The 144,179-nt window shown below is 35.6% G+C and overlaps 1 protein-coding gene and 1 long non-coding RNA gene across 3 annotated transcripts; both read right to left on the reverse strand.

Moving 5' to 3' along the window:
- Positions 1–13,026: 13,026 nt before the first annotated feature.
- LOC149552082 (uncharacterized) lies at positions 13,027–120,932 on the reverse strand. 2 transcript variants are annotated; one of them, XM_089787554.1, is made up of 18 exons: positions 120,794–120,932; positions 120,387–120,612; positions 105,715–105,821; positions 105,295–105,582; positions 105,115–105,212; positions 73,488–73,644; positions 73,249–73,359; positions 70,476–71,801; positions 70,227–70,379; positions 69,988–70,087; positions 69,777–69,871; positions 69,473–69,646; positions 69,300–69,356; positions 69,128–69,199; positions 41,310–41,408; positions 41,045–41,176; positions 13,769–13,942; positions 13,027–13,497 (listed from the first exon to the last, which is right to left on the reverse strand). In XM_089787554.1, exons 3-18 carry the CDS (start codon positions 105,817–105,819, stop codon positions 13,321–13,323), a joined length of 3,318 nt encoding a protein of 1,105 aa, XP_089643680.1. In that variant the 5' UTR covers positions 105,820–105,821; positions 120,387–120,612; positions 120,794–120,932; the 3' UTR covers positions 13,027–13,320. The 2 variants fall into 2 exon arrangements, with proteins under 2 accessions (XP_089643680.1, XP_089643679.1); XM_089787553.1 differs by having other exon boundaries at positions 120,687–120,931.
- Positions 17,448–20,344, reverse strand: LOC149552083 (uncharacterized). The gene is made up of 2 exons (XR_016353350.1): positions 19,034–20,344; positions 17,448–18,896 (listed from the first exon to the last, which is right to left on the reverse strand). It is a non-coding gene; the product is annotated as an uncharacterized LOC149552083 (long non-coding RNA).
- Positions 120,933–144,179: the final 23,247 nt, after the last annotated feature.

A 144,179-nucleotide genomic window follows, 5' to 3' on the forward strand; every position in this document is an offset into this window, starting at 1 on the left:
GTTTTCTTTTCTTTTGCAAGATTCCTCTTCTCTTCACCCATTTATACTTGGCTCTATTGGCCTTGGGTGCATCCTAGGGGAGTGATGATAATCATGAGATTCTTTCAAATCAAAAATGTTTGTGAAACCATTTTGAAAACATTCACAAATGGTACATATCAAGCAGTAGAGAAAAACCTAAAGTATTTTATTATTGCATTGGCTAGGCATTCCTTTCCCTAGAATCATAGCAATTCATCCTTTCAGCATGCACTCGATGCTTATGAAAAGAATCTAATCATAATATGCAAAAGGAATGAGGAGCAAGTTGAAGCTTCTCAAATGTTGATTGTGCTCAATGCTAACACTGCATTGAATAAGAGAGCTTTCTTGAATCGTAAGGCATTAAGTATAATGCAAATAATTTGAGAAAAATACATGACCTAGATATAGACAAAAAAAAAAAAAGACCAAGTGTTGGTGCGGTAGCAACCACCATGCAAGATATAGCTCCACTCAAACAGCTCAATGTTGCATTATTGTTTTGGTGATATGCTTCTGATGTCAAATGAGAACAAAGAAGAATTTGGTTTAAGAGAATCGTGAGAGAGAGAGAGAGAGGATGCTCTCTCAACCATGGGGGGTGGAAATATAATCTCTCATTGCGATTACAAGGAGCTCAACTTGCAGTTACAAGAATACTTTGAATTCAAACTTTAAAAAATATATAATGTCGCTAAAGGGTGGCAACGCTCATATTGGAACATAAACAAGTATATATTTTTCTACATAATCTTTAAACTATATATATATATAGTCGTCATGCCTTTGATTTTTGTCTACGATGGTAGCTACATATACATTTATCTATATGCATATGTAATTTTGAGAGTACATATAATTTATTTTTATCGTCATATTCTCTCTAGATATGTGCACATATACTTATATAAATATGTGAGTGCAATTCATCGACATTATTAGAGTATCATGGTGGCATCATATATATGTTTGTGTGAGAGCATGTGTTTGTGTGTGTGTGAGAGAAGTCTATAATGTTGAGCACATCCACTGTCTAGGAAACAAAAAAGAGGTAATAGTTATTTCATGATATTAAAGGTTTATTATTTCTCTTGTCATAAAGTTGACCAAGTAGCTCATGACAATCCAAGGTATACTTTGTTGCCTAGTCATTAAATCCTTCATCAAGGTAGTTAGAGCCCATACATGCTAATCTAAAGATGGACTAAATTGGTGCCCCATTCCTTGAGTCCAGTTTAGCAATGCTTCCCCACCTTTGTCTACTACTACAACCAAAAATGCATTTTCCAAAATAATAACGTGTTCCTCCATTTAAATTGAAATATCGACAAAATAAAGTAACTGATAACTCTCACAACAGCTATCCACCACTAATCTTTATATTACAATATAAGTATTCATTTTGTCCAAATAACAGGAATCAAGAAACAACTCATTTCCACATGAATCAATTCAATAAATCATAACTTCCATTTCACAAGATCATGATATCAAGAGTATGCAACTAACCATTACAATGGCTATGACATTATTTTAAAAGATCAAAAATTTGGGATGTAGCATACCCTCCCCTTTGACAAACTAGTAACTTTGCAACACTTTATCCCTTCTCGCTACTCCTGCTCACTACTCCCTCCATTGCCTGGTCCACAAATGGCTATTGGGGCTATGTCTTCTCGGCCTATCTCCGGTGGTCGATCGAGGGTTAGGTTTCCTACCTCAACTATTGGTGGTAGTGTTGCTTCCTTTGTGGATGTGCCTGCTTTCAAAGCTAAGGTCCATGGATTGGGGGTTTTGGCTGTGGATTGTCCAATTTTCTCCTCAATTGTAACTCTTGTCATGGTCTGCAATCCAATCCGATTGGAGTTGGAGGATGATGTTGCAAAAGAAATTTCTCATAAGATTGAGGACTTCTCTGAGAGGGAAGCTATTTTCAAATTTCAAGGCTTCTAACCTTCCCTTCAGGCTCTTCATGCTTAGATTTCTAAGCACTAGGACCCGTTGATTTCTAAATCTATCCAGATTTACCCTATGGCTAGGGGTTTTTTCATAGTAAAATTTGATGTCGCTAAAGATAAGAGGACTATTTTGTGTAGTCGTTTCAACTAGTAGGATTGTTACCCTTTGTTGGCCAAACCCTGGCATGAGGGTTTCAACCCTACATCTGAATATTTTTCTCATATGCCTCTTTGGGTCAAGCTCTCAAATTTTCCCCTTCACCTATGGCTAGATTCAGTTCTTGAAGCTGTGGGAGATGCCAATGGAGGCTTCCAAATGGTGGATTTTAAATCTTCGAATATTCTTCATGCTACTTACGCTCACATTCTCGTGGTGGTTGATATTTTGAAGGGCCTCCCTAAGAAGATCAAACTAGAGGTCCCTAATGTCTCCTAGATTCAACCTCTAGACTATGAAGGAATTCCTTTCCGTTGTAGTATCTACTCTAGAACTAGACATGTTGCAGTGCGCTGCCCTATGGAGTTAAGGAAATCAAAGAAAAGACATTCTTGGTGGGTTAGGGCTTTGGTTCAACATTACTGTCCATAAAGACTCTGCTCCTTTGGTTTCGTCAGCATTTGTGGTTGCTTCAGGTGCTTGTAGCTCTTCCCCATCTGACCAGGATTCTAGTCTGATGTTGAATGTGGATGTCGTGGTTGCCCCTCCCTTTGAGGATCGTGATCCAATGGGCAATTTTTTTGGTATGGTTTTGCATGTTTCTCTAGTTGGGTCTGATGTCGATGCTTTGGTTTGGGAGAAGGAGGCTTCTTTGGTGGAGGAAGGTTGAACAAAGGTTAAAGAAAAAAAATACAAATGATCCCAACAGTCCTCTGATGAGCTTCTTAGATCTAACTATTTTGGGACTAAAGGGTCCTAAATGGTTTTATTGAGTTGTAATTTGGTGGAAAAAGTGTATTGTGTTATCTACGAGGCCACCTTGGTCACATTATTTTGGTTGGTGACCTGTTTCACCTTTGGTTTGTTCTATCTTTTGCTTGGGCTCCATTGAAAATATTTTGATGTGTAAAGGGTTTCAGGCACCCTTCAAAACCTATTTTTCTTAATAAAAAACATACCTTCCCCTTTGTGTTTCATCATCCCCAATTAACTTTATAAAAGGGAAAGGAAAACAAAGTTCTACTTACGTAGCAATGCATAGTTCAACAGATAGTCACAAAAATTTTATGCTCGGGTCCTAGAGAAAAGATGGGGAAACTTTTGGAAGATCTCATCATAATCTTCCCATGTAGCATTTTCCTCAATATATTGGTTCCACTGAACGTTGCACTGGGTTATGTCTCGATTTCATAAGCAAAGCTTACACACCTCGAGTATTTTGAGTGGCTTTATTTCCACCACCCCTGGGTCTCATACCGACAAACGATTCCAGTCAATTACATGTCCATGATGGGTTATATATTTCTTAAGATATGATACATGGAATACATCATGCATCCTGGCAAGCATTGGAGGTAGTGTGATCATGTAGGCCACCTGGTTTATAACGTCTAACACCTCAAAGGGTCAGAAGTATCTTGAGGCTAGTTTGGCATTCTTTTCAAACTTGATGGTACTCTTTTAGTATCTGCATAACTTTCATTTCTATCATTTGCCTCTTTCAACCTGTAACGAATTGAACCACTTGCTCTTCCATCTCTAATAGCATCTCTAGTCCAATGATAATTATGTCCTCAATTCAATTCCAACTTACAAGAGTTATGCATTTACGATCATACAGGCCTTCAAAGGGTGTCATTTTGATAGGAGGTTGATAAGAATTGTTATAAGAAAATTCTACTAAAGGAAGATACATTTCCAAGTGGTGTTGTCGATCCATACAATATACTCTTAAGAGATCTTCCAAGACCTGATTTACTCTTTATGTATGACCATCAATTTCTAGGTGGTAAGCAAAACTGATATTTAGCTTGGTTCCCAAGGCTGAAAATAGAATTTTCCAAAGTCTGGATGTTACCCTAGCATCCTTGTTGGATATAATCTTGTTCAATTTTCCATGAAGTCTGAAGATTTCTCATACAAACTTGTGAGTGATTTGAAGTGCTCCATCTATTAAGTTACCTGGTATGAAGTGAGCCAGTTTGGTTAGCATGTCTACCACGAATAAGATGGTATTGTGTTTGTTTTGGGTCATAGGAAACCTTTGAATGAAGTCCATAGTAATTGTCTACCACTTCCATTTGAGAACCTCATTTGGATGTAGTAGCCCAACAAGGTAACGATGTTCTACCTTGACTCTTTGACACTGGAAACATCCAACTACATAGTCCATTGTTTCTCTTTTCATTCTCTTCCAAAAATACAAGGTTTTCATATCTGCCAACATCTTCGTCACACCAGGATGTCCAAAATAAGGAGGTGTGTGGGATTCTTCTAAGATCATCCTTCAGACTTCTGAAACCTTGGGTATATACATCCTACCTCTATATCTCAACAATTCATCCTCTTCTAGTTAGTAATCTCCATACTAGGGATCTTGAGGGTCTCTATGAAGTGCTTGGTTGACCTCATTATAGAAATTGTCTCTGGTTAGGTCTTGCAATACTTTCTCCCTAAGTTCGATAGTTATGGCTACCATAGCTGATACATGCCTTCACTGACTTAAGGCATTTTCTATTTTGTTTTTCATGCATGTAATGTAGTTGATCTCAAAATCATAATCTGCTAGAAATTCTAGGCATCTCCTTTGTCAGACGTTAAGGTTAGGTTGAGTAAATATGTATTTTAGGTTGTGGTGATCTGATCGGAGCTCAAAGGGTTTCCCTACCAAGTAATGCCTCCACATGTGGAGGCGTGAACAATGGCTGCTAAATCCAACTCATGTGGGCTGTAATTTTGTTCATAATTTTTCAGCTTTCTAGATTCATAGGCAATAGCTCGATCTTCCTGCATCAATATATCCCCTAACCCTTTCCTAAATGCATCTGTTATAACCACAAATTGGCCTTAGGGATGAAGTACTCTAAGTATCAAGGTGGTAGTTAACTTCTCCTTGAAGTATTCAAAAGTTGCCTAACACTTTTCAATCCATGTGAACTTTCCTTTTCTTTGAAGTAAGGTGATGAAATTAGCTATCCTAGAAAAAATCTCTCACAAATTTCCTATAAAATCTTACTAAACCCATGAAGCTCCTAACCTTTTCCATGTTCCTAGGGACGAGCCAATCTCTGGTTGCCTTGATCTATGTGGGGTCTATGAGTATCCCTTGAGCTGATATAATGTACCCCAAGTATTATATCCTTTTTTGATAAAATGAGTTTTTTGATAGTTTTCTGTACAGTTTATGTTCTTGCAACCTTTGCAAAACTATCTCTAAGTGCCTTTGATGTTCCTCCTCATTTTGTGACTATATGAGAATGTCATTGATAAACACCAACACAAATTTATCCAAACAATCTTGAAAAATATTATTCATAAGATTTATGAAAGATATCAGAGCATTGGTTAATCTGAATGGTAGTATAGTAAATTTGTAATGTTTGTATCTAGTTCTAAAAGTAGTCTTGTGAATATCTTTGTCTTTAATGCGAAGTTGATGATATCCAAACCTTAGGTCGATCTTAGAAAATATTGTTGCACCTATCATTTTATCAAATAAGTCATCAATTCAAGGAAGCAGATACCTATTATTAATGGTAACCTTGTTAAGCGTCTTATAGTCTATACACAATCTCATAGTCCCATCCTTCTTCCTGACAAATAGCATCAGACCTCCCCAAGGTGAGACACTAGGGTGGATAAGTTTCTCATCTAATAATTCTTGTAGTTGTACTTGTAGCTCCAACTTGGTACTTGTCATTCGGTAAGGTGCTATGGATATAGGTTTTGCCCCAAGTACCAAGTCTATGGTGAAATCAAATACTCTTGACGGATGTACTCCTGGGAGTACTTCTAGAAACACATCCTGAAACTTCTTGAGATATGGGTACTTCTCCTCAAAGGATTCCCTCAATTTTTCTCTAGTTTCTCCATCTTTGAAGATGTAATCATCACCAGAAGCAATATCTATAGGTTCTCTCAAGTCTTCAATTTTTATCGTGAAAATTTCACACCCCTTCCTTCTACATCTTTTAAGTTCCATGGCCAACGTCTAGCGTATTTTTACTTTATGTATAACTCCCTTGATGGTTATAGGTTTTCCTTGATCATCTAAACATTCTATTGTCTTGTCAAGAAAATTGGAAATAGCCTTATGTTTACTAAGCCAATTTATACCCAAGATAATATCATAGGATGCAAGAGGTGCTAAATACAGATTTAGCTCTATCAAAAAAATTGGAAAGTCAATCTGGGCCTCAAAAAGACACTGCTCTACCTGAGCCCTCGACTGGTTTGTATACTCAACAATCCATAAATTTTCCACAAAACTAATTCTTCTAGGGAATCTACTTAGTAGCTTTGGGGATACAAAACATTATGTTGTTTCTGTATCAATTAATATAGGAATAGGGTTTCTGTAGATCTTACTCGAAGTTTCTATTAGCCCCAGTTGTTATTTTGTTTGTCGATTGTCCAATGCTGCACGAATCCTCTGTTGGTAGATAGTCTGTTGTGGTGGTAATGGGGGTCAAGGTGGCTAATTTGTACTTGACTTATTAGGGCACTTGTTTGTGTAATGATCCCCACCACAAGTGTAACATCCTGATGGCGGTCCCTTCTTCTCATTTCCTTTACTGCCTCCACTTGAATTACCCTTGAATTCCTTACCTCCATTTCCCCTTGGCTTTGGTTTATTGGGCTTGAAGTTTTTAAAATGATTTTTATGGGATCCTGAATTTGACCCTATGATGTTCCAATTGTTTTTTCTTTTGTTATTGTAGATAGTCATTCCTCTTCATTTTGTATTCCTATCGAACTGCTTTCTCAAGGGCTTCCTACATAGTTTAGGGAGCAAGGACATCCATTGCTCCCCCAATCTTATTGTTCAACCCCATAATGAACTTCCTAACCTTCAAGTTCTTGTCTTGTTGATACAAGGGTACATACTTCAGCAACTAAGTGAACTTCTCCCAATACTTGTGTACAGTCATATCCCCTTGTCTAAGGTTCTAAAAATCTAACAGTTTTTTATCATACAAAGTCTAGGGTAACCATCAGTTTTTAAAAATGGATAGAAACGTATCCCAAGTAACCTCAGTTGTTTTAATGTTGAGTTCTATATTGGTGTTTTGCCACCAAGTAAAAGCTTCACCTGAAAGGTGGTATATTCCCCATATTGCCTTTGATATTTAGAAAAACTCCTAATTACAAATTATTGTTCCATCTCAATTAACCAGGATTCTACATCCTCCCCAAATTTAGAGCCAAAGAATCTGGGTGGCTTGATCTTTTTAATATCGGAGGACGAGTCACTAACTATTTCAAATTTCTTATGTTTCTCAGTTTGCGTGGGTGAGACTTGAGCGCTCTTTTCATTGTGGCCAGAATTTTCATATTCAATTCTAGGTGGAGGCAAGGATTGCATCTCCTCTTGACCTCGCCCTATCTAGGCTACTAGGTTGTTCATTTTCTTTTCCATGGTTTCTAGCTTCATTTGTGTGACTCGCAAAACCTAAAGCAACAAGTCTGAGGGAATATGTGGGTTAGCTTCGTTTGTCACTTCATTATCTATTGTATTCTCGTTGCTATGTTCTTGAAAGACAAATAGTATTCTTCAATCAATTTCATGTTCATACTTTTAAATGTGTATGTGTTTGTTCAAAAGAAAGTACACGAAAATAAGATATTACTAATTGCTCATTTTATTGAATTCACCAATTTCCTAGTGACATTTCCAACAAATTTTATTTATAAAAATCTCCTCTTCTGAGTATACTACAATGGAATACTAATTTGAATGTTCTGATATTCTATTCCTGGGTCTTTTGTTCAGTTTCATTTATGTGCTTATCTTGAACTATCTAAGTTTTATTAAAGATCATGAGAGGATCAGTCTGTCTGGTATTCCATGTCTTGATAAGTTTGTCCCTTAGTATTGCCCTCCTAATAGGAGTCCATCTAACCCTTTCCTTCTTCATTCTTTGTATGGCTTGAGCTAGGGTTTCATCATCCTAAGGTATGGAATAATAGGAATAATCATGCTTCGACATATTCTTTATCAAGTAAAAGAATATGGGATGTTGGGTTTTCCTATGGGGAATCTTCTGGATATACATCCTGCAACATTTAAACCTGAATTTTCTGTTTTCCTAACTTGATAAGTGATGAGCCCAAGGTTCAGAGTTGAACCCAACACTCTGATACCATATGTAACATACCATTTTTACTAAGCTGAAATAAAGTACATATTCTAGGATTTTAACTAAATATCATAACGGAATGACATGAAGCAATTGAGAAACAATACATCATAACTATAAATCCAAATTTAAACAATGACTATATCCATTTCATATGAAAGACAACTAAATTAACTTCCTTAGCTGACTTATACAATTTTTGTTTAAAAGATACAAATCAATTCAACCACATCTATGACTATACATTTCAAGTAATATAAAGGTACATAGATGTAAAAGATTTAGGATACATAATGAGTTAATTGAATTAACTAACGATGTGTTGTTCAAGCCTCAACATCTAGCAAAGAGGAGAAGCATTGACATAGGCTTAACCTCCCAACCACGGATCTTAACATATCCTGACACAATCTCTTACAAGAAAGGCCCTCCCTACCCCGGGATAGAGTAGAGCACTATAGTCTTGTCATCCTGAGTATATCAGTGTTATTGTGTCGACTAAGCCACAGACAAGGATGAGGGATTCCTCTGTCAGCAAGCACTCTCGACCTCTAATGATCATTTTGGCAAGCAGACCTCTATACTACCTTGACCAAGGATTTAGGTGGGTATTAAACAACCAAATCACCAGCACTTGACAACTAATTATATCTTGGACAATCATGAGTTGACTAGGACCTATGCAATCTCTATCCTTAATTGATCATATATTTAAGACACTGAATAATAGTTTTTTTTTTTTCGTAGGATTCCTCTCCTCTTCACCCATTTGTACTTGGCTCTACCGGCCTTGGGTGCATCCTAGGAGACTAATGATAATCATGAGATTCTTTCAAATCATAAATGTCTGTGAAACCATTTTGAAAACATTTACAAATGGTACATATCAAGCAACAAAGAAAAACAAAGGATAACTCCAGGTAGATTTTACACAACATAAAGAATTATATGATTGCATCGGTTGGATATTCCTTTCCCTCGAATAATAGCAGTTTATCCTTATGGTGGCATGCACTCGATGCTTATGAAAAGAATCTAGACATAATATGAAAAAGGAATAAGGAGCAAGTTAAAGCTTCTCAAATGCTAATTGTGCTCAATGCTAACACTACATTTGAATAAGGGAATCAAAAGGCATTACATATGATGCAAATAATTTGAGAAAAATACATGACCTAGATACAAAGAGAAACAAGACCAAGTTTTGGTGCAATAACAACCACTATGCAAGATATAGCTTCACCCAAGTAGCTCAATTTTGCATTATTGTTTCAGTGATTTGGTTTTGATGTCAGACAAGAACAAAGAAGAATTTGGTTTAAGAGATTCGTATGCAATGGAGAGAGAGAGAGAGAGAGAGAGAGAGAGAGAGGATGCTCTCTCAATTGCAAGGGATGGAAATATAGTGTCTCGTTGCAGTTGCAAGAAGGAGCTCAATTTGCAATTACAAGAATACTTTGAATTCAAATTTACAAAATATATATAATGGCGCTTACGGGTGGCAACGCTCATGTTGGAACATAAGGAAGTATATATTTTTCTCCATAATCTTTAAACAATATTGTGTGTGTGTGTGTGTGTGTGCGTGCGCGCGCGCGCGCGCGTGCGTGTGTGTGTGTGTGTGTGTGTGAGAGAGAGAGAGAGAGAGAGAGTGTGTGTGTGTGTGTGTGTGTGTCTATATAATGTCATCATGCCTTAAATTTTTAGCCTGCAGTGGTACATACATATTCATATATCCATATGCATATGTAATTTTGAGAGTACATATAATTTAATTTTATCATTATATTCTCTCTAGACACACAACTTATATATACATGTAAGTGCAATTCATAGACATTATTAGAGTATCATGGCGGGTGTGTGTGTGTGTGTGTGTGTGTGTGTGTGTGTGTGTGTGTGAAGTCTATAATGTTGAGGACATCCACAGTCTTAAAAATGAAAAAGAGGTAATAGTTCTTTCATGATATTATTATTGCCTAGTTGTTATAGCCCATACCTACTAGTATGAAGATGGACTAAATTGGTGCCCCATTCCTTAAATCTCATTTAGCAATGCTTTCCCCCCTTTGTCTACTCCTACAACCAAAAATGCATTTTCCAAATAATATTGTGTTCCTCCATTTAAATTGAAATGTCAACAAAACAAAATAACTAATAACTATCACAACAACTATCCTCCATTTATATGACCCCAACCTTGGAAACCCCCATTATAGGACCCCAACCTTGCATCCCTCAACAAAGCTCTTCCTAATGGCTTCCATTTCACTTAGAGTTTTTGGATATAAAAGCGTCATTAAGAAGAGCCTTCTTTGTGATGGTGAGAGTCTTTCAATGCAAAATGTTGTTGGACGTGGATCTAGCCAGACTTCAGTATGTTTTTTAATGAATTCTACCTCATCTAAAGGACTTAACAATTTAAGTTGTGAAATGAAAAGCATTATAATTGTGAAATATAATTTGATAAGTTTTCTTGAATATTGGCCTTCCTTTACAGACTCCTTGCCTCGATCATAATGAAAATCTTGGATCCCTTTAAAATGACTTTCACTCTTAGTTCCTAACATTACTTTGATTGTTGCTTGATAAATTTTGGCCTCAATTGTTTTATAGCTTTGCTAATATTTGATCTAATATTTGTTCTAAGCAAACGATTTGATGATTGCCCTCTGAAAAAGTCTAATAGATGTTGATCTCACTTACTTCATAGAAACCTAATATTTAATATCGAGTTTAAAAAAGCAGGACGGGAATTTGATTAATGCTTTCTTAAGAAATCTGATAAATGTTAATCTTGCTCAACTAATATTTGATCTCCGACGACTATTTTGTGCTTGTCCTCCTATAAAGTTAACTGAACATTTACCTATAAAATTAATAATATAAATACAAAAGGAAAATATTTATTTTCTATAATTCATGAATTAAACTCTATTTTATTTCTTCTCTACAACCATATGTTATTGAATATCATTAAACTTTAAAAGGAATAGTATTCGTCTGATTTGCCCATTTCTTTTGCAAAAGATTTTTACTGTGCTTTTAATAATCTTACAATGTGGCAAATTAATATAATGAAGAATCTTAGGCTGATTAAAATAAGATTATAATTTCGTACAGTAATTTCATATGTATGCTTTTAATTGATAAAAAAAATTATCATTTAGAAACTAACTTAACTTGTTATAACTGATTGATAATATGAACGTAGTGAACTTCTCCCTACCAAAGAAAACACGTTATTGATATGACTAATCACAATGCCAACATCATAGTTGGAAAATTCACGAAAGCCAAAAACTCGTCAAGGTTTGAAAAATAAATTCGAGGAAAACTCAACCAATTTTCAGCAAACACTCGGCAACTTAAAAAATTGCTTAAATTTAATTAGAAATGCAATTTTTTGCAAAATTCAATGAGTGAATACATCCAATGGGTTAATAAATGAGAACACAAAACAAACAAGCTTAGTCTAGATATATTCAAACACAAATCTTGGAGAAGACTCATTGGTCGGAAGCAAAATAGTAAATAATTTATGTAAAAGTAAAAGTAAATACAACATTCCATTTACATCTTCCTCTTTTCAGTTCTAATAAAAACCAAGGGAGAGGTAGAACTAGAAGACCTAATCTTAGAAGTTTGCACTGGCCATGATTGCCTACTTGCTTGGTATGTCTAACTTAGTTTGTGGCTTGTCCTCAATCCTAGATATAGCTCTGCCTCTAGCTTCTCCTAGCACTAACAATGACTACTCATTCAACTCAATGTCATCCAGTGTCAAACCAAATCCATGCCTTCATAGCCAGCCTCTTCAAATCATTGATGTCATCCTTTTCAAAAACTTTGCTCCAAACCCACTACAAATATGCTTCAAACCTGCCTCAGGTCCGCTTTAGATCAATCAAAATCAGTTTGCGAGTGTTTGGAAGACTTTTCCCCACTCAACGAAATACAAGTAAAGAAATGAGAAATAAATTAATTTGGGCCATTTTTTTGTTTTTAACAGCTATTATAAAAGTACAACTGAGTTTTTAACAAAAACTCAACAAGTACTCGACAAGTTTCTGTCAAAAATTCTGCAAGATTTTGGTGCAAGTAAAAGTCATAAAAACTCACCAAGCCAGAAAACTCAGCCATTTTTGCCAACTCGGACAGTACTCTTCCAATGGTCCATCTATGGCCAACATCATATGGAGTTTTCCTTAAATTATGTTCTTCCATGTCATATGCCAGACTTTATATGAAAGAGGATACATATTTATGTGCTACATTGACTCTATACATCTCTCCACAGAATAACATACTCTAAGCAAACTTGCAAAGGTGAATTACTCTCCTACATGTGACACCTTACATAATTCATTTAAGTCAGTTGCAATCGATTCAAAAAGTGACCCCTAAATGAGAATATATACCTGGAAATAGAATTGACGAGATGTGAAGCTACCAGTCATCAAAATTAATCACAAGACTTTATTATGGTAGCAGAAAAAAAGGGTACATATATTTAGCCTGCCAATACATTGAATTGTTAAACTCTGGAAACCATTTTCCAGTTGCTAACACAAGTTACTTTAGAGAGAGAACACAGAAGCAGGTTATCATTCAGAACTCAGTAACTCTATATCTCTATGATATAAACATGATAATAGACAGAAACAATACATCTAGAAAGAATAATAGGCTAGAATACAACTGCAAAGATCTCAGAACACTACCATAGATTGCTTATAGACCAATGCTATTCAGCCAAATGGAATGAGATCATAGCTAATATATTAATCATATTTTCTTACAGGAAATCTCTCCTTCAAAGATGCCAAAATGAACTCTGACATGATCCACCATGCATATGCTTTTGCAGAAGCAAGACCTACATGCCGGAAACTACAACTCTGATCACTAGACATGACATTTTTTAACCTAACATAGGCGTAGACAAATCACTGGGGCATAATCTTCAAATCAACAGGATATGGCATCATACACTAACTTGACACAGAATTTACTATTTTTGTTTTCATTACAATCATATAAGTTAATTTTTATTGTACAAATGTGTTTTAAGTGGCTGAGAACCTTTAGGGCAGTTGGTTTCAGGCTGAATAGCTGACACGTGACCACCCTCGGACATATAAAAATAATTGTAATTGATTCGACCTACCAAGTCTGCCAAATGAGGAAATTTTCCAACATTCAGCTTAAATGAGAGTACCTACACAGCAGAAACAAAGAAAAATAAGCTACAACAATTTAAAGAACAGAATTTCTAACATAGTTGAAGATTACAATACAAACAACTTAGTAGAAAACGTAATTTCTAAAAATAGTAATACAAACATCCACAATATGAATTACTGATGAACTTTTGATATAAATTAGTATGCCCCTATTTAACCAAAACCCATTGCACTGTTGGATTTTAAAGATAGCACTACTGGATTGTAAAGATAATGACAGATATGTACAGCAAGCAAAAGCATTACCCTCAAGAGAAATAAGATACACTCATCAAACTGCTGGCCAACACGATCAACTTCCATTTGGCACCTTGCCTTTATACCAGCAGCAGCACCTCCATTATACAAAGTATTCTGTATGGAATAAAAATCCAGAGCCAATGAAAGAATAGTCCTCACTCGACTTGCAATGAGAGCCCACTGCATAGTGTCAGTAGAAAATTGGAGTCAAATAAAGCTTCTTACCCAAGCTTTGTGAAATACAATGTTATGGTGACACTAAAGATGTAGATATATCAAAGTATCATTTTAAGCACCAATCTCTATAGTCCAGAATGGATCACTAATATATGATGTATGCCTGCATGGTGACAAGGTTCAAAAATAATTAGGTCGGTTTACACTGAAAGGTTCACTGAAGTTAGGAATTCCAAATAGGCAATGATATTAAAAAAACTGTTTCAATTGTCGATGTCCATGGTATGACACTCAGTTTTGAAACCCCACCGTCCAGAATGTAAAGCTGGGTCTAAAATCATAATTGAAATATATTCATAAAGAAATCAAATCTAAGTAATGATTCATGACAATTTGAATTATCCATCAAGGTCTTCAACGTGCAGAGTCAAAACAGAGTTCCATGACATAAATGAGTGTTGGTATCGTAAAGCAATGTGCTAACCTGAAATTGGCAGAGTCATTCCAATAGATTCATGTCATGAGAGGCCAAAGCTTGACAAAAAAAAAATTAAAATTAACGTTTGGTCGCCATGTTTGTATGGCATACCACATCTCAAGACATTCAACATCAGCTTAAGATGACAAGAATGTGATGCATTTTGGCCGAATAATCTCAATCCTACACTTGCTAAGCCAGAAAGAAGTAGCCAAATGTACTCAAAGAAGCATGGCAATACCATAAATATTTATTAGAGTTTTAGCTGATTCTACAATACCAAGATAAATTCAACAAAATAGTGGCAAGATGATTGCAGTGAGATGTGTTGGGTGGATATTTTGCAACTGGCAGTTTTACAAAAATTCAGTTGTAAAATAGGTAGACTAGCTACAGCGTATGAGACAAAGTCACTCCTACCTTAAAGGGAAGGCTCCCACTTCTCACCGTTCCTTGGATCAACTCAAGGTAAGCAGGAAGTTGAGAGATTCTGAAGGGGTGTTACCAATATTCTTTCCTTCTAATTTTTAGGAAAGAATCCACTTGCCCACGAAGTGAGTAGTGAGAAAGATGAAATCTCTAACTCCACTTCTAACTAATAGCTAGAAACAGTGATACCAATACAACACTAACTCAAAGGCTAATTGAAAGCATACCGGTTTGGTTCTAAATCTGTTTGTCTAATTTAAAAGAAAAATCACTACCATTGGACTACAAAGACTCCCTAAAGTAGATGATCTCTATTCTATAATGTAATTTTTTGTTTTAAATATATTCTATAAGAAAAACCTCTACCATTGGGGTGCAAAGACTTCCAAAAGTAGGGAAATTCTAACTATTTTTCGTGAACTTGAAATGGTAACACAAGCTACAGTCAAAGCTTCTAGTCTATGTATTACCACAACTGCTTCCAATCAAAGTTTTTGCTCTGATTGCTTCTTAACTCACTATGCTCTATTATTGAACAAACAATAATAACATGAATCAAAGACAATAGACACAAATTATAGTCAAAGTTTCTAATTCGTGCTATCACAATTGCTTCTAGTCAAAGCTTCGAATCTAATTGCTTATTTTATTCACTTTTCTTTCAAATTGGTACTACAAAATCAAAGTTATGCTTGCACAAGTTTGGCAAAGCTTTCTTCCATACAACAAAAGATGATTTTTACAATGAGGGGGAACTCCTTTATATAGGCAAAGGAGTTGAGAAAAAAGAGGAGGAAAAAGTGAGAGCAGCTCAACCAAATTTGACCCGATCAAACTAGGTGAGAGAAATTATTGGATTTCATGCAATACATCCTCTCCAATCTACAAACATGAAAAACACTTGAAGAAAATGTTGAGGTTGTTGATTCTGAATGAATCAATCTTGTAGATTATGGGCAAAGGCCTTGTACTTGATGATGCAAACCCGGTTGCTCACAAGATCAGGAGTTCCTGTATTTTGTCCCACTGCATTCACCTTGATAATCATGGTGTTGCATCTATTGATAGCCTTTGACTCTCTTTAATGAATTGCCCATTGTCATTTGAAAACTTGACATAACCAAGCTTTTTCTCATTCAAGTTATCATGAGTTCTCCTTTGTCGACTGGCACATTCTAGAGTCTCTGACACTTTAAAAACCTTCTCAATGGTGTCCGGATATAAACTCAGAACTACTTCCATCAACACCTTCAACTCTCTTTTTTTTATTTGAAGCAAAGTGCTTGGCACATTCCCACACAAACTCAGGTTTTCGGACAACCATTGGAAAAATGGAACAAAGCATGCCTTCTTGACAGAATGTTTTTGTTCTTTGAAGAAGTTCAAACATATCTCGAAGAGTGCGTTGCACATGAAGATGAAAATATCTTCCAATGAGATTGGATTCATGAAAATTTTGGAATTTGTGTTACAATGACGAATTCATGAGGGATGAGTGTTCGAAGCATGGATTACATACTTATGAAACACATATGATGGCTGGAAATGAACCGGAAAGCATATGTATTTGGATGGAAAGGGCCAAAATCTGACTCTCAAGGGTGGATTGCATGTGGGAAAAAATGGGCTTTTATGGGTATGACTAAGAATGCAAGTTGGTATGCATATAGATGTGTAAAAATGGGGCGACTTTGGTGTTCAAAAGTGTGACCTTTAACCACAATCAGGTTCTCTGGAGATAATTACATGTAAATGGGTATGGAGGATGGAATTATATGTAATTGCTCTTGGAATGTAATTGCATATAAACGCATATGGAGAATGAGATGCAAAGTGCTTTGACACGTGATAATGAATATAGAATGAAGTGATACACTTGCATCAAAAGATGAAGAGTGTAATGAAGTGAAATAATCTCACGTTCTTGTGAAAGAACCTTAAGCTTTTTGAAAAACAAAGTAGCAATCAAACAACAAACAAAAACCAAGCACAGAACAAAAACATGCCTTTGGTTTTTGACTCAAACATGTCAAAAAAACAAGTTGTTGTCTTATGCAAATTCGATTTTAGAATTTGGGGAAATTCCAAACACTCAAAAATGGAAGTTCTCATCTTATTTAAAGAAAAATTGCACAATACATGGCATATCTTTGGACAAATGTACAACAATGAATGAAAATATGCAATGTAATAGCAAAGGATTGAAAACTTCAACTTACTTGGTGATCAAGGAGCCAGAAGTGGAAGATTAATAAGTTCGAAGAATGATTCTCCAAATTCGAACCTTCAACAACTATATTGACTTCTTCAATACTTGCAAATGATGGACATTAAAGAGCAATCAATGGGACGTTTTTGGATGTGAATGCCAAAAATGCGCTCAATAACTTCCACATATGTAAATGATTTTTTGCAAAAACCAAGTTCTTGAACGTATTTTGCTAAAAACGAGGTATAAACATGCCATAACATGAATCATTTTTGGCATTAACAGGCAAATACATGATCACAAATAGCAATAAGGTTTGAAATCCCAAAACGACTCCATTTTGGACAAAAACATAGGCTTCAAACACCAAGTATGGATTATGGACATTTTTGCTAAAACATGCCCTCAAAACACCATGAAATGAATTTTTTTGCAAGAAATCAAACGCCTAATGCATGGGAATGCAAAAAGCTACAAAAACGGCCCTATTAAGAGAGATTTTACACCATGGAAAGAGCAGATTAGGAGATTTTTAGCAAAAACGTGTTCTTCAAGGGAAAATACATGGACGTTTTCCTCTTGGAGAACAAAAACGTGGTCTCAACTTGCACAAACATGTAAATTTGGCACCTTAGTGCCAAACATCTCCCACCATACATCTAAAACAAGAAAATTTTAAATCAATTCAATAAATTTGACTTTATCAATTTAAAATGGTAATAGAATGAGAAATTAGGATGTAGAATCATAGATTTTTACCAGGCATCAATTATGTCTTATTTTTCTTGCACAACTCCCGTGCAAATAAATCCCCTTCAACTTTCTTAAACAACTCAATCTCACAGACTAAAATTGTTCCAACTCTTGAATCAAATGTCATTCTCTCTACATCATATAAGCCACTCCACACCTCATCATTAGCCTTGAAATGTGGGCTGAATTGGTATGTTGGATTAAGGAATTATGTCACTGCATGTATAGGCATGTGAAGTAGATTGTGTCATCGTCTATCAATGACATCCCATATAGGCCCATACCTATCTCAATTCCTTACAAAAAAAGAGTGAATGGCCTCCTTCACCATATCCATGCTCTCATAAATGTAACCCATTGAGGGCTTCTCTCCATCAACAATTCGTAGGAGAACAAGTGGCTCTATGAACTGCATTCATTATAGAAGTTGAAAGAGAAACAATCAACTTTAGTTTTTCTTTTAAAAAAGAACAATAATTTATAACGTAATTTCATAAACAAAAAAGTTGAAATGAGGACAAAATGGAAAATTACCTTCACAATCTCAGTAATCGATGTCCAAAAAGAAGCCTCATCAAAAATGCGATCAGTTGTATCAGTCCTTGTAGTGGTCTTTGCATATGATGATAAGATCCACTCCTCACTTACAAACATATGTCTCAAACCTCCCTTTGAATTAGGCAAAGATTGCAATGTGAGAAAATTGGTTGCAAATCCAATGACCCCTAGACAAGACAGCTCCTTTTGATCTGTGTATTTCCTCATGAGGTTGAGGATCCATGTATTATTATATATGAATTTGCATACACTCCTTCCTTGCTCTATAATTTTTTTTATCTAAGACAGTTTACCAAGATCCTCTAACATGAGGTCAATGCAGTGAGTAGCACAAGAGGTTCAAAATAAATGAAAGTGTCTCTCCATAAGAAGCTTTCTAGCAGCAACATAATTTGCTATATTATCTGTAACTATCTGCACTACATTCTCATCACCCACATCCTTTATCACTTCATCCATTACCTCACAAAGATATTCAGCATTTTTTGCTTTTTCTAAGGCATCATTTGATTTCAAAAAAACCGTGGCACCTGAAGAAAAAGAAATAAATTAGTATAATGATCAATGATCAATCATAAATTCATAATTTATAAACTTAATCACTTAATCAAGCTTCTAAATTTTTAAGTATAAGTTCTACTTCTAAATTTTTAATGTCTACTATTACCTGATGAGGAGACAAGAAAGTTGAGGAGTGTTCTACTCCTTCTATTAGTCCAACCATCAATCATGATGGTGCAACCCTTCGTCTTCCACACCTCACATTGCTCCTCAATTGCACCTTCTACATCAACCACCCTTTGGGTCAAAATAGGGCCTCTTAGCTTGTCAGCACTAAGGGCTTTAAACCCCAGACCACAAACAATAATAGCATCGATTGCAATTTGCCAATACGGGGACCTAAAACAAATTAAATAAAATTTAAACAAATTAGTATATTATATTATTACTATTAAATTTGAAAACAAATTAAAATAAACAAACTAAGCATATTATTGCCTCTTGAAACTTGAGAGAAGGCATAAATTAAATAAATAAGTACCTCGTTGAATTGAATGAAATGTTCTTGTAGATGAAGAATTCTCCAAGTGCTAATTTTGCATTATCCTGCTTCTCCTTGTTCCAACCCATGCTCTCAAGCGATGGTTGTGCACATGGAGCAGTGCATGGAACAAAGATGGAATCAAGTGTCGATCTTTTCTTATGAATGCGAGGCCCAATGGTCACACTCATAGAAGCAATAGTAGCAGTAGGTGGAGTAGGGGATAATGGAAAACGAAAACTATAAAATCCCTCTTGAGCTAGTTGTGCCATTTCTTTTTGTTGCTTCTTTTTCAATTCATTTTTCTCCATTTTTTCCTCTTGAAGAGCTTGCATGTCTCGCATTACATCCTAGGGTACTCTACATTTTTTAGCATCACGCCTAGGTATATGTGCTAGGTGATACTTTAATCTATCTATGCCTCCCCTGTTATATCTAACACCACAATGCCAACATGTAACAACTCCCTTTTTGTGGCCCAGGATGGTGTTACATCCCAAAATTTTGACCTAATTTTTAACTTGTTCATAACCATTGGATTTAACGGATTATTCTTTCATGATCATGTGAAATAGGTAGTTATTTATATACGTTGTATTAACTGTTAATGAAGATGATCATTAATCATTTAACTGTTATTAGATGATTAGCAGTTGCATGATTCAAAATTATGATTAATAATTTAAAGTCTCTTTAAATGTTTATATGAAATTATTATAGAATTGTTATTATGGCGAAGTGTTTTCTTAGGTGATTGCAAGAGAAGATGACGAAGGAGGAAGCATTGCTAAACAGGATCATCGGAATGGGATGCTCGCCTAGTTCAGTCATCAAGATCGGCAAGTATGCCCTTAAATTTCTTTGGAAAGGACACAACTTCAACACAGAATATATTTGTGGGACCTGCATGAGCTATTAAGAAAATAATCTAAGAAAGCATAAAATAATCTAATTAAAATATTAAAAACATACCTCAAGAGATTTTAAGTGATCTTTCATCATATTATTATAATATATATATGTACATATAAATATAAAAATGAAATGGCACCATTATATTACAATAATAAAATAAAATGATGTCACCCCATTGATCCATTCACATGAATGTATGTATATACATATTATAATAATACAACCGAATTATAAATCTTTCCAACTCTTTCTTCCAACATTTATTTTTCTTTCTTTCCCTCTCTTTTTCAATCGATTTAACACTTGAAAATTTGAATCAGCATATAATCTTTTAAAATGGTGGAAGCCAAGAAGTCACAGCTTGCCCTTTTAAAATGGGAGCCGTGGAAAGAGTCGGATATACATTCCGCACACCCAACTACCCTTCATTATTACTGTGTTTTCCTTATTCACTCTGTCACCTTCAGCACCCGATTTTCACACAATCCCGTGTGCTAAAGTTCCTATTTCTTTCTAGTCTAAACGTCCATTACAAGCTGTAGCTCTGTCGTATGTACTCGGCCATTGAAAAATAAGTATTCTGCATTGATATGTTTGCAACGTCTAAAGTAGAGCAGATTTTCAATTCGGATTTTAGGGTTTCAAACATATTCAGAATATACATTAGGTCGTGTAATGTTATTTCAGTATTATTTAATTGCTTTCCATAACAACTAGTTAGGCTCCTAAGACTTTTTCTTTTCCAAATTTATTTCAAGATACAATATGAGTTTTGCTACATACTCAATGTCATTTGTTATCAGTCCTCCTCCTTAAACTTTCATAGTAAATTAGATACAACCCTTATGTAAGCGTTTATCCAAGTATAATAAAATCTAGAATGAAATATACTATCCAATGATATTTTCCAAATAGTCTCAAGAACATAATCTTTCTAGTCACAGATGTGATAAGCAGCATAAAGCAGATTGCTCAGAAAATTCCAGACACCTAGGACTCACCGGCTGTGTAGCCAAGTAAGGTGAAGAGGTGGAATAAATTTGCAAGATAGCAGAACAGAAGTCAGACATGAATAACTTAAATGAAATAAACTTAATGGCTCATGCTCATCCTTGAAATGAACCTATTGTCAAGTTGAGAGGCAATGATCAGGGCAATCAACCCATCTAAAATCCTTGGCCAAGGTAGTTTAAGGCTTGGTTGCCCTCTAATGATCACTTGATGCCGGTAGCGCCAGTTATGCAAGCATGTCTGTTTCATAACTGTGCTGACATTATAAACACTAGGATGCTCAGGTGGCTAGATTAAGAACATCCCAAGCCCGATCCCGAGGTAGGGAGGCTCTTTCTAATTTAATGGAATGTGTAGGGATAAGTATGGTCTAAAGTTGGGAGGTTAAGCCTATGTCAATGCTTTTCCTCTCACCAAAGCTGAGGCTTGCACAACCAGCTAAAGATCCTTTGAATGATATTTATATGTTCCATTCCTTCTTTTCTTGATAAGCATATACTTTACTTGTATAAAGAAAAGATTAGTTAATCGTTAATCTAGTTATTTCAGTTGATCATGAATACAGTTATGATTAGTTAATTGTTAATCTAGTTATTCCAGTTGATCGTGAATACAGTTATGATTAGTTAATCATTAATCTAGTTAGTTCAGTTGTTCACGAATACAATTATGTTTAGATAATCGTTTATCTAGTTATTTCAATTGATCATGAATACAGTTACATTTAATTAATCATTAATCTAGTTATTCCAGATGATCATGAACATAGTTATTTTCAGTGAATTGATAGGAGCACTTAATGTCATGTGAAAAGGATTCAGTTGTATTTTTATGAATGTTGGAAGTTCTTAGTTTAAACTGTCTTTGTTTTCGATATGAAAATCTGTTTGTTACATATGGTATCAATGTGTTGGGTTCAATACTGAACCTAAGGCACACACTACCTTCCATGAGAACCTGAAAATTTCTTAGAATGATTGTAAGGATGCAAGTATGTAAAACACCCCACAAGAAGGCTCGACATCCCATCTTCCCTTATTTAATTAAAAGCATATCAAAATTTGATTATACTTGCTGCTCCATGCCCCAAGATAACGAAACTTTGAACGAGGCATTGCAACAAATGAAGAAAGAAAGAGTCAAGTGGACTCCTGCTAGTAAAGCAGCATATAGAAACAAACTAATTCAAAACTGGAATGCTCGATAGGGCAACTCTATTCTGCATTTTCACAAATCCTAGATGGTGCTGGATATGTACCGATCTGAGTCAAAACCAAATGCTGAGAAGCAAGATTAGATTTTATGACGTAAACGTCCTCAATAAAAAAATTTATAAATAAGGCTGCCACGAATGCAGCAGCAAAGTATTAAGTTAATTAAATAAATTGATTTAATCTATGTGTTTCGTGCATTTGCAAAACTCTTTTATTGTAGGTATACTTGTGTGTCTATATATATATATATATATTCAATAAATTGACACAAATTTTATAAATTCACAGGTTAAACCAGTCAACCAAAACAAAATGAACAGCAACAAGAACATTGCAGATCATGGTATAGTCTGTAAAAACATTCAATCATTCATTGGCTTGTTACTTCAGATTTTGCAAAAAACACAACTAAAGTTGGATAGTATGGAAAGAAGAATGAATGAGATGGCAGCCCAGATGGGGCATAACCATGAGGAAACACAATCATCACCTCCTCTTAGAATAGAGGCAGAAGTCTCTGGATGTAATAAGAGAACCTCTTCACCCATTCAAATTGAAAAACAAAAGAAACAAGAAATAGTGGTTGATCTGTTAGCAGATATTAAGAAAATCAAACCACCCAAATTTGTCGGTTTTACGTCTGAAGAGGATGCAAAGGCTTGGTTAACTGAAATGGAACAGTATTTTGAAATTAGAAACTTTTCAAAAATCTCAAAAGCGTTTTGGGGAATATACCACTTTACTAGAGAAGCTGTAACCTGGTGGTGAAACACCAAAGTTGAGAAAAACATTAAAACCACTAAGAATACTTGAGAGAAGTTTGTAACCATTTTTAGGAATCCCTGGCTACCCCAAACCTTTTACGATCAAAAACTTAAAGCGAGGAGACATGACTGTACATAAGTACTGGGAGAAATTTACCCAACTATTGGAGTATGTACCACCATAGCAGCAGGATAAAAATCTGAAAGTGAAAAAATTCATTATGGGTCTAAACAACAAAAAAGGAGCAATTGATGTTCTCACTCCTCGAACGATGGAGGAAGCCCTAGAGAAAGCTATTCTACAAGAATACAAAATCAAGAAGGATGACTCCATCTGGGATAATAAAAGGAAAACAAACTGGAATACGAAAGATGCAGATACTGGATCCCAAAACTTAAAACTTAAAGCGAGGAGACATGACTGTACATAAGTACTGGGAGAAATTTACCCAACTATTGGAGTATGTACCACCATAGCAGCAGGATAAAAATCTGAAAGTGAAAAAATTCATTATGGGTCTAAACAACAAAAAAGGAGCAATTGATGTTCTCACTCCTCGAACGATGGAGGAAGCCCTAGAGAAAGCTATTCTACAAGAATACAAAATCAAGAAGGATGACTCCAACTGGGATAATAAAAGGAAAACAAACTGGAATACGAAAGATGCAGATACTGGATCCCAAAAAAAATATTTTAAGGAATTCAAGTACAGCAAGCCAAAATTGAAAGGAAACGGAGTCAAAGATGTTAAAAGTAATTTTAGTACAAATAAGAATTATAAGAGTAATGGAAGGGGCCACCTTCAGGATGTTTCACTTGTGGAGGAGATCATTATGCTAATAAATGCCCCATCAAATTCAACACCAATCAGCTACAACAACCACCTCTTCCACAGCAACAGCAAGTTTATCAGCAAAAGATCCATGAAGCCCTGGACAATAAACAAGTAGAGCAACAAATAGGCCCGATTGAAACTCCGGGTAAGATCTATAGGAACCCTGTCTCTATTTTAATTAATACTGGAGCTTCTGAATGTTTTATATCACCTAAACCATTAAGTGGATTTCCAAAGAGATCTAGTTTTATAGAAAAACCATGAACAATCGAATATGCAAACCAATCAAGGGCTAAGGTAGAGCAGTGTCTATTTGCGGCTCAAGTTGATTTTCTAAACTTCTCCACGGAATTGAACTTGTATGTAGCACCTCTCGGGTCTTACGACATTATCATAGGCATTAATTGGCTCAATGAGCATAAGACCAAGGTGGATTGTCTTGCCAAAACTGTAAATTGTCTAGATGATCAAGGTAGACCCGCAAGCATTATAAGGATTAAACATGAAATTAAATCAAAACAGATATCTGCCATACAACTTAAGAAATATAGAAGAAAAGGTTGTGAGATCTTCGCAGTGAGAGTTGAAGACATGAGAACCTAAAACCACCACATATGGAGATGACTACATTTTTGAAGATGGGGAAATTAGAAAAAAGTTAAAAGAATCTTTCGAAGAAAAATATCCCTATCTAAAGAATTATCAATATTTGTTTCTTGAAGAACTCCCCAGTCTACCACCTTCCCGAACCTTTGATTTTACCATAGATTTAAAACCAGAAGCAGAACCCATTTCTCAGGCACCATATCGAATGACTACCATAGAATTACTAGAGTTGCAAATACAACTGCAGGATATGTTAAACAAGAAACTGATCCAGCCCAGTGTTTCACCATGGGGAGCCCCAATGTTGTTTGTTAGGAAGAAGGACGGAACCATGAGATTATGCATAGATTATAGAATGCTCAATAAGGTTGCCATCAAGAACCGGTATCCACTTCCTAGAATAGATATTCTTTTTGATCAAATGAAAGGCGCAACAATGTTTTCAAAAATTGATTTGAGGTCAGGATATCACCAACATCGTATTAAAGACGAAGATATTCACAAAATTGCATTTAGGACCAAGTATGGGCACTATGAATTTACAGTGTTACCCTTCAGATTAACCAATGCTCCAACAGCCTTTATGAATTTAATGAATAGCATATATCAAGATTGTCTAGATAAGTTTGTGTTGGTCTTTATAGATGATATTCTAATCTATTCAAAAAACGAGGAAGAACATCAAAAACATCTGCAAAAGTTTTGCAAAGGTTAAGAGAACAAATTATATGAAAAATTGTCTAAATGCGCCTTCTATCAAAAGGAAATTCAGTATTTAGGGCACATCATATAAGCTTAGGGCATAGCTGTAGATCCGTCAAAAATTAAAGCAATTAAGGAATGGCCTATACCTAAAAATGTGATAGAAGTTAGAAGTTTTATGGGATTGGCAAGGTTTTATAGAAAATTTGTCAAGAACTTTTCTAAGATAGCTTATCCAATTACATCACTTCAAAGAAAAGGAAAGAAATTTGTTTGGACAGAAAAATGTCAATCGGCATTTGAATACTTGAAGGAAAAGTTAACTACAGCACCTATACTAAAAGTACCTGATCCACAAAAGGAATTCGTAGTTATAACAGATGCATCAGGAGAAGGTTTAAGAGGTGTGCTAATGAAGGATGAATAAGTAATTGCATATGAATCTAGGAAATTGAAAAATTATGAGCAGAACTACGCACCTCATGATCTGGAATTAGCAGCTATTGTACATGCTCTTCAAATGTGGAGACATTATTTGATTGGAAAACCTTTTGAACTATGATCAGATCATCACGGCTTAAAATATATCTTCACTCAACCAAATCTAAATGGTAGACAAAGAAGATAGCTGAAATTTGGAAACAAAGTGGCAGATGCCCTAAGTAGAAGAAGACACATTTCTGCAATGGCCACCATAAACTTAGATTAAAGGACCAAATTTTACATCTAGAATATGATGAATTTTATGCAGAAAACAGCCTAGCTCTTATCAGGGACCCACAGGATTCTAAGTATTTGGAATTTAGTCTAGAGAAGGATGGATTGTTAAGATATCATAACAGGATTTATGTACCCAACAAATTTGAACTTCGAAGAATGATTCTAGAAGAATCTCATTTAGCTCCATATTCAGAACACCTTGGAGTAACTAAAATGTTGTCCGATATCAAACCTTTATATTTTTGGAAAGGAATGAAAAGGGAGATAACAGAATTCATGGCACGATGTTTAGAATGCCAAAGAGTAAAAGCAAAACAGCGATACCCAATGGGTCTTGTGCACCCTAATGAAGTACCAAAATGAAAATGGCAGATAATTTCTATGGATTTTGTACAAGGATTAGCTATGACACGAAATCGACACAATACCATTCTGGTAGTAGTTGATAGACTGACAAGAGTTGCTCATTTTATACCAAGAAATCTAAATGATGGAGCACCGAAAATTGCTCATAAATTCATAAAAGAAATTTTCAAATTGCATAAAATTCCAAAGAAAATTATTTCAAACAGGGATGCTAGGATAACTTCCAAATTTTGGCAAACATTATTTTCAACACTAGGTACTAAACTAAACATCAATTTAGCTTATCATCATGAGACAGATGGTCAAATAGAAAGAGTAAATCAGGTATTAGAAGATCTTTTGAGAGTTTACTGTATGGATCGACAATATCAGTGGGAAACATATCTACCTTTGGTAGAATTTGCATATAACAATTCCTATCAGTCTGTTATTAAAATGGCTCCCTTTGAGGCTCTATATGGCCGCAAATGTAGAACTCCTATGAGTTGGAATAGCTTGAAAGACAGAATTATTGTTGGACCTGAAATACTTAAGGAAATGGAAGAACAGATAATCCAGATTTGTCAAAGATTAAAGGAAGCTAATGACTGACAAAAAAGTTATGCAGACGCAAAGAGAACACCTAAAGAATTCTCAATGGGAGAAAAAGTACTATTAAGGTTAAAACCTCAGAAGAGTACTATCAAGTTTGGTAAGAATGCCAACTAGCCCCAAGGTATGTGGGATCCTTTGAAATATTGGAAGTTGTGAACTCAGTAGCTTACAGAATTGCTTTACCACCAGCCCTTGCCAGGATGCATGATGTCTTCCATGTGGCATACCTTAAGAAGTAAATTACTCATCATGATCATATAATTGATTGGAACCTATTACAGGTATGAGAACCAAGGGTGGTAGAAATAGAACCACTTAGAATACTCGAGGTGTAATGACCCTCCTCAAATCTGCTCTCAAAAATGCTGATGAAAGCTCAAAGAATTTCATCAAACAATTCACATGCAAGGGACGTATGACTGATATAGTATTTCAGCTGGCTTTAAATGACTCTTTTCTAATTTGCATCAATGAGAATCTTGTGCTAGAAGGCACCAAATGGACTACACAATGGCCTAACATGAGTGTGCTACTAATTTTGACAATATTCAGTGCATATATATGATCTAAGCATGAGAAATGAACACCTACAGCCAATTGACATTTTTACAAACAGTTGGTATGTAAACTAACTAGCTAATAAATAATGATATTGGATTGCTTAAATGACACCAGCAACTATTATCTTCTTAATTTGCAATGAAATTTCTAATACAATGCTCATGAAATATGGCCAAGACTTTTGGCATTTACATGGATTACAAAATGATAATGCTGGTATAATGCACACTTACAGCTGAAACTTATAACACCCTAAAAAGCAATACTAACAAAGGAACCTGGTTGTAGATGGCTGTAATAATTTCTTTCAATGCTGCCCCTTCTGCTTTGCTTTTCCGATTTGCTTTTTCGACTGCTTTTTCGGATCCGCTTTTTGAATTGCTTTTGCGGATTGCTTTTTCACCCTGCTTTTTCAGCTCTGTTTTTTCATGTTGCTTTTTTGTATCTGCTTTTTCGGACTGCTACCATGTTGAATCTCAAGACCATATCTTTTAATGGCGTCAAGATTTCCAGCTTGAAGGGATTTCGTCCTTCAAACTATTGAGACATAATCTCCAGAAAATTTCTCAATTTCTTTGATATTTCCAAGCATACTAAAAAGAAGCTCTTCCCTTTCTTTTATAGTGTTCTCACAAGAGCTCAATCCTTCGTTTTCTCCATGTGGGATAAAACATCACTCCCTTTATGTAACTTATGTCTCCAATGTGTTATAAAATAAAGGGGACTCTTTTAATTTAAATATTTCCCACAAACTATAGTCTATGCATTAATAAAGTTAAATATTTAAATTTAACTTTATAAAATAGCTTTATCAATGCATAACAAATCTTATCAATGATAAACAAGTCTTCTTGTCAATTTTAAACAATTACCATCGACATACCGCTGCCACTGGATGTCCGACCATATCCAAGATGACTTACTATAAATAGTAAGTATGCCCAAAGTTGCCTCAAAACCCCACAAAAAGACCTGCAGCTGAAACTATCTAGGCCAAATGGCCTCTAAGTCTCTTTAATGTCCTAGTTAGCCTACGGGACCGTGGGGAAATAGGCTAACAACAACATCATGCTATAAATGCTAAAAAGGGGACATTACACGAGGTGCGTAAGCTACGCTTATGAAATCGGGAGGTGACACAATGCAAGGTCTAGTGGGATCAGTATGCAGCGGATAATGCCATTTCGGAGGATTATCACGAAATTTTCAAAAATACCCTCATCTTTTCTCTAGGGCTGGAATCTGAACATTTCCTTTCTTTTCTTAAATTAAACTAATTAAGTATTGTTTAAGGTTTTTGTTGTGATATTCATCGAGGACGATGAAAAATTTAAGGGGAAGGGTATGTTACATCCCAAAATTTTGACCTAATTTTAAACTTGTTCATAATCGTTGGATTTAACCAATTATTCTTTCATGATCATGTGAAATAGGTAGTTATTCATATACGTTGTATTAACTATTAATGAAGATGATCGTTAACCATTAACTGTCATTAGATGATTAGTAGTTGCTTGATTCGAAATTATTATTAATAATTTAAAGTCTCTTAAAATGTTTATATGAAATTACTATAGAATTGTTATTACGGTGAAAGTGTTTTCTTGGGTGATTGCAGGAGAAGATGAAGAGGGGGGAAGCATCATTAAATGGGATCATCGGAATGGGATGCTCGCCTAGTTCAGTCATCAGGATCGACAGTTATGACCTTAAACTTCTTTGGAAAGGACACAACAACTTGAACACAAAATATATTTGTGGGACCTACATGAGCTATTAAGAAAATAATCTAAGAAAGCATACAATAATCTAATTAAAATATAAAAACATACCTCAAGAGATATTAATTGATCTTTCATCATATTATTATAATATATATATGCGTACATATAAATATAAAAATGAAATGGCACCATTATATTATAATAATTTAGTAAAATGATGTCACCCCATTGATACATTCACATGAACGTATGTATATACATATTATAAAAATAAAACCGAATTATAAATCTTTCCAACTCTTTCTTCCAACCTTTTTTTTTCCTTCCCTCTCTTTTTCAATCAATTTAACACTTGAAAATTTGAATCGGCATATAATCTTTTAAAATAGTGGAAGCCAAGAAGTCAGGGCTTGCTCTTTTAAAATGGGAGTTGTGAGAAGAGTCGGATATACATTCCACACACCCGACTACCCTTCATTATTATTGTGTTTTCCTTATTCACTTTGTCACCTTCAGCACCCAATTTCACACAAACCCGTGTGCTGAAGTTCATTTTTCTTTCCAGTCTAAACGTCCATTACAAGTAGCAGATCTGCAGTATGTACTCGGCCATCGAGAAATAAGTATTCTGCAGTGATACATTTGCAGCGTCTAAAGGAGAGCAGATTTTCAATTCGGATTACAGGGTTTCAAACATATTCAAAATATACGTCAGGTCATGTAATGTCATTTCAGTATTATTTAATTGCTTTCCATAACAACCAGTTAGGCTCCTAAGACTTTTTCTTTTCCAAATTTATTTCAAGATACAATATGAGTTTTGCTACATACTCAATGTCATTTGTTATCAGTCCTCTTCCTTAAACTTTCATAGTAAATTAGATACAACCTTTATGTAAGTGTTTATCAAAATATAATAAAATCTGGAATGAAATATACTATCCAATGATATTTTCCAAATAGTCTCAAGAACATAATCTTTCTGGTCACAAATGTGATAAGCATAATAAGCAACATAGAGCAGATTGCTCAGAAAATTCCGGACACCTGGGACTCACCAACTGTGTAGCCAAGTAAGGTGAAGAGGTGGAATAAATCTGCAAGATAGCAAAAAGAAGTCAAACATGAATAACTTAAATGAAATAAACTTAATAGCTCATGCTCATCCTTGAAATGAAACCTATCGTCAAGTCGAGCGGTGGTGATCGAGTCAATAAACCCATCTGAAATCCTTGGCCAAGGTAGTTTAAGGCATGGTTGCCATCTAATGATCACTTGATGTCAGTAGCCCCAGTTGTGCAACCAACTCTGTTTCATAACTATGCAGACATTCTAAACACCAGGATGTTCAAGTGGCTGGATTAAGAATAGAAATGTGTGGAATAAGTATGGTTCGAAGTTGGGAGGTTAAGCCTATGTTAATGCTTCTCCTCTCACCAAAGCCGAGGCTTGCACAACCAACTAAAGATCCTTCAAATGATACTTGTGTGTTTCATTCCTTCTTTTCTTAATAAGCATTTACTTTAATTGTATGAAGAAAAGATTAGTTAATTGCTAATGTAGTTATTTCAATTGATCATGCATATAGTTATGATTAGTTAATTGCTAATCTAGTTATTTCAGTTGATCATGAATATAGTTATGATTAGTTAATCGTTAATCTAGTTATTTCAATTGTTCATGAATATATTTATGATTAAATAATCATTAATCTAGTTATTTCAATTGATCATGAATACAGTTACGTTTAGTTAATCGTTAATCTAGTTATTCCAAATAATCATGAATATAGTTATTTTCAGTTAATTGATAAAAGCAGTTAATGTCATGTGAAAAGGATTCAGTTGTATATTTATGAATGTTGGAAGTTCTTAGTTTAAACCGTCTTTGTTTTCGATATGAAAATCCATTTGTTACAGATGGCATGTCTCCAAGCCATATCCCTTGCTATTGCAGCTAGGTCTACATCAAGGTTACATGCAGCCCTAGTTCCACTTCCACAAGGCTCAACCTAAGGCATGATGTCAATGTGGGTGCTGCTGTAATATGAATATATTATAAATAGAAAAAAGTTAGCATCAAATCAGATTTCTTAACTTTAGAGCCTTCTTAGTTCTTATTTATCAAGTTTGTCATCGAGATAAATTAGAATAAATCTAAATAGTAGATATTAGAAGTAGTCTACTAAAACAAATGTAAAAAAACTGTAAAGTAAAAAACATGAATGTAAAATAATTTACAAAACAACACAAAAAAATGCAACTTGTTGCTTACCTCTTCAAATTTGCACAAACAATGGAAATGCAAGTAAGTTTGTAGAAGCCTCCTCCAAATGCTTCCTTAAACTCCTCTCAATGCTCAAGTGCAAGCTACAAAGTTGCACAAACCATTAGCAATCGATATGGGAGAGCCAACTAGTTTGCTAATTTCTCTTTCAAAACCCCAATACTCTTCTCTAACGCTTTCCTCTCTATCACAAGCATTAGCAAAAGGGTGGAATGACCTTTTTAGGTCAAACGGATGTTATACAAAACAAAACAAAAAGCTTAACCTTTTATTTTAATTTATTTTGTCTATTTATGGCTTCAGTCACCTGCGAGTCCTGAGCTCAAGACTCAGCAAATCTAGCGAGTCTTTGGATTCGGCGAGTCCACACCTGCGAGTCCTGAGCTCAAGCCATGTCCGAGTCCATAGGCCATTTGCCTCGAAAATGTGGACTCTGGCTTGGACTCACAGAGTCCTGCTCGGACTTGCAGAGTCCCGTAGCTATGGTCCAAACGCACTCTTGGGAAGGCATTACATGTTTCAAAATGCACGGGACTTAGTCTCTTCTACAAATCGCACTCTCAGAGTGCATTTGAACGTTTTAAAATTGTCAAAACACTACAAGTATTGCAAAATCGCACACTCCAAGGCTCTTTGCATGTAAGTAAAAACAATGCATTTTCATGTCTTGAAGCCTTTAGATGCAAATCGCACTCTTGTTGATCCAATGCACATTTTAAAATACATGCATTTACATGCTTTAAGTATTTCAAAATGCCTCTAGTGCAAAACTGCATTCTCTAAAGGCATTTACATGGGTTGGAAAACATGTATTTTCACAACTTAAGAGATCAATTAAGCACATGTCTAATTGTTTTTTGAGAATATATCACTTAATTGGGTCAAAATCATATTTATAGTATATAGTTTAATATATTATGTGCAAATATCATTCAATAAGTAATATTAATTTCGATGTTTTGAATTAAAACATGAAATAAATCAAACTATATAGTTAATAAAGTCAGTTAAGTGAAAAATTCAAAAGCAACTCAACAGGAAAATATAACATAAAGTGCTCTTCAATCACTTAAGTGATAAGTAATTTAAGAAATGATAAATTTAAGTGATAACTAATTTAAAAAGATAACGTAAATTCAATTTATGTTATATTTCTCAAAAAGTGAATATCAACATGAAAATACATGACTTTTCAAATCATGCAATTGCATCTGGAGAGCCCACATTTTGGGCACTTATCTGGTCATATATTTTGACTACCAAGTACGATTAAGCCCTAAGATATACAGAATCGAAGGGAAAATTGAAAACAAGGGTTTGAGCAAAACCAAAAGACCAAAAACCAACAAACACACACTCAAAAATGAGAAAAATGACGTTGAAGGCTTCATAAATCAAGCATAAGCTTATTAAAATGAAAAACGAAAAGGACTTGACAAAAGTCTTCAATAAAAGGATTCTTTATACAAATTGGGGTCGATTGGTTAATCAGTGTTAGCCAATTAAATAATGAACTAATCTCACAAAAATGTGAAACTACATTGGAAAATTTTTGTACTATTACCTACATTTTGTGGTGACAAAATGCAAGACAACAAGATGCAAGAATGATGTTATTAATAATGGACATAGTGAAATGTTCATATTGAGCTCCCTTATATAGACACGGCAATAAGAGACTGTGATAAGTTGTTATCACCCACACAAGATGGAATCACGTGTCCACCAACGGTGGATCATCCTCCATCATACAATGAAGTGTATGCAACATGTGGAGGATGATAATGTGATAAGTGCACTTGTTATGTCCCTGCTACTAGTTTGAGTATTGAATACTGAAACCTGCAACAATTTGTAAGTACATGATAAAATATATATAGAGTTATGAAATCAAATATATGTAAATCCTTTAACATTTTAGTAGATGATGAATTAACCATTAAATTTAGCTAGGTACTAATCCCCATACTAACCCATCTAATCCTTGGAAGAAATTCCTTCCAAATTTTTCCTTACCCTCCGGTGAGAAGAATTCCTGATTAGGCAACCATCGTATGGTGAATGCCTTTCTATGGCCTTTGGGATCTTTATTAATGAGCATACTAATTAACAATTACTTGGTAGGAATCCCACCTCTAACCAAGCCTCTAATCTCTAGCATATGAATATGATTAACCACTACAATATATAAATTGCCTCTAGAGATTCATATTGAATGTCCACTAATCTGTGAGCTCTCTATTAGAAACTCGACATCCATGCTAGATGCCCTCTACCAAGTTTACCTTGGTCTCTATTATATGATTCTTATCTCTATAAGATTATCAATCTATCTATAAGATTATCAATCCTTAGATTGATAAATTTTTCTACCATTTTTATCTCTAAAACAATTTAAAGAATTTCATATATGTATACCTCTGATCTGAATTTGTTTCTCCTTCAGCAATATTCTCCTCTTATTCTATCCTCGCTGTTTTCGAATCATCATTTTCTCTGTTATTATTATTATATACTGTACTGTTATCTTTCAATACTATTTGCTGTAATTTCAGATATTAAATTATTAATTATTTATTTAATCTGCTCCTTCCCCTGCTGACTGATGTTAAATGGCTTTCTTATTCTACGTTGCTATTGGTCTTTCCCTGCCTTTGGAACTGATGGTGTTTACATGGCAATTGCTTGCATTTTGTCATATTAATAATTTCCCTTACTGCATTTTTCTTATTATTGGGTTTTGTCTTGTCCTTTTTCCCTTTTCCTCCCTTGTTATGTGTCATCGTGCTGAGTAGGATTCCCCTTTTCACCGTTTTGCTTGTTATTGGTTTCTTACTGTCTTGTCCGCTTTTGTCTGTCCACTTTGCATTCATCGTTCCTTGCTATGTAATATCTTAGGACTGGTTGTATTGTATTATGTGTTTGTCCCTTTCTCCGTTTTTGTCTATATCTTTATTTTTTATCTAGGTTGTATGGGTATGCGTACCCACACCCCTGGTATTCATACCCAAGTACCGGATACACATACCCCAAATAATGGGTACTCAATGGAGAGCATCATAGCTAAGGACCTTGATTAAGATTTCTGAATTTTTTCGGGTTTTTGTTTACATATCAGCTGCTTGTTCATCAAGCCTTATTTAATACATGATCAGTTTGAAACTTTGATGCAATACTGATTAATAGTAAACATTATCACTATTCAACTCAGAAGTTTATCATTTGTAATATGTCATTGTTATATGATTTGTGATCTTCTTGTTTGTTGGGTGGATATTTTGCAACCGACAGTTTTAGGTAAAATTCAGTCGCAAAATAGGATGACCAGCCACAGCGTGTGAGACAGAGTCTCTCCTACCTTAAAGGGAAGGCTCCCCCTTCTCATAGTTCCTTGGATCAACTCAAGGTAAGCATAAAGTCGAGAGATTTTGTAAAAAGGTATTATTAATATTCTTTCCTCTCAACTTTTAGGCAAGAATCCACTTACCCGTGGAGCGATTAATGGGCAAGGTGAAATCTCTAACAACACTTCTATCTAAAAGCTGAAAACAGTGATACTGATAAACCAACATTAACTCAAAGGCTAGCTGAAAGTGTACCGATTTGGCTATAAGTCAAGTCGTAATTATATATGAATAAGCTTCACTAATAGGGCACAAAGACTTCCAAAAGTAAAGATATCCTAATTATTTTGTGAATCAAAAAAGAAATATAAGCTACAAACAAAGCTTCTAGTCTATATATCTCTACAATTGCTCCTAGTCGAAGCTCCGGCTCCAGTTGCTTATTAACTCATTTTACACTCAATTATCAAAAACACAAGAACAAATGAACCAAAGATAAGATATGCAAATCACAAACAAAGCTTCCAATTCGCACAAGTAACAATTGCACTCAATCAAAGTTCAGTTTCAATTGCTCCTTTGTATTCACTTTTCTATCAAAATACTACTACACAATCAAAGTTCTGCTAGCACAATTTCCCCAGAGCTCTCTTGCACACAATAAAAGATCATTTTACAATAAGAGGGCACTCCTTTAAATAGGCAAAGAAGTTGAGAAAAAGATGGAGGAAAAAGTGGGAGCAACTCAACCAACTTTGACCTGGTCTAACTAAAAGAGAAATTATTGGGTTACATGCAACTCGCATTACATGTAATTACATCTTTTCATGCAATGCATCCTCTTTGATCTACAAACAGAAATAAAAACAAAATAACAATCTTAAAGAAGATTGTTCTTTAGTGCCTTGAATTTGATGACAACTATAGGAAAATCAGAAATCTTCGTTGTCTTTGATATTGCCACTATCCTTACTGCATCTGCATATGCTGATTGCACAACTTTCGAATTTATTGCTAGAGAATCTTGCAAGTGTTTTGCCAAAGATTTATGTAAAGCAAATTTGTTCACTGTGTGAAAGCCAAAATCTTCAGAATCTAAATCAGCATTGACCCTGATTGTATATTCTGAAGTCATTCTTTCAACTGCAATTAGACCACCGTGTTCATCAAGAATCTGACATCTCATTTTCTCTAAATCACATGTGATCCTTGTTTCTATTGCCTGGCAATCTCCAAGGGCTGCCTGCAACTTTGTTATCAGTTTTCTTAGTGTTTCTTTTTTGTAGCCCATAAATCCTTGATATCCGAAAAACATTTCATAGGATGGGAGAATGTCACATGAAACCATAGCATCTAGATCAAACTTAGGAATCTCGTCCCAATCATTAAGAATCCCTTTCAAATCATCAGCTTCTTCAGTCAATGAGGAAATCAAATCTTGTTCCATCTCATCCATGTCTTTGATACACCTAAGGACTTTAACCATATTTGTAATAGCTTGGACTCCTTCATAAATAACTTTTCCTACCCAAGTCTTGGCAACTTCAACTATCCTTTTTTCCCTGGATGTCACAGACACAACAATAGCATTTTGAGAAGATTGTTGCCGAATAACTTCATTTAAGTGAGCAATGTCATGTTTGAACTGATTTTTCTTTTCCCATGATTCATGCTTTCTCTTCAATACATTGGCAAGTGCATCTTGAGCATTCTGTAAGCAACTAAGTCATGACTGCTTTCCGATCTCTACCTTGGTGAACTTGTAATCTAAATGGGTATGTTCTTCAAAGGGTTTGTCCATTAGTGGCTCAGCAACCTATACAAACTTGATTTTTTCTAAATCAACTAAGATCCTTGAAACGATCTTATCTTTCAAAAATTTGGACTTAGTTTTCTTTACAAGAAAGTTATATGGGGGTACGACCACTTTCTTTCTCTTCATTGTGATCCTACTTAACCATGCAGGCAAGCTGAAACTTTCATCTGTGGAAGCAGGTACACTGGAGACCATTGTTATTGATCCTGATTGTATCTCCATTGTAACTAAGCAAGATTTAGTTTGCACAGTTGAAATCATAGGTACATGACAAGAGGATTCTATCATGAACAATTCAAAACCTATTAGAGACATATCAAGTTAAGAAACTTGACCTTCTGTGAGAGTTGGAAAATCTTTGAACACACTTCCCAAATGTTTATATTGCTCATTTGTTAAAATGGGAGGAGTTGTTGAAGATATAGGAAGAGCCAATGTATTGACTTTTGAAGTCGGGATGGAAGGTGTGAAAACAGTGGAAAATGAATCCACATCATCATCTATCTCATTCAGAAAAGGTGTTTCCTGCATCGATGGTTCATGAGTTTGTGCAGATCTTGGGGGAGATATGATCATAACTTCTCCTTCCTCCTCTTCATCTTTTTCATCAAGTTCTTTGTCTGATTCTTCCTCTGATTTTTCCTCTGATTCTTCAACTGGTTCAAGGATTTGAGATGATCTAAGTCCCTTTCCATCCTTCAATTTGAATCTGAGAGATTTCTTCACATCAAAAGAAGAAGCACCATCTTTATCTATGATTTCGAATTGTGACTTCCTTCCAGGAGGACCAAAACTTTCACAATCCACACCCAATTTCGGATTAACCCTTCTAGGCCTTTAATTTTCAACCACTTGTTCGTGTTTGCCAAAATGGATCGAAATCTACCAAGGATAGATGTTCCTTCCTTTTGTTGCCATTGAATGGGAAAAGCAATAACTTGAGCAAAACCAAAGGACTAAAAACCAACAAATACACACTCAAAATCGAAGAAAAATAGCTGAAAGCCTCAAAAATCAAGCATAGGCTCTCAACAAATAGAAAAACGAAAAAGACTTGATGAAAGCCTTCGGTAAAAGAATTTGTTATGTGAAATGAAGTTAATTGATCGATCAATATTAACCAATTGAATAACAAATTCAACTTAGAGAAAAGCGAAACTAGCTTGAAAAAGTTTTGTATTGTTACCTACATACAACATTGTTCAAGTTTAAACTTTGCCTTCCCTATTATGCATCTAAACATTTATCATATATTATTATTAATTTATTACAAACATAGAGCAAATCTGAAATTGAAAACAATACATTACATTTGCAAACTTTGTTACTATTCTTGTTTTGAAAAACCATTGTCGTGACTCATGGTTTCAGATTTTCTATAAATATTAAATTATAATTTAAAAGAAATTGACATACCCAAGTACCCTCATCCCCTACTTGGAAAAATAGCCATACCCGTACCCTAAGTACCCAAGTACCCCCGTCCCCATGCAACCTTGCAGTTTTTATTTATGTTTTCCGTTTATCCTTTCTCTGTAGTCCATACACAGCTTTTATAGCAAATGCGGTTGTCTTTTAGGATAGTGGCCCTTGGTCACGTAACTAGAGGTCGCGACCTTTGTATGGGAGCATTTTTTAGTAATTATTTTAATTATTTATATTATGTTCTAATTACTATTTCCTCTCTATTACCTTTAATTTGGTATTATATTTTAATTAGTATTTCTTTTTACTACATTTTATATTATATATAAAATTCTGAACTTAATTAATTAGATTAATTAGATATGAAAAGTAATTTAATTATTTGAATATGTGAAATATAGTTGCCCAACATGTACAAATTTATTATGTATTTTTAACATGTCATTTTATAATGGAGAATTTGATCATTATGGAGATTTCGAAACTTACAATAGGTTCACGTGGGGATTATGCTTGTCCTCAAGCATTTTAAGGACCTATTCTTTTTTCCAGATGTCATCTTCATCTGGTAGCCCTTTCCATTTGATCAAAGTTCTCTCACCACTCTGTTCCTTGGTTTTTTTTTTCTAATGTCAAGTAATATTTCAAGTTCCAAAATGAGTAGCTCTTCATCATCGAGTGAGGGTTATTCCACATAGGGCACTATTCATTCGCCTAAAACTTTTTGAGTCTCGATACATGGAATACATTGTGAATCCAACTGTTTTTAGGGAGCTCTAATTCATAGGCTACTTCTCTGACCGTTTTGATCACCTTGTATGACCCATAAAATTGAGGTTCAAGTTTCTCTATCTCATTCATCTTAATGAAGTCCATTTGTATGGTTGCAATCACAAGAATACTAGGTCCCCTTCCTCAAATGTACATTGCACTCTATTCCTATCCGCATAGATCTATTGCTCTTCTAGTGCTTTCATAATATCGATATTTCTTTGGGTAAATCCTTGTGTGCTTAGTATCTTGCTTTCTAATCCCCCAAATGTGGTAGCTTCATACCCATATAATGCTTTCAATAGACGCATATTTATGGACATATGATGTGTGGTATTATAGTAATATTCCCCTAGGTGTAGCCACTTGAGCCATGTTGTTTGCTATCCTATGACATAGTTTTTAAGGTATCCTTCCCCCCACTTGTTCACAATCTCAGCTTGCCCATCAGTTTAAGGGTGATAGCTGGTGCTAGGAGTAAGTGAAGTACCTGGAGTAGTGAAGTTCCTATAGTCTTAATAGTTCTTGCCAAAATTTACAAAGGAATTTACTGATTCTATCACTCACAATATTTTGTCGTAACCCATGGAGACGGGAAGGTTTCTCTAAAGAATATTTCTGCTATTTGGGGTGCTCTATATTCAATGGAGATTAGTAAAAAATGGGAAAATTTTGTGAACTTGTCGACCACAAAATGTGCATAAATGAGTCTGCTTATATAGGCAACGCAATAAGAGACGATGACAAGAAGAAGATAAACTATCGCCCACACAAGGTGGAATCACATGTCCCCCAAAGGTAGATCATCCTCTATTATGCAATGAAGTACGTGCACTAAAGGTGGACCTCACACATAAAGTGGAATGTGATAACTATCACTACCTAAAACAGAATTTCTCCTGCACCATGTGCAATTAAAGATACAACTTTAAAGTGTCTTATATGCAGACTATGCCATGCATTATCCTAAGTTTAGTAAAGTGCAATTAAGAATATTTAATTATACCATCAATTTTTAACATGATAACATCAATAAAGTTCACTAACTTGTAGACTTCTCAAACTTTATGGGTGGAACTTTCCCATGGTCAAATTGGCATTCCAATGCCAACCGGATATGTTTTTCATCGTGACTGGTCATAAAGTATGACTATTTAAAGGCAGGAATATTCCTTCTGGCATTCTCAGAACAAAGAAATCAAATTTGCACAATCCATAATAGATGTTGATGTTGTTTCTGGATCAGATCATGTGTGTTTTTTTTGCATCAATGTTTTCAAACAAATAGTAATTTATCATCAGAATGATAGAATAGAAAGTCCATGAGCTTTCTATTTTATCAGCTGAATGATGGATCACACTAAGGCTTTCTACTCTATCATCCTAAAGATGGATCACAGAGTGTGGTCCAAAATGTTGATGCAAGAAAATTCACATGATCTAATCTAGAAACTCAGCATTCTCAGAATACTTCAGCATGTTTGAGGTTGACTGCAGAGCCAGGAGCAGAAGCAAAAGTTGCTATCTTGTAAAGCATCTGACAGTTAAACCAAAGCATTTCTATACTCCATTGCAGACCTAATCATTGCAATAACTGTAATCCACTATATAGATTAATAAAACAAAAGGATGCCCTTACTTCTAATCACAGCCTTCTCAAAAAGATGTCAGTAGACTGCATCTAATGCTGTTGATAGCTTCCTTTATTCTCTTAATTATTAGCCAGTCTTTGTTGAATGTGGAGTGAGATTTCAGTCAATTTTAACTGAAGTTTAAGCGCGTTCTCTTAATGTAATGCCAGACTGCATAAGGTATATGCCAATAAATTGACTCAGATAACTTGAACAACTAGAGATCACCCTAAAATTAGAGAAAAGAGTAAAACAAGTGGGTGAACAGAGCCAGAAAAAAATTAACAATAGAAAAAGGGAATAAAGTAAATATCCTTTCCTAAAAATCTTGAAACAGCCAAATATAATACCAGTTTGTCAGGGGCAATAAAGCACTGCCTTTGGATGGAGACCAAATAAGCTTCATGGCATGCTATAACCTCATCTAGAGAACCAGCAGATGCCATACCTTCACAAAGTTCAATCCATGCACTGTACAAAACCTGTCACGGAGAGTATAATTATTGTCAACATTAAAAGAGATTATGATCACGCAAACCAAAAAGTAAAGAACAAAATTCATAGGTAGAATTCCTCCGAAAAAGAGGAAATTAGGAAAAACCAGAGCATGCTCACCCGATCCATGACATACTGATGAAATGTATTTACAAAATGTAAAAGCTTCTGTTGCAGTAGCAGATGCTGCTTGTTACTGTGTGTATCATTACTTCCGCTCTGCATAAGATAATAAAAATAATATTAATATGTTTCAAAAATTCTCCAAAGTTAACTGCAGAGGCAAAATCTTAACAGTCAACGGTTTGACATTAAAAATCCATTAACTGCTGTTTTCTTCATCTCTCTCCAGATTTACATGACTATGGAAATAAAGCTCTTTTCTCCATCTCTATGAATTTGATGAACAACCCAGCAGCCAATTGAAGAATAAATTAGATCCTTCAATCATATTGTATATATTGATAAATTAAGAAACAAACAAAGAGCAAAAGGCTTAAACACAAAAATTCAGTCAGTCATCTTCAACATCAATTATTACATTAAAATGGCTTCGTAAAGCCTTTCCTCCTCCTCGTATCTCAACCACACCAGCTACAAACTACCAACTAATAACTAACATCTAATAAATAGTGTTAATTTATTATTTATTAAACTATTGTATGTCATGCACTAATACTTTCTGTTGATATTTGGTAGCTTCAGTTGGATAAACCTATATATATATATATATATGAGATATAATTTATATATATGTGTGTGTGTGTTCATCATATATAAGATATATGTTTATTATTATATGAGAGAAATTAATATTAATATATATATATATATATATATATATATGATTAAGTTTTTATTATATAAATTATCTAATTAATGAATAGACATGTCCATGAAGGGATGTGTCTCTTCATCGCTTATTTTGGATTTAAATAAGAGGTCACTGCCATTTGGAAAACACACACCAAGAATATGGCAGTGCTTAGTATATTTGCAGCGATCCCCGAAAATCAACATAGTATCAAAGCCAAGTTGAACAAGAGATGTATAGCAAATTCTTTGAAACAAAGGTACGTGGAGGAGGCATAGAAACAAACAATCACATTCTCTCTCATTCGATTGGAAGAAAATAGAAGAAGACAGGAAAACATTTAGTGCCAATTTACAAATAGCAGTGTGTCTGTTGAAGAAAATTGTTATATTAAACATATACATATCTTTGGCATGAAATTAGTTTGTTGTTTCTGATAGACTTTAATCGCAAATATCAACATATGTGAAAAAAACCATATGTGAGGAGGTCATTACTCAGAGGGATCCTGACATTAGAGATAGCTTGGAGATTTTAAATTGCAAATGTCGACATATGTGAGTCAGGAAAGATTAGTCTGCCATTTAAGAGGAATGGGTCACTAAGATGATGAATCATGATGCAAATCTTCAATTTCCTCAGATTGGATACTGATCTGGTATATTTGTGTGAGCTCAGTGATTTGAAGATTGTAACCTACATGGGATTAGAAGACACGCAATATTGATCGGCTCTTGTTGTGGAGTGAGATCTATTCAGATGGGGAGAAAATATAGTGTGTAGATCGTGTTCGAGGTCTCACTGAGTTTAGAAAGTGTGATAGTAATGATCTCACTACAAGACAATTAGAATGTTGATCAACTGTCTCCAATGCAAGCTTGGATGATTGTAGAGAATCAAGATTGGACTTGACTCAATGTAGATGTGCTCGATGGATCACATGCTTGTGGATTGATGGATCATTCCCAAATCAGATAAACCTCGTAGTACAAAAAAAAACCAATGTCAATTCCAATGTTGAAATGGGGTGCTAACAAGGCTACACTGGCAAATATGTAAGGAGTCAAAGTGACTTGTTGATGGAGATGGGTCGAGGTGGGTACAATGTGCAAGTTGCACTACTCGAGAGTGTGATTCATTCTCATGCTCGAACAGAACAAAACTGGTGGGCAAGCAAGAAGGGAGTCATTGTTAATGGTGTCCACCGTGTCAAATCAACTCAAAAGAAGGTAAGTAGTATAGCATAAAGGTGGGCCATATTGGAGGGACCATACCTAACACGTAGAAACACCGAGAGAGATTTCGAAAACAAATAGGAAGTAATGCTAACTGAATGGCATTGAACATGATTATCTCCTTTTAAATCAAGGGTGAGTTGCAATCTAATTGGTCAGGGAGAAAAATGGAAGAAAAGCCAATTTGACTTGGCAAGGTGTATCACATCGATTTGACTTGACAAATCACATCGGTAAGTATAGTTATCATTAGTTGTGTTACATATTAAACTAAAGTTTATAATTAGTAGCTAGTTTATAAATGAGAATTTATAAGGAAAGTATATTAATTTAAGAATGATATTTAATAACTTAATATTATGTTTTGTTACATATAAATATGTTTTGGATTAAAGGCAAAAACAAGTTTTGAAGGGACCCAAAATCCTTTACAACAAAAGCCTCTTACAAGAAGATGCACATGAGAAAGACAATCATGAAGCAATTACTAGCAAAAAACAAAAAGACAACTAACAACAAGAAACTATGCAGCATCATCAACAAAAGCAACGAGAGTAAAACAGTCCAACAAAGACACAGAAAACAAAAAAGACCAAAACAGAAAAACCAGGAAACTAGACCAAGTCCAAGAGAAGACGCTTGGTTTGATTTTCTAGATCTTCCAGCTTCTACAAAGTTTACAGGATGGAGTCCGCTTTAGGCTCTTCCACTTTGGTGTCCTCCGTCTTCTTTCTCATATTGGCCCTTGTTCTCTTGCTAGGACCCGTGATTTCTTCAATGTCTTCCTCATCCTTGTCCAAATTAATGACCATTTGTTTTTGCAGCATTTCATAAATATTTTTATCGTTCATCCTAGACGCCTTTAGTTGCTTGTGATTATGGAGCAAAATGGTAACCAGCAAAGCTTCATTCTTCTCTGTCCTTTCAATCAAATTCTTAATATTGTTCTCCATTTCCTTAACTAGACTACTCAAATCAGTATTCTTCTCATTACCAATTTCCTTTCTAGCATCCTTCATTTCCATCTTAATCGACTAAATTTCATTGACAACCCAGTTGTCAAACTTAAGGGAATTAGAATACCTAGCCTGAGCAATGTCAAGAATCTTCAAGTTAACCATTTCTTTATCCTTATTTCTAGTCTAGGACTGGTCCAGCAGCATAGTAACCTGGGCTTCTTAGTGTCCTATTCAATATCAATATTACAATCCACCCTATAATCACTAATGTCATTTAGGGCTTTCACTGCAATGGCTTCCAAATTGGTGTGCTGACTACAATTCTCATTCAACTAAGACCTGGGAGACAACCCCTTAGCTTCCTCAGTATAGTCCTCCTCGATCTCATCACTGGCATAATTATCATCCTCCAGAATCTCCTTGTCTTCCACACCATACCCTCTATCAAAATCAACATTACACTCTGCATTATTATAATCTTTTTTTTCTAGTTTTTCTTCTGCCTTATCCTTGTGGAATGTGAGATCTTCATTACCTTCCCACATTCATCTTTCGTGTTAATCTTTTCCTCTTCCTCATTATCAGCCTGATCATCATCATCAAGAGTGCTAACCTCCTCCCCTTCAAAACTACCATTTTTCTCAATTTCCTGGTCCTTAGTCTCCAAGGAGGTAGAATTATCCTCTGAACTATCAATAGAAGTGGACAAAGCAGTCTCTTCTGATTTAGACACTTTGATTTTTTTCTGCTTCATAAATATGTTAAACAATACAATTAATTAGCATTATTCTGAGTTCTTTATATTGTTATTGAAACATAAATGAAATGAAATGAAATTTAAATATATTTACAAATATTGAACTTCTAGGAGAATATGTCACCTAACGAAAAGTCATATATATAGAAATTAAGTATTTTGTTATCTTAATTTAATTATTCAAAATAAAGAGAGATGTTATAATCATTTATGTTGTTAGTAATAGACATGAGTTAAATTACTAACATTCAAATTAACATTCTTATATGTATTTCTATACGCACTATAAGAGCTATGTGCCTTGATCTTTTCCTCTGAGAATGTTCTTGGAGGCAAAGGAGGATTGATATTGGATTGAAAGGGAGTCTAACGCTTCTTCAAAGGTAAAGGAGATAGAAGACTGATGTTCAAAAGGAGTCTGATACATTTGTTTAAAGGAGTGGATAGGGATATGTTTCATTTGATCTTTGAAGATCTTGACCAAATTCAGAGGGAGTTTCAACACTGTTAAATCTGTAACTTCAATTACCATACTGATCTGATTGCACAGATCATACAAATTTATTCTTGTATGGAAGGCCTATATATAATTGTTCCTTGTTTAGGCATGATCGACGTCTCCCTTGGATTATGGCATTTAAGATTGAACTTAACTAATCTTAGTTAGTTTGAATAAACAAATAAAAGCTATTACTCCTTGACGCTGATAATGAGAAAACAATGTAGGGCCGACCTAAATAGGGTCATGTCCCTTCAACGGACATGCCCTTTGGTTGCCTTATTTATATAGGGTATGGTTGTAGATAAAGGACACACAAATAACATACAGTCTGCTCTTTTAGTAATTTTGCCCTATACGAATTATTGCAGAGATAAAACAATTTTAGAATAGCATTTAATACTTTTGGTAATCCTTCATAGATGTCTGAATTATAGAAGATCATCTTCAGCAAAAAGAAAAGCATACAAGGTATTATCTCAGTCTGATTTACAACAGAATTTGCAGAAACTTTACATGGTATCAGAGCTCAAGTAGTCGAACCTAGGCTCTGCAAATTGACAATCAGACTTTTATCTCTAGCGACATCCTTCTATCTTCAAGGCAAGCACAATCAAACCCGAGGACAAGTTTGATGGGAAAGAACACTTCATTGCTTGGAAATTCAAAATTACAATGATTCTTGAAGACAATGATGTGAAACAATTTGTTGATTCAGCATCCAAGCAACCTACTGTTGAACCTAATAAAACTATCTGGAGTAAAGGAATCAGGAAAGTCATGCAGATCATATTAGATGGAGTGAAAAATGAATAGTACCTATGCTAATGAAACATCAAACAGCATTTCATTGATGAATGCATTATTAAATGCATATGAGGTTAACAATGTGACTAGAACCCTTGCACTAAAAAAGGCAACTAAATCATATATAGATAAAGAAGGGAGAATCTATGAACTCTTACTTCCTAAGGGTGGCTAGTCTAAGAGACGAACTTGCAAGTATAGGGATCATAATTAAAGACAAGGAATTAACAATTATGGCTATAGATGGGTTACCAAATTCATGGGAAACATTCTCACAAGAAGTAAGTGCTAGAGACAATCTTCTAGACTTTAATAGACTTAAAAGAGATTACCTACAAGAAGAATCTAGGAAACTTAAGAAAGGAGAAAGACTAAAAATTGACGATGAGGAACTTCATTTTCTCAATACAAATTCATATAAAAGTAAGAAGAAGCACTTCAAGAAGAAGAAAGGTAATCAAAGAAATGACAAACCTAAGAAAGATCTATCCAAAATAAAATGCTTCAAATGTGAAAAATTTGGACACTATAGATCTAATTGCCCTGAGAATACAAAGCAGAAAGTAAACTATACAAACATTACTAGGAAAGAAGATAACTATGATCTTGAGAATCGTGTATTGTATTTTGCACTGTCAAATGAAGTATCAAGCAAAGCATGGGTAATTGATAGCGGATCATCTCGATACAAAGAAGCACTAGACTCAATATCTGAAGAAGTTGATAGCGAAGTTACCATGGGTGATAATTCTGCTCATTCAGTCAAAGGAATCGGGAATAGCACCTTGAAACTGAAGTCGAGTAGTTCTCTACATCTCAAAGGAGTACTCTATGTACCAGGAATAAAAAGGAATCTAATCTCAATTACAGCACTTGAAGATGATGGACGTAATGTTGCATTCATGGAGAAAGCAAAAGACCCAAAAGATTTTCTAGTTATGCAGCAAACATGAGTGATTTATCTAAATCAGAACCAACCAATGTTTTAGATGCTAGTAAACATACAGCTTGAAAGAAACATCTAAAGCATATAGGATTTACATACCTGGTCAAAAAAACATTGAACTTAGTAGGGATGTAATATTTGAAAAAGATTTGGCATTCAAAAGAGCCCTAAGTTTTGGAGAACCCTCTCCCTTACCTAGTTCTGAAGAAAATACTAAATCTAAGTTTCAAAGGGAGAACACTGAAGAAATTGAAGATGAAATTCAAAATCTTAATCTTGAGAAAACTCAAAATCCAAAGAAAAGAGCACTTTGGGCCATTAAGACAGTAGAGGAAGCACAAGACTTCGCTGCAGCATCAGGAACCTTCAGAGAAAGCAAAAGACCCAAAAGATTTTCTAGTTATGTAGCAAACATGAGTGATTTATCTAAATCAGAACCAACCAATGTTTCAAATGCTATTAAACATACAACTTGGAAGGATGCTATGACGGAAGAATACTAATCCATTATTAAGAATGATGTTTGGGAAATTGTTGCAAGACCTGAAGGAAAATTTGTTGTTTCTACTAAGTGGATATTTAAAATCAAGCATGCTACTAACGGTGGCATTGAAAAATATAAAGCCAGATTTGTAGCAAGGGGATTCTCTCAAAAAGAGGGAATTGATTATGAAGAAACCTTTTCTCCTGTTGCCAGATACACATCTGTAAAAGCATTCCTAGCTATTGCAACATCAAAGGGATGGAAAGTACATCAGATGAATGTAAAAATAGCTTTTCTGAATGGAAAGATTACAGAAGAGGTATATTTGGAGCAACCTGAAGGATTTGAAACTCATAACCCTAAAGTTTTTGTTTGCAGACTCAAGAAAGCTTTCTATGGGATTAAACAAGCTCCAAGGGCATAATACGAAAGAATTGATAATTATCTCACCAGCTTAGGATTCTCCAAGAATGAAGCTGATCCAAATCTATATTATAAAAGGGATAAAGATGATATGGTAATTTTGATACTGTATGTTGATGATTTACTAATAACAAGTGATGACCATCTTATAGATCAATGCAAGAAAGATCTAATCAAAGAATTTGAGATGAAAGATTTAGGACTTCTTCATTACTTCCTAAGACTGGAAGTATGGCAAAATTTTAACAACATCATACTTAATCAAGGAAAGTATACATTAGACGTCTTGAAGAGATTTGGAATGTGGAACTGCAGGCCTATGTCTTCTCCAATTGAGACTAATCTACATAAACTTAAGGAAGCAACAGCAAAATCACCTTCCATAGATTCTACTCTTTACAAACAGATGATTGTGTCTCTTATGTACTTGGTAAATACAAGACCTCATATTTGCTATGTTGTTAATGCCTTAAGTCAGTTTATGTGTGAGCCAAAGGAGATTCATCTAGTTGCAGTCAAACATATCATGAGATACTTACAAGGCATTCTTAATCTTGGGCTCAAGTATGAGAAAGTTGACTTGGACTTACATGGATACATAGACTCAGATTGTGTTGGAAGTGTTACTAATAGGAAAAAGCACTTCAGGATGTTGTTTCAGTTTAGGCTCAACGATAATATCTTGGATATGTAGAAAGCAAGCATCAATAACACACAGTTCCACAGAAGCTGAATACATTGCCGCACCAATGGCCTCTCGGGAAGTAGTTTGGCTTAGAAAGTTACTTGTGGGGATTATCTGCTCAATCCATGAATCCTACTATTATTCATTGTGATAATCAAAGTTCCATCAAGCTTTCTGTGACTCCAATTTTCCATGGCAAGTCCAAGCATATTGAAATTCCTTATCATTATGTAAGAGATATGGTAGATAGGAATACTTTAAAATTAGAATACATTTGCACTGCAAATCAGACAGCAAATATTCTTATCAAACCTCTCTCTCGAGTGAAGATAGATCACTTCAGGAAAACACTTGGTATGGTTGAATTGTAATACATTTATATTTTTTAAATTATTATTAAAAAAAAACTTATTGTTAGGCTATTGACTGTTATAGGCTCCACCATTTGTATTCATTATTTAAGAGGTGACGATCTCTGAGATAGTGAACACTTGTATAAAAGACATTATGAGAGATGACGATCTCTTAGATAATGTGTTGAACAGTAGAGAACTACTGTCAAGATCTGGATGAGTTCAAGATCACATTGTGATATAAACACACTTCATTAAAGGCAACTAGTTGAGGAGCTCAGATGATTGATTTTCAAGAGGAGTTTTGAAAGTCCTTGTGTGTGACTATATGACTTTAATGGGCCTACCCCCTGTGTACATCATGAGGAAGTGACGACTTCTAAATGATCATCACTTGTATTTGCAGAAGTTATTGAAAGATGACGATCTTACAATAACTTAATTTTCTATTATGATAGATATCTTACAATATCTATGCAAATCCTAATAGATTATACTTTGCATGGTATATGTTTATATTGTAAGCATTATGAAAATGTGTGTGCACATACCTTAGAAATATTTTTTGAGTACATGGTGAATGTTATGCAAATTGATGTTCTGAAAGGCCATTACTCATAGTTCTTGGTGAATATCTTGCATCTCAACATTCTAGAAGGCCATTACTCAGAGTATTTCATTAATATCATTGATATTCTGGGAAATCAATACTCATGATATCATATGTGATATTTAACATTTTTGAGTAATTGGTGAATAGGTTGATGTTCTGGGAGATCAATAATCATGATATTAGATGTGATATCAAACCTTACTTGAGTACTTGGTGAATATCATGTGTTGATATTTTAGGAGACCAATACTCATGATATCATATGTTATATCAAAATATTACTTAGAGTATTTGGTGAATACCATGTGTTGATATTCTAGAAAACCAATACTCTTGATATCAAATGTGATATCAAAATGGTGGATATCTTCTAATCAAAGATTTCCTTTACATTTGTCATTCCTAATATTACCAATGGTGTAATCTCTAGATTCTATATTGTGTTTATCCTCCCTGGCTAAGAGGGAGTGTTGATGTTTGGTAGCTTCATTTGGATAAACTTATATAAAATTATATATATGATATAATTTATATATGTGTGTGTGTGTTCATCATATATGAGATATATGTTTATTATCATATGAGAGAAATTAATATAATATATATATATATATGATTAAGTTTTTATTATATTTATTATCTAATTAATGGACATGTCTTTTCATCGCTTATTCTCAATTTAAATAAGAGGTCAATGCTATTTGGAAAATGCATACCAAGAATATGGCAGTGCTTAGTAAATTTGCAGCGATACCGAAAAATCAACACTTCCTAGCACCCCCCACCCTCTCACCTACCTTCCCATATTTAGTGCTAACAATAAAATAATGCTTGATGAGAACATAATTCCTCCTTTGCACAGACTAACCATCAAAGAGCAGCATAATAAATTCAAACCAATGTTGAAACAGATTAAACTTCAAAACTGAAGAATAAAAAACTTTTTGTCAACCACCTTAAAAAGCCTACAATTTTTCCACAACACTTTAGGTTTTTGCAACATTGAATGTATAATTTTGTTTTTTTTTTTTGGTACGAAAATAAACAAACTGAGTGAAAATAACGAGAAAAGAACAAGATGGAGATACGTATTTTCACGTGGTCTACACTGAGCCTCTGTTGATCAAATGCAAGAATCGTGAACGAACAATGGTTGTTACACATGGTCCTCACTGATTGAACATGGTATGAACCACTTTAGAGAAGGAAAGATAGATGAATGAAAGGAAAACAAAGAGGTCTAACAACCCACTCTGATACATATTGAATTTGAGAGAAAAAGTGTGAAGCTCAAACAAACAAATCTAATCAATCAGCTTCAACATCAGATTATTACATTGCAATGGCTTTATAAAGCATTTCTTCCTTCTAGCTACCCCACCACCAACTACCAACATGTAACTAATTACTAATTAAAACTAGCATATAATAAACTATTATTAGCATGTTAATTTATTATTTATTACAATGCTCTAAGTCATGACTCATAAATGGCATAATTTTTAATAAGTTAAAATCATTTCCTTCAAAGTGATAAATGCACTACATCTATTTGTGGTGGAAAGACTATGGTGTAAATTGCAAAAACACCAAATCATCAAAACCTAGCAATCTAAATTTTGTGTTGGCTCCATACCACTTCTAGGAGTTGTGCAATTTTAAGTATTTTTTAAGCCATTCATAAAAATAGATGCATCAAATTAATCCAAAAGTGCCTTAATCATTCTTATGCATTTTACAACCTTAATCTTTGTACCATAAAGGTGAAGAGGAAGAAGCATTGTGAAATTGACTTGGATGACATTGACCATATTTGCATGATGAAGATGAAGATGAAGATGAAGGTATTTTAATGACGTCCAAGAGACCAGCCAGCCTATGGGACCCTTTTCATGTTCTTTTCAACGTCAGCCCGCCTGTTATGAATCTACTTTAAGAAGCTCGATGTTTTATGTAGTCTTGTTTCCTCAAAAATCTGGTGTAATTGGCCCTCCTTCAAATTGTCCTCAAACTGCACCTGAATATCTTGGTATGCCCCACAGTCAGTCAAAGATGAAGTGGCATTCCGTTTCTACACATCCTTTACTGTAGTAGATGCATTTTCTTTCTTCCCAATCCTCCTTGGGCACTATTCACCTCCCTGTCTCATACCATAAATCATGAGATCTCGTTCGTAACTGCGCCACTGACAGCCTATTTTTACATTTCATATCTATATGAAGGTAATCTTTAATCTCATGGCACCACATGGAGTTGAACTCTTTCACATAGTGGGCCTTTTTCTTCCCTATTTGTTTTGTCAACATGCCTACTTCAAATTTTTCTGGGACAAACCGTCTTATCTCTTCATTGGTGTTGGGGCACTCTAGGATGTTAATGTCCCACTTAATTAGTCATTTTTCATTTTGCTTCATCCATGTTTTCTTTCTTCAAGCTAGCCCCTCTTCAACAACCAATTTGGGCCATCATTGCTTGTCCATATTTTCCACCTTTTTTAAAGAGCTTAACAGGCATATAACCGCATTGGCTTCCATCGGGAACATCCCTGCTTCAGCCAAGAGGATCTCGAATGCTATAGTTGATTTGACTTTAAGGTTAGCAGTGATGAGGTTCTTTTGTATTCGTTCTATTTGCTTCCATTTGTAGTTGGATAGGCTGCCCCCGCAAACCTCGCACCCGTATAACACAAGGGTGACCAGCAGTCCAAAAAGAATCTACTTGGTTTTCCAATCTCAAAGCTCTACCTATCGACACCTATTTTGCAGCAAAAAAGAAGCCCTCCAAACCCCTTGTATCCGCTTAGCTCTACAAGTTTCCCAATTGAGCTTGTTTTTAAAGTCTATGCCCAAGTAATTATACTCTTCCACTATCTCAAGAGTATTTCCTTCGAATTGGAAGTCAACTTGTCGTTTCTTTCTTAGAGAGAACACCATCTTTAGTCTTGTTGGTGTTCACTTGCATCCCAACTTCGTGGCTGAAGCTCTCCAAAGTTTTCAAGTGTTCACTTAGACCTTCGGTTGTTTGTCCAATTAGAATAAGATCATCCACATAGAGAAGCAACTTCACCACATATTTGACGAGTTGGACTCCTCCCCCTGAAGTTTTAATTAACCATTCCTCCAACTTATCAATATATAAGCCAAATAGGGTAGGCGAGAGAGGGCAGCCCTGCTTAACCCCAATATCACTGCCAAAACATTCTAACATGCCATCTTTCGTTCTGATTCTAGCTCTAACATTCTCATAAAGTCTATGAATAGTCGCTCTAAGCTCATTTGGAATTTTAAGTTCCTCCAACTGTTTCTAAAGTTTTGTCTCTGGGAGAGTGTCAAAAGCTTTTTTAAAGTCCACAAAACAACAAAAAGCCTCTTTGCCTTCGATATCCCAAACCTTCTCAATAAGGTGTGTAAGAGTGATGCAATGCTCAATCAAAGAATATTTTGGTCTAAACCCAACCTAACCTTTTTCTCTCTTTTCTTCTTTCTTAGCCCAGCAACTGATTATGCGCTCTATCATGCCCCCAAATAATTTGCAAGGGAGGGGATTAACCATAATCGTGCAGTAGTTAGAAGGATTGTTGATATCTCCACTCTTGTGTAGAGGTATCACCACGTTGGTGGTCCAACTTGACGGAAAGCCATTTTGATTAACTTTGTTGAAAATATCTAGAATGTGTGGAGAAAGAAGTTCCATGCCCCACTTTAAAATTTCAGCTTGCAGCCCATCAATATCCTTTGCTTTATTAATTGCTAGATTCTTTATTCCTTGCTTGATGTCCTCTACTGAGAAAAGTTCAATATAGGTGCTAATTCTGGGAGGTTTATTTCTATCTTGGATTCTCTCATAAAGGAGTTTTGCATACTCAAACCACTGGCAGTCCGTAATATTGTTTCTAATTTGCTGCTTCTTTTGTTGTAGTTCTTTTCAAAACTTCCTAGGGTTGTTGTCATGTCCCCTCTCTAGTCTAACTAGCAAAGTCATGAGAGTTGGCCTATTATTGGAATCTCGTAGGCTAGTAATGGTGGATAGAGACTCATACTGGATACTCAATGACCAGAGTTGGTTTTGCAGTCAGTCTGAGAGCCAGTCAGAACAGTTTCTTAATTTTAGGGATTTTCCTCAAATTTAGGAGGTTGTGGCAGTGATCAAATTTGAGGCTCCTCAGGACTAGAATACGGTTTCAATTTCAAGGTGACAGGGTATATTCCCTCCTAAGAGCATCCCTAGTTTTTAGGGATGGGACTGCCAATTGGCCCACATTCCCCAGCATCAGTCACAAGGAGGTGACAAGATCCATTCACTATTTATTTGGTTGGTTTGGCTTTCCAATTGAATAAAAGGAAATATATTTAATATTTCATAAGTTTGTGTTTAAATAAATTAAAATAAAGCTATTTATATAGCTAATTTGAGTAATAAGGGGATTTTGTCTTCATCTGGTCAGGCAGGCCGATGTGTTATAACTCGTTGGAAACGTCTTGAATTATTATAACTTATTTTCATCATCCAGAGACCTTCGAGCACCTAGAATTATGTTATTTGAGGAAAGGGGTGTTTTTCCTATACATAAAGGCCTTTTAATTGAGAAGATGCCATTTTATAACAAAGGGAAAGGCATATTCTCACTTTAGGGTTTGATTCGCTTTGAGAGGGAGATAAAAGCAGATGTTAACTCATTCTTTCATTATCTTTTACATTTTCATTCTTGGTTTTTGCAATTTTGCTTTGAGGAGCAATTCTAGAGGACTGGGACGCAAACCCTAGAGCCTGGCTATTGGGATGCAAACCCCAATAGATGGTTTCAGCAGCATTCTACAGTATTGTTTCAGCAGTTGATAAAGATTGTTAAGTTCAGCGTTTGGGGGTGCTTGTGCATTGTACATTGAGGGTCTTGTTTGGCATGTTAGGATCTTCTTGCTGCCTTGGCGTGACTATAGCTGCTGTACAGCTGCCTTTTAGCTAGCACGTAATGATTTATTGGTTGGTTTACATCAGCCATCTCTACCCTTTTCATGTGTAGCTGGTCCATTCTTGCAGTTAGTGTCTTCATTCCTTGTTTGTAAATACCTTTGTTGGCATACTGATTACATATCTTGCCTGGTACGATTTGTAACTATTCTGGTTGATTGAATATTATATTATTTGCTACTATTGTTAATTATTGTTTTACTTATATCTGGAAAATACAAAAAAGAAAAGAAACAATCTTTCTGCAACTTCTGTCTAATTCTCTAAGACCACAAGGAAAGCACAAGAAAATCTATTATTTTAATTAAAGTTTACAAAAGTTCAGTGAAAGGATCCTTTTGGGATCTTTCAGTGGTATCAGAGCCTGAATCCTACCAGCCTGTAGGGTTTCAGTGAAATTATCACAAGTTGTTACAAATAAGGGTTTGATAATTCATTTCAGCATTTGGCATCTATTTTTATCTATCTTCTATGCATCCCGACGGAGAAATACATAGGTTCTACAAGCGCAGGAGAAACTAGTGATGAGTAGAGGCCACCAGAGATGCAAACACCAGCTATGGGTGAGGCACAGGGTGCTACTGGTGACAGCATGCCTACAGAGGCAGAGGAGAGAGAGTTCATTTGAACTTTGATTGTTTCGCAACCCAGGATAATCTAGACACTAGACAAATTACAGAATACCCTGGAGCGGATGGAATTGGATAGGCGTAGAGGTAGACAGGAAAGAAAGGGAAGGAGCAGGTCAGTTTTTGTTGCGGGAAGCCAGCTCAGTCATCGATCCCATGTCTCAACAGAGAACTCCCTTCATTCCCATAGGCAGGAACATCCATGTATTCCTACTTTGGATAGACCATTATTGCCTTAGTTTGGGCAAGTTGAGCAGCCTACACAAGTGGAGCCACCTGAGGTTGGATTCCAGGATTCAATCATGGCAGCTACAGCTAAGTTCAGAACCCTACAACCAGAGGTTAGGAATGTTTTTCCTTTTCCACAGTATTGTGCACAGCGTAAGGATAACACCGTGTTCAGAGAAGACAGGGGCTACAGACCATAGCAGAACATCGACACAAACTTATCAATGCAAATCTTACAGTTAGAAAACTGGAGACCCAAAGTAGCATGTTCAAAAATTCAATCTAGGAAATATCAGAGTCTCTTTGGTTGTCTCAAAAAATGCAAAACTCAAAAAGCTCCTCAAATGTTGAGCAGTCCACAGCCCAAAACAATATTTTGAAACTCAAAAACAAAGAATCAGAATTAGAGTGCTTGAAAGATTCCCTGAAATGTGGAACTGAGAAACACATTAAAAGTTGGACCTCCATCTGTAATAACAACAGCAGTACACCTCTTTCTAGGGTTGAAAAGTTGTTCAATCAAAACTGTAAGAAGAAAGGACTAGACATGCACAAGAACTTAGCCTCAAGATCTGCAGGCTACCTCCTATATGCACACATCCATTTATTGCAGGTTACTCCTTTCTTGGTGAACAACTGGATATCAGCAATGTTACTTTGGACAAAGCTTGGCTAGAGTATGACTCCACATTGTTTTTTCGCTCTCTCTACTACAGATAGGCTCTGGCTTCTGAAGGCTAGAAGGAAATTGTTTTCCTTGTCTTCGATGGTCTTCCTTGATGAGGACCTTACTAAATCCCAAGTGGTGGAACTTAAACCCACTAGAGAGCTTGTGGCCACACCTAGGCGGCAAGGGAAGTGGGTTGTTATACGGAACTTGAAGGCGACTATTAGGGACTCCTTCACCCTAGGTTGGGAGCCACTACAGTAGTTGCAGCGAAATGATGATCACAAGCGTGGTTGGGCACAAAGAAACATGGGGATGATTCCTTGCATGTCAATTGTTGGAATGGCAATAGGTCACATTAGTCCATGTCAGGCTTACTTAGGACGCTATTGGTTCATCTAACCTTTTGATGGTTACAGTGACTCATGACAGCCTCATCCAGTCCTCTCTCTGGAGTGGCAAGTATCCCTAGTTTTTGACTTAAGAGACAAGGTTCGAAGTTCCGATGGTGTTAGGGGATCTTTTGGGGGGGGGGGGGGGGGGTGCTTACTTTATTAGAAATCGACTTCTGAGTGTGATATCAATTGCTCTTTGATAGTGTTGCCAAATTCTTAAGGTCCGGGTTGGGTAGACAACATGGCATCATAGGGACATCTGCAGTGTGTTACTTTTCTTTGAAATCCTCTTTCTATGCTATCCATGATAGGGTGGAGAGAGATCCCTATACAGAACTTTATGACAATATTGCTCAGCTTTCTATGGTGGGGGTCATTATCATTATTGGAGACTTCAATACATGGACCAAGGACTTGCAGACCTCCCTCCACAACCAAGTGGATGACTCTTTGTGGAGTTTTGAAACGGATCCATCCTTGGGCCACTGTAGATCCTCTTATGACTTGTTGGGGCCCCTCATGAGGTATAGCCGTAATCTTCTACAACTATGTTTCATTTGGTGATCCTAAATGGTCTTCATAGTTTTCCCAGCTCTAATGCAATCACTTTTTGGCCTCATTGTGGTGGTGCGAGCATTGTGGATCGTCGATCATGCCGCCCTCAGTCTCGTTATCAATGCTTACCCATATACACCCCCACCTCTCCTCCCCCCTTGCAACAACTCCCTTCACCCTGCGCCCTTGCCTTTGCTTTGATAGCCAAGTTGTTGAGTTGGGTTTGGGGACGGATTCGGGTTCGAGGTTCGGGGAAAAAAATATCCCATTTGGGTCCATGGGTGGGTTCGTGATTATATATAAATATGTAAATATATACAAGAGAAACATGCATAGTTGTGAAACTAAGTCATTTCGCAGTATGAATATATGTTGCTTGATCATTAATCAATGCCAAATGTCAACAATAAATATTAAATACTAGCTCATTAATCTATCTTCATGATTTTAAAGAAAATCATGCATTGAATTACTAAATTGCAAAATGAAATTGCAAAACGTAGACTAGTTCATCAAATAATAAAGTTTTTGAAACATAATGAAAAATGACAAGTGTTTAGTAGTTTATCAATGATCATAGTATGAAATACCCTTCAAGAGTCAAATGGATCACACAAAAATGAGGGATCAATGGCTTCATCATTGGCTCAAACTATATTTAGAAACTCGTCTTTGGAACCCAAACCGGTTCCACTAGTCCCAAATGCTGCTATATCATCATCCTCCTCAATATGAGAGATTAGAAGAGTGAAATGTTTTTATTAGGTTCCTTTTCGAGTTAAATTTATTTTAAAATTCTCTTTAAAGTTGTTTTATTTCACATTTTGAACCCTACCGCCCCGGGTTCGCTCCAACAAGGAGTCGGGTGAACCCACAATCCAAAATAAGGACCCTGCCCGAACTCGAATCCGGGCTGCAAGGGACGAATCCGGTATTCCAGTTCGATAGTGGTGACATGGAACTCTTTACCAATCACCTCAGGCATTTCCTTCCCTCGGATTCCTTCTCCACCCTCCAGTGTACCTCCTCCATGTTTGACTGCCTTTCCACCTCCATTTGCTACATGGCCCTCCTCTCGTTCCCCTAGATACCACTATGTTGACCCCATTCCCCAAGCACAAGAACCCCTGCCACATATAAATAAGAGATAATACTCAAAGATAATAAACAATTCTGCAAAATAATATAAGATTATCTCAATATAATATAGATAAATATCTAATTTAAATCTATGCTTTGCACATACAAAAATATCCTCCATTTTTCTATATATAGTATGATCTTTATTAATGTCGAAAAATAGATAAACTAACTAATTTCATTTATATTCATATCAAATTGTTTAGAAAATATATTTTGCTTTATATACATATATTCAATCACCATATATTTTCAGTTATACTATCTCATATAATATAAATATGAAATAATTATTAATTTACTTTAAATGATATATACTTACCTTGACTTCACACGGTTCACATTGTCAAAGCCTTTGGTTTTATCACTTCTAGTACAAAAGGACCCTTGCTGACACGTCAGTGAGGATTTCTTTCAAATCTGTGAACAATAATATTTCCTTTAATGTTCCTTTTACACTTTTATTTTTGCAATATAATTTAATGCGATATTTTAACTTCTTCTTGATGCCTGCTTGCAAACATGACTCATTGTCTCTTCACTCTGCTTGACTTTATGTGTTGGACCCGCTTCTTATTCACCAATTGGCACTTTGTTACCCACATGTATTTTTAGACCCCCTCTTAATATAGAAGGATTTTTGCATAGTCCTGCACTAATGCCTTGACGGCATACCTAATGCACCATTCATCTCTCCCTAATGACTGAAAATTTAAGTGTCCTCCTCAAACTTCTTTAATCCTTATAATGTTGATCAAGTTCGCATCACGTCAAATATGAAAAGATGTGGTCTTCTAGCTTGTTTTAGTTGCAACACTTCCTAGAAGAGCAATAGCTAAAGGTAGAATAATGGATACATAGTTTTGTTTCATATCCTTGGATATGCTCTCCTCTAAACTGCTGAAAGTCTCAGATTCACCGTCTGCCCAAAATGCAGTAACAAATAACTCTGAATTTGCAACAAGAAATTCTATGCTTTGGTCTTGTCTTTATCAATATGGATTGCTATAATCTCTTGTATGTTAACCACTTCATATTCTTAAAGTATATATCTGAAAACTGATTTCATGAAATGTTGTGATTTTCATCAGTCATCCCATGGCTTGCTCCTCTTGATGGATTCTCCTTTATTGAATGATATGCATTCCCTCTACCAATTGCATTTGATCGATAATCTCCAGTAGAGACTTTTATCACTCGCAATTCCTACCAATGTTTTCTTCCTTAATACTAATTTCACTTGTGTCTATGGGACGTCAACAATCTCCATAAGAATACTAATAGCGTTTACTTTCTCCTGACTAAGATTCAAGATCAGAGATCGAATCTCACCCCACTAGAACAAAATACACTCTCATGCAAGATGCCAAACTTGAGAAAGGAATTTTCCATCAGAATTTCCCTTCACTATGTCTTCTTTTACGGTGACTCTATCTTCGTTCTATAAAGATGGAGTGTACATCACTGATACATTAAACATGGAGTCGCTATCCCACAAAATAATATGAATAACTCCTTATTGTTGATTAATATTGTTAATGACTCCTTTTATCAAGACATTCCCTGAATAATATGAAGCTCATAGCCCTAACTTGATTTCAGAAAGGAAATGCAGATGCCATAGGGATTCTAATATAGAGCTATTGCAGACCTGATCCACATGAAGGATGATTCTCATGGAGTATCATAGATATATCCATTTCTTTGGTAGTTGCACGAATTCATTGGATATTAATTCATTTACCATTAGCAGTAAAAGCATTCACATGCAATGTGATCTAATTTGGTGCTCATTATTGTTGTCACAAATATTCTAAACTGACATGTCCATACTCAGATTTTACAACGATAAAGGAAGCAAAGCCAAAGTCTGCTATGCGAAGATGAATTCTTTGGCATGTAATGCACATATTATCCAAACCGCCATGGACAACTCGATAATAATGCATGATATTCAAAATAGAGTAATAATTTTTGGGTTCTTCGCATGATTGATGTGTATGAAGTGTTGAATATCCATTGACGTCAATGCTAACACACTTGGATGGTCAGGCTTAATCGATAATGAAAGATAGAGATTTGGTAAGCAAAGATAGTGTCCAGCCTTGGAGAAGGCTTGGCAAGTATCACATTAAATACTTGCAAGAGAAGCAAGCTCACTTGTAACACATTTTTGGCTTCTACTACCCATCCTTCTTGGAGTCATGCCTCATTTGGTGACAGGTTGGAAGTTGAACCCAGTTGCTTGATGTCAAAATGTATTGGTGCATCCTTAGAGAACTTGAAATCATTAACCACATCTGAATCTTTAGCCCACATCAGCTTATGTACTGAGTTATCAAAACTAGAAGATTCTGTGGTGTAAGCACAATCAAGGAATGTTGCTTCAATACTGCGATTCGGATCTGTTATAAGGAATAGAAAAAATTGCACTTTTCACCTTCTCCTCACTAGAGTTGTTTTCTTTCGACTAAAGCCTCCACACAACCAAGTCTGATACTTCAACATCTTCAGTCGTGCCCATATCATCACACTGTTTCTTCTTTATAATCCTTTGGCAACAGAGACCCGCTGAGAATTGGTGAGTACCACTCACAATGTCTTTGCATCTCGATCTTGACATAATATTGACAGAGACCTGACAATAAGATGAGTTTCAGAACTCTGTCAGACCCCAGATGATCTGCATCTTCCAACACCCATTGCCTTTAATTAGTTGCATTGACCACAGGCTGTCCACTTGAAGTGCTTCCAGTTCATGACATTCACTTAATTCAAGAGTTCAAAGACTTTTCATGTTATTTGAGGCAGGTGAGAGTTCTCAAAATGGAACAGTTCGTCAGATTCAAACTTATCAAATTGTCTGGTATGCTTCCAATCTGTCAAAAGATGTTGTCAAACTGATTTTCTCATCAACTCATTAAGCCACTGCAAATTCAATAGTCTTCTACTCCGCCTTTATTACTAACAGGCTTGAGAGATAAAATTTCTGAGGATCTGTTGCAAAGGTATTAACACTGCCATTGTATTTTGTATCATTTTTCCAAAGGCAGCTCTCCTCATATTAATAAGCATAAGCCATGAATAGACATGTCCCTTCTATTTGTTAATCTAATAATTAATATTATAACATATTTATTATATTATTGTATAAATATAATAAATATAACCACAGTTATATATATTATTATTATATTAATTTATCTCATATAATAAACACACATATATAATTATACCTCGTGATATATATATATATATATATATATATATATATATATATATCCAAATGTGGAGTATAGTTTCTAGGCTCAACCTCTAATTTTGCATTCCTACTGCATGATCCTTGTGATAATGTGAGGTCATCTGATTTATTCTTATGGAGTCATCTGATTTATTCTTATGGAGCCAGGTTCTTAATTCATTTTTGATACATGAGGAGTCAATTGCCTCTTTTTCCTTTCTTTGCACTCGTGGTGTTTGATGATCATCTCACTTTGACCTCATCTAGGGTTTCGTGATTTACAAATACACTTTCTTTTATTGTGAGAAGCAGATGGATGAGACTCCTAGTGCAATTGTTGCATTGCAATCATTAAACTCTTGCTCCTTAAGGTTTTTTTCTCTTGCTTCCCCTTCTCAGGCTCAAGCGATGACATCATTGCTCCTTAATTAGGTACTTTATCCAAAGATAATGTAGTCCTCCCTCCACCCAACGCTCGATTTCAATCCAATCCAAAAACAGAAATATAACAATTACATGCAAATATAACCAATAACACAAAGGAACAAAGAACATGGAAATAGAACAGAAGACACAAAGGTTTAACGTGGTTCACCCAATCCTGGGCTACGTCCACCAAAGAGAGAGTCCACTATTATTATCCAATAATTCAACCCGATTACAATCTGCAGTCACTTGCAACTCAATACCACTGCAAGAAGCTACTAAATCATCATCAGAAAATCCCTAACCCTAAGCCAGTTTATACAAGACTTAATCAGTTAAAAAATTAAGCTAGCTTATACAAGACTTATGTTGGTTACAAAATTAGGGTCAAAATTAGGATCAGCATATGTCATCCAATAGAAAATTAACTCCTAGGACCCACCAAGGGGCCTTGACCCCAACATGGGGGCACTGCCCCCAAACCCCCGTAGAGAAATCTGGGGGGAAACTACACTAATTGAAGTGTGCAAATATTAACCACTTAGTCTAATTAGGCTTCACATAACAACACTAAAGACGTATCTTGTTGAAGACTAATATTTTACCAATCATGCCCAAGTTGCTCATGCAGATCTACTATTGTTGGCTCACTACTTTCTTGCCTTTCAACTTTAAATGGGAATGTTGGTCTTGAACTTGGTGTAGCCACTTGCTGAGTTGAAGTTTGAGTGATAAGGGATTGTCTCCCATTGATACTTCCTCCATTGCTTATAATCCCTCAATTTTTTCCATCTTTATTAATTCTGAAATATGTCCCCCACACTCACTGGCAGGTTCATTAGCTCTAATACCGCTTGCAATGTCCCTTTTTGTGTATAAAGAGAATATCTAGATTGCTACTCTATTTGCCTTTCCTTACTATGTCAACCGACAATATATGAAGCAATGGAAGATAATGTAAACACTTACGTGTTTCACTAATAATATATGCAATAAAGTGATCTAATAATGACTAAACTGATATAAAGTTCACAGTATGTAATATTATAATGGCAATAAATTTTTACAATATTAAAATGTGCTCTATTACTGGTAGTAACAGATCTATTATGTTGTTTCTGATTTACATTATAAAATATGTAAACTACAGTGGATGATGGGATCTCTGAATATGTCAGTATATCATATGCAGTGTTACAAAATTATCACTTGAAGCGATCTGGGTAACGTTGTCTCTGGTGTGTGTGTGTGTGTGTGTGTATTCTTGCAACAATGCTAATTGTTGTGCCTGATCATTCAATAAATATATGCAATGATAATGGATGTCTCTGATTAGTTCCTTTTTGTGCTTGAACCAGGTATGCCTTAGAGGCAGACTGCTCTAAACAGAGCAGATCTTTGATAAAAAATAAATAAGTATTCGATGACCTTGGAATGAAAGATGGAACTGTCATTTTATGTTACGCTGAAGATGATATGATATGTTGAAAGAGACATGCCTCAGGTCTCTTAATACTTACCTTCCTTCATTATTAATTGCTCCACTTTTCATAAGTCAATCAACTTGTATTCTGATCGCATCTCTTCATCCTTTCAACACTTTGTTGTCATTAGTTGTCATTAACAGTGGCATTTACTAATTATCAATTAGTTGATGCAGTGTTCTTTATTAATCACGTAACTCTCAATTGATATCCTTAATGGCATAATCGCTGCCATTGAAGATTCAAGAGTTGTCATCTCACCATATGATGTGGATCATTGTTTCCAATGTGCCAATATGCAAAGGGTGGAGAGTAGTTCCTTGGCTTGACAACTATTAGCTTCTCTGTAATCAACTTCCTCTTGTATTTTCCATCTGTGTTATTCCTTCCCATTTCATATACTTCTGGCATTGTTCAAACTTTAAACCTTCATGCTCTAACTATGAATCCATACATCACATATGAATAGCTGCTATCACTCAATTTTAAGTATTAATCCTTGTTTGTACAGTCTTGGCTAACATTATTTTCTTGGATCATAATTTTGCTTATTAACAACATACAACATGAATTCCACTTCCTGCCTTGACCGTACTGAGACAAAGTAATTGTCTATAGTTTATTGTTCTCTCTTGATTGTCATATCTTCTCAAGTCATCTTCTTCTTTATGTATTAATATTTTAATTTTGTGTCTTCAAAGACTTCACAAAATTGAGTCACTTAATTGGTTTGATGTGCAAAGGTTGGGGACATCACCTCTTGGAAAATGCTTGCCCACAAGCATTTTTGTGTTCTTGAGATGAGTCCTGGACCCCAAGTAGATATATCAAATGATTCCACATATATCCATTGCTGCATGTTGATGTTGAACTTTATTATATTCACCCATTATGTAGACTTTTGGATTCCAAAGTTTAGAGCTCCAATTGAGAATTGAATTTCAATTTATCCTCATGTGTGTACCCTTATCTTGCTGCTATTCCATCTTGATTTTGACATGGTGATTCTCATGTCCACACAGTAAAAGTCTCTTTGGAAATTTTGCAATGTATTTAATGCATAAACTTATGCACAAAATTTTCATTGATTATAAAAGAACATTGTTCGACAATAGAACCAAACTCTTATTTTCTCCATTGTTCCAACTCCTTATAATCGTGAATGACTTTGAAAGTTGGTAAATGTTACTATCCCTTGTGATGGACATAGAAACCATTGATTTCCATGGATTTACTGAGATGCCATGAAGCCAAATTGATCTTCCAATGTTGTAATCTTATATGTGTGGGAAGCGTAACTCCCTTCACTATAAAACTCAACCATTCTATTATTGATCTTTTTCCTAAAGTAGAAAACGTTTTTTGAATTTCATCCTATTGTAGATTGAATGAAGAAAATTTAGTGATGATATCATGAGGGCTTTTCATGTTCCAAACATATCTAAATACTACCCCTGTTGAAGTTGTACCTACATCCCAAAAAAAAAAATTCATCTTCACCATTGTGTGACTTCAAGATAACCTCTAGATTCACTTCATATGCAGGTAGTGATTAGTCTGAATGCAAAGCCAATGGGTACGAATTCTGAAAAAGTCAAGAGAGATACAGAGGGTGAGACCAGCTATGAGAAAGGTACGTGAGGCACATAATAAACCCATCGTGTAACTCAAGAAAATGCTCCACATAGAATGCCATCTTTAAAATGATGTCCCCCAGTGGGGCAGGTCTAGATCGTTTGAATATACTGTTTATAGGTGTCTATCTTGATATGCCTATTCATCTCTTTCTAAGAGGGCAAGAGATGAGATAGGGCATTCAAGGAGTAGTAGAAAGGGGGAAGGCAGTCAATGTGAATCCCAAACCCCAGCAAAGTCAACATCTAAGCAACCAACAATGAGCCCGATCAATAAGGTTTTGATCAAGCAATGGCCTTCGAAGAGTAAAATGCAAGATAAGAGTATCTATCGCACCCCTCCGAGGAATCCACAAAGCCTCATAGGCGAGGAAGGAACCAGACTAGATCAAAAATAGTGCCAAGTCTAAAAGGATAAACCCTAAACTCTGCAAGGACAATGATGTGTGGGGTATACTAACTACATTTGATGATGAATCGAAGTAGGATAGTTTGGACCCGCTCCAAAAGGATCAATCTGGCTCCAGCAAGGATGGCCCCCAAATAGTAGATTCGTAGAGAACATCGATCTAATCAGAGTGTCCAAAAGGGTCATCTTGGACCTAGTGTCTTGAAAGTGGTTCTTGAAGCACTATCCTGAAAGTGGTCCCTTGTTGATACGAGGTTGAACTACCTGGTGCAAGCTAAAGTGATGGCCCAAAAACCTGGCCCCCAAATAAGTATAAGAGGAAATGATCTCGATCTTGTCACCCTAAAATAGAAAGCAAAGGTGAAAGATCTTAAGATAATTGAACACCATCACCTTGGTCTTGCTCAGATTCACTATCAACTATTGTAGCCTGCAAAAAGAATCGAGGCTATAAAGAAGTCTTTGTAGGCGTTTGCAAGAAGAGGCCATGAAGACCACATCATCCACAAAGATAAGGATAGAGATCAACAAGTAGCAGTCATCACCTAGGAGAGAGTGTGTCTAAAGGAACTCCTCCAACTCATCAATATAGAGTCCAAATAAAGTGGGACATAGAGGGTAGCCCTATTTCACCCCAATAGTGTTATGGATAAAGTCAAACATCCCTTGGGAGGTCCTAAAGCGACCAACAATGCCCTCGTAGAGTGTCATGATGGCACTCAAGAGAGTCATTGGGATGTCAATGTCTTGTAATCTCTGGAAACGGGTCCTCTTGGGAATGGAATCAAATGCCTTGCGGAAATCCACAAAGCAACAGTAGACCTTCGAGGAACAATGGCATGCCTCCTCAATAATAGCTCTAAGAGTCAAGATGTAGTCCATAGTCCGAAAATCAAGGCGGAAACCTATTTGGCCTCTAGAAAGAAATTTCAAATATTCATATGATAGCATTTTTAAAGCATTCATATGTTATTAAACATTTATAAGCATAAGTAATTGAATGGGAATTATTTTCCTTATATAAATATCATGTATATGCGCATAGCCATAAGTTAATAAAAACATGCCTAGCTCGTGTATATATTCAAGAAAGGATATATTATTTAGATGCATTCAAGATTGCATGTTTTGTAATCAAACTCATTAGGAAAGTGGAACAGTTTAGCAAAAACTTAACAAATTATGTTTGGCCTTAGATGGGATTATTCTAAATTGTCTATGTGAATGCATTATAGTGATTTCCAACAAGGTATATGTATTTTGTGGATTTTGTGATCAAGATTAATCATTGGTCTATTACTTGGTTATACTTACAGTTTGATTGGGGTTTAGAGGTAACAGCTCTAGTGGAGTTGAGGGGCACTACCCGTCACTAGGTCTAGGGGCACCACCCCTAGCACATTCCTAGTTGTGATATAGGAAGGGGTTGAAAGGCAGAGCCCCCATCACTAAGCCCAATTTAACACCTTGAAAACCACACAGATCTTCATGACAAACACCATTTTCATATTTGTTTTAAGTCCAAGATGGGCATGTTATAAACCAAACAAGAATTGAAAGGTTAATTGTTTTCTCATTAAATCACTAAAATGTCCTAGATATGTTAGGAGAAGGCTAGCCATCCTCGAGACACACGGTGGACATTTGAACATCTCTTTCTCATCTAGGGATGCCTATTTGTCCTCTAACATACCCTGCAAATATTTTGACATCTTGGGGACATTTCCTAAATTTTGACAAAATAGGGAAACTAAGTAGAGTGTTTTAGCTATCCCCAACACTCAAAATGTCATAAATGGAACAAGGATAAAAGGGAAGGAGACATTTGCCCCAAGAGCACTAGTTAAAACTTAGAACACACTAGTAATCTACAAAAAAATGCTAACCCTAAACCAAAATAATAGGGTTTAGAGTTAGTCATAAGGCCTAGTAAAAATATAAAATTAAAAAACTACACCCTTGTGCTTAGATTAAGAACAATTTGGGGTTAGAATTTAGAATTTTAAGTAGCGCTAGTTTTAAACATTAGGGTTTAAATTTTAAAATTGAGAATTTAAAGAGTAAAACTTTGTTGCTTAAGTAATAGAGTTTAACATTAGAAACCTAATGGCTAGATTTTAATGCTAAATCCCTAATGATTGGGCCTTAGTGTTTAATGCTAAAGTTCTAACCATTAGAGTTTAAAATTAAAAAGTTTAAAACCCTCACCAGAAGGAATCAAAATTAATTTAAAAACTGATAATAGCCCTAAGGGCCTTACCCGCATGAAGATGAAGTATTTTACTGAATCACTATAATGACTACCTTATTTTATCCATTGTGAGTGAATTCTAATCACAAGTGATGCTACCTTGACAAAGTATGAATCTGCTCTCAAAAATTTGAAATCTGGACTGTAAAAAAGAGGGAACTGAAAATGGGAATTTTACACGCAAAATGGGACATGCCAAAAAAGGTTATACATTAAATTGAGATTTTCAAGAAAACTGTGATTTGCTCATTCCTTGGCAGTCATACCCAAGCCCACAAAAAACAGCAGTTTGATTCAGATTATATATATGACCAGTCTAAGTTGCAGTAACTATTAATAAATCAGAAGTTTTTAAAAGCTTGCTTTTATGGTATAGAAACTAATTTAGAATCCTTTCTCGCAAATAAAATTGCATGAGAACCAGCAAATGATCCTTCCTCTGAAACTTCTAGTTCTCTTAAATGCATGGAGTGTATATCACTATATTATATTCACATCAAGTTTCATTTGAGAATGACTGAATTCAATCTCCTTATCATGATTCCCTATACCACAAGCAAACAGACTTGTTGACTTTCCCCCCTTGCTCTCAATGATTTCATCTCTTTAAACTTGCTCAAGAAAAATCACTGCCCTGGAACATGAAATTATTGTTTCACCCATACTTATGAAAACTAAATTCTATTCACAAGTTACAACACCAAATTCATAAATGCTGCAAGTGTTACAGCAGAAAAAGTAATGATAAAATTTGGCATACATAAGCGATGAAGTAATAACCCAAAAGTGAATTAGCAAAAGAAAGCAAATAACAATAGAAGCAATGATTGAAAGAATAGAAATTGTCCAGTATATATACAATGCAAGGGTTGTCACCAAGGCCAGCACTGTCCTGAAATTCCCTAGTAACACCTTGTCATTACTACAGTTATCTTGACACTTCTAAATCAGATCTTCAAGTAAGAACTTTTCTTTATACTTCAATCAGTATAAATATAGGGTTACCTACCTACATTGATCAAGCAGCTAGTAATTGATTACCCAGTGAACTTCACATATAGTTGAATCAATGCTTGAATACAATACAAATACCAGGAACATTTTTTGTTTTGTTGTATAGAAATGTCCTCTGTATTGCAAATTTAGTAAATATCTGTAGAATTGTAACTCTCAAATTCTTGCAATGTAGCTTGACTGAAAAATACAAGAAAAAATAGAAACAACCATATTGAACGAATGAAAGTACATAAGCAAAATGCCAATAAATTAAAAAAATTACAGAAGAGAATCCCCATTCAACAATCATATAAAATTAAAGAAGAGGAGAGGGGCAAACCTTCCACATCCATGTACGAGTTTTGTCAAGAACAAACTTTGCACGCTTCACCTTCAAAAGAAATGCCATCACCTGGACCCAGTATCTTAAGAATTAGCTGATATCAAGAGAAAATGGCTGTAAAGAAATTCTTCTTTTACATTCATATTGTTATTCCCGTCAACATCACTACCTGGTTGTATTTATTAATGGCATTTTCATCGGCAATGAGTTCAAGAGGCCATGTCACCTGTTACATAAGATCACAGATTAGCAGAAATAGCTAACTCCTTAACTAACCAAGTTGCCATGCAAACTCACTATGGATCACAAAACGAAAGCAATTGCAAGCCTGTTTTCACTGACCTTATATGTCAGTTGTAATGAATCAAGAGTATCAATGTCAAATCCAGTGGTCCGTCCCTTGTATTGCAGGGTAGCAGTGCCAAATCCTTGTTCCATTAACATTGGAATGATATTCACCACCAAAGAATCCAAAGAAGGTAGAAGCATACCATCAGCAGAGCTTCGAATTGAATCCTGAATACAGATAACAATTAATAAACAATATAATAATAATCACAAGAAATGTATGCTGTTGAGGGAATTTCCATGGCCATTATGCAAGGTTCCCTTTTCTAACATTTGAAAATCCAACATGCTGCTTCACCTGTAGCATGGTATTTAGTTCATAGAGATCATCCCAAGGCTCCCCTCTATCGAGCTTGTTGAAAAGCACCGTACAGAACTGCTGCAGTAGATCACCTGAGAGTTGATGTATGAAAATATTAGATTGTATATTTTACAATATCTTTCTGCAGTGGAGATCAAAAAAATGCATTATGGTTGAGTTCATTCATATCAAAAATAAGATAGCTTACCAGATCCAAACAGATAAATAGCTCGTAAAACAGCAAATTCATCCATCAGTCTCCATTCATCCATCAATTTTGACAAAATTTTCTGACCCACATAATCCACCTAGGATATATGCCATGTGAACATCCAAAACCTTTAAGATTCAGCCCAAACACAAAGTAAATAATGTTTATTTATTTAAAGGCAAAGGCAAATCAACTTTTTTCATTTAACTTTCATAACGGAAAATTCTTCAGGCAACCTGCTTTTTAAGAAAAGTAATCAAGCACTCCTGCACCAGCACCATAGGTTGAGGTGTAGCCTTTAGTTTTACGTGTTGAAGCCAATCCAGAACTCTTGATGCTAGCCTACTATTTTTCTGAAATGGCAATAACTCCGATATGTGGAATTTTTCCTGTTTGTAAAACAAAAGAGTCCAAATGGTTGAATATCTAAAAAAAGAAAGAAAATACTACAAAGTAAATAAAAGTAGCTCAAAAGTGAATCATACCTGCAGTCTGGGAAGAAGTGTTGGATATGGATATAACATCTGTAAGGCTTTTGAATCTTCTTTCATGTGGTGTATTACTGGTTTGCCAAAACCAAACCCATGTGCGTAATTTGTACCAGTGAAAGAAATCAAACTGGGGTCGCGAATGCTTTCTCCGCGACCATTAAAATTCATCTGTCTCAAACTAATATCATCCATATCATAACTATCATATGTGCCATCCTCACCTAATTCTAAGTCTTTATCTTTCTTTCTATTGTCTTCATTATAAATGGCCTCTCGTAGAGAATCGTCATTTAATGAAGGTAGTAAAAAACATTTTGACAAATTCAGCTCAATATTCCAGAATTCATTCAGCTGGTTAAGTTCCCTCACAGACACTGAAAAGTCTGCCTTGTTGGGTCTCACTAATATATTTGATTCTGACCGGTTGATATCTATTGACTGCAAAGGATCATCCAGCATATGTTTATTGGGAAACTCTGAAACCTCATTCACACCTTTGACAAAGGGTAATAGACTTAAGCCTTGTTTACAGCATTTCAAAACATCACCATTCACCCCTATATTTAACTTTTGAAATTTCTCAGCAGTGATATCAAGGGGGGAGTAACACCAATTTTCATTCTGCTTGCTTGATTGCCATAGTTCATCTTCACTTCTAGCTAGTGAATCTTTTTGTGATGTCAAAAATCCCAAAATCTGTCCTGAAAATGTTAATGGTTCCGATCCAATAGAGTAATCTCCTGATATACTAAAATTATATCCCAAAAGCCTCAGTAAATTCATGGAGAAGTTTTCAAACAGTGACAACTTTCTATCACCTTTGTCTGAAACACTCTGCTCGGCATCAGACATCTTGTCACAGATCAAAGCATGTCGTTGAGGACCTATATCTGCTGCAACCTTTCTGTGGAGAAGTTGAGGAAATATTGGTGACCCAGTTAAAGAGAAAGATTTTTCATGGTTGCCAAGAGAATTCTTCTCATATACTTCAACATGATCTCTCTGTACATGACGCAGAAGTTGTAGTGATTTCCCAGCTGATACAATTGCCTTGGCTATAGGTTGTATAAAAATTGGACAAATAGGAACTTGTTCATTATTACTCTGATTTCCATTCTTGAGTTCAGGTGACTGTTTGTCTCTAGATGAACCTAAAGATAAGTATTTATCTGATCCTCTCTTTTCATCCTTCACTGATGCACAAGTTGTTGAATGAAGACTAGGATCATTAATTGCAGTCCCCTTTTGGCGTACGAAATAGCCTTTTTCCCAAAATGCTGAATCCGCAACAGCAATTGCACGATTGGCATAAAAGAACAACTGCAATGAGTCGTTAGCATCAAAATACACTTTTTAAGATTGAATATAATGGTCATCAGAAAAACTAGTTGTGTAATTTTCTGCCCTAGCAGTTGCAAAAACAATATTAACCATTTGATCACAAAAGTATGTGACCCAAATTACCATATACAACAATCTGAGGCTCTGTACTAATTGGATGCACAATCATAATCAAAACAGATATAGATAAACTACATTGCACCCACCATCCAAGCATAGATCCCAAGTGGGGTCTAAGAAAAAAATAAAAAGAGCCACTAACTTCCTACCGTAACAGTGACAAAAGCATTATTATATATCTATGCTCTATGGAGTTTCAGGGATGTGGATGGTGAGGGATGTTGGGATGCTTATCCACTATGGGGGTACTTTTGGGCCAGTTTTCAGGGCAATTCTTATAAACTATTAAGTTCTAAAATAGAGAAATCTCAAATATTCATATCATAACATTGATAAAGCATTCAGCATAGACAATATAGAACCTTTATGAGCATGGAAAATTGAATAGGAATCAAGGGAAATACTTATTTTGCCTTACAAAAATGACATTTCTTGCTGAATTCGACTTGTATTAATGGACGTTAAATATAGCATGCCAGCTTTGTCTATAACAGTACCTGTATACTAAACAAGTTGTCCACTGTATCAAAACGAAATAATGCTCGATTGTGGCTTTGACTGTGAAGATGTAGAATTTCGCAATAGGGGATATATATTTTGCACATTTGGTGATCATGATTCATCATTGGTCCGGTACTTGTTTAAACTTATAGTTTGATAAGAAATTGGGGGCAATGCCCCCAGCAGGTCAAGGGGCAGCAACCCTTGGAGTGTCCGAGGGCAGCACCCATGGCACACTCTCTATCACAGTATAGGGTGGGCCTGACAGGTGGAGCCTCTGCCACCAGGCCCAAATTAACACCTTCAAAACCACAAAAACATTCATGAACACCATTTTTATAGTGTTCTGTACATCCTAGTGGGCTTGTAATAAACCAAACAAGCATTGAAAGATTACAAGCTTTTCTTTTTCAGTTGCATAAAATTGTGCATGGGCATGTGAGGGGACGGCAAGCCATGCATGGATGGGGAATTGAATGTCCCCTAATCATCTTGGGGACAGCTAGCCCTCTCCTACGTTCCTTGTTTGTTTCCTGGTTGTCTCCGAAATGTTTCCAATTTTTCGATGAAATGGAGGATGGGAGGGAATGTTTTCTATATATTACAAGAATGAATAAGCAAATTGTCTCATGCATCTATCTCAGGCTATGTAGTTTCTTGAATGCCAGTTATAATATAATTGGATATAGATTCACTTCATTGTATCTATTGCCTATACAAGCACAAATCCAAATATAATTCTAAGCAAACAGAAACAAAGTAGATCCTTTAAATTATACTTTTAGAAAAAAATTAAATACAGTACCTCACCAAAAGGATCACTCAGAGTGCCTTCATGCAGCCAAGAATCCAAGGACTCAGTCAATGGGCGCAAACTGCATATGAACAATAGTAATAATGTGTGATAAGGTTCCTCCTGAGATAAACAAATTAACTCAATCATTAGGATTATCAGATTTCATGGAGTGGATTGAGACAGAATAAAATAGATAAGCAACAAATAAAAAAGTGAAAACGTAACCATACAAGTAATATCTCACTAACCTCCCCATCTTCAACCAAACAAAATTCATTCAGCTTTTCATAGAGATGATCAAGAATGTGTGTTGCCAGTTCCCCAGCTGCCATTTCATTTTTCAATTGACAAGAAGGAATCACACCATTAACAACTTGCAACAGAAATTCTGCCCCTGCACAAACCCTGCCCGATCCAAAAGTTGGCAACCAATGTAATACGATGAGTAAACTACTTAACACACAATGAGATTGTACTACCACAATTGCCTAGCAGATTCATCATGTCACATCCAATTACAGATGAACCTAATTATTATGGAATAAACACAAAATCATACACTAAGGCAATCTGATGTTCAATGGATGTGGCTAAGATAACACATGAGAATGCAAGATGTCATATGTTCCACCATATCCCCTTTTAGAGGGGCCAGGAATGCACAAGAAGGCGAAAACTGGTGGAGTGGGAGAACCCTCAACATCTTAGGCAATAGGAAATAGCCAGGCGATTGTACAGAAAAGATAAAACATATTATGAAGCAACACCTACAAATTTCATTTATTTAGAATAAAACATACATATAACAACAGCCATATTTGAAATGAGCAGTGATTTGTGCACATAGGCTGTCTCTGGATGATGCAGGCAAATTGATAATGATTCCAGAGGCAGTGATTGATTTCAGGGAGCATACGCTTTGAAAGATGTTTATCAAAGAGTACTTGATGAAGTGGAAAAACTTACCAGTGGAGGATGCAACATGGGAAAGATCATATTTCACAACGTCCAAACAATCTTGACATACTGCATAATATGAGACTTCTGATTTGAATTTGAGGGTCCAAATTCAAACCATAAGAATGGCAATAAAAAGTGACATTTCTGGACAGCAAAATCAGGTATTCAAGTAAAGAAATGGTTCAATTATACTATTAATAACATGTTCAAGAATAAAAAGAAGCTAGAAATGAGTTCTTTAGTTAAAACTTAAAAAAAGGCTCGATTTAGTGCCATACAGCCTCCTTGGATATGATGATTCATTCAACACTATGATTTCCTATGGATGAAACTAAATGACAAAAAATTATTAAAATAATATCTTCTATGTTATTTTTATTATTTTTTTATAGGCACTTCTAGATACTGTAAATATGTATAATAGATTCTTTCTATTATTTCTATGTTTCTTTTTAGAAACATCTCAAATGTAAACAACTCGCTCTTTGTTAGTAATCATTCAATTATTTTACCAACTACGTCTTGTAACAGGGTATGAGAGCCAAATTATCGTCTTGAAAAATTATTAATTCTTCACTGTAATTAATTGTTCTTATAAATTTGAAATTACTGAGAATTTTTTGCAGAAATTCATTGTTTGAAATCCAGCTAGGGTTTTCCTGTCACAGTTCACACCATTTCTGCAAATATTTCTTGGACAAAAGGAGTTGGTTAATGCTCGTTTTTGGTAGCTACATCAATGAGATTTATTTCCTGTGCTTCATGTCAAAGGTTTTTGTTGTTCTGTGGCTTGTCTTTTGCAATATTATTCATGCCATTTTTATGCTTCTCTTACCTGCCCGCGGCACAAGAAACTCATCTTCTTGACATCATTTTATGTTTTCTCTGGCTCCTACAACCCTCTATTTGGTCATTTTTCTCTTCAGATGAATTTTAGCATGCATAGACTTTACCTGCTGTTTTTATCCAGACAAACAGGTCTCTATCTGCATTTTTTGACCTCTTTTTCGGTCAGCGGTTTCTGCATCACCCCCGTCTTTTGATCGTGTCTAAGCGTTGGTTTTGGTGAACACAGGTCTCTATCTGAATTTTTTGACCTCTTTTTCTGTCAGTGGTTTCTGCATCTCCCCAACCTTTTGCTTGTGTCTGAGCATTGGTTTTGGTGAACAAACTCCCTCCTGCTCTTCCTCTTAGTTCCTGCAAAAGGTTTCAGCACATGTGACCAGTATTTCCTCAAATTTTCAGCCATTTTCTGAAGATTTTTGCACTCGTTGAGCACTTTTTTCCATACTTTCAATTCTTTGACCGGATTCAAAATCTAATTTCAAATTCTTGGTGGGTTTTTCAAGACCCAACTCAGTTGCTTTCGGACTTTTTGGGTACCTCCTTTTTTGTGCCTCAAATTTTGTGGCAGTCTGAATTTTATTTCATTTACTAATTCTTGGTGGGTTTTTTGCGATCTCCATTGGGTTGTCTTCGAAAATTTCTAGGTGTCTCGAATTTTGTGCCCCAAATTTTGTGCCAACAGATTCATGTTGAAATCTGTGCATATACCTGCCTCTGTAAACAGTACATTCAAACTTGTGCATTCAACCATCTATTGTTGTTTTTTGTACCTTGAATATTGTGCAATGGCATATTTGACCAATATTCTATTGGAAGGCAGTCAAAAATTCATGGCAAGAACAACAGTACCTGGAAGCAGTGTATGATGACACTTCTTTAGTACAAGTGTCTTGACAAAGCCAAACATCCTAAGGAAGCAAGCACACAGAAGGATAAATATGATTAGCAGAATCAAGAAGCTGTCCTGCTCATCAAACTTCCCATCAGTGATGATCAGCTACTACAGGTTCCCTCCAGTCAAATAGCTGCAGAAATTCAGAGTCATCTGAAAGGTTTGCATGAAACCTCAGACAAAAGTTTGTGCATTCTTCTTGAAGAACACGCTCTTCTCAATCATGATGGATGATCAGGTATCTTTGCAGGAACATCTCAATAAAATCAAGGATATTCATGATCACTTGGAAGCCATTGGACACAAAATGGAAGAAAACGACATGGTAATCACTCTGAGAGTCTCCCATCTTCCTCTAAGCACTTTCTTGAAACTCTCAACATTGCTTCCACCCATTCCGATATTTTGTTTTTTGATATTTCTATAATGCTTCTTCAAATAGATCGCTAGAAACAACAATTTGGCAGTAGTATAAGCTCATCTTCTAATAGTCAAGCCTTCTCAGCTAAATCCATAGGCCACTATCCGTTCTCTCAATCTTCTCAGCAGATTCCTTCTGATCGGTCCTCCGAAGGACCAAAGTAGAAAAATGTTCAATGCAATTACTGCCATAAGTTGGGTCGTATGAAGTTGGAGTGTCAGAAATGCTCAACTGCTCAAGCCAAGTAATCTAGTTCACAGCCTCAAGTGCATGTTGAGGAGCACACTAAGCCACGTGAATCTACCTTTTATGCCTTCGTGGCTAAAAGCCTTGTAGATCATGTCAAATTCTCTACCTGGTATATTGATTCAGGTGGCTCCACCACTTCACACATCGTCAAAATTGGTTCACAGACTTCCAGCCATTCTCAAACCCAATTATTTTTGGAGAAGGGTACATCGTTGCTGGGAAAGGGAATATCCAGATTCAGTCTAGAGGAAGGAAAGTGATTTTCCATGATGTGTAATATGCTCCAGGCATGGAACTCAATCTTCTCTACGTTAGTCGAATTCTGAGACATTCTTCTCAATTTGACATGACCTTCAATTCACATCAGTCCAGTATCACTGATCAGGAAACTTGGTCCACAATTGTCGTTAGTGTTGAAGATCATGGTTTTCAAACTTGACTCTGGGGATGCTCAAGAGCTTGCTATGACAGCCCATCACTACTCTAATAGCACTCTCTGGCATTGACTGTATGGGCACTTGAATGTGCACTATCTTTCTCAGCTTGTTTGGGAAGATCTTGTCATTGGACTGTCAGTAATTTAGTCCCAGAATCTTGGAGTTTGCAAAGCATGTCAGGTTGGGAAGCAACATAGAGCTCCTTTTTCATATGGCGACTTTTGGAAAGCTTTTAAGTTATTATAACTGGTCTTGTTGATGTTTTTGGACATATGGCTACTCCCTTAGTTACTGGGTCCAAGTATTTTTTAGCTTTGTTTGATGATTTTAGTGGTAAAATGTGCATGTATTTCCTTCATCAAAAATCAAAGGTGTTTGTAACTTTGTTGTATTTCAAAATTTCAAATTATTTGTAGAAAAAGAGTCTAATCAACATATTATTACTCTTACAATTGACAATGGGGGTATGTTTTATTCCTCCTCCCTTTTTTGTGATCAACATGGCATAAGGTCCCAATTAACATCACCCTACACCCCTCAACTAAACGGTGTTGTTGAATGTCAAAAGCACACGATCACTGAAATGGCTCGGTCTATGCTTGAAGACAAGCATGTTCTAAAGATGTTTTGGGCCGAAGCTGTCCACACTATCGTCTACCTCCTCAACTAATCTCCTATAGCAGTTGTCAAGAAGATAAACTCCAGAAAAGGCCTGGTCAAACCATAACCCCAGAATCAATCATTTCAAAGTTTTTTGCTCAACTGCATTTGTCTAGTTCCTGATGCTAAATGCACCAAGTTAGATGCCAAGAGCCAGAAACTCATGCTAATTGGCAACAATGATAATCACAAAACCTACTGCCTAGTCAACATCAAGACTAATCGTCTCATCTTCAATCATGATGTGGTGTTTAATGAAGAGCGAGGGCCATTTCATCTCTCTCCTCCAGTTATGAATTCAATGGATCAGCCTCTCCAAGCACAAGACTTGCATATCAGATTAGAAGGCTCTAGTTGTTCCTGATCTTTGCCTCTCCTCCAGTTCCTTCTCTGACAGGCTCACCTGGACATACAACCATACCACCTGATTTTGCTCAAGATTTATCTGACCTTCAATTTGATGATGATGATCTCCTTGCACCTCCTACTTCAAATGTTAGCACTTCTACTCTCCGGCCTACGTGTTGAGTTAAGATGATTGGCATATTACAATAATAGATAAGACGTCTATTATTAGTTAATGGTTATCTTGTAAATATCTTTAGTTTTAGTTTGCTTTCGTTTTTTGCTTTCTCTGGAATAGAATGTTTCTATTCTTTACGATCGTTTCCTAAGGAAACATCGTCTCTTCCTTTTGTATAAATTGACCTTTCGGTCTCTGTTATTAATAAGCAAGTATTTACCAATTACCTCGTAATATGGTATCAGAGCTAAATACTTAAATTTTTTCGGAAAAATTTATAATTTCTTCTTGAAATTATTTGTTTAAATTTTTCCAAAATTATTTCAGTTAAATTCTCCAAAACCCACCTAGGGTTTTCTACTTGGAGAAATTCCCGAATTACGAGTCTGCAAATTGCATGAAAATCGTGGTCGTTTTGTACCATTCTTCGCTGGTATCTAAAAATTGCGATTTCTTTTGCCTAACATCTTCTGCAAATCGCGTTTTTTTATTGGTATTTTTTACCACGGATTGTCTGGTCCTTCAGACTCACGGCTCTGTGTTTGGTGAAAATCGTGGCTGCTCTCTTCAGCAAGCTCACGTGGTATCAGTCGCGGCTCTGCGTTTTTTTTACAAACCTTTGCAAATCCGCCATCATTTGGAGGTCACACTCTGTCTTGCAACGTCTCAGTCTCTAATCATTTGCTGGGAAGCAGATTCGACCATTTTTCATTAAGAAATCTGAAGTTTTTTCAAGCTTTTTTCAGCTAGGGCCGTTTTTTTCGAAACCCTAATTTTTGGGGTCGGAAAAAAATTTTGTTTGCAAATTCTTGGTGGGTTTTTCGAGAGCTCAACTGGGTTGTCCGTTTTTTCTGGGTGCCTCGATTTGTGTGCCTCGATTTTCAAGCCAGCGGATTCAAAAAATGACAGCAGATTCCTTCTGGATTTTTCAAGCTCTCTTCTGGGTCATTCTCTGATTCTTCTGGGTCTTCCGTATTTTTGCCTCGAAGAACGTGCCTTCACAGTTTTTCATTGAAAAACGTGCCATGGCATCTCTGACAAATATTCTGCTCGAGCATAATTCCAAATTCAATGGTCGCAATTATGGAACCTGGAAGCAGCGCATCATCGCAATCTTCAAATATCGAAACACCGATCAACTTGTTCTGGGTGTTACGCAGCGTCCGACTTCTCCGGGTCCTGATCAAGATACATGGGATCTGAATAATCGAGAGGCAATAATGCTTCTCAAACTATCCATAGCTGATGACCAGCTTTCTCAGATTCCATCCAGCAAGACAGCTGCCGAAATCTGGACACATCTAAAAGGTCTTCATGAGACTTCCGACAAGAGCAGAGCCTTCTTTCTGAAAAACACTTTGTTTTCTATTGTCATGGATGAGCGCACCTCGCTCCAGGCACACCTGAATCGGATTCAGGAAATCCGTGATCAGTTACTTGCCATCGGTCGCAAGATGGAGGAAGAGGATATTGTGGTAATCACTCTTCGGAGTTTACCAAATTCCTATGAGCATTTTATCGAGACTCTCAACATCACATCTACTGGTGTTGATCTAAAGTTCACTGATCTCTACACCCTACTACTTCAGCAAGATCGGTGGAAACAACAGTTCGGTAGCAGCTCCAGTTCCACCTCCACTGAGCAAGCCTTTGCTGCGAAATCCTTTCAGAAGGATAAGGGCAAGTTTCAGCAACCATCTCAGCAGAAGTCTTCTGCTCCAGCATCCGATGGTACCAAAAAGAACATTCAATGCAACTATTGCCACAAGTATGGTCACATGAAGGTTGCATGTCGGAAACGCTTAGCTGCCCAGTCTAAGCAATCAGGTTCGCAACCCAAAGCGAACAGTGCAGAGCACACTGAGCAGGCAGAATCTACCTTTTACGCCTTCATGGCTAAAAGACCCGCAGATCATGTGCAGTCATCTGCCTGGTACATTGATTCAGGTGCCTCTCGACATTTCACTCACCGCAGAGACTGGTTTATTGACTACCAGCCTTATTCAGATTCTGTTATCTTTGGTGGTGGAGAAGAGTACACAGTTGTTGGTAAAGGCAACATTCAAATTCAGTCTGTTGGGAGGAAGCTCATATTCCTTGATGTGTACTACGTTCCAGGGATGGAACTAAATCTACTCTCGGTCAGTCAGTTGTTGCGACATTCTCCACACTTGGCAGTCACCTTCAGTTCACATCAGTGCACCGTCACTGATCGGGCGACTAAGTCTACTATTGCAGTTGGTCTTGAGGATCATGGTCTTTTCAGACTAACTTACTAATTCTGGTGATTCTCAGGACTTAGCTATGGCTGCTCGACGATCTTCCATCAGCACACTTTGGCATCAGCGATATGGGCACTTAAATGTGCATTATCTCTCACAACTTGCTCAGGATGAGCTTGTTCTTGGTTTGCCATAGATTCAAACCCAACACCTTGGAGTTTGTGACGCATGTCAGGCTGGGAAGCAACATCGCACACCTTTCCCCAGTGGCGATTCTTGGCAAGCTTCTCAAGTACTTCAGCTTGTTCATGCTGATATCTACGGCCCTATGGCCACTCCTTGTGTTCTTGGGTACAAGTATTTTCTGTTGTTTGTAGATGATTTCAGTAGAAAAATGTGGGTGTATTTCCTTAAAAAGAAATTCGATGCATTTATTGTATTTCAGAAGTTTAAACCCTTAGTTGAAAAAGAGTCTGGGAAATCTATTATTACTCTTAGATCAGACAATGGGGGGGAATTTTGTTCTAATGTTTTCTCCAACTTCTTGGATACACATGGCATCCAACACCAGTTCACCACACCCCACACGCCACAACAGAACAGTGTAGTTGAACGTCGAAACAGGACAATCACCAAGATGGCTCGTTCCATGCTCGAACACAGACATGTTCCGAAGCGTTTTTGGGCAGAAGCAGTTAACACTGCAGTTTATCTGTTGAACCGGTCACCCACAGTGGCGGTCAAAGGTAAAACTCCGGAAGAGGCCTGGTCAGGTCGCAAGCCCAGAATCAGTCACCTGAAGGTTTTTGGCTCGTTGCTTTTGTTTGGATCCCTGATGCTTCACGCACCAAGTTGGATGCCAAGAGTCAAAAACTGATGCTTGTTGGATATAGCAGTCTTCACAAAGCCTACCGCCTTATTGATGGTGAGACATCTCGTCTCATATACAGCCGCGATGTAGTCTTTGATGAGCAGCGAGGACCATTCATGCCTGTTTCTCCTGTTCCTGATCCAACAGACCAGCCTATGCAGGTTCATAATTTGGGAGTTCGGCTTCCATTAGGTCCACCTGATGAGAGGGCTCTAGTAGCTCCTACAGCTCCAGTCCTGCCAGTGATACCTGTACAGCCACCTCCGGCTTCTCCTGTAGGATCACCTCGTTTTGAAGATGCTTCACCTGAGTTTGATCCAGATTCTTCTGATCAGGATCCTGCTGATCAAGCATCTCCTAGTACTACTGTTGGTCATTCTCCTCTCCGGCCTAAGTGGTGGGCTAAGACACTTGCTGATCTTCATGATGATGAGCTCATTGATGGGAGAACTACTCGGAAAAAGAGCAAAACTATAGATTCTGTTAACTTTGCTCTTATGGCCAACATTCACAGTGTGTTTGAACCTCAAACATATTCCGAGGCTAAAGGAATTCCAGAGTGGGAACAGGCCATGCAATCTGAACACCAGAGCCTGCTAAAGAACAACACTTGGGTCCTTTCTGATCTTCCCCCAGGGAAGAAACCCATTAGCTGCAAATGGGTCTACAAAATCAAATACAAATCAGATGGTACTTTGGATAAGTACAAAGCTCGTTTAGTGGCAAAGGGTTTTTCTCAACGTCAGGGCATTGATTATGAGGAGACCTTTGCTCCTACTGCAAAGATGAGCACCATCAGATTAGTCCTAGCCATGGCAGCACCGTTTGCCTGGAAGGTCCATCAGATGGACGTAAAGAGTGCTTTCCTGAATGGTGATCTCCATGAAAAGGTCTACATGACGCAGCCTCCTGGTTTCAAGGTTGCTGGTAAAGACCATCAGGTTCTCAGATTGGTAAAAGCTCTCTATGGTTTGAAGCAGGCCCCTCGGGCATGGTACATCAAGATTGATAAGTACCTCAGTGATCAAGGCTTCAAGAGGAGTTCTTCAGACTCAAATCTGTACATCAAGACTACTGACAGTGACATCATCCTTCTGGTTATCTATGTGGATGATCTGATCATCACTGGCAGTTCGGCATCTTTGATTCAGGGAATCAAACAACACTTATGCCAGTCTTTTGATATGACTGACCTTGGGCTCATGCATTATTGCTTAGGTGTTGAAGTTTGGCAACAGTCTTCTGGTATATTCATCTCTCAGTCCAAATATGCCAGGGCCTTGTTAGACAAATTCCAAATGCAGGATTGCAAACCTGCATCTACACCTATGGAGAAAGGTCTCAAGTTATCAGCCAAGTCTGATTCTCCTTCCGTTGATGATACTACGTATAGGCAACTAGTAGGCAGCCTCATCTACCTATCTGCTACTAGGCCTAATATCAGCTTCGCAGTCAGCTATATTTCACGCTTTATGACAGCTCCTAAGGCTGATCATTGGATGGCAACAAAGCGTGTGCTTTGTTATGTGAAGGGCACTTCTGATTATGGACTTCTGTATTCTCAGAGTTCTAATCCTAAACTCAGTGGGTTCACAGATTCAAATTGGGCAGGCTCTGTTGATGATAAAAAGTCAACATCTGGATATGTGTTCAGTTTGGGATCCGGTGCAGTCACATGGACCAGCAAGAAGCAGCAGGCAGTTTCTCTCTCTTCTACAGAGGCTGAATACAGAGGGACTGTTAAGGCAGGATGTGAAGCTGTCTGGCTTCGTCGGATGCTTGGGGATATGCAGATGTCACCAGCAAGACCGACTACTCTGTTTGTTGATAACGAAGGTGTTATCAAGTTAGCACGGAATCCAATCTTCCATGAACGAACCAAGCATGTGGATGTTCATTTTCATTACATACGACAGCTGGTTGAAGACGGGACTATAGATCTGCAGTACGTTCCTACCACAGATCAAACTGCAAACATTCTCACCAAGCCTCTTGGTCCTGATAAATTTGTCAAATTCAGAGGACAGCTTGGTGTGTTAGATAGATTAACCATTAAGGGAGGGTATTACAATAATAGATAAGACGTCTATTATTAGTTAATGGTTATCTTGTAAATATCTTTAGCTTTAGTTTGCTTTCGTTTTTTGCTTTCTCTGGAATAGAATGTTTCTATTCTTTACGATCGTTTCCTAAGGAAACATCGTCTCTTCCTTTTGTATAAATTGACCTTTCGGTCTCTGTTATTAATAAGCAAGTATTTACCAATTACCTCGTAATATGGCAGTCTTCGTGATGATGAGATCATTGAGGGTAGAACTGCTTGAAAAAAGAGCAAACCTTCTGACTCGGTAAATTTTTCTCTCATGGCCAATGTTCACAATGTGTATGAACCTCAAACATATACAGAGGTGAAAGGAATACCCAAGGGGGAAGAAGCTATGTAGACTGAGCATCATAGTCTATTAAAAAATAACATCTAGGTTTTTTGAGATCTTCCTTTAAGAAAGAAACCCATCGGTTGCAAACGGATCTACAAAGTCAAATTCAAAGCTGATGGTACTTTAGATAAGTACAAGGCTCGTCCTTTTGCCAAGACTTCTCTAAGTGAGAAGGAATTGGCTATGAAGAGACCTTTGCTCCCAATGCAAAGATGAGCACCATCAAATTAGTCCTTGCCATGGCAGCTCAATGTTACAAGAAGATCCATTAAATGGGCGTCAATAGTGTGTTCCTAAATGGTGAGTTACAAGAAGTGTACATGGCACAACCTCTTGGATTCAAGGTTTGATCCAGAGAGTTGAGAGACATTGAGCTGAAAAATTTAAATTTTTTTAAATGTCTATTCTTTTTCTGACTTTTTCTAGGTTATAGTAAATTACATTTTCGAAGGTCTTTTGGTCAAACTTTGATGATTCGACTTTCATCAGACCTTCAAATTGGGCTGTCAAAGGCAGACAATTTTAGGGACTAGAGTAGATTTTTTATTTTTCTTTCCAACAATGCAAATAGTTCTAAATTTCGAGCACCGAGTCAAAAGTAATGACCCCACCTAAGTTGGGGTAAATAAATTCCTAGTTTTTGAAAAAGAAAATTATAAGTTTTGTTATTTTACTACAGCCAATTATTCAATTTGAATTCTTGTGGTTGTGGTGACTTGTTCTATGATTGTATATTCTTACAATTTCGAAGAAGATGGCTTTTGGATTGCATTCAATTCTTTCGAGCTTGCAAGTTTTTTCAAATTGAACATACATATCACAGGTTTATTGTTGTTTCAACCCGTTTCTTAATTCAAAACAGTGGTATCCAAGCAAGAACGCTCTTGAGTGCCAATTCACACAAGATCTTCCTATTGAAGATTAAAATTGGACACACGAGATTTGTCTAAATACCCTCCTTTGAGACGCACACAACCAAAGATGTCAAATGATTTATCAAACGTTGTTAAGAAAATGGTGGAAGATGCTTTAACTAGGCAACGAGAAGAGATGATGAGTCAATTTTCACACATTTTACAGAACCAACAACCCTCTAGGTCAGTAGCACCATTTCATAGAAATACCCCTTTCAAAGTACAGGTTATCACTTGTCAAAATTGGATCAATATTTCTCTGTAGATCATCTATGGTGTATAAAAGATAACATTTCCTCTCTTGAAAGCTATGAAAGTCATGTGAGACTAGCATGGAAAACGAAGATGGTGAAAAAAGATAGGGAGTCGCATGTTGGAGAAGGATTATGAATACACTGATAACAAGTCCACATGGGGAGAACTTGTGGAATACATAAAAGAAGCATATTGCCTGAAGATATATAGGAACAAAACTATATAGAATGGCAGTTGCTTCGACAAAAGAGGGACCAATCTATGCAAGATTACACCAATACATCCCATGCACTTTCAGAAAAACTTGGTATAGAAGATTCAAAGAAACACCGAATTCTGAAATATCAGTGTGACTTCATAGATATATTCAAACCTTGATGGAGTTCTTGAATATTAAAAGATTAGAAATTGCTTTCAAATACGCTACAAAAATTGAAGAGAAATTCAAACAGAAAGGGAAGAGAGGCTGCTTTGCAAATAATAAGCCAAGGGGTGAAGGTAGCAATAAATTTGAGGAAAACATGTTGCCAAGGACCCTCCCTCAAATTCACCTAAGAATACATGGTGAGCTGCTAAAAAGACACAAACAGATATAGGCATGTAAGGCGAGATATATAAGAGCCCAACCCATAACACAAAGGATTGTTGGAGCATTAAAAATTTGACGACAGAAATACGAGGAGAAGAAGCTGAGCCTGAATAATCACCAATAGAAACTTGTGTGAAAAAGAAGAGTGATTCAATCATAGAAGTATATTTGCATGTCGCAGTTGCAACTACAAAAGTATTGCCTCATGAAGATGAAGAACGATTGTTCCATTCACAAATGCGGTTTGATGGAAGGCCTCTACATTTCATTGTTGACAATGGTAGCCAAATGAACTTAATTTCTAGGGAGATAGTCAAAAGATAAAATTTGAAAATGACAAGACACCCAAAACCATACTACATGGGATGGGCCAATGAGGGGCAAGATATTCAAATAAATTAGCAGCGTCATTTGCAATACTCAGTCAAACCATTCAAGGAGGAAGTACTTTGTGATGTAGCACCTTTAGATATATGTGATGTCTTGTTGGGGCAGCCATACGTGTATCAAAGGCATAGGATGTATGAATCACAACCACGCAATGTCACAATCAAGCTTAGTCAAAAGAAATATCGCATCCCAGATGTACGCCCAACTCAAATTGCTTCTTTGATTAGTGCTAAACACTGTAAACATTTGATTGCTCAAACTGGAACTTCTGTTTTCCTCATGATTCATCCTCAAGAAAAAAGTTTGTTGTTTTTAATACACGTGCTAAGGTGGCCACAATAATAGACCCAAAAACTAAAATGGATAAAATTCTAAAAGAGTATCATAGTGTGTTTGAATCAGAGTCCCCAAACTCGTCATTAGTCAAGTGAGTTGGCGAGCTTGATCAAGCCAGCCAAGTTATGTCAACTCGATAACTCGGATAAACAAGTTTTGGGACATGGCATTTATTTCCTTTCTTATACTTTAAGTTATATTTGTATAAATATTGTCAGGATGTTCGGGATAGGTTTCAACTTCATTGGAGTTGAGATGCAAAACCTAGATTTTGGAGTTTTCCAAGAGACTCGGCCAAATTCCAAGATTCAACACACCTTCAGCACTATAACCCCCCATAACCTATCGTGGCTTTCTAAGGTAAAACTGAAGCTGGAACGAGGATTGTATAAAGGTTTTAAATTTTTAACTCATTTCATCCAAAATCCCTTTGGTTTCAATTCCATATTCTTAACAAACTTAGCTACAATATACATTTTAGGAAATGATGGATTTATCATTTATGTTCCTTATTTATGTATGTGATGACAAATTAGCTTCTATTTAATGATGCTATAGTGTCTTTAAATTTTATTCAATAAAGGGTGCATGAAACAAGTTTTAAATCGTTAAAAATCTCTATATTTCAAGGGTTTTTTCATTTATCAAGTTAGTCTTGCCAAGTCCAAGTTTGGGAACTATGGTTTAAATCACCGTTGGGGTTGGGGGTCCCAACAAATTGTTAAGTCAAACACTCTATTGATTTAATTCTAGGGACACCACTACCACAAGCCAATGTATAGGAGGTCAGTTTTGGAAAACGGTGAAATCAAGAGGCAAATTCAAGAATTCAAGAATTGATTGAAAAAGGACACCTTTGGCCTAGTGCTTCAGCATGTGGAAATCCAATAGTTCTTGCTATGAAGAAAGATGGGACATGGAGACTTTGTAGTGATTACAAGGCATTGAACAAAATTACTATGAAAAACAAATATCTAAGTCCTTGAATCAATGATCTTTTGGATCAACTTAGGGGGGCTAAGTTATTTACAAAAATTGACTTAAAATCTAGGTATCACCAAGCACAATTGGTCCAACAGATGCATGGAAGACCACATTCAAGTCCAAAGAAAGTTTGCTTAAATGGTTGGTTATGCCCTTTGGTGTTACAAATGCTCCCTCCACATTATGAAGTTGATGAATGATGTGGTTAGACGATTCATTGATTCTTTTATGGTTGAATTGATGATCTTTTGGATCAACTTAGGGGGGCTAAGTTCTTTACAAAAATTGACTTGAAATCTAGGTATCACCAAGCACCAATTGATCCAACAGATGTATGGAAGACCACATTCAAGTCCAAGGAAAGTTTGCTTGAATGGTTGGTTATGCCTTTTGGTGTTACAAATGCTTCTGCCACATTATGAGGTTGATGAATAATGTTCTTAGACTATTCATTGATTCTTTTGTGGTTGCTTATTAGGATGACATACTCATTTTTAGCAAAACTTGGTCTGAGCATTTGCAGGATGTTGAACAAGTGCTTTCACCTCTCTGTGCCAACATAGAAAAGTGTTATTTTGGTATGCAAAGTATCCAATACTTAGGGTATGTCGTGGATAGTAATGGTGTTCATGTGGACCCTGCAAAGATAAAAATAATCAGAGATTGGCCACCTCCTAAAAATTTCGCAAGGCTTCACAGTTTCTTGGGTCTAGCCAACTTCTATCATAAATTTGTATTTGGTTTCTTACATTTATCATGGCTCTTAATTAGTCACTAAGGGATGGAGCACAAGCAAAATTTAAATGGACACAGGAAAAGCAGCAAGCATTTGAGGAAATGAAACTAAGATTATGTTCAGCACTAGTATTGGTCCTTCCATACCTACAAAAATCATTTGAAATAGAAACAGATACATCAGATTATGTTCTTGGTGTTGTACTCATGCAACATGGACATTCGACTGCATATCATAGTGAAACATTTTCTAATACGATACATAGGTACCCCACCTATGAAAAGGAGTTGTATGCCATTGTTCAGGCCTGCAAACAATGGAAGCATCATATCTTGGGAAAGGAAACTGTTCTACATACAAACCATAAACCTCTTCAATTCTTGCAAACACAAGGGAAGTTGCAGAATGATAAACATCAAAGGAGGTCAACTTATCTACAACTATTTCACCTCAACATTCGTCATAACAAGGGAAATAGTTATAAAGTGACAGATTGTTTGAGCATGCCTCCAATTGTAGATTTGACAATGGTGTTGGATTCATGTGGTCATCAAACAACAACTTAGGCTCATCTATATGGTAATGATCCTAATTTTTCTAACATTTACAAAAAAGTTCTAGGAGGGAAGTATGTTCTTAATTTTCACTTGTATCAAAATTCTTAATGTTCTTAATGTTAAATTCTTGATGATTTGATTATCAATGGCAGTTCCAAATTATTAATTTGGGGAATCAAACAAAATCTTTGTCAATCTTTTGATATGACCAACCTTGGATTTCTTCATTACTGCCAAGTTGTCAAGGTTTGGCAACAATCAAAATGGCATCTTCATCTCTCAATCTAATTAGACACAGGCTTTGCTAGACAAATTCAAAATGCAAGATCGTCAAAGGGACTCATTTCAACTGCTAATTGCATCAAAACTTAGGAAAGCTTGTCGTTTTTCTTTGCAAATCACATGGCTTAAACACGCGTCTAAAGCAGCTCGTGACATGCATATTTTGTTTTTTGTTTGGAGCAGCAAACGCCTGAAATAAACCCTTCTTTTTCACCCAAATCTCCCATTGTTGGAGCTTGAAGCAAGTGTCTAAAATGAAACAACTCGTGATTGGTCGTTCTCTGCAATTTTTTACCCAAATCTGCCATTGTTGAAGCTTGCTTTGCAAGCAAGTAGGGTTTTGCTCAAAACCCTAAATTTTGATCTCAGAAAATTTTTCTGATTTCAAATTCTTCGTGGATTTTTGGAGAGCTCAACTAGATTGTCGTCTTTTTTTTGGGTACCTTGATTTTTGTGCCTCATTTTTTGAGCCAACGGATCTGGAAACAAACATATTCTTTTTGGGTCTTTCGAGCTCTTTTCTGTGTACCCCTTCAAATTTTCTGGGTCTTCCATTTTTTGCCTCGAAGAATGTGTCCATAGATTTTCACACTTTTTCATTGAAAAACGTGCTATGGCATCTTTGACTAATATTTTGCTCAAGAGCAATTCAAAATTCAACGGTCAGAATTATGGCACTTGGAAGCAACAAATAATAGCTATTTTTGAATATCAGAATACTAATCAAATTGTTTTGGGTATTACACAGTGTCTGATTGCCCCTGGTACTGGTCAGGATACATGGGATTTGAATAATCAAGAGGCGAGGATGCTTTTCAAATTATTCAAAGCTAGTGATCAACTCTCTCAGATTCCATCCGACAAGACAGCTATCGAAATATGGGCACATCTCAAAAATCTTCGTGAGACTTTTGACAAAAGCAGAGTTTTCTTCTTGAAGAACACTCTTTTCTATTATCATGTATTAGCAAACATCACTCGAGGCTCACCTAAATAGGAATCAGGAAATCTGTGATTAGTTGCTTGTCATTGATCACAAGATGGAGGAAGAGGTCATTGTGGTTATCACTCTTCAGAGTTTACCCCAGTCCTACGAGCATTTTATCGAGACTCTCAACACCACTTCTTCTAGCGTTGATCCAAAGTTCACCAATCTCTGCACACTTCCACTTCAGCAAGATCAACGGAAACAACAGTTCAGTAGCAATTCCAGCTCCACCTCCACATGGAAAACCTTTGCTGCTAAATCATTTTAGAAGGATAAAGGCAAGTCTCAGCAGTCTTCTCAATAGAAGTCCTCTGCTCCAGCTTTAGAAGGCTCTCGGAAGAAAAACATTGAATGCAACTATTGCCACAAGTTTGGTCACATGAAGGTTAAATGTTAGAAACGCTTAGTTGCACAATCTAAGCAATCAGGTTTGCAGCCCAACCCAACGCAAACAGTGCAGAGCACACTGAGCAAACAGAATTTGACTTTTACACCTTCATGGCTAAAAGACTTGTAGATCATGTGAAGTTGTTTGCCTCGTACATTGATTTAGGTGCCTCTCCTCATTTCACCCACTACAAAGACCGGTTCACTGACTACCAGCCTTATTCACATTCTGTTATTTTTTTGTGGTGGAGAAGAGTACACAGTTGTCGGGAAAGGCAACATTCAAATTCAGTCTGTTAGGAGGAATCTCATTTTCCTCAATGTGTACTACATTCCAAGGATGGAACTAAATCTACTCTCATTCAGTCAGTTACTGTGACATTTTTCACAATTCAATGTCGCCTTCAGTTCATATCAGTGTACCAACACTGCTAGGGTGACCTAGTCGATTGTTGCAGTGGGTCTTAAGGATCATGGTCTTTTCCGCCTTACTGATTCTAGTGATTCTTGGGACTTAGCTATGGTTGTTGGGCGGCCTTCTTTTAGCACACTTTGGCATCAGTGTTATGGGCATTTAAACGTGCATTATCTCTTTTAGCTTGCTTGGGAAGAGCTCGTCCTCGGTTTGCCAAAGATTCAAACTCAACAACTTCAAGTTTGTGATGCATGCCAGGCTAGGAAGCAAAATCGCACACCTTTCAACAGTGGTGATTCATGGTGAGCTTCTCAAGTACTTAAGCTTTTTCATGTTGATATCTGCAGCCCTATGGTCACTCCTTACATTCTTGGGTCCAAGAATTTGTTGTTGTTTGTTGATGATTTTAGTACAAAAATGTGCGTGTATTTTCTTGAAAAGAAATCAGATGCATTTCTTGTACTTCAGAAGTTTGAAACTTTAATTGAAATAGAGTCTAGAAAATCTATTATTACTCTTACATCAGACAATGGGGGGAATTTTGCTCTAATGAATTCTCTAGCTTCTTGGATACTCATGGCATTAAACACCAATTAACACATGCCACACACCACAACAGAGCAGTGTAGTTGAACATTGGAACAGAACTGTAATGTCCCCATCTTTTAGCAACTAAGTGGAGTTCTTAGCCTTCACGTTCTTCAAAGGCTAAAAGGAGAAATAAGAGGAAATTGATTAAATTAATTTCTTATAAAGTCATTAAATAAATTTAAATTAAAAGGTGACTTTATATTTAATTAAGTTATTTAATTATTGTATTGCAAGGAGAAGCTTCTAGACAGTGCATTAATTATTGGAAAGGGTGAAGCCTCTAGTAATTTAATTTTCTAGAAGCATAATTAATTATTGTATTGCAAGGGAGGAATTTCTATAGTGCATTAATTATTGGAAGGGGGAAGCTTTTAGTAAATGTAACTAATTAATATTGTATTTCCTTCTAGAAGGGTGAAGGGAAAGTATAAATAGAGGTGGGAGCTTCATTGTTTAGCATCGGATGATGGTGAATTGCATTTGATAGGAACTTGGATGTACAATTCTGTTCTTGGCATTAGAGGACGTCCATCCTCTCTTGTAACATTCTAGACATCATTCCCTTCGGGTTTGACCTTTGGAATTCAGTGCTATCAACTCATTAACAGGCAGCTTGGACGCATTTCCAACTACAGGCAAATGGGGTGTAATTAGTGAGTTGAACAGTTTGTTATGTATTTGATGATGCTAGAGTAATTAGTGAGTTGATATGTATTTAATTTTATTAGTTTGAAAACTAATATTATTTCAGCAGTAGTTCAATTTTTAGTTTGCATCAATTCCTTTTTGTTCATGTTATGTGGTTTAAATCTATGCAAAGACATTACAATCTCTTTCAACAATTGGTTTAGTTCTTGGGCATTTGTAGGGTGCCCATTACAGTGGTATCAGAGCTTTCTTGCAAAGTGTTTGACAAGAAGTTATAACCAGTTGGGCCCATTAGAGTGGTATCAGAGCCAATTCTTGGGCATTTCCAAGGTGTCCATTACAGTGGTATCAAAGCTATAAGTCCTACCATCTAGTGGAGGTCTTAAGCATTTATGTTTGAGCATGCGACAGGGGCATTATAATTTCCGCAATACCAGAGCAAGACAAAGTAGGAGTTCAAACTTGCAGAGCGAATAGGCTAGTTCATCCGTGCAGAGGGACATACAATCTAGTCATACTGACACAGAAAAGATATTCTTTGAATGAGACAATAGTATGGGTGATCGAGATGACAGGAATACAGGATTAGATGGAGGCAGGAATATGGGTCTAGATCAGGAAAATGTAATGTTTAGGTTACTGGGTACATTAGAGGAGGGGCAGCGTATGCAACATGGATATGATATTACAGCTCATGGCTAGACAGATAGGCATCCATATTAATCCAGGTGATGCCAACAATGGAAACAATAACAATGGGGGAAACGACAATAATAGGGGCAATGATAATGGAGGTCGAGGCAACAACAATGGTCTTGAGAATAACATTAATAATAGACATGGCAACAATGGAAATGAGGCTGATAACTTTAGACATGTTGCACACCTAGCTCGAACAACAAGCTCGAGACCTCTTCTACCCACCTTCCCACCCAGAGATCCAATTCAACCAGTTAATGAACCGGAAATTACGGAGTTACAAGATCAATTCGGAAGGGATTGGGAGGCTAGTGGACCGGAGTTTCAGGCAGATATTACCCTCAAAGATTATATGGACTTGAGGATGAGACACATGCCCAGATCAGGAGGAAGAAGTCAAAACCTTGAGCTAAGGAAGAAAGTTGGGAAACTTTCTTTACCTTATTATGATGCTTCAAGGAAGATGACCGCACGAGCTTGGGTGCAGAAGATAGATACATACTTGCAGCTGAATCCTATGCCTAAGGAGGAGGCTATAAAGTATATGGCTATTCACTTGGATGGACCAGCGCATGAGTGGTGGCACCATGGCATGGTAACCTTGGGACATAATCAAATTACATCTTACGAGGAGTACACTGAGAAGCTCATAGAGAGATTTCATACCAGGGATCCTAAATTACAATTTAAGGAATTGGTACAACACAAGCAGTGGGGATTAGTTGAGAAATATATCAGTGAATTTCAGAGGTTAGCTGTGTTGGTCACTGATATTTCAGAGAGAAGGTTAGTAGTGTTGTTTATGGATGAACTCTCAGATCCCTTGCAAGGTTGGGTCAAGGGGCATGACCCAGCTACGTTACAGGAGGCCACTAAAAAGGTTCGTGACTTAGCACCTTCTTCTAGGATCAGATTTCAGCACAGGGATTCTTATATGAAAAAGGACAAAAAATCTTTTCACAAAGAAGCTCAGCCAAAAAGTGATAAGTTGGATAATGACATCTTGAATGATTTGAAAAAGAGTCTATGTTTTCATTGCAAAAAGCCTTGGGATTTATCTCATAAGTGTCCTCTCAAGGCTAAGGCAAATCAAATGGAGTATTTCTCAGCAGAGGAGTCACAGTCAGAGAGGGAGGATCAGCACTCTTATTCAAATGAGGAAAGCACTACAAAGGAGAGCAGCATTCCTGAGGATGAGAAGTCATTGGCACGATTAACAGGGGCTTAGAAGGCAATCACATTTAAGGTCAAGGGTACTATCCAAAGGCAAAAAGTGATCTCACTCATTGACACTGGGGCCACACATAATTTTATAGACGCACAATTGGTAGCCAAGAGAGGTTTACAGACTGAGGAGCATGTCAGGTTTAGAGTCATGGTAGCTAATGGTCACAAATTATTATGCACTCGGAAGATATCTAATCTTCACATCAGATTTGGAGATGGCTATGAGTTGGAGGATGAGTTCTATGTAGTAGATATGGGAGACTATGATGTCATCCTCGGCATGACATGGATGGCCTCGCTAGTCGAGTTCACACTCAACGTAGCAAAATTGGAGATGAGGTTTCAGCATAAAGGGAGAACTGTTGTACTTAGAGGACTTCTAGAAGGGAGTTGCAAAGTAGTCTCCCTGAGGAGAATGTAGAGACTTTTTCAGCATAATGATATAGAGTGGGCAGCAGAATGTTTGACTATACCAGCTTCACGGGAGCCACAGGTGAAGAGTCATCCACCAGATATCCAGGAGATACTTGATAGGCACACTAAGGTACTTGGTGAGATTCCGCATGGGGTTCCTCCTAACAGGGGGATAGAGCATGTTATTGAGCTCGAGGAGGGAGCCAAACCAGTTATGATTACTCCCTATCGCCATCCTAAGAAACACAAGGATGAGATAGAGAAGGCAATTAAGGAGTTGTTGGAGATAGGTCATATCAGGCCTAGTAAGAGCCCCTTTGCTTCAGTAGTAGTGTTGGTAAAGAAGAAAGATGGAACAATGCACATGTGCATTGATTACAGAGAAGCTTCGATCATTTCAAGAAGGTGATGTCATCATGTCCAGTACTAGATCTACTAGATTTCACGAAGCCATTTGAGCTTTATTGTGATGTGTCAAGAGATGGGATTGGGGCAGTCTTGATGCGAAAGAAGCATCCCATTGTTTTTTAGAGCAGGAAGCTCAGTGGAGTGGAAAGGAGCTATTCCATCTATGATCAGAAGATGTTGGCTATTATGTATGCATTGGCTAAGTTCCGGCCCTACCTAGTTGGGGGAAAGTTTGTTATCAAAACTGATCACAACAGCATCAAATAGTTGATGAGCTAACATGATTTGAATGATAGACAACTGAAGTGGATTACGAAGTTACAAGCCTATGACTTTAACATTGAGTTTGTCAAAGGTAAGAAGAATGTGGTAGCAGATGCTTTATCCAAGAAACCTCATATTTGTGCTCTAGTTCAGATTACATGAGATTGGAGAAATAAGATTATAGCAGAGTGTGCGGGGGACACTTGGGCTTCTGGAGTGATTACAGGCACCATACAGGATGATCGTTACGTGGTGATGGACAGATTGATTAAGTTCCAAGGAAGGATATATTTGATTCCTCCATCACAATTTAGGGAGGTAATATTGAAGGCATTTGACGATGCACGTACAGCTGGACATTCATGGGTCTTTAAAACCTATAGGGAGATCCGTGAGCGGTTCACATGGAAAGGGCTCAAGGATGATGTTCAGAAGCATGTCAGGGAGTGTGCAGTTTGTCAACAGAATAAGGGAGAACACACATATCCTATAGGGTTGTTACAACCTTTGCCGATTTCGGATACAAAATGGGAAAGTATTTCTATGGACTTCATCACCAAGTTACCACGAGTACAAGGGAAAGATTGCATCTATGTGATAGTTGACCGGCTGACGAAGCTTGCTCACTTCTTTGTTATTCCATCCACTTACATAGCAGCACAGGTGGCTAATCTTTTCTTCAGAGAGATATTCAGGTTATATGGGCTACCTAGTTTTATTGTCAGTGATTGAGAGAGTAAATTTATGCGTACTTTTTGGCAGGAATTGTTTAGGTTGTGTGGTACAGATCTTACACCTAGCACTAGTTATCATCCACAAACAGATGGGCAGACAGAGATTGTGAATAAACGGGTGGAAGGATATCTGAGGAACTATGTGACTGAACAACAAAGGGCTTGGTTCAAAAGGCCACATATGGGAGAGTACTATTATAACACCACTTATCATATGTCCATCAAGATGACTCCATTCATGGCACTGTATGGTTATGAAGCACCTAGTTTCATGGATCTGGTATTGGGGGATAGTAGAGTGCCCAAAGCAAAACACTTCTTGCAGGATAGTCAGGATATTTTGAGGGTGCTCAAGGAGAATATACAGCAAGCCCAAAATCAGTAGAAATTGTATGCTGACCAGCACCAGATAGAGTGCAACTTCGAGGTTGGGGATATGGTTTACCTGAGGCTACAACCATACAGACAGTCATCACTCAAGAAGAGCAGAGCAAAGAAGCTGAAGCCTAGGTTTTATGGCCCCTCTAGAGAGATTCGCAAGGTGGGCAAGGTTGCTTACGAGATTGAGCTTCTAGAGGGTAGTCCGGTGCATAATGTGTTTCATGTTTCGAGGCTGAAGAAAACCATTGATCAGAGAGTTGTGCCTTCTACAAAATTGCCACCATTAGATGAGGAGGGAAAGCTCGTATTGATTCTTGAGGCAATTCTGGATACTAGGGAAAGGACTCTGCAAAACAGGTTGATTAAAGAATAATTAGTCAAATGGAGATACCTGCCAAAGGAAGATGCTACTTGGGAGAGTGAGCAGGTACTACAGCAAATAGGACTGAGATTGCTTGAGGACAAGCAATTTCAAGGAGGGCGGACTATAATGTCCCCATCTTTTAGCAACTAAGTGGAGTTCTTAGCCTTCACGTTCTCCAAAAGCTAATAGGAGAAATAAGGGAAAATTGATTAAATTAATTTCTTATAAAGTCATCACATAAATTAAAATTAAAAAGTGACTTTATATTTAATTAATTATTGTATTGCAAGGAGAAGCTTCTAGACGGTGCATTAATTATTGGAAAGGGGGAAGCCTCTAGTAATTTAATTTTCTAGGAGCACAATTAATTATTGTATTGCAAGGGAGGAGTTTCTAGAGAGTGCATTAATTATTGGAAAGGGGAAGCTTCTAGTAAATGTAATTAATTAATATTTTATTTCCTTCTAGAAGGGTGAAGGGAAAGTATAAATAGAGGTGGAAGCTTCGTTGTTTAGCATCGAATGATAGTGAATTGCATTTGATAGGAACTTGGATGTACAATTTTGTTCTTGGCATTAGAGGATGTCCATCCTCTCTTGTAACATTCTAGACGTCATTCCCTTGGGGTTTGGCCTTTGGAATTCATTGCTATCAACTCATTAACAGGCAACTTGGATGCATTTCCAGCTACAGGCAGATGGGGTGTAATTAGTCAATTGAACAGTTTGTTAAGTATTTGATGATGCTGGAGTAATTAGTGAGTTGCTATGTATTTAATTTTTAATTTTATTGGTTTGAGAACTAATATTATTTCAGCAGTAGTTCAATTTTCAGTTTGCATGAATTCCTTTTTGTTCATGTTATGTGGTTTAAATCTATGCAAAGGCATTACAATCTCTTTCAGCAATTAGTTTAGTTCTTGGGCATTTCTAGGGTGCCCATTACAAGAACAATCACCGAGATGGCTCAATCCATGCTGGAACACAGACATGTTCTGAAGAAGTTCTGGGTAAAAGCAATTAATACTGCAATTTATCTTCTAAACTGATCACCCACAATGGCGGTCAAAGTTAAGACTACGAAAGAGGTTTGGTCAAATCGCAAGCCCAGAATTAATCACCTAAAGGTTTTTGGCTCCCTTGCTTTTGTTTCGATCCCTGTTGTGTCATGCACCAAGTTGGATGCCAAGAGTCAAAAACTCATGCTTGTTGGATACAATAGTCTTAACAAAGCCTATCGCTTGATCGACATTGAGACATCTCATCTCTTGTACAGTCGTGATGTGTCTTTGATGAGCAACGAGGACCATTCATGCTTGTTTCTCCAGTTCCTCATCCAACAGACTGGCCTATGAAGGCTCATGATTTGGGAGTTAGACTTCCATTAGGTCCATCCACTGGGAGGGCTTCAATAGCTCTTACAACTCCAGTTATACCAATGATCCCTACACAAACACCTCTAGCTTCTCCTACAGAATCACCCAGATTTGTAGATGCTTCACCTGAGTTTGATCCAGATTCCCCTGATGAGGAACATGATCATAGAGCATCTGCTAATACTCGTGTTGGTCATTGTCCTCTCTGGCCTAAGTGGTGGACTAAGACAATTATTGATCTTCATGATGATGAGCTCATTGATGGGAGAACTGCTTGGAAAAAGAACAAACCTACAAAGTCTATAAACTTTGCTCTCATGGCCAACATTCACAGTATGTTTGAACGTCAAACATATTCCTAGGCTAAAGGAATTACAGGATGGGAAGAAGCCATGACATTTGAACATCAAACCATGTTGAAGAATAACATTTGAGTCCTTTCTGATCTTCCACCAAGGAAGAAACCCATTGGCTGCAAATGGGTTTACAAAATCAAATACAAATTTGATGGCACTTTGTATAAGTACAAAGTTCGTTTAGTTGCAAAGAGCTTTTTTTTTCAGCATCAAGGCATTAACTATAAGGAGACCTTTGCTCCTAATGCAAAGATGAGCACAATCATATTAGTTCTAGCCTTGGCAGAACAATTTGGCTGGAAGGTCCATCAAATGGACGTCAAGAGTGCTTTCCTAAATGATGATTGCTGCAGCCTCCTAGTTTCAAGGTTGTTGGTAAAGACCATCAGGTTCTCAGATTGGTGAAAGCTCTCTATGGCTTGAAGCAATTCCTAAGGCATGGTACATGAAAATTGATAAGTACCTCAGTGATCAAGGCTTCAAGAGGATTTCTTCAGACTCAAATTTGTATATCAAGACTACTGACAGTGACATCATCCTTCTAGTTATTTGTGGATGATTTGATCATCACTAGCAATTCAGCATCTTTGATTTAGGGAATCAAACAAAAGTTATGTCAGTCTTTTGATGTGACTGACCTTGGGCTCATGCATTATTGCCTAGGTGTTGAGGTTTGGCAACAATCTTCTAGTATATTCATCTCTCAGTCCAAATACGCAAAGGCTCAATTAGACAAATTCCGTATGCAGGATTGCAAACCTGCATCTACACCTGTGGAGAAAGGTCTTAAGTTATCAGCCAAGTTTGACTCTCCTCCCATTGATGATACTACATACAGGCAACCAGTTGGCAGCCTCATCTACCTCTCTACTACTAGGCCTGATATCAGCTTCATAGTCAGCTACATCTCACGTTTTATGACAGCTCCTAAGGCTGATCATTAGATGGCAGCCAAGCCTGTGCTTTGTTATGTGAAGGGCACAACAGATTTTGGACTTCTTTAGTCTCGAAATTCTAATCCTAGACTTAGTGGGTTCACAAATTCAAATTGGGCAGGCTCTGTTGGTGATAAAAAGTCAACTTCTAGATATGTGTTCAGTTTGGGATCCAGTGTCGTCACATGGACCAGTAAGAAGCAACAGGCAGATTCTCTCCTCTACAAAGGCTGAATACAAAGGAACAGTCAAGGTAGGTTGTGAAGTTGTTTGACTTCGTCAAATGCTTGAGGACATGCAAATGTCACTAGTATGACCGACCACTTTGTTTGTTGATAACAAAAGCATCAAATTAGCACAGAATCCAGTCTTCCACGAACGAACCAAGCATGTGGATGTTCATTTCACTATGTACGACAACTGGTTGAAGATGAGACAATAGACTTCCAGTATGTTCCTACCACGGATTAGACTGCAGACATTCTCACCAAGCCTCTTGGTCCTAATAAGTTTGTTAATTTCAAAGGACAGCTTAGTGTTGTGGATAGATTTACCATTAAGGGAGGGTATTATGATAATAGATAAGCTTCTATTGTTAGTTAATGGTTATCTATTTGTAATCTATTATAAATATTAGAATGTTTCTAATATTAGTTAGTGTGTAGTTATTTGTTAGCTTTCTTTTAGTTATTTACATTTGTTTCCTAAGGAAACATGGTTTCATTCTTTTGCATGTATAGACCTCTCGATCTCTATTAATAACGAGTAAATATTTACCAATTACTTTGTAATAGATACAACGGCTCGAAAAGTGTTGTTGGCAAGACTTTGGTGGCCCACACTATATGCAAATGCTCAAGAATGGATCCTAAGTTGTAATACATGTCAAAGGGCAGGCAAACCCTAAAAAGAGATTTCATGTCATTGTTTCCCTCTCAGCCACGAGAATTATTCGAATGATGGGGGGTTGGACTTTGTAGGGCCCTTTCCTACCAAAAGTACCCAAAGATGTAAGTACATAGTGGTGGCAAGTGAATACCTCACAAAATGGGCAGAGGCACAAGCACTTCCCGACAACACAACAATCAATATAGCCATATTTATTTGCGTAGATAGTGACAAGGTTTGGCATACCACTACAATTGACAAGTGACAGAGGGGTACACTTTGTAAACCAAAAAATTAGAACAATGACAAGGGAGTACAAAATCTTTCATTCTTTTTCGAGTTCCAACTATCCTAGGGCAAATGGTCAAGCAAAATCTACAAATTAAATATTGGACACAATTTTGTAGAAGACTTGTGGAGTTGAAAAAGGAGATTGAGAGGAAAGACTTCTAGCAGTTATGTGGGCATACAGGACTACCTACAAGGTTACCACTAGGCAAAAGCCCTTTCATTTAATGTACAGACAAGAGGCAGTTATGCTAATGAAATATGCAATACCCAACTTAAGAATAGCAATCTAACATAGGCTAGGAGATGAGGAGAGTTTAAGGGAAAGACTCAACACACTAATAAAATTGGATGAAAGGACACTAGCTCAATTGGCGACTGAAGTGGCACAAAGGAGGCGAAAATTCTGGCACGATAAATACTTAAAAAGGATGAATTTAAAACCAGGCCAATTGGTACTCAAGTATATTGGCAAGAATGGAATAAAATCAAGGATAAAACCCAATGGTTGGGGCCATACATGATACTGGATGTCAAAGAAAATGAAGCCATAAAATTATCAACCCTAGATAATAATCCTTTGAAAGACCTAGTTAATGGGTCTAAGTTTAAACCATACAAAGAAAGAAATGAGCCTTTTCCTACTTCATAGATACAAAATAAGAAAATAACGCAAAGGAAGTAAAAGTGAAAGTTATTGAAAAAGGAGTAGAGGATGAGCAATTAAAGAGAAATATAGGTAAATTGGGCTTTCAGCATGGGTCCTTCTATAAATCAATATATCTTGAAGAAAGAAAAACGAGCAAGGTATGTGGGGCATGTGAAGAAATAACATAACAATCATGAGCAAACCCTACACGAGTGTGGGCCATAATAGGTAGAGGATGGTGAAAGGGAATTGAAGTACGCGTACGACAAGCAAATAGTAGCGTACAAATGTATATAGGACCAAGGAGGGACATATCATGAGTTGAGACTTGCAAAAAGGAAGAAAATGAAGTCATACAACCAAAGGGGAGGGTCATACGTGGCAAATCCAAGTCGTATGAACATCCATACAGAGTCGTACATGGAGATGTTGAGCGATACGAGTAGACGAAAGTTGTATGCAAGGGTTGGAAGACATATGTATAGAAGGAGACCATACGCGAGCAAGAGGAGCCAATATGCAAGGAGAAGACTATACACAGGTGTCGGAAATCATGCAAGGAGGCCGTATGCAGAAGGGTGGAGTCGTACGAGCAGGGGAAGGAGGTTGTACATAGTTTCTTGGGGCAGCACAAGTATCATAGCACCGTATAACACTCTTAAAGAAATACCATTCCACGAACCAATCAAACACAGCCACCTAGAGGACAAAAATAGTTGGAAAATTAAAATTAGTCGGATACCTATACATCAAAAAATGGTAAAGATAAGCGTTGTGAACCCCAGTAGAGGGAAAATCATCAATTCTAAGAAGAAAAAATTCAATCTTGTTGGTGAAGAAGGTCAAGAATATGGCAAGCGAAAAGGATAGAGGGAAGACGATGGAAAAGACTACTACTACTGTCCTTATCACTTTTGAAAGTGTAGTAGGAAGTGAATGTCATACCTTGTGGGAAAATGTAGAAGACAATCACCCACTGAAAGAGGTGCTAGGCAGAGCTGAGGTAGACAAAATCATTTTTATGCCCATTTTTTATTTAAAGGAATTTGATTCTATATTAAGGACTATGGTGGATGGCTATGACAAGAAAGCTCATAAATCTGTAATTCGGTATTTTCGTCAAACTCCGACAATCTCTTACTCTACTAAAATAATAAATAAGGTTTTTGGAATTCCCAACCGAGGTCAAGAACTAACAAAAACCCTAATGACAATGGGAAAAAAAAAAAGTGGTCAAGGTTAATGTGCAGGAAGGATCTCACGAAGTAGGAATGGGAGGGCATTCTGAGCAAAGAGAATAGTCGAGGCCTAAAGAAAATTTTCCTAGCTAATGAAGAATGGCGTTGCATTGTAGACTTGTTTAAGAGCAAACTGGCAGTCAAAAGTCGCACATCAAATATTGCTCTATGGATGTTACTTGTAGCTGATGGATTAAACAGAGGACAGGTGTACAATTGGGTGCAGTTTCTCAGAGAGATTCCAAGAATTCATGGAGTTAAAGCATAAGGCATTCTACATGCCACACCATGCGGTAGCCTTATTCTTGGAAGCAATTCGTACTGAGGTGGCTGCTAAACATTGAGGGGTACTAGTTCTGACAAACAAAGTGGAACCTTACAGACCAGCCATGACATATTGGGTTCACATGGACACTTTTAGCGCAAGGTCAAGTGGGCGAGAACCATAGAAAAAGAAACCAAGATAGGAAACCGTACAAGTTGCATCCATTGAGAGCTAAATCAGGAGGAGATTGGAGAGGACAGTCCATAGGAGGATGAGACTACTACAGACGCATCTTCAAATTCCCAAGAGGAAGAAATCCGCCCAAGCCACTTGCAGGGCACACTTGGAGATGTCACTTTTCTACCAACAGCAGAAGGACCATTGCCAAGCGAGGTAACTAAGTACGCAAAGATTCACCAAGCTAAGGTTAGGAGTTCTAAAGTTAAGAGTACAAAAAGTACAGGCAAGGAGCAGGAAGAGGGACGTACCACTAGTAGTATGGAGGAAGGGGTTTGTACTATGCCTAATACAAAAGAAGGTGTCTATACTATGCCTAGTACGAAGGAAGGTGCACGTGTCTGTACCATGGAGGGCACTCATATAGAGGAGGAGAACCAAAGTACAGAGGGAGAAGGTAGTAAACAGTAGAAGGTTCCTCAATGGGGGGCAACAAGAGTTTCGTTACCAGGAGTGGCAAACTTGATTCCTACAAATCAGCCAACTCATACTAAGGTGATAGATCTCAGATGTTAGAAAAAATGTGGGCACAAGGTAAGACTGCACACACCGCAAGGTATAGAAGTACCACACTCTATTGCCTTGGTGGTACAGCCCAAAGGAAAAATGGTTGCACAACATGAGAAGCATAGGGAAGAACCCAAAATTCAAAATAAAGACACACCAGGGGAGAATATACCGATTGAGGACGCAACACTAGAAGAGGCAAATAGACTGCTTGAAGAAGTTGGGATGGAGCCCCCACCCTCATCAGCCCCCTTGGAGGCAAAAGGGGAAAACATACCAGAAATGCAAAATGAGAAAGATGAACCTTCTAAGACAATCTCATTGGAAGACAAAGCAGAAAGATTTCTCAAAGAGTTACAAGATATGGAACATACCACCAAGGAAATTATAAAGCAAGTTAAAATTGGAATCTGGGGGCCATAGTTAGAGCAGCTGAATCCTTGGTAGCCTTCATGAAAAAGAGCTGCCATTCAGATTGGATGTTACTTCAGTAGGGTCGGTATAAGCAGCAGGAAATAGCTGCAGAGTGGACAACCCGGTACAACATACCTCTAGCCAAGGAATAGCCGCCTCTCATACATGCACTTACACAAATGGAAGTAGCATTTAGAAGGACATACTTAGAACTTCAGCAGGGAAAGGAATTGGCATGACGAATGGAAAGGGAATAGAAAAAGCCACTCTAGAAGAAAAGTGGAAGGTAGAGAACGTTGCTCTTGAAGAAAAGTGGAAGGTAGAGAAACATGCCCTAGAAGAAAAATGGAAGATAGAGAAAGCTGCCCTAGTAGAGAAATTCACAACAACAGACACGAAAAAGATGGATGCATAGCTGCAGAGCTGCCCTAAATCCTCTTGTTATATGAATATTGCTTAAGTTATTGTATGTGGACTTGAAAAGCTATATTGGTGGGTATTATGTCTTACAATTGTCTCCACAATGTCAAGACCCTAGAACTTAAAAGATAAATCAAACATGAGTTCTAGTTAATGCGATATAGGATAGACACATTAACAATTGAAGTTTGAAACAAATTTTTAGAATGTGGATAAATGGTTTTGGACATGGAGAACATCTTTGAGAATAATATGCATAAAGTTTTCCATATCATTTACTAAATCCATCTTATCAAACACCTTGACTTTTTTTCCTCTATCCCAATTAAAATTGGTCACGTATATCACCACAATATGCTTTAAGGCTCAACCCTTTTGGGCTGCTTCTTACTTTTTTATGGAATAAACATTATAAATATCAGAGCACATTCAAGCTTTTAATTCTTTCAGTCGGCAAATGCCAATACTGATGCCATCTTAAAATGTTCTCAGCCAATGCTAATTTATCATTTCTCTAGAATTTGAACCAAGTATGATTCTTCTAGAAATTAAATTGCAAATTACAGAACAGCTAATGTACATCTAAATACATGTGGATACATTCACAGAACAAGTTCCCTATTTGTGCAGTGAGATAAACACAGGCACAAGTATTGAACAGCTCCTGGTTCAAATGCGACTAATCCATATGATTTGCTTTAGTACTATGATTTTGAACATATTTTAGAATCAGCATTGCAAAGGAACAAATGTGCAATAGACAAGCTGCACAAACTTCCAAAACCAATATCCCAGAAGATGGTGCATTTGCCAACATTTCAGAGAACTAACAAATTTTATAATATCAATCAATATCGATGGTCTTTTTACTTCCAAACTATACTTCATATTTCTCAATTCAAATTACCCTTTGACAATAGCATGAACTGGTATCACATAAAGATTTGTCTGCAAGTAAAATTGTCTACCAAAACAGTCCACGGAGACTTAAACATCAAAGACATAGCATTGATGATAATTGACACCCAGTTCATAACAAAAAATGGGAAAAAACTAAAGGGGATTCAATAGTGAGTTGATTTTTTTCAGATATCTCCAATGTAGCCTCTTATCATACTAAATTACAAGCACAAATTCTTGGAAGAATACAGGAGCAAATGGATATTCATATGAGGGAAATACTAAGCTACATTATATGCTAGCATTTCAGCAAGAAAATACCGTGATAAACTATCCACCAGGCTCAAGAGTGTTACTATTGTTTCAGCTGCAGTACCTGAACACTCCATCTCTTTTTCTAGAGCAAAATCTCGCAAGCACTGTTTCCAAGAGCATATTCAGATCAAATATCATCATAAAATCCTAATGGAGGATACACAGAAAGGATACTAGTTGTCATACCTTAAGCCTTGCTGATACAGCATTTGCAAAAGCCTGCAGTGTAGGGGAAGGTTCTCTTTGTGAATTTGGAAGGCCATTGCATGAACATGTTTCAACCTGCTTCACAAAATCTTCTATACGTCGTAAGCATGTTGCTGCATTCATGAACCTGTGGAGGACACAACTGAGACTTGACTGAGATAAATGAGATACATGCATCCCCTTGTTTACACAAAATTTCTGTCCTGTGTCATCCCAGTAAAACCAAGTAGTAGAAAAACCTTGTAGCATTTGTAAAACATCCTTGACCTGCAGTTAAATTTTGACACATTAATGAAGAGGCCAGGTTTTCTCGCAATGGTGCAGAATGCTAATTTCATATGAAACAAGTCACTTCAAACTATGCAGACAAGGTAGAATTTTCAAACAGTTAAACCTCACCACCACAGATTCATCAGTCCTTAACGAAGGTTTTAGAGATGCAAAAGGCAGGCCCCTGGAACGAACTTTGTTGAGACTTTCTGCTAGACTAGATTCTCTGTCCATACCTGGTATAGAGGGTCAAACATATTGGTGACGTGTATTAGAATGATATGCTAAGAGAATGTAACAAGCATTAGGATAATTTGACTAAGTTTGCGAATAATCTTAGTATAAATTATAGAATAAATAGAAACATTAATGGCAAATGTTCTCAGAAGCCTTCTTCCATAATCTAATGGGATAGAAATATTTGCCCCAACTCAAGTTGCTTGAAATCTGCCTTGAATTAAGTCAACCCAGACCACGTCTAGTAAAGCTTTTAGTGCTTGTTTTCATATGTAAAAAGTGTTTGTTCTTTTGTGCATGACAATCTACATGTTCAAAAATTGATCCAGGTCTGAAGATTGTGAATAGCTAAGATTTTTATGGAAGTGTCAAAGATCAAACTTCAAATAACAAGAAAGGTTGAGCAGCACCAGTGAGGTGTACAGAGAATTGAACAACAGGATCTAATTTACAAATTCAGTATGTCAAGAGGCCTGTACAAATAAACATGGATCATATTAAACAAACAGTACAAAATGTAAAAGAACAGAATCTCTGATAGAGATAAGAACTGATATGACAGTCTAGACTTATGTTGTCTCAGAGTTACTTATCAGATTAATGTCTGTGGTAACAAGTCTTATTGTGTATGCCTTGCAAATCTCTGTAACAAAACAGAAGTATGAAGAATGGATGACTTCTGATCGATTGATGTCTTTGACTGCAAGTAGATGAGATCGCTGCAAGACTGAGTATTGCCGCAGTGATTGATGTCGGTCTTCAACAGCAATCTCCTTATTAAATATATGAGACATCATGTCCCTACGTGGACATGATCTTTGACAATTATACAAACCCAATTCTCATTTGGTGGACCATTATTCATAATCATTCAATAACCATATTCAGATCGATTCAACTCATGATAAGAGCCCGATTACTTAAGGAATATTATATATATATATATAAAAACATACATGTATATATAAATAACTCTTATAAGATATAAGTTATATAACTCTTATAAGATGTAAGTCAACTCTTATCAAGAATATAAGACATAGAACAAATGTATATGTAGAATTAGAAGTACAAATACTTAATATAATGTGTACTTCACTTCTACTGAAGCTACATTTTAACACTCCCTCTTAGCAAGGGAGAAGTGATAAAAATCCTTCATCATGTCAATATTAATGATACCTATAAACAACAATTATTTGACTTTAACACTCTGAAATAGTGACTTGTCAAATAACTATAATCACAATGTTATGAACACTATCATAACATGTATTATGATCTCTAGTAGTCCAAAACAAAATCTAGAGTAATCATGGTACTTTCGTTATCAATGACTTCCAGCATATCCGGAATATAAACTGTCATAATAATAGGCCTATCATTTGTAAGATCGTCACCTTACAAAGATTACCTTCTGAATATATATGTCCATGAAAGATCGTCACCTTTCATTACATATCTGATGCAACTATACAAAATTAGAAGCATAAACACACATAAAATTGAAACTTAAGTTCAATATTCAAAATTACAATTTGATCATACCAAGTTTTCCTCTAAAGTATTCCAATTTGACTTTGGCAAGAGGTTTGGTAAGAAAATCCGCAATTTGCTCATTTGTACTTGTGTAATCTAGTTTGATAACATCTCAATCTACCATATCCCTAATGTAATGATAAGGTATTTCAATATGCTTAGATCGATTGTGGAAAACTGGATTAGTTGAAAGCTTGATACAACTCCGATTATCACAATGAATGATAGTTGGCTCCAAGTGCTTCTTAAACAACCCAACTAGCAATTTCCAGAACCATACTGCTTCTCTGGCTCCCATGGAGGAGGCCATATATTTTGCTTCAATGGAGCTTAATGCAATTGATGATTGTTTTCTGCTAAACCAAGAAATCATTGTAGGTCCAAGACTAAAGCAACATCCTGTAGTACTCTTACGTTCTATTAAGCTACCTACCCAATCAAAATCTGAATATCCATGAAGACTGATTTCGACTTGATCATATCTGAGTCCCATATCAACTGTACCTCTTAGATATCGTAAGATATACTTGGTTTCCATTAGATGTATCTTCTTTGGTTCACACATGAATTGACTTAATGTATTAGTAGCCTAACATATATCAAGACGAGTGTTCACCAAGAACATTAGTGATCCAATGATCTGCCTATAGTAAGTAGGATTAGTAGGTTCTTTGATCCTGTCATCCTTTAGTTTATGTAAGTTGACTTCCATAGTAGTAGTAACTGGTTTACAATCCATCATTCCAAATTTAGTCAAAATATCAATAGTATATTTTCCTTGATTTAAGAAAATGTAGTTCCCCTTTTGACAGACTTCTAGACCTAGAAAGTAGTGGAGAAGGCCTAGGTCTTTCATATCAAATTTTGTTGGTAGCTCCTATTTGTATTTGGTTATAAGATGTTCTTCACCTGTTATTAACAAATCATCAACATATAATACAAGAATAATCATATCATCACCATTTATTTTGAAGTATATGTTCGGATCAACTTCATTCTTAGAATATCATAATTTTGTTAGATAGCTATCTATTCTTTCATACCATGCCCTAGGTACTTGTTTAAGGTCATATAGTGCTTTCTTTAATTTACACACATGGGAATTTTTGTCGTGAGTGATGAACCCTTCTGGTTGCTCAATATAAACTTATTCTTCAATTTCACATTTAAGAATGTTGTTTTGGCATCCATTTGATGAATCTTCCATCCTTTGGATGCTACAATTGCTAAGATGGTCCTAACAGATGTGCACCTAGCGACTGGAGCAGAAGTTTCTTAATAATCGATTCCTTCCTTCGGTGAGAACCCACGTGCCACAAATTTGGCTTTGTATTTTTCAATGTTGTTGTCAAGTGCATGCTTGATTTTGTATAGCCATTTAGAAGAGACAACCAATTTATCTTAGGTCTAGGTACAACATCCCACACAACATTTTTTAGTATTGATTGATATTCTTCAATCATTGCATCTTTCCAAGGTTTGCTTGATAAGGCTTCTTCAACGTTTGAAGGTTCTATTTCAATAAGTTCAAAAAGTAGTGCCACATAACATGAATGATTTCTTGTTCCCTTGCTTTCTCTAATTACTTCATCAGGTTCAATATGATTATCTTCTATCATTTTCCTAGCCCAAAGTGGCCTCTTTTTGTTGTTGGAATTTTTAGTATTCTCTAATTTTGGGATAGTAGGTGTAAAATGTTCAATATCATTCTCCCTCTCATTCTCTAATGAATGATCTTCATTTAGTTCAGTAGTAGGTTTTGCATATGATTCATCAATGTTCTTAGAAAGATTAAAGGTAATATAATAATACCCCATTCCCCATTTAATATAGGGTAGGGTAGGTTGGGTTAGCAATAATCTCCCTAGTATTTTAAAGGCAGGGCCATGGCCCCTCCCCTACCCTAAAATTATATGGGCGGAGGGGGATTGATTGTTGTCAGGCCTGGCGCCGGGAGGTATAGGGGCCCTACCCAACCATAGGCCCATCTTCAAATTTTACATCTCTACTGATCTCAATTGTTCTTTGACCCAGAACATAGACCCTGTAACCTTTGGTTGTTTCACTGTATCCAATGAGTATGCCCTTCTTTCTAGATGGTTCTAATTTTGTTCTCTTTTTTCTAGGAATATGAATATAAATAGGAAACCTAAATATTCTTAGGTGACTTAGGTCTGGTTTGATACCCAAAAATACTTCTTTAGGGTTGGTGTTTTCTAATATTGTGTAAGGACCTCTATTTTGAATATAAATTGCAGTATTAGAAGCTTTAGCCCAAAAAGAGGTATGAAGATTTTGGCCATGCATCATTGCTCTGATTGATTCAATAATTGACCTATTTTTTTGTTCAGCAACTCCATTCTGTTTGAGGATTATATGGTACAAAAAACTCCCTCTTAATCCCAACAGTAATGCAAAAATCTTTAAAAATTTCAGAGATGTATTCACCTCGATTATCTGATCTTAGTGTTTTGATTTTCTGTCCAGACTGGTTTTCAACTAGTGTTTTGAATTCTTTGAATTTAGATAATACTTCAATTGATTCCTTTTGTTTGAGGAAGTAAATCCAAGTTCTTCTAGAATAGTCATCTATGAAAATCACATAATAAAGGCATCCATTTAGGGAAGGTATAGTCATAGGATCACATGGATCAATGTGAATAATTTCAAGTACAAAATTTGATTTGTGTATACTTTTAGGAAAGGATTTCTTAGTGATTTTTGCCTATGGCACATCCTTTGCAAATGCCTAAATGATCAGATTTGAGACTAAGTAATCCTTTTACAATTTTTCCTATTGATGATAATGCACAGAAATAAAGGTGACCTAGTCTCCTATGCCAAATTTCAGTTGAATTTGATGTTTCATGATTTAGGGTTAAATTTCGCTTGCTACAAAGTTTATATAAGCTTCCATCTCTAAATCCAGTCGATATAGCTTTCTTGATGTTGGAATTCTTTGGCCAAGATAGAATTATATCCTCTTGGAAGGTGATTTTGTATCCTTGATCAGCAAGATCAGAGATAAGAGACCAAATTTCTTTTTATACCGGGTACAAATAAAATATTTTTAAATTAAAGAGTAATACTTGAATTTAGTTGAATTGAACATGATCCAATACCTTTAACCAGATGTGTAGAGTTGTCTCCAATGGTTACTTCTTCAAAGGAGTATTCTTCGAAGCTTTCAAATTTGTCTGTAAAACCTTTAATATGATGTGATGCTCCACTATCTATAATCCAAGTGATTTTTGTTAGAGTTTAATTCACTTGAGAGTGCTAGATAAAATGCAAAGTTTTCTTCTTTTTCCTCTTTCTCTTCTTTGATTTTTGCTAGAGCTGCTTGAATTTTCTTTTGTTCAAGATAGAAGATGTGTAATGACCCTTTCCAATAGGCCACTAAACAAAACCCTAAATTTAATACACTGCTGAAGTATATTGCTGAAATAAGGAATTAATAGTGCCAATGTATTCATTCAATGAAAACCAAATGTTTTTACAAATGATATGGCAATTTTCAGCACTGAAACATTATGACATGGCACATTACAGACAACCCTAACTGGCTGTATACAATTGAGAACTTATTACAACTACAAACTGAAATGAAGAACCTGGATTGATCAAATACTGGAGACTGACTGCTGAAGATGATATGGTGAAAGTGCAACTCCACTTGAAACTCCAAACCAGCAATTAAGCACAAGTGAAACGACTGAAATATCCTTCCCACGGTTGCAATAATTCAGGTGATCTTTCACACCCTCAAAATTGCGTACCAATTGAGAGTTTTCGTTCTCAATGGCCAATTGTGACTACTTGCAGAAACCCTAGGCTCCACAACGCACATAAGCAAAAATCAATAATAAATCTCGATGATAGGCAATGAGCCCTCAATGCCTATTTATTCTTTTTTTTTCTCGATAGGTCAGCCTCCTTTTTAATTTTTTTCTTCGCTTCTTCCAGCAACCTCTAGAAGATTGTTTTATTTAATGACTTTATAAAATATATCACTTTATTAAGTTAATAATTAACTCCTCCAAAAATAGGGACATTACAAGATGTCAGTGTGACCAAATTTGTCACATTTGAAACATTGCAATTTAGACAATCTCGTTTCTTGTATGATTTGTTGAATTTCTTCCTATTTCGTTTGAATTTGCCTTTCTTTTCTTTATTGTTTGTATTAGCACGAAGAGCTTGAATGTCTCCCTCTTGATTTATGTTGATTCATCTCGAACCTAGTCTTGATTCTTTTTGAGTGCATTCATTTTTGAGTAATTCAAATTTAGGAAGATCAGGTTGAGAGCTTAGAACATAAATAAAAGTTTCTCAAGATAGTGGAAGTCCTTTTGATGCTATGATGCTAAGTTCTTTGTCATCAACTTGACTTCCAATTGTTGCAAGTTGGTCTTTTAATTCAAAGATTCTTACGAAATAGGACGTAATTGACTCTCCATTGTTCATTTTTATATATAGAAGATCTTGCTTTAATGTTAGTAGTCTACTAGTGTTGTTAATTTCGAAAGTATTCTTAATAGTAGAAAACATCTCAAAAGCAGTTTTAAGACTGGATATAGAAGGAAGAATATGATCCTTTACAGAGTCTAATAATTTTCATGGCTTTGTTGTGCCTCTTCCATGTCATTTTATCTAGATCATTTTTTGGTGTTGATCTATTTGATTCTATGTACTCTTCTAACTCCATCTCTCTTAGTACAATCATGACTCGAATTTTCCATGATGAAAAATTTGATGCTCCTTCAAATATATCCTCTAATCTTACATGATTAACCATTTTGAATTTGAGGATAAAAATCTAATATTGATAATTCTGAGATTTTAATTTCAACTCGAAGGATGAGTTTCTCTATCAGGATGGCTCTGATACCATGTAAAAGAACAGGATCTCTGATAGAGATAAGCATTGATATGACAGTCTAGAATTATTTTGTCTCAGAATTACTTATCAGATTAATGTCTGCAGTAACAAGTCTGATTGTGCATGCCTTGCAAATCTCTGTAACAAAACAGAAGTATGAAGAATGGACGACTTCTGATCGATTGATGTCTTTGACTGCAAGTAGATGAGATCGCTGCAAGACTGAGTATTGCCGTGGTGATTGATGTCGGTCTTCAACAGTGATCTCCTTATTAAATATATGAAACATCATGTCCCTACATGGATATGATCTTTGACAATTATACAAACCCGATTATCATTCGGTGGACCATTATTCATAATCATTCAATAACCATATTCAGATCGATTCAACTTATGATAAGAGTGCGATTAGTTAAGGAATATTATTTATATATATATATATATATATATATATGTATGTATGTATACAAATGTATATGTAGAATCATATGTACATATACTTAATATTTTGTGTACTTCACTTCTACTGAAGCTACACTTTAACACAAAATACATATCTATGAATGATGAAAAGCATCTCCCTTAGTTTCTCGAGTCCACCTTCTGAACTGTAATTAAGGGAATTGCTAATTTTGGGTTTCATTCATGTTTCTGCTGTTTCGATTTTGTAACAGCAGCCTTGGCTTTGTTCTTCTTTGAGCCTTGTGTAGTGGTCAGGCAGGTAGGTGTTGGCCCTGGTCACTGAGCAATTTTTAGGGGAAGTTTTTCTTTTTTTTCGTTTTAATGCCTCATAGGGAATAGGGGGAGGCAGAATGGAATTGCAAACATGAACAGAGCCCCATGCTTTTAACTCTTTTATACAATCTATTCTGGATAGAAAATATCACTTTATCAGCCAGCAGTCATCTCTGATATGTGTCATCGAATTTGTCGTGTGATGATCATTGCACCACTCCTATTGAATATAGGTTCTCTAGACCATATAACTCAACCTATTTTTTTTTTTTTTCTTCTGAAATTATGTAAATATGGCATATTTGGTTGTGATATGCAAATTAAGTGATACCATATGATTTCCTGTGTGATAAATATTATACAAAATAAAGTTGTTAGTCCCTGCCTTTAGGCAGGAGACTATAGTTTTCAGTTGTGATTTTGGTATTAGTTTGTCCTTGGAAATGGTGTAAAATCTATTAAACTTATGTTCCTAAACACTATTTTTAATATAGTGAATTTTCTTACTACTAATTCTTAATTTTTGATTGATTATTTGGATTTCCTTGGTAGTCTTTTCTAGTTCTTTTGTATGGAATATATATCAATTTTATTGCATTATGTTCGAGATGCTCTAATGTGTAAACTTGGGGATTTTTGGGAAGGACATGTATCTGCATGTGCATGTGTCTAACAACAGCTCAGAAGACAGATAGCATGGTCTTAGGCTGCCCTGCAAGTTACCATGTTTTTTAATGAAGCTCGTGATATTCATATTATTTTTATCATAAACAAATTGCAGAGGCCACTGCATGCTAAGGTGGTTTGGTTGATCACATTTTTAGAAAAAAAATTGACTGAGCTCTTCATTGACTTAAGTTATCAGGATCATCTTTAAAAACATATTTAGGTCTTCATTGACTTATGTTATTAGGATCATCTTCAAAATTGTCTCATAAATTTCAGGTGGGAGATGATAGTTGTGGTCTCTACATCGCAGATTTTCAAACATTAAAGTTGCAAGTCAAAACAAAAGCTAAAGGCCCAGAAGATGCAGCAGAAGCCCTCCTTACTAAAATATGCTATATGATGACTCTAGAGAAATAGAGAGGTTTGGAAGGTTTGGAGATAGGGGATCCTTGGCACCTAAGGATCCCCTACTAGGCTTCTTGTTTGAAATATTTCTCTTAATGTAAAGTTTGCATATTTTTCCTCGTATCTGTTTTGTAAAAAAAATTATGCTCTGATGTTACATTCTTCTGCGCTTTAAACGACAACATATCATAAATATCCTATTTCAATTATGCTCTGATGTACATGGACACACCACGTATGAAATTACCTAGTTTCAGTATACATAGTTAGTTAGGGCTTGTTCTATGGGGATAACCCCATGCCAGCATTTCTAGATTGTAACCTTGTTTAAAACCTCTTAAAACCACTATTTTCTGATAATTATTGTTTAACATGATTTGAGCACTGTTACTTTTTCTTTTACTAATCATCGATACATTCAGAAAATTAAAAGCTTTCACCAAATCATTAAGCATAAGCTTTTTTAGGGAATTGAGATTTAGGCCTTTTAGTGGTTGCATAAGCTATCCTCAATAAGAACTTCAGACATCTGAGAGCCCACCATTGTCTGAGTTCTCTGTCAAACACTCTGAACAGATTCATAGATTAATTACAAAAACAAAAGGAAAATCAAACTGAAATACTCAAATTAGAGATGATAAAATTCGCGTGCACCTTTGATTAACAAGGGGCGCAAGCACCACAGTTCCTGCCTTTAATGTAGTGAGTTTTGGGGTAAGAGTTAAGTCAAGTTGTACATTTAATTGTGAACTTGAAATAGAATGTTGGATGCTATTGAGGGCTTCAAATTCGTGAAGACCAATTGTATCGAATTTATGTTTATAAGTTTTAACTTTTTCCATTCTTCTTAAAGGCTTTTATGTCTATTTAATTTTTTTTATCTATTGTGGTTGGCACACTTGTACCTAAACAAATAGGTAGAACCAACAACAAAGTCACTTTTCGCAATGCATGTTAACCAAAGATGTCGTGAATATTTCTTTTGTTTCATTAGCTTTTGTGCTTATTTTTACACCCTTTAACTTTGAGAAACTGGTGTTATTTGTATAACGAAGGTTCTAATAGAGATGTTATAGCTTCAATTGAAATATGAATGTGTGAAATGTGCGAAATGGGAGCTCTACAACATGGTATGAGATTCATCAAATTAAAATTTAAGCACAGGTCTAACACATGCTAAATAAGTTGTAAATAAGTGTTGTATTATCTCACAAAAAAAAACTACATTTTCGAAGCCAATGTATCAATAAGATCATTGTTTATGAATAATGGCATACCCCCTTACCCCCTTCTATTAACCCTTATATTAATATAGAATAAAATGTTTTTAAAAAAATTATAATAAGAAATCTTTTACTTTCTTTTATATTGTATACATAAATTAAATTAAATTAAAATACTTTTATATTGAATAAATATGTAATTATTTCAAATTAAAAATTACTTTTGAGAATATATAAAAACAAAAAAAAATTAATATAAGTAAAATGAAATACTTTGAAAAATAAGAAAATATTTTTCATTTTAATATTGTTAAATTATTTTATTTATTTTAATAATGATTACAAAATATAATTCAAGTTGTAAACATAAACAAAATACTATAGTAATAATCAGACTTCAACTATGAAAGAGCTCTTTTATTTTAGTTGAAATAATTTAATTTTTTTAAGTCAAAGCTTGTAAACTATTAAAATATATAAATTATGAGAATGTTAAGGATTTAAATTAAGTTGACTGAAATGTCATTTAATACAAAGGATGGAGAAATATGGCATCCTGTTTAATAGTAATTGGTTTAATGAGTCCTCTTATAGTTCCTGTGCAATTTTTTCTTTAATTATAACATACATTCGTCAAAAATATATGTCGTGTATACTCGGATTCTCTTGACTTTTTTTTTGCATGTTCTTGTCAAATTGGACATGTGACACCATTGCAAATGTTACCTCAGTATTTTCTTTCCTTTTGTATTTACAAGTCTCTATTGGAATTTATTATTTTGCTCGCCTGTAAGTACAAATGATAGAAAAGTTGTTCTGTACTTCCTCCTTGACATGAGATAATCACTGCTATAAGAAATTTCAGACATTAAAAATATGACAAAAATGCATGCTACAAATTATAGCGTTCAACTTCAAGACAAATGTGCCCACTCTATGTTGTGCACACCATTTGTGGGAATGGTAGCACTATGCAATTTAAATTGAATGATAAATTACCCCGACTAGATAGATAGATAAATACCTACTTCCATGCTCTTTCACAGAAAATGTCATGGTTCATAAATTGTAAAATGAGGACTTCCCACAATGTATGCACAGTGTTAGCACCTGATATGGACACGATTTTAAAACTTCAAGTGTAGAGTTTGAAAGTTCAAAGTGGTTCAAAGCAGTTCAAATGGGTTCAAAATGCAAAAGGGTTAATTCATAGAGATTCAGGTCCAGGCTCAAATTGCCAGATTCAATGGTTCAATTGACCCTTCCTGCAGGTTCAATAGAAACAAAGTTCAGACTCTCGGTTCAAAATTGCAGATTCATTAATTCAGAAAGGTTCAGAATTCTGTCTCAATTCACATTTCAGGCTCAGACTTCGTCGGTTCAATGGTTCTACAGTCTCATCAGAATATTTCACTACCACCAACTTTAGGGTTTCCACACCATCCTCAGAGGGAAAGGGTATAGGGCAGTTGCTTGTATTGCAGACTGTTGCTAAAGAGGAGAATATGGATTCCGAAAAAAGATTGGGTAAAAACCCAAAAGATTTAGATAAAGACTATATGCAAAATACGGAAAACAGAATAGAACATGTTGATCCAGGGTTGAACTCAGGCAGTTTAAATTTTATGAGCCAATTTTCCACAAGGTAACAGTGGTGCCGAGCCAAGAGGTCATTGAGTAGGTTGCAAAATCCGAGTGCCATGTATATGGTGGTTAATCACTGCTTGGTAACACACAGCAGGAAGGAGTAATTGGCTTCATCGTGGAACAGATATGAATATACATAACACCACATAATATCATAATGGATATACATTCAACACGTGGTACACATTACATTCAATTGAAGAAGGTATGATGGTAAGGCACTGGTATCTAAGTTTGGATCCACATGGCCTCGAGTGAGTAAGGAGCTCCCTTTAGTTATATTCATATCTCTATGTATTGGATAGAATATAAGTAATACACACTATCCCTATGAAAATATGTGAATACAATTATGCTAAGCCTGCAGTTGTGTTGAATCTACATTCAAACCAAGCTACCCAAAGGCTATACCAATTGGTTACATATAATTTTCAAAGAGCTCAAACATATTTGGGTTGCACGCGTCCAATATAGGAGAATCTTTAATCCCCATGCAAGTATATTAGGCACCATCGGCCTTAGTATAAAGGTTTTCTTATAAAGATGTCTTATCTTTATATATCGGCATATACAATTTGCTTAGTTGAAAAGCAATCTTCCTAAAAAATGGAAAGAAGATGTCAAGTGATAAGGAATGAAAATAATCTTATGCCCCAGAGGAAGATAAAAAGAAGAGTCTCTTTTTTTGCAAAGAATCAGTTATCAAAACTGAATCGGAACCGATGGGGGAAAGAATAAATAAGCCAACAACAGAGTAATCTGGGTTCCAGTTTTCTGGGTTTTGCTAGGAGACTTTGAGCGATAGTAAGGTGGGAAAACTGCGAATACAGTAAAGGCAGAGCATGAGCAAATTTTCTTTCTTTTCAAGACTGTGTGCATGAGACAGAGATAGGATTTTGATTAGATGATGTAATATGTTGAAAAGAGTTTCTGTTTTTCTTAAAATAGTGATTTGGTTGTAATGTGTAAAAGGGTCTTTGTAGTCTTTTACATTCAGAGAAGGGAGATTGGAGGTAATTATATCAAGAATTGTGATTATGGTGTATTTTCCTTCCCCTGATCATGATCTTGGCATCAGTTTTAGTTTTCTCTGAAATACGTGCTAATGTCACTGTTTTCTTGCACCATCTTTTCAAAACATTTTTTAAAGCTCTGAATTTTTAATCCTCTCAAGAGGATGGAGGATATATTTTCGTTTACAGTATGTAATGCAGTGTACAGCAAATTAACTTTGTGTAATCTGCTATATTCTGTTTCTTTTCTTTTCAATTATTAAGCCTACATGTCTACTCTATGTTTACGGGTAGATGTTTGATGTCCTTTTATGCTTTCTGGTAAAAGCATCCACATTTGATTCATTGAATATCTTATACGGGGAGCTATACCCGATGAAAATTCAGAGGAAGGTTATCAATCCATGATAACCTATCCAACTGTTGGTGTTAGTTTGTCCTCTCACTTGGGCATTCAAGGTCAGATTTGCATGCATTTCTTCAAAGGACAATTTGTTCACTAACACACAGCTAAACAAATGTGCAAAGGCATGGGATTGTTGAAACTTGAAGCCACCTGTCTACCATACGTCATCCATCCCAAAACATAATATTCTTTCATGACCAGCAGCTTGACCTTGCTTTAAAATTCTTTGAAAATGATTTTTTTTCTTATAAGAATATAGAGGTAGATTTTTTGGAGAGCTTAATGAGGATGACAAGAAATTTCTCCGTCCTATGGCGAAAGATCCTTACTCTGCGGAGATGAGATGATTGTGGTTAACCTTTTGCAGTAGAATGTACAGCATTCCCAGAATGGAAATAATTGTTCTTGGGCTAGGTAAAATTCAGAGTAAGGGGAAGAAGAAGCGAACCATGAGGATGATCAAGAGAAAGATAAGAGGAATGAGAAGATCTCATAAACAAAATTAGTGTCATTGAAAGGAACAAACATGAGTAGAAGGATTGCAAAATATGTGACGCCGAGTAGGATAGCATTTAGAGCTCCTTGAATCTATACCAACACAGAGTTCTCAAAATAGAGAAAGCCTTCTATGAACCTGTCAATATTACTGATGGAATCATGGAGAAATCTCGGATTGGTAAAGTTGTGGATCAAGAAATAATGCCAAGGATCAGCAGACCAACTTCCAAAGAAGATAAGTTTTTTAGGCTGCACTGACAAACTTTGATTTAAAATACATACATTGCTTCAAAAAAATCGTGCATTTGGTGATATTTATAAGATTTAATTTGAAGTTTGAAGTTTGTATGCAGGAATTGTCGGATGGCTATTGTTTTCCTCTCTGGGAGTCTGGATTGGAGGGTGTAATAAAGAATTTGATTTGGCTACTAATCACATATGTTGGATTTTACAATCTGAGTTATTTTTTGTTTTATAGTTCTATTTTCATATTTTTATGTCTTAGAGCTCAGATTTGGCCCAAGTGCTAGTAAGGAAGCTAATTATCTAGAGAAAAAGTATAGTAACTTCTCAAATTTACACTGCTGCTCTAAAGTACATAAACCATAATCACTCGGAAATAGTCTAGTTTTTTTGCATTATACACATTGACCTATGCCTAAGTGTTTATTATATATACCTGTTAAGCTACAAAGTCACAATCTGTGCAAGAATGTTCACATCAAAAGAAAATAAAATTTTCATAAACAACGATGTCGAAGAAAATAGCTAATCTAAAAAACAACCACTAAAAAATGTTATAAACCGAAATAAATGCTGAAACATTTTCAGGAAATATTGGAAAAGAAATGAAGTATCCATAAGCTCAAAATTTTATATTATGGGGCTTCAAACTTCATTTAAAATCTTGCCTGCAGCATACCAATAGGTCCACAGGACCTTTCTATGCATAGTTGCAGCCGCTCAACTTCTCATAAAATTGAGGAAAACAAACTGGTAAATATACATGTAAAGTCTCATTTGATTTGAAATTGAATATGTAGAAAATTTATACAAAAACCCTTTTATCATTCAAACTGACAAAAAATGTTTCCTTTGCAGGTGCAGCCACATGTAGCATGTCAATTCTGTACAAAGCATTTTGTCAAACATTTTATGGGTTTACTCTGTAGATTAAGTATTACTGTATTAACAGTATTTTGTTTCATTGACGTTCAACCTATTCTCAGCAGCTCGATTTACAAATAGGCCAACTATGCAATGACTGCACCGTCCATGCATAAAACCACCTGTCTCACTTAGTTACAGAGCATAGGATTCATATAAGCCTGTGCTTTCTAGACAACCAATCCACCCATCAGTCATATTCAACCATCCTATCTTTCCCAATTTGCTAACACGCTCATTCTAACATTCTACTAACATATATGAAAAAAGAAAATTTGGGCCAACTGCTCATTTGAATAAATTTGATTTGATTTTGAACAGAATTCCTTATACAAAATATTACACTTCAATTTCAATGGAAAGAAAACTTAACTGACCTTGTGTGTGAATCTACCTGTCGAACAATTCACTTGCTGGTGAAGCAGACCTTCATCTGCTACCTTGTTGCCTGTGTTATGACTGCTATTGCAAACGCTCAGTTCAGTGTGCAAAGAAGATTGTTGCTTGAGAGAATGCCCACAGCTGCATGATTGGAAGCCACGAGAGCGACGACTTACCCAGGTAAAGGTCAGAGACAATTTTACAAAGCCTGTCACCAACATACTGAAGAATTGTAGTTAGACATTGCCCTCTAAATACCCATTGTAAAAGTTGTGTGTATATAGCCAGCTATATACCTTATTTGGATGGATACCCATTGTGTATATCAAGAAATCTACAGGTCCAAAGCTTATTTATAGTGAGCATGACGGTTGCAATAATGTGAATCATGAGAGGGACTCACAGGTAAAACGCACGCGGAGGTCACGAGTGTTTAAGCCGAACCCAAGCATGCAGGAAAACGAATAAACAAGAAGAATTAAAACTAAAGAATAAACCCCGCCTTGTTACATAATTCTCAGCTTCCAACAATGCATGGATCCGAATTCCCAATAGTAGAATGAGTGTTGCCAAAAAGAGACGCGATGCCGCAAGTTCCTGCCAAAAGAGGAAGGGGAGTATAAATTAAATGGAAATAAAGATCACCTAGGAAAAAGAGGTATCCAGAATTATAAAAATATTAATATTTCTGTCATTTAAGAAATATTTAAATAAAAAGAAAGTACTTAAATTAAATCAATGAATTGTTCAATTTTATCATTAAAATCTATTTAACAATTGAAAGTGGAAAAGTATTGTCAAAATAAATGTTTTTATGAAAAAGTAGCTAAAAACCAAAGGGTTAGCTCTTTACAATAGTGGTGGAACAACTAGCACAAAATCAGTTGGCAACCAACACACAACCAAACAGTCCCCTAAAGGTTCATATCAAAAACATCATAACCAGTATACCAGAATATAGAGTTACTAGTATTTCTACTTTTAAAACCAGGAGAGTTTAAGTTAACAAACTAAATGTAGGTGTTCATTGCATTGCTACAACCCATAAACAAGTTCAGCAAAAAAAAGAAAACCATCAACAGTAGATGAGGAGAGACCAAAAGAGTACCAAAAAAAAAAAAAAACCAGAAAGTCATTAACTAGCCTCTTTTTTCTTTCCCTTCCCAGCCATGAGAACCTTGGCCCAATCATCAACGAGGAAGTTGTAAAGGAGCTTTGTGTCCCCCTTTGCAAGGTTATCCTCCTCTGAGTTATTAGCCAACAATTGAAGAGTGGTAGTTGCCGTGTGCGTCACTTTGAGAGTGAACTTGGAGAAAAGGTTGAATCCCTCTTCCATCACCATGCACCTATCCATCAGCTTCTTGTGTTCCTTGCGGGTGACAGGTTCATTCTCCTTGGTTTTCGGCTTTAGGGTCCTGCTACAATTCTCTAGGGGGTTTCGCTTAACCTACACATCAAAAATGTTAGCATGGCCCTTCAGGCTCTCCTGGCCCTCTTTACCAACCGGAGAGGCATTAGTGATATTGGGGTGCTCTTGGTTGACAACGGAAGGTAGGGTGATGGTGGCAGAGACGTGTGGATCAAAATAAATGTTATAAATGTCAAAATAAATGTTGTAAAACTTTTAAAATTAATTCCATTATGAATAGATGAATTTATTTAGTATTTTTGAAATAAAATTGTAATGAAACATATTCCTATAATTGTTTATAACTTTGAAATTGAATGTAAATATTTGAAGTTTGATTTATTTTATTAATCTTTAGATTTGTAGCATAGTAGAGTTACTAGCCTTGAGCCATTAAGATAAAAAAAAATTCAAATATTTGTTTGAATGCATACTCATAGATCTTTATCTTAATGGCTCAAGGCTACTAACTCTATTATTCTATAAATCTAATGATTAAAAAATAAATGAAACTTCAAATGTGTACATCTTTTCTTATTTTTCATGATTTCATAAATCACATTTTACAATTAATGATTATACTATTTTTTTTAAGCAATGACATTCAATTTCAAAGTTATAAACAATTATAGAAATATGTTTTATGATAATTTTATTTAATAGTTAAAATAAATTAGTCTATTAATGATCAAAAAATTGATTTCTATAATGAAATTAATTTAAAAAGTATGATGGTTTTTATTACATTTATTTTAACAATATTTTACCATTTTTAATTGTTAAATAGATTCAATGATAAAAATTGAATAATTTAATGATTTATTTTGTATGCTTTCTTTTTATTTAAAATATATATCTTAAATGATATAAATATTAATATTTTTATAATTTTTTGTAATAGCATATCACTCTATCTCTTTTACTTTTACTTTCTTATATTGCTTCATTTTATTTTTATATATTCTCAGAAGTAACTTTTAATTTGAAATAATTACATATTTATTCAATATTAAATTATTTATAATTGTATTATATTTCTGTATATAATACAATATAAAGTAAAATATTTCTTATTAAAAAAATATTTTTGCATTTAATTCTATATTAATATAAGAGTTAACAGTCGGAGTATGTTATTATTCATAAACAATGATCCAATTGATGCATTAGCTTCAAAAAGAAAAGAAAATAAATGAAATTTTAAGATAATAGAACACTTATTTACAATTTTTATACAGCTCTCATTTCATACATTTCAAACATTCATATTTCAATTGAAGCAATCACATCTCCATTAGAATCTTTGTTACAAAAATAACACCATTTTCTCAAAGTTTAAGGGTGTAAAAATAAGTAGAATGGCTAATGAAACAAAAGAAATATCATGACATCTTTGGTTAACATGCAATGTGAAAAGTGACTATGTTGTCAGTTCTACCTTTTGGTTCAAGTATACTCCTGTCAACTACAATAGATAAAGTGAATGGGAAGAAGTATTGCATAATAATTTGCTTATTGTTTTAAAATATTTATTTGAATAGTTTAGCTTAGTAAAATAATGATTTAATATATTGATAATATGTTTTAATAATATTTACATATTTAATTTATTTCAATTTTAATTATATTAATCATTATTATATTAGACATAATATGTAATTCATTTAAATATTTATAACCATAAACTATCTTAATATTCAATCTTAATAAATTATAAAATTAGTTTTAGTTTTTTCATCTAGTTATTTATGTATTTCAAAAGTTTAATATGCATTATTAATCTTTTAGATTATTGTTGTTATTATTATTTTGATTTATATATTTGATCTTTAAATTTTCTATTTTAATTTTTAATTCACATTTTAATTTATATTTCTTCATCTCTTTTTATTCATTTTTGTCTCTATATCTCTCTCTACCTCTCTCCATCTCTTTATCTATTCACTTTCTCTATCTTTCACTATCTTCTTCTACAAATAATCTCAAATCTCTGCACTCATTCCTAGCCCTTTGCCTCCTCATTCCCTTTTCAAGATAAATGCAAATCATGTTGATTTTCTTTGGAATCCTTTTAATATTTTGACTAAATTTATTTCTTTAATTTGGTTGATAGCATTGAATACCTATCTTTAAAAATTAGTTGAGGATAGTGGACAAGAAAACTATGAGCATGCAATTGCTAACAATGTACATTATTTATCTTATTCTCTAGACAAGAAATATGTTCTAGTTTTCTATACGAGATACTCTTATCAACTCCCATAAAACACATGCATATTCCACTATCTTGAAGCATCAAAGGAATAAAGAGCTTCAATTATAATGGTGTTTTCTTTTTCACATATTTCCCCTGCAGATTAAATTTTCAACTTGTCATATAATAATTTGAAATATATTCCTAGTTGTGTGAGAGAGATAAAGCAAAAAGTATAATCATCATTCAGCATTGTCATGATAGTTAGTGCATTGATGATGGCATTCCATGGTCCATATAACCTTATTGCAACTTTTTATCCATGTCTTGGCCTAGTGAAGATGGTAAAGATATCTAAAGATTCACAAAGTTTGTTTGGAATATCTTGATTACTTCTATGCAAAAAGCTTGAGGCTACTTTCCTTCTCAAGGAGAATTTCCTTAAGCTATGCCTTGGTCTCAATCTTGAACACATTATAAAATGCTTGTCCCAAGGTGTTTTAGGTTAAGATCTCCATTATAACAAAGATAGAAGGTGAATTCAATGAGGTATTTGAGCACTTGTGTTGCTCAAGAAACTCTTCTATAAGCTTGCAAAGTAGCCATGATACTTGGCATATTTTTTAATTGATTGCTTCTTTTGTTGATACAATTATTGGTTTATTTAGCCTCATAATGTTTAAGGGGGTAAAATTCCTCTTGCAAAGCATTGACAAAAGCTTCCCAAAGCATAATTGTGTGGCTATCCCTATTGCACTGTGTGTTGAGTGTTTGGCACCAATTGGACATCGAAGCAGATATTTTAAGTAGTAGTATTGGTGAAGGAAATCTTCTTAGTGTTCATGGAGCTATTGATAGAGAAGTATATTTCAAGCTATTGGTTCTATAAAGGTAGTGTGAAGGCATCAATTTTGACATCAATTATAAGAATTATCTAAATTGACTTGAAATTTGAGGAGATTGTTATACTGAGAAAGCTATATGTAAAAACCCCTACTAGTTCTAACCTTAAGACTATACCCCATAAACTTCACAATTGTAGCTTTGAAATTTTGTTAAACAATTGGTCAACTATCTTAGAAATGAATTATTCATAAATTACTCATAGACATAGAGACATTTTAACAAACACTTTGTATGATTCTCTCTGATTATAAGAAAAACATAGTTCCTCTGGTTGAGTCATGTTGCTACTATGACTAAATAGAGAGAAATGATAAATACATCAAATTATGCTAAAGAATGCAACCAATTCTCTAATAACTTGTTTTAGATTTGCATAAGAATTAGGTTTGACATATACATATTCATTTAACTTTGTAAGCAAAATTGGTAGCTGAGAAATCAAACATTATTCTAAATATTTCTGTAGTACAAATATTCAGATGCTAATTCCCAATTATAGTTAGCAAACCTTCATCATACCCGTCAATGCCACTCCTTGAATGAACTATGCATGTTGCAATAGCATACCTGGAACATGAAGCTTCTTCTATTGTCTTAGTCTTTCAAGGCTTTCAACAAGAAAAGAAGCTTTTGCAGTTGGTGTACAGGAGCAATACCTCATACATGCATCATAATGTCTTTATGCTTCGCCACAATTAAACCAATATCTCTAATGAAAACTACAAACATTTTTAAATAAGCTTCAAGTATACATGTTCCATTTATGAGTTCAAATGTTACGTTCAATGTGTATCAAGATTCTTCTCCTAACTATGTGTTTTGACCTCAACAGAAAAATTTGTGTTGAATCCACCTATCTAAAATGGTTATTTTATGTCCAATATCTCAAACACCTTTAGGGGTTTCATCCTAGGAATTTATCTTTACTGTCATAGCTGCAACAATGGAGAAATAGCTTAAATTCAATAATAGACTCCAACAAGCCAAACTACATTATAGATGCACTAAACAACACAATAGTCCAAGAAAATAAGAATCTCTTATCTGCATTCGAAATATCAAAGTTTAATAAAATGACAAAGTTCAATCTATTTGAAGAATTTATAAAGAAAACCTTGGGACATGGTGAAGGCGATCAAGCTCTCCAACTGCCTCCCTCGCATGCACCACATCATAAACGACACAATCTAACCAAATTATAAGCAACGAAAATGATAATATAGTAAGACTTACAAATAAATTGTGGCTATCCATTGCAACTCAAAAATGTGCAGATTTGTGCTTAAATTTAAAGTGGACCTATTAACCTTATTGTCTCTTTGAACTTTGCTAAATTCTACAAAGAATTCCTTCAACAAAAAAATGTCCATAGAAGCTACATGTCCCATGCTTTCTTCCCCACAATCAAATCCTTTATTTTCAAAGCCCTATTTTTCCCTTTATGAAGGATGTGTTTAGTGTGGCTTCCCTCTTTTCTATGTATGAGTTTTAAGAGAAAATTCTTGAATTCTTGGAACCTACAATGCTAAATGTTCTCTCAAAAAAGGAAAAGCATTCAATGCAATATTTATCTATATTGGGGAATTTATTTTTGTAATTATCTGATCTACAATTAGTTTTTCTCCTTGCTTTTTCACTCATAACCAATAAGATATCAAATAAATAACGTTTTTTTAGTTCTGAAAATACATGAAAAATTATAAGCATTCATTTAATTGGGGGATTTGGGTTTTTATTTATAGATGAGAAAAAGATGCATGATGCAGCTATATGCGTCCAACAAAGCAAAGCGCGTCAAAATTGGGAGGAAATTCTGCTAAAAAAGAAGAGATTTTTTTTAGTTGTGAAAGTCAAACAGTATCATTTTATAATGAACCTGGTGTGCTCGACAATCAGCTCTGTGGAAGATTTCTTGTGGGTGCCCTTGTAAGTAGGTTGTTTGCAATCCCAAACTCCTTTGGGTTGGCGAAACTAATATTTTTTACCTAGTCCTTTTTCCTATCTAGTCTATCTAGAACAAGAAAATCAAGCTTCTCCTACATTTTGGAGACCTTTGTCATTTATTTATTCTTCTATTTTTTATTGTCAAAAAATAATTTTCTTATTGTTATTTTTGGTCACAACAAATGAAATTCTAAATAAATAGTTTTTTATGTGTTTTAATTAATATATATGAAATTGAAATTTTAACAACAGTAAGGAGCTCAAATAATTCTTAAATTCTATTGGACAATCAAAAGTTCTTATTAGTTTTTATTGTATGGAAGGATTCCATAAGTTACTTGCCAAAGGCATGAACTAATAATTGAAGTTTTCTCATTGTTGCAACAACAATTACCAATTTGATTCAAAGAAGCTAAACTTCATAAAGCTCCCTTGGACAGATCCATGAGGATATATTTGGAAAAATGGCTTAAACTCATATTATGTCAATCTATTTCAGGTGGTGAGAGAGAACCTCTTCTCGCATTTATTTTCCAAGAATTTTAAATTGTAATGCAAGGAATTGCATTTTGTATTAACCTTTAGTTTAACAAACTACTAATCCTCTATTTGGTGTTCTAAGACATTTTGTTTACTAAATATAACTATATCTCATTTCGATAATAAATTAATAGAGGATTGTAAATTTAAATATATATTATATTACACAATTGATTTCATAATACATATCTATATATGTTTATATTTTATATATAAATTTTGATGAGGTTGTGAATATTTAATGGTGTAATTTGTAATCTCTTTCATGTGTTAATACATATTGATAAAATATAACTACTAATCTCATTTCTTTAGGAAATTAGTAATAGAATTTAATTTCAAAAAATCTTATGTACCATGTATTATAGATTTAATATTTGGTTTAGGGCGAAAATGAGCTATTTAGAATTTTAATTTGTATGCTTTATTTTTTACAGGATTCCAGGGTTGATATAGATGGGTGTTATTTCAAGGGCTTACATTGTCACACTGTTTGAAATGAGTGAAGTCCTAACACATTTTAAGTTGATCTCTTTTTAAGATAAAGTGATTAGGTATTACTTCTTACATTATGAGTGGAGTATCATTTCCATTTATGTAGTTGAAATATAGAGAATGAGTACTTCGTCTTATCCTCGTATTCCCTCTTTGTCAAGCACCTTCTTAGACTTGATGTTTTTACAATAAGGTCTCTTCTTAAATTCTTTTAGTTGCATCTATTTTAGGGGTATTGCATTTTAGAAGTGTTCATTATTTTGATGTTTACTCATCAAATACACACTTTTGTAGGTAATGATTAATTTGCTCTATTTTTTTGGGGATATATGGAATTGTTAAGGAATGTTTCCTTCAACATTACATTAATCAGGTGTCTTCCTTACCCACTATCATTGAATCTAAATTTTTAAAAAATCATGCATTTTATTCTTTTTTTCACATCCTTATGGACTATTGGCTTCTATTGACATTGTTGAGGCTATTGTGGACTTGATTGGAATTGTGTTGCAGTGTACAAGATTCCAAGTCTAACAGTGTGCGTTGTGAAAGAGAGAGTGCTAAGAAAAAAAATCACCATTGAAATATCAAAATATATGACAAGATAATTATATAATTTTTTCTTTTTGTGCAATAGATTTTCTAAATAGTCAAGAATGTTTGTTTGTAGTTACTTTATGAGAGGTGAGCAATAATGTTTTGCTCTTTATGGACCTAATTAGTCAACATGTCTTTCAAACCTATTTGAGTGAAAATATAGAACGATTAAAACGAAAGTTGTTTCTATTTGCATGAAGTTATCTTAAAGTTGGATTTGGTTTAAAGGCTTCCTACAAGTGGGCATGGAATTCTTTTGCTTGTTAATTAATGATTTTTTCCCTCTTGAATTCAATTTGGTCTTTTTCAATTGTTACTTGTTCATAAAATACTCTATTTGAAATTCACCCATTGTTTCTTATCACCACAAGAATGTTAGGCATTTCATTTGATGTGGTCATTTTTGGTGATTTAATATCAATTGAGCTTTTCATCCAAATTAATTTCTATTTTTTTGTAGACCTTTGAAGATATTATAAACATGAGCAAACTTTGTTAGAGTAATAAGATATTGCCTTATTAATTAAGTCATTTTGATTTAATTATTAAGTCACTTATTATCTCTAGTTTGCTTAAGCTAAACTTTAGGCATATAATAATTAATTCTTTTATTAATTCTTATCATGCAACCTAGGTTTTACCCTATTAGGGTTTTGATCTCCTTTTATAAGGATTGATCTCTTTGTAATTTATTAAGTCACTTTTGATAATAGCTATCTTTCTTTTTGCTCATCAAGAATATCGTATCTATGGATCTGGCAATTTTAGCCTCCATAGCCTTTTTCTTCTCTCTTTATGTGATAGGTGTTTGCATGTAGGTGATTCTTGGAAGATGTGGGGTTGATCAACTTCAACTTGGTATTAGAGCTTCAAATCTTCATGCCCATGTTCTCTTTATGAGAGATTTGGCTTGGCTTACAGATCTATATTTTTTCTTTCAAAGGGTTTCAATTTTCAGAATTATTTTGTATTGGATTTGGGGGATCATTTTTTTCTAGTGCTTTTTCAGCCCGAACAAACCTCACCTTTGGATTCGTAGCACCCAAAAATCCCTATTTCCATATGTAATTTGTCTAATTTGGACACAGTTGACAAGTAAGGCAAAAAAAATTACTACCAAATTTGGGCACGCTTCCTGAAGTGACAATTTATTTTTTTATTAAAAAATTAATCACAAAAACAAAGGGCTTTATTGAAAAAAAAAAATTATGATTTTTTAAAAAAAGCGTATGTTTTTTTAAAAAAGTTTTACTTTAAAGACTTTTGCCTTATTTAAAACCTTTTTAAATCTTCCCAAAAAGGATGCCTACAATTGACACAGCAGGGATGTCAAAAAAGTACTAACATTGTAGGCCTGTTGCAAGTGCTGACATCATCAATTTTTGGGCTAAAATTTTATGACCTTCAAACCATCTCTTCTATGATTTGTTTTGTCTTAAAAAGTTGTCTATGGTTTTTTGGCCATATCTCTGTCATACAAAAGTATATTTTGACAAATCTTATAAATTTCTTTCTGAGTCCATCATGATGTTGTAGGTTATTTGGAATGTTGATGTCATTTGGTTTCCTTTTTATGCAGTCAAAGCCAGAAGTTCTGTTGTGCACTCTAGGAGACATATCTTAAGCATTCAATCTCCAATTTGGAAAGTTTTACATCGTTGGAAAGGTCTTTCTGACCTCTTTCCAATGATGCTAGTTATTTTTCCAAATTCTTCTTTAGGCACATATTATTCAATCTTTTGCATTTTTGCATTTTGGTGGATATCTTGGTTGTTTCAGGTCTAGGGATCAATTTTGTTGCTTCAAATAATTCGTCATGGGTTGCACTATCTATTGTACCAACCTTATGTCTCTTCTGGTCTATTTAGACATCTTTTTTATGCATTTTTTGTAAACGTGCTGAGATAAAGTGCCACTCTATTGCATTTTGGGATCTTTCACATCTTTGTGTTTTGTTTTACTCACACTACACTATAAAATGCCTTGGGGGGTTTCATGTTGGCCATATTCACCATCTTCCTTTGTCAAGCGAGTGTTCCTTCCACGACATTTTCCTCATGATGTGTCAATGACACATGCCATTATAGGTTTTTATACTTCTTTTGCACTCTCGATGCTGTTGGTTCTTCTTTCTGCAAGAGATATTGCATTTAGTTTCAGTGTTCATGTCTTACCTCTCAGCATTATATGGGGGCTATGTTGGTTCTATTTCTTTCTTGGTTTGATGGAGTGAGCTATGTATTTAGTATTTGATCCTATGTACTAGGTGATTGCAGTGGATGGATACCTATGCATTTTAGTGAGATAGATCATTTACCATATAGACATTCTTTGATTCTTGTTTTTGGAGGCCATGAAGATATCTTCCATCTTCGATTAATCAGCTCTTTAGACTTAGTCTTCTCTACAAGGTCATATTCTATGCAGTGGAGGATCTTTAGATCAACAATTTGGCAGTGTTTGTAGCTTCATGCTTTAGTGGTGTTCTTCATGATTGTCCTTTTGTTCTTATCTCCTAGAACATTCTTCCATCTCTTTTTGGAGTAGGGTTTTTCCCATGTGGTTTTCTCTATATCTCCTCTTCATAGAGATTTGGTTGTGCTTGGGTACCTCATCAGGCCTTGTTGTTGGGACCTGATTTGCTTTCAATAATAATTTCTAGGTTTTTAAAGCTACTCCCTAAGTTTATCTTAAGGAGGGGTGTTAGAGTAATAAGATATTGCCTTATTAATTAAATCATTTTGATTTAATTATTAAGTCACTTATTATCTCTAGTTTACTTAAGCTAAACTTTAGACATATAATAATTAATTCTTTTATTAATTATTATCATGTAACCTAGGTTTTACCTTATTAGGGTTTTGATATCCTTTTATAAGGATTGATCTCTTTTTAATTTATTGATTCACTTTTGATAATAACAATCTTTCTTTTTGCTCATCAAGAATGTCTCATCAATGGATATGGCAATTTTAGCCTCCATAGCCTTTTACTTCTCTCTCTTTTTGTGATAGGTGTTTGCATGCAGGTGATTCTTGGGAGCTGTGAGGTTGATCTTTCATCAACTTCAACAAACTCTTTGACCCCAAGTTATTAGGAATCCTAGAAGATTATGTTTTTGTTATCTTTTTTAGGGAAATTGATCATACTAAGGCTTAGAAGTACTCTTATTTCAATATTTAATTCTAGTTGAAGTCAAATTATTCCTCCAAAATTCCATTGTTTATAGTACCATTTTTTCTCTTATTTTGAAGGATAGGTGTTGTGTATTCTAGTTTGTATTAAGTTTGAGTAGATACCTAAATAGGGAAATAACTTCTTCAACTAGCAAGAAAAATGGGCATGCCTTCTAGGCAATTGCACATTGATGTAAACTATTGTTATATTTAAGCACATTGTATGAAAATATTGTTAGATTTTAGCAGGCATTTATATGTGATTCTAGAAGTTTTGGGGGAGTAGAAGGGGGATGTTGACATGATTATATCTTGATTACTATTTCTTGTAGGAGATATGACTTGACTGACATGTTGAAGAAGTTGCAATGCAGGACACTCATATTTTTTAGAGAGAACTCTACTTTTCATGTAGAATCTCTTCACAAGAATGCAAAAACAGATAAAAGCTACAAAGCTTTGCTTGTTTTGTTGAGTCTAGCATCTTAGCTTAGTTCATCATTTTTGTAATTATCACTTCTATTAATACTATATTTAACTTTGTAATTATCACTTGTATTGATACTATATGGACATCTATTTTATTAATTTGTATCCTCTTTAAAAAAACATGTTTTAATATCTTAAATGGTTCTTACTTTTCTTTCCTTGCTCAAGGAAAGGACTCAAGCTCCATAGAGCCTTTTTTTTTTGAAGAAAATAGAACAAGGATTTCTTTACTTGGAGAGAGAGACAAATGGTGCAAGTTGCAAATGAGATATTCCCCTTATATATACAAAATGTTTGGTTATTGACAAAGTGAATCCCATGCTCGTTGGCTAAGTAAAGTTATCAGTGAGCTTTTAATGTGTAGGAGTGGAAAAATTAACTAAAGTGGTTGTTTTAGTTCACAACAACCGCAAATAATTTTACATCCCATATGGAAAAGAAAAATTAAATTGAGCAAATTTTACCCATTAGAGGGAGAATGATAAGTTCATGTAATAGGTATGCAAGTACTCTAGGCAACCAACAACTTTAAAAAGTGGTTAAAATAGTGAAAATTAATCTAATCTAATTTTATAAAAATGTTTATTTGATTTGTGATAAAGTTATAATTTTTCTAATAAAATAATTTTTATAAAGTAGGTTTAATTGGTTTTAAAAAATTACCCATATGAGGGATTTTTTCAACTAAAAAAAATGGAAATAGAGTGAATTGGATATGTTAGAGTATATGTGAATAGTCTTTTTGATATGCTAAAGTATATGTGAAGAGTATTTTTAATTTATCAAAAAAATAGGTATTTTTCAATGCCTCTAAAGGTTCTAGACATTTAGCCATAATTCTTAAGCTGAGCAACCTCAGATTCTATTATTTAATTACACTTTATTACATAGAATTGACTCAAAATAGTTAAAAATTTACATTTTCAGTTTTTGAAAGACCATAACTTACAAACCATTGACTCGATTGGCTATTATAACCACTTTTTAGAAATGGTTGTTTCTATTATGCCTATATAAGGAAGGCTTGTGCAGTCTTGAGTGGTGGTTTACAGACTTATCTTGCAAATTGTACATGTGAATGAACCACTTATTTTGCAAGTGTCCATCAACCAAGTTTTTACCTTGTTTAAGTGCAATTTAGGGCTTCATCCTTGAGCCTAAAGTTTTTATACCAAAAATATGGTATAACTACACTAATACATATGATATAGAAATAAAAGTCATCTAGTCAGTCAATATATCTAATACGAACCTCCACCTATGAAATTAGAATATTTTGAGCTCGCATGACCAACTTACTAAAAATATAAACCTTCCACAATCAGTAACTCTGCACTGAACTAGCCCTTATTGAAAAGACAAAAAAAGTAGAAATATGTTTTAGGTGATGGAAGATTGCCTTTACACCTAGGATGCTCCTACATGAGACACCCGAGGTAATTTAAGAAGTGACCCTTTCACATCTTAGGTATTCAAAGTCAAACCATGATTGTTAACCTTTGCCATTATTGACCATAATGAATCTTCTACTTGACACCCCCTCTACTTGACAAAATGTTCTTCATATACCATGTTCCTTGTGCTTCTGTCAATATGATTATCTATGGCATCATCATATCTTTTTATAGCATACATAGTTACCAGAATACTCCACTGTACTTTGATAATATCATCTTCATTACCTCCTTCATGATATTGTATCAAATCTAAAATGTTAAATACTAGTGAATCATTCAATTTAGCAGGCAACTCTACTTCATAGGCATTGTATTTTCAATATCTCTCATGGTTCAAACTACTTCATTTTCAACTTGTTATATGTACCTATTAGAAATCTTTCCTTCCTCATATGAATCATGACTTCATCTCCAACTTGAAACTTATTACGCCTCCTTTTCTCATATTCCTTAGCCTTGTATTGTGTATTAATCTTTGTGAAATGTTTCCTCACCTCCTCGTAAATGTTCTTCAAGTGTTATGCAAAATCCTCAACTTCAGCACTACTTATCTCTCATTTATCCAACTTTCTAAATTTAGAAGCATTTTTGGGACTACTCCCATATATAATCTAGAATGGTGATTTACTAGTCCTCTTGTTGACAGAATTATTACATGCAAATTCTAGTTGTGTTAAAATCAAATCCCATCCTTTTGGCTTATCTCCAATCAAACATCTCAGCAAGTTCCCAAACTCCTCTTCACAACCTTTGTCTATTCATTAGTTTGTGGGTGATGTAATGAGTTAAACTTCAATTTTTTTAAAAATTTCTTCCATAATGTATGCCATAAATACCCAACAATATTGGTATCCTAAAATGAAACTATACTCTTTGGTAGACGATGTAGTCTTACCACTTCTCTAAAAAATAACTCAGCCACATGAACAACATCACTAGTCTTCTTGTAGGAAATGAAATGTGTCATCTTTGAAAACATGTAAGTTGTTGTAGAAATCAAATCATTCCCTCATTGTGCTCTTGGTAAGCCAAGAACAAAATCCATGTTGACATCCTCCTATGAATATTTTGGTATTGGTAATGGTTGATACAACCCTGTATTTTTCTTTACACTTTTTTCCATCTGACATACTATGGATCTCTATACAAAATTCTTGAAATCTTGTTGCAATTGTGGCCAGTAAAACATTTCATGAACCAAAGTAATAGTCTTATCTCTCCCAAAATGCCCAGTCAATACTCCATTATGCTTCTCATTGATGAGATTTTCCCTCATGGTGTTTCTTAGAATGCACAACTGACTTCCTTTGAATAGCATATCATCTTGGATTATGAAATCCAAACATTTTGTCTTGTCAAGCATAATAGGTTTTGTACAAGCTTCCCAAACTTCACCAAAATCAGAATCCTCTAGATATAAACTCATGAGTTCCTTGAATCCAACCATCTCAATATGCATGTCTATTAGCAAAGGTTATGTCATGCTAAGAGCATCTACAACCCTTTTAGACTTCTAACTCCTGTATTTCAAAACAAATGCGTAACTCTATAAAAATCCAACCCACTTCAGATGCCTTTGATTCAACTTTCCCCAAAATATTCAAATATTGAAAAGCTTGATGATCAATATATAAACAAACTCCTTAGGAAGAAGATAGTGTCTTCACTTCTTCAATGCCTGAACAATAGCATAAAATTATTGATCATAAAATTAAAAAACTTTTGGAATCATTCATCTTCTCATTGAAATAGGTAACATGTCTACCTTCTTGGCTCAAAATAGTTCCTATTGCAGTACCACTTGCATCATAGTCTACTTTGTTAGGAATTTGGCTTGTTTAAGTTGATAAGCATTATCAGTAATGTCAACATTATGACATACCAAGTTTGCTAATATTAAGAGATAAGTTCAACATAAGATAACTTAGAGATTTGTCTAAGTATTAGATAGGAAAACAATGCATGGGTAGACTACTTGGTTTGACGAGCTTCACAAGAATCAGATATAGACTTGCAATCTGAGAGGAAGATATATTGAACATCATAGAAGATGTATATTAGGCCGCATAACTTTATATTTAGTTTTCCATATGTTTTGGAAAGATATGTTGAAGGTGTAATCACCTAAAAATGGTCATCTAAACTATTAGTCCCCTTCTCAGCATTTTGGCTGAATTAATTTAATCATTTACCTAGACCAAATTGCTAATAATCAATTTATTTGATTATAACCTATAGTTTCACTATGCTATCCTAAGTTCATTATTTGATTAAAAGAACATGTCCCCTTTTAATTAAATAAAAGACCCCATTCTTCTAACCCACTTAAAGTGCACACATAAAGTCCTTTTTCTATTTTACAATTAAAAGAAAAGGCTTGTGAGACTTTTTGTCTTATATGACAAGTCAACTTATATTATATTGGTTGACTTGTGTGTGCACATGGATCACTCCTATTTTCGAATTCAACCGTTGATCATCCACCATCTTCATCTTGATCTCCACCGTCCGTACATCTTTAAAAGGGAGAGAGCTTTCCCCCTCAAAGGATCCATATTTTGAATATTGTTATGCTACATGTTTTCTAATAGGTTTCTTTGGAGCTTTGTGGAGAACTTCTATTTCTTGTCTCATTCTCTCATTCCATCACATTAGCATAAGATCATATGGCATTCTTAGCATAGTTGCATTTTAGTTTAACTTTGATTTCTTGCAATAATCTCACATAGTTTAAATATTTGGTTTTGTAACAATCTCATACATGCTTAGTATAGTTGCATTTTGCATTATCATCTTAGCTTAGTTTCCATACTTGCATTGCATTCTTGAGGGATTCCTTGAAGATATTTGCACTCTTGCTCTTGTCTCAAAGAACCTCCCGTTGCATGGTTTACTAGCAAGAAGTACATTTCTAAGGCTTGGCTGAGAGCCTTCATGCTGAAATACTAACTCCTTGCACTCCGTGGATAGGGAGCTCTAAGCCGGCATCTAAGCATTCCAACTCATGGAATTGTTTGGATAGAATAGTTTAGAGCGTGACACATTTCTAGTGTACATTTTTGGCGCCCACCGTGGGGCTTGAATCAAGTTTTTAGCTCCATTTGCTTTCATTTTTTATCTCTAGTTTTTTACAGCAGCATATTGGATCTAATCAAGTGCTTTTGTAGAATTATCACTTTGGTTTTAAGGCCAACCCATAAGTAGATTGGTTTGAAGGCCAAAAATCTAGTTGGTTTAAAGATTTGATCATATCTTTTAAACCGCTTGGAGTTTGGTTCTGAATTTTTTTTTAGGTTGGGCATATGTGTTCAAAATGTTCCAGTCTGATTTTCAGAGCATTTTGACATGATTTGCGAAAGTTATGATATTTTCTTATTTTTTCATAAAAAGTCATTTCTGGTCGTACATCAGCATTTTTTTCAAAAAAACTTACATTTCCAGAAAGAGTTTTCAATTCTAATGGGGGTTCTTTCTTTGTGTTTTGAATTTTGAGGTCGTATTAAGGATCAAAAACTCGATTTGAAAAATTTGGCCTATTTTGACAAAATCAATCTCTAGAGCGCAAATGAAGAGATTTTTTTAAATTTCTTGCATTTTTGGAAAGCTCTCTAATTTTTAACAAGGGTCTCTTCTTTTCATTTTTATTTTTGGATACGAAATCATAGCAAACAAGTCCAATCTTGTTGACTAGGTCAAAACCAAAGAGTAAAAATGAGAGCATTTGTTATTAACTTGCACTTTCTTTGCATGTACTTGGTTGGAAGATAAATTGAATTTTTGAGGCAACTCACCACTTTTTATTGCAGATTTTTAGGTTATTTCACACTAACTTTTGGTGCTAACAAGTTGTGATTACAGGTTGCCATCCTTATGATTTTTTTTTTTGAAACATTGCATAAAAAGAACGCATGTCAAAGCTTCAAATGCACAAGGGCTACTAACGATTGTTTGCAGGGCTGCCCAATGCATAAAAACCCAATTTTGCTTGTTCTTTACTTTTACATGTGTGAAACATACTAGTTGTTTATTTTTAGGCACATTAAAACTTATAATTGGGATCTTTTGGTGATAGGAGAGTATGCTCTTTACCCTTGTGGTGAATCAGAAATCTTGACATACCATTTGGTTTCAAGAGTAAGAGGCAACTAAATCTTCTTGGCGTGTTTTGGAAAAAAATGATTGGAATAGGAGAGTATGCTCTTCACCCTTGTGGTGAATCAGAAATCTTGACTTCCAAAATTTGATCCACTTTGTGTAGTTTAGAATCCTTTAGAGGGCCTGCTCTCGGACAACCTGAGAGGAACGACCCAAGTGGGGACAAGCCGATTACCTGGCTCTTCCAACCCACTATAAACTCAAGACTACCAAGGATACAAAACTTTGGTAGACATGGTGTTCATCTTCGCCTAGTGTGATCGCTTATGGGATTTTGACCATAGGGAGATTACTAGGCAAGAATGCTTAAGGTACTCTTGTGATCGCGAGATCGGTTACTCATCGCAAGGTGAGGTGTCCCGTAATTGGGAGCAAGAGGAACACTATGAACGGAAGCCCTATCTAAACACCCTAAGTTAGTAACTACCTTTTTTAGCCGCTCAACTTCTTGGTGCAAGGATTGATCCTAGTGGACTACCCGGATCACCCCAAGATTTACACTCACCATAGGTGTTCCCTTGGTTGTGCTTATGGAACTTCCATGACAAAGCCAATATCTCTTGTGGGAAACCACTTGGTGTGAGGCAAAGGAGCATCAAGCGTGGGCTAGGATGTTGAGTAATGAACCATGTCCTTTAGGTAGATATTACTTGATGTGTTCTCGACTGTGGTATACCTGTGAAAATCTTTTGAACATACACATGACGATAATTCAAAGAAATTCTTTTGAGACGTCACATATGCTTGTATCATGCAAGGTTGCTTTGTCCCTTGCTTGATTGTTTGAAGAATACTCCATGTGTCACTATCTTGCTTGGAAAGAAATTGCTTTTAAACATCAAACTTGCTATGCTATCAACTATTGTCAAACTTTGTCAACCAAGTCAAAACATCAAATGCAAACATTTTCTTGTGTTGCTTGCTAAGGGGAGTCTCATCATTTGATTTTGATTTTCTATGTCTCTAGTTCTTGAACATGCTTAAAGTGACTCTTTGGTCTTAGTGCGCATGGTCTTCCTATCTTCATGGTCTATGTCTGCTTGCTAGTTATCCTTTGCTAAAATAGTTGCCTTGATTTCTTGACTACACTCTTGGGTTGGAGAGTTGTTCACTTGTCACCCTGCTTGCTCTATCTATTTGGCTATTTGGGCATCTTGCCTAGCTATTGACTTGAGTCATTCATGTCGTAAGTTTCTTGGACATATTTTTTGACAAGTTGCTTTAATCTCTCTCTACTATCTTGGCAAGTGAACACTCTACCTCCTATAGTTTCAACATCAAGTTATCTTCTAGGCTCTTTTATGCTTGGCTTTGCATCTAAAACTATGGGATCTAAACCTTGTGCTACCAAAATTCAACCAAATCTAGATGATCATGATATCCTCCATGTCACTAAAGAGTTTCAAGATCTATATGTGCAATACAAAGAACTAGAAGAGACAAATGATCTTTCTTACCTTCATCTCTCTAAGCGCATGATGGAAATGAAGTCTAAACTTGAGAAAAGGTTAGAGGAGAAGATTGCATCATTACATGAATCTTCCTTAAGTTCTTTACATGCATGTAAGTCACCTTCTTTGAGGTCATCCTCTTCTTCTAGGTCTACATGCTCTACTTCAAGACATCAAATGTCTTCATCTTCTAGATCTAAAGACCTCTTTAGAGGACAAGCAAGTGATACCTACTTTGAGCCTATTCCAAAATTTTATGATGGACCTATCTTTGACCAAGATAATGATGAAGACATGAATGTATTCTATTCACTTGAGAAACAACAAGAAGATCCTAGACATACTTCTAATAGAACTTTTGCTCCCTTGGAAGATTCTTATGATGACACTTTGCAAAAACTTCTTAGCAATAAGATCATCATGTTACCAAAGTCTAGCTCATATGGAAACCCATTCTTGGATATCTATTGTGCTTATCATCAACATAATGAGCATAGTACTTCAGATTGCATTGAACTAAAACATAAAATCCAAGATCTTATTGATAATGGAATTATTGATACCTCTAATGATTCATGCGATGAGGATACTTTTCTTGAGCAAGATTACATTAATGAACCTATGTCTAGTAGCAGCTCTATTACATCTTCCACTTCTTCCAACACTCGTGCATCTCCCAACACTTCAAATCTTTCCAACATACCTCCATCAAATAAAGAACCTAATGCTTTCCACATTGACTATGTGTATCCTCAAGATCTATCTCTAAAAGAAACTCAAGCTAACCTTCACTTGGTTGCAAACCTTTTCCATGCTACTAATCCTAAACATCCTCAACCTTCATGCACTACTATGCCTAATCAAAGCACTACTCCATTCACTCTTCATTCTCCCTTGTCCTTAGAAGTGGCTCCATGTCAAGAGGACTCTCAAAAAGAAAAAGCTATAAATGTCAAGAAAGATCAAGATCAAGCACCCTTTCATCTCTTTCAAGATTTTTTCCCTCCATATCCTGTATCTTGTCCACCTCCTAAGTATGATGAAGATACCACTTCCATTATCTCCCTTGAGCTTACTGAAAATTATGAGAAAAGTTCTCTTCATATGCTATCCAAGGCTACTTGTCAAGATCAAAGCATCCCCTTGTGTTCTACTTCTCCATATCCACTTCAAAATTGTGCTCAAGCTTCAAGTGCTCCTATTAAAAATGTTGTTCCTATCAAAGCTACTCTTGAGTCTATTGATGGATTTGACTATGTTGCTCAATTTAAAGATGTTGATATTCCTTTTCACTATCCATTTGCATCTTCTAAATATATCCTTGGTCCTTATCCATCTAAGCTAAAGCATTCAAACCTTCCATCCATATTGGGGCCTTATGTTCCTACATCTCCTACATTCACTCCTAGCTCATTCCCTAGCTCTCCTATATTACCTCAAGATCAACAAAGACACTCATCCTTGATGACTTTTCACCCATCTATACATCTAGACCAGTCATATCATCCTTATTTACCCATAAGTCCCAAGTCCTTTGGAAGTGAGAATAAACATAAGAATCCATTGAAAAATGAAGATCACTATGTCCCATCTAATCGACATGTGAATTCTAAGAAGGAGAAAGCACAAAAGAGACTGCAAAGGTCCACTATTAAAAAAGCTAAATCAAAGAAAATATGGGTTCCTAAACCCATTATTGAAGAAATGTGTTTTGAAGTATCTGAAAGAAAATCTAAAGCTATATGGATTCCCAAGTCTCTTTTAAAAGACTTGAATATTGAAAATACATCAAAGTTGACATTCAAGCTTCCAAAGGCTTCCATTCCATCTTCTTCCAAAAATCTTCCTAAATTTATTCCAAAGCCTTCCACTCTAGTTTTTTCCAAATCTCTTCTACCAACTCATACATCTAAATCTCAATCTATTTCATCCATGATTCCTCCATTGTTCCAATACCCTTCAAGGTGTGTGTCAATGTTGATCTTGTCCAATATTTCAGCTACCCTCATGAAATCCTCTAAAGCTTACACTTACTTTCGATACATGAACTCTTATCCTCCATATATTCTTCCTACTCCCATTTCCCTTTCATCACCCTATCAACATCTTTGAGCATACGTTTCTATGGTCTTGGCTTATCATGACTTATCTTTCCTATAGGAGCACTATCTACATTCAAAAAACTTGAGCTTTTTCTAAAAATTCAAAAAAAGAAAAAAAAATGATGAAAATGTGCCTTGGTGAAAACCACTTTTTGTGGCACCTTGGTAGCAAAAGTAAAGAGAAATAAATCCATCCTATGGTGAAAACTACTTCTTGTGGCACCTTGGATAAGTACCATGATGAAAACCTGGCAAACAGGCATCATGCATAATTCTTCCATCATCCATCTATCCCCTCTTTGATCTTTGATCTTGACAATGTTGAGCTATCTTTGCATATTGGCTATCTTATCCACGAGATTTTCTATTGTGCTCTTCGATTCACTCATAGCCTCTATCTTGAGCTTTATTCTTATTTCTCTATCCCATTGCTATACTATCTAGTTGACCCCTTGGTCTTGATCATAATAAATAAATCATGGTTCTCATAGGTCTCTTGACATGGCTACTCTTTTGGACTACATGCTTCATGCTATCTCACTTGTTGGCTTCACCGCTTATCCTACATGCTATCTTGCTCATTACTTCCATTGCTTATCCAAAACATGCTTCATATGACTATTTCACCTCTTTCTCTAGCTTGGGTACTCTTGAGGAGTCAATCCTTGAGGATCACTTTCACTTGCTTCATACTCCTTTTTCATCCATCTTTGCTTATCCACTGGCTCATTTCTCCATCGTGTCCTATACCTTGCTAGACATTGGGAGAAAATGATGTGATCTTGCTTGAGAACTAGTGATCTCTAAATTATTCTAAAAAATCCAAAAAAATCATATATGATGTTGAAAAAATCCTAAAAATTAGAAAATATCCTGAGAAAAGATCATCTTAGTGAAAACCCAGCAATAGGCACTTTGATGTATCACCAAAAAAATTCAAAAATTGAAAAAATACAAAAAAATTGAAAAAAGTCCTGAAAAAATCTGTCAAGTGGTGAAACTCTGGAAACAGGTGCTACTTGGGACCCTTGCACCTCTGTCTATCAATCTCAATCATCCACTTTGCTACACATTTCCTAGCTTGGAATTGTTTCTTGTCCTCATCTCGAGGGCATAACTACTTAGCCTTTTTGAGGTATTCTTATGCATTTGGGTTTCTTTGACAACTCACAAAATAGTGTTTCTCAACACCTCCCCCACCTTGACATCAAGTGTTTTTCAACACTTTTCAAATAGTTTACCTACGGTCTCCGATGTCACAATATTTCTCACTATCAAAATCAAGTCTGGAAGAAATGGCCAAGTGACTTACACACACGACCTTTAACATTTAAACGACTGAGCTATGCTGATATTTATCTACTTTGTGTGCTGTCTATGATGATTTCTTTGCCATGTGTTCCCTCTCTAATAGTCTTTCGAGGATGTCATTGACTAGAAGATTGGGGGCATGGGGCATGTCTTCTCGATTTTTTCTTGTGGGTATACTTTGTTTGTCTATAGTGTTGTAAGCATTTATGTTGGTCCTATTCAACACGTTGACTTACAAATGTATCATCCTTGACTGTTGTGCAAGACCTCACTCAGGGTTATCTTGGTGCTTATGCCTTGGTACAAGTATGATCTTGCCAAATTAAACTTAGGGAATCTAATTGTGTCATTATTTTGACTTACATGTCTCTGATGCTTAGATTGGATTTCCACATACCTATCTGATATCGATCATATTCATATCCTCATAGTTATACTAGTGATGGTTGTATGATCTCATGATGTCCCTAATAAATGCTCAATGATGAAATTAAGAGTCTAAATGTTATGCGCTTCTTGCTGGTAAACCATTTTGCATATTAGCTTGCATTTTAGGTTCATTTTCTAGCTTAGTCTTGCATTCTTGCATATGGGGAGAGTTCTCTCTTCATCTTTTTGTGGACATATCGGCTAACTGCTTTCATATATTTCTTTACTTTCTTCTTGTTCATGTCTTTTCACCTTCTTAATCTATCACTTCATCTCTTTTCTATCTTATCATCACATTATATAAAGTTTTGACCTCTTAAATAATTTCGACATCCTGGATTCATTTTTGGGATCGAAATCCAAATTCGAGTTCATCTTGATGGTCAAAATTGTCTTTTTAAAATTCTACTTTCTTCTAAGCAGTTAACTGACCTTTTGAGGTCTAATCTTTGAATCATCACTAGGGCATCTTCATTTCTTCATGTCTTCATCATTTCCATACTTCATATCTACTTCAATTCACTATTTCATGTCTAAAATCACCTTTCTGCTCATTTTGACCTAATTTTTATGCTATATCCTTCAAGGTCAACTCTAGTCAAACTGGGGCATTTTATCAGTTTCATATAGTCATTCTTGGGTTCTAATCATCTATCTGTCATCTTGGACATTTGCTATATTCTAATTTTCTCATTTCTAGCCAGTTTTTGCATCCCCTTACCTCATTTCAATTTCGATCCCGAGGGGGCAGAAATACTCTATCACTGCTTAGGAGCATTTGTTTGATCTTCTCAATTGCTCTCACTCTATCCGCTTTGCTAGGTGTTAGAATTCTTTTTGGATCCTAACATCATCTTCCTAGTGTTCAGTACTACCGCTATCAGGCTGTGCATTCAGGACTTGCTATCTATTTCTGCATTTCATTCTTTGGAATCAGATATCTATATCTATCATCGCCTACTTGGCTTCGATTTTCTTTGACGTAATGTGTTCCCAGATCGATCACGCATTAGTCAAAGAGGGGCAAATGTAATCACCTAAAAATGGTCATCTAGACTATTAGTCCCCTTCTCAGCATTTTGGCTAAATTAATTTAATCATTTACCTAGACCAAATTGCTAATAATCAATTTATT

Source organism: Cupressus sempervirens, chromosome 6, assembly GCF_028749045.1.
Source record: "Cupressus sempervirens isolate cs-2001-9-10 chromosome 6, ASM2874904v1, whole genome shotgun sequence".
Classification (NCBI taxonomy): Eukaryota; Viridiplantae; Streptophyta; class Pinopsida; order Cupressales; family Cupressaceae; genus Cupressus; species Cupressus sempervirens.

Excerpts from the sequence above, each read along its gene's own strand:
- LOC149552082 (XM_089787554.1), bottom strand. The coding sequence starts at position 105,819 with ATGGACAGAGAATCTAGTCTAGCAGAAAGTCTCAACAAAGTTCGTTCC. Across the intron at positions 70,380-70,475 it reads CACTTCTTCCCAGACTGCAG|GAAAAATTCCACATATCGGA; the intron begins GTATGATTCACT and ends TTTTACAAACAG. Across the intron at positions 70,088-70,226 it reads TTACTTTTCTTAAAAAGCAG|GTGGATTATGTGGGTCAGAA; the intron begins GTTGCCTGAAGA and ends CATATATCCTAG.